The 140550-nt window shown below is 33.8% G+C and overlaps 5 protein-coding genes across 6 annotated transcripts; 1 reads left to right on the forward strand and 4 right to left on the reverse strand.

The window, feature by feature from the left end:
- Positions 1 to 7931: 7931 nt before the first annotated feature.
- LOC133204321 ((E3-independent) E2 ubiquitin-conjugating enzyme-like) lies at positions 7932 to 32334 on the reverse strand. Its single transcript, XM_061340050.1, has 20 exons — positions 32095 to 32334; positions 26554 to 26748; positions 26164 to 26319; positions 23258 to 23422; positions 21565 to 21680; positions 20826 to 21333; positions 20471 to 20573; positions 18199 to 18307; positions 17692 to 17800; positions 17391 to 17516; positions 15283 to 15401; positions 14085 to 15103; positions 13267 to 13401; positions 12770 to 12870; positions 12604 to 12666; positions 12256 to 12459; positions 11784 to 11841; positions 11264 to 11385; positions 11026 to 11105; positions 7932 to 10875 (listed from the first exon to the last, which is right to left on the reverse strand). The coding sequence occupies exons 1-20, from the start codon at positions 32299 to 32301 to the stop codon at positions 10554 to 10556; spliced, it is 4017 nt and encodes a 1338-aa protein (XP_061196034.1). The 5' UTR covers positions 32302 to 32334; the 3' UTR covers positions 7932 to 10553.
- A 7019-nt stretch (positions 32335 to 39353) lies between these two features.
- Positions 39354 to 88141, reverse strand: LOC133204478 (uncharacterized). The gene is made up of 24 exons (XM_061340222.1): positions 88065 to 88141; positions 85787 to 85922; positions 85151 to 85265; positions 84675 to 84935; positions 83524 to 83644; positions 83186 to 83310; positions 81668 to 81769; positions 81457 to 81580; positions 75159 to 75328; positions 74544 to 74701; positions 67307 to 67503; positions 66567 to 66805; positions 60077 to 60151; positions 59781 to 59942; positions 58888 to 59205; positions 56616 to 56685; positions 53675 to 53725; positions 53509 to 53572; positions 52815 to 52943; positions 51187 to 51318; positions 47407 to 47480; positions 45996 to 46179; positions 41333 to 41439; positions 39354 to 39706 (listed from the first exon to the last, which is right to left on the reverse strand). Exons 2-24 carry the CDS (start codon positions 85902 to 85904, stop codon positions 39527 to 39529), a joined length of 3276 nt encoding a protein of 1091 aa, XP_061196206.1. The 5' UTR covers positions 85905 to 85922; positions 88065 to 88141; the 3' UTR covers positions 39354 to 39526.
- On the reverse strand, positions 69964 to 73066 carry LOC133204470 (uncharacterized). The gene is made up of 2 exons (XM_061340211.1): positions 73014 to 73066; positions 69964 to 70712 (listed from the first exon to the last, which is right to left on the reverse strand). Exon 2 carries the CDS (start codon positions 70656 to 70658, stop codon positions 70089 to 70091), a length of 570 nt encoding a protein of 189 aa, XP_061196195.1. The 5' UTR covers positions 70659 to 70712; positions 73014 to 73066; the 3' UTR covers positions 69964 to 70088.
- Positions 70741 to 74078, forward strand: LOC133204461 (uncharacterized). Its single transcript, XM_061340202.1, has 2 exons — positions 70741 to 70793; positions 73095 to 74078. The coding sequence occupies exon 2, from the start codon at positions 73149 to 73151 to the stop codon at positions 73716 to 73718; it is 570 nt and encodes a 189-aa protein (XP_061196186.1). The 5' UTR covers positions 70741 to 70793; positions 73095 to 73148; the 3' UTR covers positions 73719 to 74078.
- An 818-nt stretch (positions 88142 to 88959) lies between the features above and the next one.
- Positions 88960 to 118376, reverse strand: LOC133204489 (Golgi-specific brefeldin A-resistance guanine nucleotide exchange factor 1-like). 2 transcript variants are annotated; one of them, XM_061340232.1, is made up of 37 exons: positions 118275 to 118376; positions 117283 to 117349; positions 116972 to 117103; positions 115960 to 116078; positions 115082 to 115190; positions 114820 to 114929; positions 112820 to 113113; positions 112209 to 112409; positions 107492 to 107660; positions 106706 to 106926; positions 106408 to 106506; positions 105502 to 105696; positions 104979 to 105108; positions 104249 to 104374; positions 103756 to 103886; positions 103208 to 103410; positions 102850 to 102973; positions 102363 to 102488; positions 101827 to 101909; positions 101547 to 101610; positions 100969 to 101141; positions 100774 to 100873; positions 100475 to 100651; positions 100047 to 100114; positions 99691 to 99880; positions 98202 to 98314; positions 97640 to 98031; positions 96477 to 96643; positions 96047 to 96290; positions 95205 to 95543; positions 94865 to 94995; positions 94647 to 94748; positions 94354 to 94467; positions 93397 to 93565; positions 92878 to 93036; positions 92475 to 92689; positions 88960 to 91354 (listed from the first exon to the last, which is right to left on the reverse strand). In XM_061340232.1, exons 1-37 carry the CDS (start codon positions 118374 to 118376, stop codon positions 91304 to 91306), a joined length of 5709 nt encoding a protein of 1902 aa, XP_061196216.1. In that variant the 3' UTR covers positions 88960 to 91303. The 2 variants fall into 2 exon arrangements, with proteins under 2 accessions (XP_061196216.1, XP_061196225.1); XM_061340241.1 differs by lacking the exon at positions 92475 to 92689.
- Between the last annotated feature and the right edge of the window lie 22174 nt (positions 118377 to 140550).

The raw sequence follows: 140550 nt of genomic DNA on the forward strand, positions 1-140550 counted from the left end.
TGAAGAATTATGAACAGCAAAAGCTTACTTGGGTCTTTGGCTTGGGAGATGAGATACTTATTAAAAATTGAAATTATTTTGTCATTTTTTCTTTTTACAATCGACGGGCCTGCATTTCAAAGAGAGAGAGAGAGAGAGAGAATTTCTAGCTAGGTCTTTGAATAACAGTGAGATCGCTTCAGAAAACCAGGTCCCTAAGAATGTACATGTATATAAAATAGGCAGTGCCTTTCTCTCGGAATTCATCACCTGCTTCTATAAAGCTCCATCCTCACTTGTACTGACATGTACCTGGTAAAACCAGTAAGAACCACTTTATTTTAAAAAACAAATAATCGTCCTATTATTGGCGCCCATGATATATAAGACTAGGTGTTTAAATAAAACATAATTCAGATATCGACATCCAAGAGAACAACACATTCTTTTTCAGTGGCGGAAACAGGAATCTTGAAAAGGGGGCCCGACCAGTTTTGTGTCGGGGTAGGGGCCCAAAGCCACATTATAAATTGATTTATTAAATCTTGTGTATATTTTGGATACAAAAGGGGGCCATGGGCGGATAAAGGATTTGTGAGGGGGGGGGGGGGGGGGCGTGGATAACTTCGTTCAGGCATGGGGTCTGGGGGCCGCCTTAAGGCCCCCAGTGGGTCCAGGGCGAAGCCCTGGTGGTGGCCTAGGGCGCGAAGCCCCCGGAAGCTCCTGGGTTTTCGTGAATTTTAAGAGTCAGTAAAACCAGACACAAAAATAGTTGTATTGATTACTTCCTTTACACAAAAGCCTATAAGATATGAATTAAGTTTGTAACTTACAATACTCTAAAGTCTTTGTAGGAATTTCACGTCTGCTTAAGAATAATGTACAAATTTATTAATCATTTGATAATTTTTATTTCAAATTTACTCTTGAGAAGGCAGAAACTTTGTGTATCTCCGAACTTCGTGAATCTCCGAACTTCATGTATGTCAGAAGTCGTTCTGAATCATTATTATTTCAGCAAGGATGCTAGTCAACCTGATATTTGTATGTAACTCTAATGTTATTCCAAAAAGTGTTGTTGTTTTTTTTTAAAATTCCATTCACTGACCTACACATGTATCTCCACCGCAGCCAACGAAACAATATAAACAAACACGCTGTAACGTGCAGTTCCCTTTATAGTAGTATGAAATAAACGAAGCACAATGATACACAAAGAATATCTGAATATTGAAAAATTAAATATTGCAACGTTTGTTTTTATAAGTATTATACATATATGACAGATACACTGTAGGGTAGGGTGGTGTAATTCCGTCCGATTATTTTTTTATATTTAGATTTGTTCAAGTATGTCACTGCCTATTACATGTATTATGTTCAACATTTATGGATTATTTTTCCTTCGGAATACCTTTTATTGTTCAGATTACATTGTGTTATATTTATTATTCGTCATGATATAAAATAAATGTGTTCGATTTACAAGATATGTGTGTTGGGTAACTTCAACTGCACACGGGGTATTTTCGATCGATGTGCAAATATAAATGAAATTATTCGCGTCATCTCTAATTAAAAAAAATACATATATATTAATCTAAATTATTCTGTTGTAAAATATAAAAGATTGTGAAAAAATGCTGACAAAAAGAAAAAAAAGCAAATTCAAAATGTACCTAATTTGAAGACATTAAGTGCACCAGGTGCCTAGAGACTATATATAATTTACCGATTTGTCAAGGCATGCTACAAATATATATATGCGCAGGCATCTAAACCGCATGTAAACAAAACATGATTTTTTCCACGGTTATAGAACTAGTTTCTACGGAGTATTCTTGTACATAATACTTATCCTAATACTTTTTTTATACGGATGGTAGTCATGATTTTTTTCTGGTAACAAATAGCATTGCGTCATTTTCATTGGTCGAACTGAGTTACCTGCTGACGCCGTATTCATGCAAAGGGTAACTTCGGCCGATTTCTGTTCAGCTGATTTGCATTTTATTTGTAAAAACTAAATACTATAAATTTAAAAGGTATGAATTTAAGTTGCAAATTTAAACATAGTTGATAAATTTCACGCCAGGAATATCCACTGTGTCTTTCTGTATATACAAGATATTTTTAGAGGTGATAAACTGATAATTTTAAGGTATTTATGAACAGTCGAAATTAACCAGGTGGTCGAAGTTACACTCGTCTGTGACCATCCTAACCTATATCCTGACATTAAAAAAAAGTCTTGTATCTATGTAAGTAAATTACTGCATAGTTACACCATTTGATAAATAAATACATCAATCAGTGGATAGGTTTGTAACGTAGACCTTCTGATTTTAAATTCATTTATTTACCTCACTCGGCACACCTCGGCCGATTCGTACCTCATCTGGATGAAGGTGACGGAATCAGCCGAGGTTTGCCGAATGTTATTTACCTTCGACCAGCCTTTAAATATTGCAGTATTTTTCTTTGCATCATCATAGGAAATTGACAAGTGCTGTCTACCCTTCAAACGAAATCGGGAGACGTTTTCCGCTTTGAATAATTATGAGATAATATTCATAGCCTAGGGAATGCAAGGTTTTCAGACTTGATTTTTAAGAAAACCGATACTTGATCATAAAATAAAATTACCATTTTTTAATTGACCATTAATTATAAAACCAAAGTATGGCATTATTTATATTAGTCATGTCATATTTTGAAAATTTTAGGGGGGGGGGGGCGTGCGCCTCCAAGCCCCACTTAAATTCGCCAGTGTGGACAGACACCCTGAAACACCTCTAAATCTGTCAGTGTTTTCTTTCATTATACGGACTTGCAGAATAAGCGAAATACTCCAGACATTTAATAAAAATCTCAAACCCGATCTAAAACTCGTTGACAAAGTCAAACCAGACGGTTTTAGTTTTTACGGCATTTTTACAGTGATGTGAGAAAAGTCGGATAATTGCTGTTAATTTTAAGAAATAAAGTTCGGCATTTTTCAACCTCGTTCGGTATAATATAATTTACTGATAATTTTTTCCGTTAAGGAGGAACACATGGACGAAGGATAAAAAAAGAGGTATTCTGCATGTACATGTACACATCATTGCTATAAATGTGTACTCGGGATTAAACCCAAAATCCTTCGTTACATTGTATTTGGGTATGATTTTCACATGTTCTCAGGCGGATAATCATTTATTTTTATCTGTCTAAAGACAATAATTTCAGTTAATAGAGAAATGTTTTTATTTCGTCGTTTTTTTCCCATCCTTTTGGTTTACACGTTTGCTTTGTACACAAAAGCGCGTGTTCATATACCGCTGTTTCTACACGCTATCGATGTGATCAGGGAGAACATGATATCCTCCAGCAATTTACTTCTTATGAAAACACTCAATGAAAACATATTAGGTGAAAATATATACACCCATTAGTATCTTAGTACCTTAGTATCGACCTGTTTAATTGCAATGTCACCAACCGTAACGATCGCTGGCCAGGACTTGAATATAATTTATTACCGTTATTAAAACAACTCGTCAGCTGAGTGGACCTATGATTTAAACAGTAAAATAGGGAAATTCCAGAGTTTGAAGTGTATTTATTTTGGGCGCTCTTCCGCATAAACAAATTAAATCGCATTTACGCGTACTTACATGCATGTACCAATAATTTGTGTCATGGGTAAATTCAATTTATTAGATGAAATAAAAGAAATGCATAAGATTAATCTTCGTAAACAACACGTTTTTAAAACAATCTATCTGATATAACTGACGGTATAAAATAACAAAGAAAATAAAGGGTTTGTGTTTGTATTTAATTTGGAATGAGAACAAATCTTAACCTGTCAAATCACTTATAAAACATACTTCGTTTTCCAGACACTAATTGCCATGCGTAATCTTCACATGCACTGACCAAGAGGTCACAAGTTTGAAATGTATGGCTTCTCATTGCGTGAGTTTTGTCAACACATGTCGGAGTAGACTATCTAAGCCAATTGATTCCCAAAGAAAACTGCATAGGAAGGGGTTTTTTTTTTGGTACACTTTTTAACGGGTAAAATTCATTCGACGCTCGATAGAATTTTCAAATACAAGTGAAATATTGAGGCGGTTAAGTTACATGCGTCCGACCTAGTATTTTGTATGCAATAATATTGTAAGTTAGGAAGAAAATAATACAAACTCAAAAGTACTTAATTTTACTTTCGATTTTCCTGACAATTAAAAATGTGACCTCTACATACAATTATCGTTTTTAATTACATACATCCTGTTTAATGTTCATGAAAGAAATAGCAACTCGTTAAATAATAACATAAGAGAGATAAATAAACTGTTTCTGATCTTTTCGGCATTCAAAATGCATTGAATTTGAAGTGAATAAGTGAAAGGCAGTTAAGACTAGCTGATTAAAACGAGCGAGTGATAATTAAACAGTAAGACGGAATCATATGAAAGATTCGAAATGATTTTAAAGTAATTTTCCACAAAGCGCAATTATCTCAACAATGCAATGTTTATAAGACTAAATATGCAACTTTCTTGTAATTGAGCGAATAAAATATAAATCGAAATGTATTTGCGACTTAATCAAAGATATGAAATAATCTGAAAGATTCAACATATTTATCCACTCATCACTTAGTTAAAATGTATTTGGAATGGCCATTCTATTTGTTTTGTGTATGACCTTAGGTCGCTGGTTCACACGCCGATTGATCCTCGGTGACCTCCTTTGCCACGCGCTATCGAGGGAGGGGTTACATAATTGTAAACACACGAGGTGAATGTAAAAGGCGTGTACTTAATGGCTGTGAATAGTCTATGTTTAAAGTTTTGTTTTATTTTCTAACTTTATTGTTTGTTTTTATATGAAAAGAAGAAAAGGTTATCTTTTTTTCCCTGTTTAGTAGACTGGTTTATCCAAATTTGAAAACAAACGAAATAAAAGGGAAAGTTGTCAGTAAATAATTTGGAAATAAAGCACAAAATACTTCAAAAACCTGATTCTAAAGAATATTAGCATCTAATATAGCAAGGTTTATTATTTATAGTAAGTTTATTTTAATTACACGCATGAAGGGCTCTTGTTTACTTGCTGAATGAAAACACTTACCTGTATATGTGTTATGCTTCTAGCTCATTTAGAACACAAGACTCAAACAAAATAACATTTTCTTGAGATCAATAAGATGTTAAATAACAACTTTAATTACGGCAGCTATTTCGAAATATTTACCGTTTTTGAGTTATAAAGCAAAAACTTTAAAGGGCCCCAGATCCCTAATTTTAGGGGCCAGACCCTTTTTAGTGGTCTCAAATGAAAGGCCTTAAAATTGTGCACAACTTTTATTCTACATGTTTTATCAAAATATTTTTAGTTTAGAAGATAAAAAGGAAAATATGTGTAAATTTTCGCTCTTTTTGGCGTTCTAATTTTTGACCCCTCTCTAGCGCCATTTTGAATACAGAAATTGACAAACAAAAACCGATGTGCACAACTTCAGTGCTTCTATTATTTAAATTCGGTAGAATTTCTACTCCAGCTTCAGTAGTCTCTGAGCCTTTGTCTGGAAATGAAGCCACCTAAATTTTCATGTAAAGGGAGATAACCCAAAAGCGGAAGTGGGTTTTTGAAATGTTTGACAGCATTCTGATAGAATTTTGTAACGTCTTTAAACCCTGCAAATTTGAGCAAAATCCGTTGAGAAATGAGCAAGATATGAGGTCTCAAAGTTGGCGTCTAGGAAAAAAAAAAAAAGAATAATAAGAATAATCTTAACCATCAGAATCAGTAGAAGGTCTTCCGCCTGGAGCGGAAGACCTTAATAATCTTAACCATCAGAATCAGTAGAAGGTCTTCCGCCTGGAGCGGAAGACCTTAATAACTTGGAAATAAAGCACAAAACACTTCAAGAACCTTATTCTAAAGAATATTAGCATCTAATGTAGCCAGGTTTATTATTTAAAGTAAGTTTATTTTAGCTACACGCATGAAGAGCTCTCGTTTACTTGCTGAATGAAAACAGTTACCTGTATATGGGTCAAGCTTCTGGCGCATTTAAAACACAAGACTCGAACAAAATAACATTTTCATGAAATCAATAAGATGTTAAAGAACAACTTTTTTAACGACAGCCATTTCGAAATATTTACCGTTTTTGAGTTATAAAGCAAAAACTTTAAAGGGCTCCAGATCCCTAATTTGAGGGGCCAGCCCCTTTTTAGTGGTGTCAAATGAAAGGCCTTGAAATTGTGCACAACTTTTATTCTACATGTCTTATCAAAATATTTTTAGTTTTAAAGATACAAAGGAAAATATGTCTAAATTTTCGCTCTTTTAGGCGTTCTAAATTTTGACCCCTAATTAGCGCCATTTTGAATACAGAAATCGAAAAACAAAAACCGATGTGCACAACTTTAATCCTTCTATTATCTAAATTCGGTAGAATTTCTGCTCCAGCTTTTGTAGTCTCGGAGCCTTTGTCTGGAAATGAAGCATAATACATTTTCATTTAAAGGGCAATAACTCAAAAGCGAAAGTGACTTTTTGAACTGTTTGACAGCATTCTGATAGAGTTTTGTAACGTCTATAAACTCTGCAAATTTGAGCAAAATCCGTTGAGAAATGAGCGAGATATGAGGTCTCAAAGTTGGCGTCTAGAAAGGAGAAGAAAAAAAAAAAGAATAATAATCTTAACCATCAGAATCAGTAGAAGGTCTTCCGTTGGAAACGGAAGACCTTAATAATTGTGCTTCATGCATGGAAAATTTTTCTGGAATAGACCTTTAGAAATAACAAAGGCAGCTAAGTTTGAGGATCCCCCAGAAAAAAATTAAAATTGCTCCACATCCATGAAATACATGTACATGAATTGTACATTTTTTGAAATTAGAAAGTGGAAGGACGAGATGTCATCCTTTTCAATCAAGTTTCTTTGTCTCTACGTTGTCCTCCACTTTTGTAAGATGCTGCATTTCATATCCTGAATTTTGTATTGCATTTCCGACAATTTTTATTTTCATTTCCAACATCTTTTATTTTCATTTCTGACATCTATTTTTTAACATTTCTGGAATTTTTAGAGGTACCTTTCCGGCAATTTAATGTTAAGCAAGTAGGTGGGAATAAAATTATAACAAGATATAAATATTACATTTATTTCAAACCACATTTTTCAAATAAAAATATTACAATGTACTGTATATACATGCAGCACAAAGTCGAATTCAAAGTTTTGTATAAGTTAAATGAGCATGCAATTTTTCTTCACTAAATTTAATAATGTCCACTGAATTATAGGTCAGTGACTGTGCCAAATTTATGTTGGATATCAATGATTTATTCTTGATTTATTCTTTAAAATAAAGTCTACAATTCTGTTTTCTTTGCCAGGAAAGTACTTTATGATAAATGTCTGAGATGAAACTGTAAAATTTCAGAAATGAAAACTATAAAATATGTCTGGAATGAAAAGTTCAATATTTAAAAAAAAACAACTCCGGAAATGAAATGCAGCCTTGCAAAAGTGCGGGGACATTAAATCTCATTTGTCTGTTACAAAAACTTTAACTTTGGTCCTAACTTTTGAACAAGAGAAGGTGAGGCTTTCATATTTCACAAGACCTTTCAGAATGTACTATGGCTTTGACCTCTTGACCTTGACTTTCCAAGTTCTTTTTTTCAAAAATCTGAACTTTGGATCCTTGGTATTATCTCATCACATCAGACAGATATTAATACAATACTGATTCTCTCTATTGCAGTACTCTTTCAGAATCAAAAGCTCATGGAGGATATACATGTATTTCCTGGGCCTATTGTCTTCCACATTGATTCAATTACTTGATAATTAAAAAAAAAAGAGAGGCTTTTTAAGGATGTCCACAATCTTGTTCCTGAATAAAACTATGCTCAAATTAAATACATGAACATTGAAATTTATTCATTTCAAATATTTATTATCAGAGTGCAATAATCAAAATTTTACCTAATAACAATCCACAGATCAACAGAGTACTAAATGATCCATAAAAGAAATTGGTACACATTTAAACAAAAAGCACAAGGCGACTTTCACCAAAAGTTTGCTAAAGAAGACACTTGCACTTGTATACTCTTACTCATCATTACACTATTATAATTTAATAATATCTGTTATTGAAATTAGTTTCTGCATATTCTACATGTACATTTAATGCATCGTGCTTTCATTCCCAGAAAAGTTTAAAGTAATATCAAACTGAACTCTAAAATTCAAGACATCACCATCTAAACTGTTCTTCAAACACATTATAATTATTAACTAGAACATGTTCATGTAATTCTATTGGTATCTATTGTTTACTTACACATTTTCCACTTTCTTATCTTGGTACCAAAACTTGAACTAAAACTTTTAATGGCTGATTTGTTTCCAGCTAGTGGCTAGTTCACTTGTCTATTCTGGAAAGGTACATGTAGATATTGAGCACACAGAAGAATAGATTCTACAATCTTGAATGCAGTTCGGATCTTGGACAAGCAAAGTTAAAATACTATTGACACCAATTCATGATTACACTACATAAAATGTCATGTGTACATTTGTTCTAAATTTTAAATATGTTGCAACAAAGCTCACTGAAGCTTGAAGATTGCAAGTTTGTGTCATACGGAGTGACATCATGATTGTTTTAAATTTGCTTCTTTTTGAAAGAATACGCTTTGCCCACCAGTCACACAAAAAAGACATGATCTAACGAAGAGCCAATTAAATAGTCTTTTTTTTAAAAGATATGTATTGCAATCTGTTGACTATGACAATCCCTGCTATAAAATTACCAGCATTATGCAAGTTCATATATCCAACACATTAATATAATGTAATAATACAGTGAAACTTGTCTAATCTGGATGTTGTGTATTCCGAAATCTTGCCTAATATGGTGTTGACTTTAAGTCTCTTTCAGTAAATTCAATTGTAAAAAATGTTGTCTAATCCGGAATGTTGTCTAATCCGGCCAATTTCTATGGAACCAGTGGTGTACAGATTAGACAAGCTTTACTGTAATAACTTGCAAAAATTCAAGTCACCAACTAAACTTCAATGATTGATAATTTTAGATCAACAGAATGATGTAATGTTCTAAAATCACAGGCCTATAGAGATTAGGGACCTTTTCTTGATTGTCAAGGAATTTTTGTTCAGTTTCTCCCACACCCCCTCAATGAAATTGCTTTCTTTGGGCCTGTATTGTTCCGGTGACAAATATCAGGAGCATGGAAAAATCAAACTTTCAAAATACTGAGAGAGTGAAGATTGAATTTTATTTTAGATGTAAAAATAAAGAAGTTGGAGCAGAGAGTTAAGATTGAATTTTATTTTAGAATGTTAAAATAAAGAAGTTGGAGCTCTGTGAATCTAGCAATTGGAAATACATGTATACGTCACTCTGTTGATGCCACCAACTGCTTGATTGCAGGGCAGAGCTTTAGCTTTTAGAATCAGAAACAATTATGTCACTTAGTATTACACAAACTAGCTTCAAAATGCTTCATTGTAAAACAGAACACATTTAATATCTACTGTATCCATATATGACGAGATGGGAAGGGATATATCCTTACCAAGATATATATCCAATGAAATACACATGTATAACACAGGATGTAAGAGATTGAGAATTACATGTAGTTATACTTCAGAGGTAGAAATAATCAGAGTGACTAATTTATATCTGTGTTTTTTTATTAAATTAATGACAATTTAATTGCCTTGAGTACTTACATCAAATCATTTTTTAACATTGTAGCATGTAAATGAAAGACTCATGTGAAAAAAACAAATACTTTATGTAATTCATGGATAGTAATAAATGGAATTTTTTTGGTAAGGACTAATTAATACAGTATGTATACAAATTTCTTACTTTAATTTACAGGCCTTCAGATATTTGCACTACTAAACAAATATCAAATTACAACTATTTAGCGAGAAAGGTTATCTCATGAGTACTGAATAAACAACTGAAAATATCGGGGGGTTTTGGAACACGAGCAATATACAGTTTAAACCGCTCAGCAGGTACTCCTTAACAGACAGTAGTAACCAGACAGCATCTAGATTGATGACAATCTTATCACATAACAAAAATTTGGCACCATAAAAAAAATATAATACAATAGTTTAGATAAATTGTTATGTTGAATTACTGAAAACATTCTCACACAAGGTTCTAGCTTGTCAAGAATGTAGAAAGAATTGCAAATAATACAGCAAACTGTATACAAGGACGAAAGAACTGTAGCAGCACTGGCATACTATCATGTAGCAAATTAGCACGGGGGTTTTAATGGAACAAATCTCTGCCTCAATTGCCTAGGGACCATGATATAATTAGAATGGGATATTGCAAATATCATCACTTCATAGCTGCTAATCAAAATTCAAAGGAAAAAAAAACATAAAATGCTACCACCTCAGATGTATACATGAACCTGCTCAGCACAATACAATATGTCAGAAAATAAAATAATAAAGTAATGTGAAACTTGGACTAGAGAATGTTTTGTCTGTGAGATTAAACTGTTGAATCAGCATTGTGAGATAAAATGTTCTTTTTTACTGTCTGCTTGAAAGTTTCCAAGTATTTTTTCATGGGTATACAGAAACCCTTGGAGGGAGGAAATAGAGAAAATTCTGGCGGCCTGAAGAGGTCCTCATCTAAATTCCTTTTGGGCAGCTGAGGGTGTGTTGAAGAAGGCGAAGTGTCCATTACTTGGTTTGTGCACTGATCATCAGTGGACTGGTCAGCTGTTGTGTCACAGTTCACATGTACTCCATTGTCCTGACCTTTGTTTACATTGGTTGGCTCCATCCAAGACTCGTATCGACTGATCATTCTATAACATATCAATTATCACATCATTTATAAGTATACCTAACTTAAACATGTAGATGGAACTATAGATATCTGACCATGAAGATATAACAGGATAAACATCAAATTACTGTGTATTTGTACAGTATATGTTTTAGTGTATGTGACTTACCTTTGGGCATTTTGTTTGAGATGTGAAATCATCTCCTCCTTAAAACTGTGTGGAGGATTCTCTATCATTCTTGTCAAACTCTGAAATATTTACAAACAGTGCCAAACTCTAGAATGTACAATTAATCCCTGGAATAGCTTTTTTTTATCCAAATATAAAAAAAACCATGATCATTTATAAACATGCTTCAGTTGTCAACCTAATCCTTTACACAACAAATTACAGCACCAAGACTCACTTGCACTAGTTTAATGATGGCCATTTCATTGTACATCTTGCTGTTTTCGTCACCAATCACAGATCCTCGCTGTTTTTCAAACCCAGCCTCATTATAATAAGGTTCTGCTACCAAAATCAACCCTATGGTATAAACATTATACAGTTAAACATCGATATCTTGAATACCATGGATATCTTGAAGTTAGCTGGGAGTCCCAACTTCATTTTCTTTAAAGTAGTTTAAGTAGTTTAACCGCGGTGTCACGAATACTCTGATATCTCAGAAGTTTTTCTTGGTCCCATTAAATTTCAGATAACAAGGTTTTACTGTACATATTAAAATATTTTCAATATATTTAAAAGTTCAATAGTTTATCAAAGTGTGCTAATGGCAAGTTAACTAGTATGCATTATGACCAAAGATAAGGATGAAAATCATTAATCCCTTGATAAGCAAACCTTTCATGTTGAGTTTCATTCACTTAATTAATCTACAAACCTCAGATTACTCATATTTAAATTATTTAAGATATCAGTACCTTGTACTGACACAAGAACTTGCAGCATATTGGATTTTGCTGTCCACATTTCACTTCCCTACAACACAAACATATTTTTGTTCATTTACTTTATCATACTACAAATTTCACTGAAACAGGGGAAGATGTATACGTTACGAATTCCATGTGAAGTAAATTGTATTCATAATGCATCTTTGTTCTTCATAATAAAAGTGCCCTAATAATGGAGTTGAATTACTAGTACTCAAGTAAAATTAGAATGTTCAATGTACAACTTGTTAATGGCCACAAGTAAGTATTGAGCCCCAGTTATCACCACTATAATCCAGACTCTTAACCTTTTGGACAAAATTTGAGGGCAACATAATTTATAATTACATCTACCAATTAATAAATACATTTCAGTAATCCAATGTGCTTCATTAATCTGTCAATTTGCTTTGGAACACAAGTGTCCCTGTTAATAAGGCTCGACTGAAGACGGCTGTACCTTTCCGTCCCAGGTACCCAGCAGACTGACACAGACTTTTCCGTCCTCATACAGATTGGGGTTCAGCCTGTCTGTACAGTATGATATGTAGTGGAACACAGGGGGTGATGTGGGATAGTCAGCCGGGAGGAAGACATCAAAAAAGAACAGACCATCTTCATAAGGGGTACCTTGTGGCCCAATAATCATCACAGAAAACAAATCCTACAGAAAAATAGTCACCTGACAGTGAAATGTATCTCTATCTGTGATCAATGGAATTTCTTTCAACTTCTCCATTTTTTTTAAAATTATTATTTACTTAATTTTTAGCAGTAATTGAACTTGAATACATTTGTAACAACATACCATTCTGTCTTCAAATCCTTTCACAATAATTCCATTCGGTAGGTTACTTTGGAGCAGCTGGTACTAAAATTGGAACATAATGATTATTCATATTCAGACCATAAATACTGAGCTCAAATCCAGTTTATCACCTTCTTAACTTTATCATAAAAGTCCTTCACTTTACCTCCTTTCTGACCGCTCTTAGGAAAGACTTGGGATCCTGTGGGGAATACACTTTACTTGCAAAATTATGTGTAGATGGCGCCATCTCACACATCTGAAAGCCTGCAAAATATAATGGTCAGTGGACACATTTCTCTCATTTGCAATGTGCACTTCAACTTTTCAAAACCCGTAATTCACAGAAATAAATGGTTCTGAGAACAGATACAAAGTGTGTGTTGTTGTTTGTGTGTTGTATGAACTTACCCTGTGTAACAGAAGTGACCTGTTTGTAAGCTTTCACCACCTCTTTCAGACGTGGTGTTGTTTGTGTGTGTGTTGTATGAATTTACTTTGTGTAAAAGAAGTGACCTGTTTATAGGCCTCCACCTCCTCTCTAAGGTATGTTGTTGTTTGTGTGTGTGTTGTATGAATTTACCCTGTGTAACAGAAGTAACCTGTTTATAGGCCTCCTCCTCCTCTTTCAGGCGTGTTGTTGTTTGTGTTGTATGAACTTACCCTGTGAAATAGAAGTCCCCTGTTTATAGGCCTCCACCTCCTCTCTGAGGTCTGATATGTCTGTCGTCTCCTCCTGAGTCTCCACTTGATCACACTCCACACAGTTTGATTCTGGGTTTAATGCCATATCAAACTCTGAAACATAAATATTCCATGCCTGTTTTAATCTGTGTTGCATTTTTTGCATCACAATTATTCATTTCAATTGTGATCTTTGACCTTGACCTTTGATCAAATGATTTTAATGAGCAAGTGTCTTTTCCAAAGCATCATAAGTAACAAAATTTCCCAGGTATTGCATCACAAAGGTCATAGCAATAATCTCAACATTGACCTTGATCAAGTTATCAATAAAAAATTGTGTCTTTCTTTCATATGTATTAAGTACGGTACATATATATACATGTATGTAGGATAAAACAATATACAAGTTATTATATCACATAATTGTATAATGATGATGGAATGTTTGACTATTGACCTTGGTTTGATCTTTGACCAAGTGTCTCCAAAAGTTAAAGATATTTTTCTCCAAGCATCTACCTATGTAGAGAGCATGAAGTCTGCAGGCAGTTAATAAATCTTGATATGGGGCCCTACTAATACGAGTTTATATTTTTAGAATGGAATAATTTATTCAATCCATAAGGTTTGAAAGTACTCAAGTTAAAAAAACCTTGATGTGGGGCCCAACTAATAAGAGTTGAAATTTAGAACTCTTGATTCAATCTATGCTGTAGATGTGATTTATCCTGATAAATAAATTTAAATTAATCTACTTTAGGGATCACTGAAATATTTTTTCTTTGAGCTTTTACCTTCTACCAGTCTGGCTCCTAGAGATTCCTCTTTCTCTGTTTTTTCTGTCTGTCTGTTCTGTTCACATTTATCACATTCCCCGCCCATCCACTGCTTTGTTTTTTCCCATCTTTCCCCAATCTCACCTCGTATCTTCACCATCTGGACAAGCATCAGTTGACAAAACCTCTTACATACTTCCTCTTTCTTCTTCTGTTTTGACACCCAATTATCCCTATCTAAGGAAGCCCCACTCCCCTTAGACTCTCCAAGACCGGAATCACAGTCACTGACTTCTAGTCCTGACTCTTGACTCACATTTAACTCTTTTGTTTCATTTGATACATTCAAGCATGCCTGGGGCACCTGCCAATTATCTGGTTCACCATTAGATGTTGTCGATGAAGCTGTTCCCTCACTAGTGTTAACCGTTTTAGGTGTATAATCTGCTGAAGTTGCACCAAGACTAGAATTGTCTATATCTCCATTTGGTAAATTTGCATTTTCTTCCACATTAGATTCTTGGTTTTGCACTTGTGAGGCTGTGAAAGTTTTCATCACTGACTGAACTATAGCATTAGCAAGCTGTGTCAGCTCTGTATCAGGACTACTGGGTTTACTGGTCTCTAGGAACACTTGAGATGGGGTATCTTCTAGAGTTTGTGAAACAGGAGATGAATCATCCTTACTTGGTGATTCTATGCTTCCTCCACCTTTTCGTTTTTCGTAAATTTTCAACAACCGGTCATTCAGTTCATTTCTCTTCTCATCATACATCAGTGATCGAATTTCCTCCAGCAAATTTGTGAGCTCCACATCCTCAAAGAAGTGAGATTTGAGGATTTTTTCCAGATCCTGGCAGCGTTTATAAACAGCAATTATATCCCTAAGATATCTATAAGTAATGGTTATCTTTCCAGTGTATGTAAAAAATATTTTCTGTAAGTTCTCCAGGGCTGACTGTGCTCGGGACATTAGTGCATCCAGCTCCTCTTTCTTTTCCTTTGTTATAAACATCAAAGAAATGCCTCCATCAGCACTAAAAATAAGGAAATCTTGTGGGTCATAAAAATTACTTATCATTATATTAACAAAATGAGAAAATGTGTGCTTTAAGAATTTGAGTAACAAAGCTCATTAAATACTGTTAATATAAATTGATACTATTAAATAGCACAGTCAAGTAGTCTCCAAGACCCAATTCAAACAATATCTTACATTTCATCTGAGCTTACAGCTTCCTCATCCTCAGTTTCCCAGCTCATGTTGGAGTTATCATCCTCCTCTGTCTCCTCCTCCTCCTCTGTGGACCAGCTCGAGCTATCAAACTCACTCATCTAAAAAACAACTCAAAGTGTCAAACTCGCTCATTTACAAAACAAGGCAAGATGTCAGTCTCATTCATTTACAAAACAACCCCAGCTGTCAAGTTCACTCATCTATAAATCAACTTTATGTGTCAATCTTACTCAAACAACTCAAGGTGTCAATCTTACTCATCTATAAAAAAAAAAAATTGAGTTGTAAAACTCCCTCATCTACAAAACAACTCGAAGCTCAAAATTTTTTGTTAAGCACACTCATCTACAAAACAACTGGAGCTGTCAGCTCTCTCATTTCATCTACAAAACAACTAAAATTGTTTTACTGGCTCATCTACAAATTAACCCAAACCCCCAATCTCACTTGTGGAACTCCCTCATCTACAAAACAACTCAAGCTGTCAAACTCACACACCTACAAAACAATTCATATCGTAAACCTTGCTATTTCATAAAACAATCTGAGCTGTATAACTCATTCATCAATAAAGTAACACAAGCTTTCAAACTCACTTATCTACAAACAACTCAAACTGTCAAACTAACTGATCTTCCAAACATAATGTATATGTACAGTGCTCCCCAGTTATAATTCCCCCTGTTATAATGCGACCCCCGCTTACCGCCAAAAAAATTCAAAGTTCCAATTTTCTTGCTATATAATACCCCATTTTAATGCTATTCCCCCGCCTACCACCATCCGTATTTCGAGTACAAATCTGTCTGTTACCATTATTGTCACCCCTGTTATTACCGCCAATTAGAATACTTTTTTCAAAAATCAGATCGGTAGGTCCGCGTCAAAAGATAAAGTTAAATGAGAAACATATATTTACACCCCTCTAAAAAATTATTCAGCATGTTCAAATTATATATTTCTCGGTAAATGATCATAATTTATATCGTTAAGTTATATTTTTTATCTGTCTCTACAACCGGTTAAGTCTGCAGTAATCAAATATGTAGAAAAATAAAACATGTTTGTAAGAATAATGGACGCATAAATAATCAGTCAAATTACGTTTTATGTACATGTATTAAATTAATGAGAAGCAAATTACACAATGAAGTATCAATTTCACAGGTGACATGTGCAATGGAGTGTATCTAATCCCTGTCGGTTCCATAGTTAGCTGAAAATTCACAAGATAACCAAGCCATGTTGTGTTTACAAGCTGTAATTGAGGTTTCAATGTTTCCTAGGTGTAAAAAAGAATACTACGAGTACATAGCTATATTTTGTTCCATTTTAACAAGTGTTGAATAAGGAGGTGTGTTATATTACGACGCCCGACATGGAGCTGAAGTTGGGTTTAAAATTGTGAATTGATTGTGAATGTGATGCGCTATTTGGAATCTAAGGACTTTGCATCAGAAAATAACACAGACGTTTTATTATTAAACAATAAAATAACATTAAAAAAATCAATAATAGATAAATGTTTTAAAAATTAAAGACACCAACATTATAATAAAGATTTAGTAGCAATAAGTGCCAATTTCTTCAGTTTTCAAGTGCCTAATTACATTCCCCCTGTTTCAATGCCACCCCCGTTATAACGCCAAATCTGCCAAGGAACAAATGTTGGCAGTAAAATGGGGTAGCACTGTATATGGTTTGATCTATGATTTGTAAAGCTTTACTGATTCAAATTTATGTAAAGATTACTCATGTTGTCTAATCCTGCCAATTTCTCTGGAACCGTGGTAACCAGATTAAACAAGTTTTACTGTATTACATTCTGTTAAAACTGATTTTTTTTTAAATTTTTCAATTTATTTCTCAAAGTTTTTATTACTGAGAGATCAAGTAAATTCACTGTAATGTTATGTTTGTGCTTTATAAGGAAAAGTAAATGTAAGGTAAATGTTATTTTTTTATATTAGTGCAATAAATGTATGTGCGACATTCTTGGCATGACTGATGCAGTGTTGTAACCTGTAAAGTACATGTATATCTAATTCAGTCAAACAATGGCCAGTCATTAGTAAATCTTGCCTTACCTCATCCCCAACAATATAAAGTTCCTGGGGGTAACATCGTGTGATCTCTCCTGAGGGCCAACGAACATAAATAGCCCCCTGAGGGTCCAAACTGTGGATCTGCCCCACTGCTTCTTTGCCTTCCTTCTGATCAATTAAAGAAATACATGTATATAATGTAGTTAGTCAAAGTATCAATAAATATTACTTTTGAGAAGGTAATTCAAAATGTAGACAATGGGTCAAAACATTGAACATTAACTTAAGTATCTACAATTCAAAACACTGATTATACATGTATGTGTAAAATACAGCACCCTACCTGTATATCTATAACTCTGATCACTGTTTGGGCTGGTCTGAATTTGAAGTCTGGGTGATCCTTGAGGTCATATGCACTAACCTCAACTGGCTCAACATTTTCCTCTGGTCTAAAGTTATCAACACAAACATGTATAAGCAATAAAATTTTCAAGAGAATAAACACTTTACACATATACTGCACATGCCTTACAAACACAAAATTGAACCTTGCAATACAAACCCTTTTACCTCAAGTTGACAAATGAGGAGAATTTATTTAATGTTGATGATAGAAAAATCTTTGTAAAAGGATTTGGTCTTCAATAAATATAAATATACAATTTTGTAACTGACTTTCTGAATACAAATATACAATTAATCTCTGGTAACAGTAACAAAACCATCTAATAAAACACTATTTTGTACTTAGTGCATAACTTCTCACGAAAGTGATGACATGTACATTTACTTGTGATGTAGCTATAAATGACTTTCTATTGACCTGTATTGATATGCTGATATTCACCTTTCTCCTTTGTATATATCTACTGTCTTTATCCATTTGACAAAACATGTTCTCTCTTTGTGGTTACAGCTCACAACTACACCATAGTCACAGTTCTTTAAGGCAACTTCTGAAAAAAAGACAGGCACATCTTTGAGGTTTGAGCCATTTCAGTAAGAATTATCTATGGAAAGAGGAGGGCACTTGTGTATTAAACAGTTGATACAATTACTCATATACATCATTAATGGTTAACTTTTTCAGCTGATTCAACTTACATAGCTAAGTTTTAAAAAATAAAAAAAATAAAAAAAATTATGAATTTAAAATTATAAATATGCAAATATCTTTTACATGTATAAGTCAGTCAAAAATGTAAATACAGTCAAACCTCGTTATCTTGAACTCGATGGGACCGAGTAAAAACTTCAAGATATCCGAGGATTCGAGATATCAGGGGTAAAATACTTTAAGAATAAGTTGCTGGGACTTCAAAATCATTTCGACATACCCATGGTATTCAAGATATCAGTGTTCAAGATATCGAAGTAATAAGGTATCATTTTGAAACATCTATGATATAGATAGGGGTTGGTACAAGATCAAATCTACCATAAAGCCCTCAGGGCATGTTATTCAAAATAACACAACATATGTACATCTACTGTCCATACTAAGAAGCAATAAAAGAATTGAAAGTTAAGCAACTGAGAAAATATGATTCTATTTTTAAATTGATGAATTAATACACTAGTGTGTTCCAAGGAATGCATGTGTCGCCTGCACTGTAGCTTCATTAAAGATGTAAATAAAATTATGAATGGCCAGCTATTTATTTACTACTAACATTATAGCTCATGCATTTGCCTGCAAAGAAAAAAAAAATCCACGGATAGCATTAGACTGCGATAGAATCTGACAATCAAAGAAAATATGGTCCCCCAACCTTCAAATGAATAATTAAATTGAAATTATCAAAAATAATTATTTATCATTTTATGAATATGTCTGTCCAATAATCCCCCAAAAGAGATTTCAGTCTGTATTTACTGCAATTGTCAGTCTACATGATCCATTGTGGAATACCGCTCCCGATGTATTTTCATAGCATTTAAATATAAGTTTGTGTGGTAGCTTAATATCATAAAGTTTCAATTAAAGTACAGTATGAGCTCATAAACATGTATAAATGCTAATTATGTAAACTCTGCCTATCAAAAGTCTTAAGTTAAATTAAACTGTCAGGGGTATTTTTTGTAAAGTAGGTCATAGGCTAACCTCTTTAATGTCAAATTTCATATGCTGTTTATCGGCGCTATAAAATATTTTGAAAAGTAGGTCAAGGGTCACGAGGTCAGTAACAATGGTTATTTACAAAAGACATAGTGCCAAGCAATATACATATATAATTTTTCTGGGACGCATCAAATTTAGCTGGGACGCAACCTTCTCAGAAATCTTGAGTCCTGGGACTCAAGTTAGCAAAATCCTAGTGAGAACCCTGTGTATGTGCAAAATATCAAATCCATACCTCTTACAGTTCTCGAGATAAAAGGTGTGACAGATGGACAGACAGACAGACACCGGGTAAAGTGATCCTTAAGTGTCACTTTGCTCTGCAGGCGACACAAAAATATGTGCACATCTCCAATGTGTGTACAGTTAAAAGTATCACTAATTTGGAATTAAATCTGTGGGAGAAACCATTACATGAAAAAGGTACCCCTGTTTACATAATGAGTTGATAGTCTGGCAGGGTAGAGCAGTTACTGGACTTGTGGTCATCCTTGGCAACAACAAGGGGAAAAAAAAATACCACTTGTTTAAAAAAGTAGCAGTGGAAAAAAAACAATCTACATGTAACTGCCTGAATTGCAGGGTTTGATTAAATTGTATCTTTTTTTCAATAATTTTGTGACTATGTTATTCTGTAGCTCAAAACCTGAAGACACCCCCTTCTCCAAGAGCAATGATTAAATCACTTACCTCTACACTCAAGATTTTAACAACCACTTCCAATAAGCAAGAGGCTCAAGGGCCAAAATGTACACCACACTCACCTTCCCCTCCCCCAGTTTTTCAGCAGATTTTTTAAAAGTTTTAACAGATTTTTCTCCCCTCTTGGCCAATTGGTTCTGGAGAAGAAGTTTAAGAAATGAAAAGTATACAGGCAAAATGACAGAGAGATTGATACAGCAAGATGAATGCCAGACATTAATTGATCAGAACCCTAAATACACATGTACCTTTGACTTTGGACATTAAATCAAATTTTTATCAACTGTCAACTTACCCTTGGCATCTACAACATAATCTCCAGGGAAGAATTCCAGCTCATCAAGGTAGTGTATTGGGAAAAGAACTGGGGAGGGAATGTCCGATTCCACAGAGCCATCCTGTAATAGAGTACATATAATGCTTGATCCTAGCAACATTTCAAAATAATCTTGAAATATTTTTGCACTCTTGCAACTAAGCCAGTCGTTTCAGACAAAATAAAATTTTGTTGCAATATTGAAGAGATTATTAAATCAACAATGTATCCTTAATTTTTAAGCAAATAATGCAAGTACTATACCACTGAATTTAGCAAAAGTTAAAAAATTCATGCAGGCAGCATCTTTACGATATTGACTAACAAATTGTACCTGCCACATGACAGTTGCCATGGAGAAGGTATAACACACGCCTACAGCCACCTTCTCCCCAGGTAAACACTTAGGGATTTCTGGTTCAAACTTCACAGTCTGCTTTGTTCTTTTGGCTCCTTTCTTCCCTCCAGATTTACGCCCCTTTTTTCCTTTATGCCTATTGCGAGCTGACGAGTGCTTTTTCTGAATTTGTTCTTCCTCGGTTTCAGACTCTGTTGTGTCAATATCTTCATATTCATCATCCTCTGCTTCTTCTGCTTCGTTAGCAATGACTCCATTGACCAGAGCTGCAGCCTCAGTCCTTTTATCCGGAGTGTTATCTTCAGTTTCATGTACCTCACTTTCTGTCAATTCATTTTGAGCTACTGGATTGTCTAATAGAATATCTGGTATAAAGCTTAGTTTGGGTGGAATGTCAGAGAATTCATCACTAGGTTTAATGACATACTGAGCAAAGTCACCAATTTGCAGACTGCAGTGTGAAAACCAATCTAAAATCTGTAACCTACAAAGTCAAAAAAAAAAATGTTTATTTGTAATTTTAAAGACTTTTTGGTCTCATTAGATTTTAAAGAGGATAGAAAACCCTTTGTCAGCTGCTATGACAACATATTGACAATAGGCTCAATGACAACAATGCTCAAACAAGTCACATTCCTCTTCCTGCAGAATGAATTATATACAAGTAGATCTGTTTGAAGACAATTTTGATATATAACTCTGCGTCTATGAATACCTTTGGAGATCTGGCTCCTTAACTAGGGAGGGAGGAGGTGTCATTCTTAAGAGAGGGTTATCTGACTTGGTAAATCCTCTACACATCCAGTAGACCTCCACAGACTTCAGCCTGGTCTAAAATTAACAGTAAAAAAATCAATTAATAACTGGCTCATGTTGCATTATAAATAGCAAGTACAGTTGGATCTCATTATTACGGTGACATTTTTATAAGATAGAACGCTTTTTATGTTGTTAATTCAAAGCACAAAACCATATCTTAAATCTATACAAAATAGGACCATTTATTACGATGTCCAAAAATGCTGGAACTCGGCATTACAATGTAAAGATTTTTACCAAATAAAATTTTCCATCCATGTTTATTCAATATTGATCGATAATTGACACTTAAGGAGATGCTAAATAAACATTGGAACACCTGTTGTCTGACAGGGTGCCCATGTGTACACTTCCAGACCTGTTAGGTGATTAGTGACGCTCGACTGATCACTCTTTGACAAGTCAGGAGGGGTTCGTAGAAGTGAAGCCATTGTGTCCAAGCCATTGATAAATTATGAAAGTGTGCATATCTATAGCTTCCAGTTTATTTATTTCCGTAAATTTACTTTATTTTTCCATAAGTTGGTTACCAAATTAATAAAACTAATTTATTAAATAAAACATTGCATTTAATTGTGTTGATGCATGTTAAACCCACTGTGTAATTACATTTGCCGTCACATCTGTGTTAATGGACAGCTTGGGTATAAAACATTATTCTGAAAAAAAATTAACCTCAGTGAAGTTTTAACTGCTTGGATAATGCCTTGGATTAATGTACAAGTGTTAACAGGAACAAGGAATGATAATTATCAATTGAACTACGACTTATACCTTGTGTGCAATCAAATCTTGTGAAACTCTCGTTTTCAGGGAATTGAAGTTAGCTTTTTTTATTTAAAATAAATATAAATTTAAAAAAATAAATAAAAATGATGTTTTTGGTTGTCTATTAAGTAATGAACGTATGTTGAATATGAAACCGTTTTCCAGTGAAGTTTTTCGAACGCATTATCTAAGTACACATTACAGTGAAAGTAAAAGAAAATGTCAGGAATGAATGCACAAAGCCAATGTTTTACTACAAAATATGATTGCTGCATTAGAAAATACAGCAAAAAGAGTTCAACAGCATGAAGAAATAAGCATTTACAAGATAAGTTGTCAATAAATTAAAGTGTTTAAACAGTGTTTAAACTGAGATATTTAAGGTAGAATGGAAGAAGAATACAGAATGGAAAAAATACACCTCCATACACGGAAAACATAAGCTTTCAAAACAATGTTTTAATGGATTTTACTGGGACTTCTATTATGTTACCTCAGTATTATGATATTTTACCATGACAAAATGAACATCGTAATAACAAGACCCCAATGTATTAAAACTAATATAGAACATATTTTCACCTACAGGTTTTACAAGTGCTGTCAAAAGGCCAATTAAAAGAAGTAAAAGTCATTCCAGTGGTAGATTTATTCCTATCTTTTTTATCATTATGTCAAATAGAGAGGAAACGAAATTTCGCTTTGTATCTAAAATATGCTGTACTCCAGATACATTTTTTAAAATTTTTGATCTTTAAATATGACCTTAACTTTGACCTGATTTGTAGCATTAAATATTTTTAAGGTTAGAAGTTACTTACCTCTTCAATGCGGACAGTGACAGTGTGATTTGGTGACTTTTTGATAGCTTTTGGTCCATGTTTATGAGTGGTAGATAACCAGACAACATCATTCAGATCCCCTATACATCCCTTCATAACCAGCCCTTTGTAAAGGAATGTGTCACTGCTACATAGGGACTTGAACTGCAAAATATACCAATATCAAAGATTACAAAGCTCATCTCACTGATACAGTGTTATCTATAAGTAAGTTAAAGTCTGACACCAAATTAAGTTCAGTAAGATTCATGAATTCCATGAAGTTCATCATTATATGCCATTCATTAAACACCTCAAGACACATATCATTTGAAAAATCTTAAGCAATTAAATAATCTTCATATATATGTATATCAGTTGCATCAAGATTAAATAACTTTCTTTCTGGTTTCAGGTTCATCCTGGGTTGAGAAATTTGAATCATGAACATGCCGTATCGGGGGGAGGGGGGGGGGGTCGAGACCCCCCCTTGGAATTTGCAGAGTTACAAAAAGTATATATTGAAGCAAATAAATCAAAAGCCTGAAAGGCTTCAATGGCATTGAAGAAGAAAAACAATTTCAAAACATTTTCTGTAATTTAAAGATAGCAGTAGGTCAAATAACTGACTAATAAACATAGGTAATCAAAGATTACGAAGCTCACCTCGACGAATGTTATCTACATGTAAGGCAAATTTCACATCATATTTTTTTTCTAGTTAGGGTACATCCCAAGATCAATATCCATGCAAGTTTGATTTAATTATAGACCTGCTCAAAAAACTTTTGACCTGTTTAGTAATCAAAAAAATTTTGGTCAGTTCCAACATCCAAAGCAAGTCTGGAAGTTTTCATCCTTAGATGCACCATCTATGCAAGTTTAATCATAACAGGCCATAATATTATATAGCTACTCCAAAAAAATTACCCTGGTCACTCATCTGGAAAATGTACGTCAGATTCAGAATCCAAGGCAAGTCTGGAAGTGTCCATCCCTAGATACATCATCCATGCTAATTTGGTTAAAATATGGCTAAAATTCACTCATATGGAAAATCTAGGTCAGATCCAGCATTCGAAGCAGGTTGGTTAGTGTACATCCCTAGATGCATCATCCATGAAACTTTGGTCCAGATAGGGCTTATAGTTACTTGGGAACGAGACTAATCCTAAATCTAAACCTGGTCTCACACGTGGAAAATCTAGGTCAGATCCAGCATCCGAAGCAAGTGTGGTAGTGTCCATCCCTAGATGCATCATCCATGCAAGTTTGATCCAGGTAGGGCTTATAGTTACTTGGGAATGGACCTGCTCCTAAAACTTTAACCTGGTCACTCATCCGGAAAATCTAGGTCAGATCCAGCATCCGAAGCAAGTGTGGTAGTGTCCATCCCTAGATGCATCATCCATGCAAGTTTGATCCAGGTAGGGCTTATAGTTACTTAGGAATGGACCTGCTCCTAAAACTTTAACCTGGTCACTCATGTGGAAAATCTAGGTCAGATCCAGCATCCGAAGCAAGTGTGGTAGTGTCCATCCCTAGCTGCATCATCCATGCAAGTTTGGTCCAGGTAGGGCTTATAGTTACTTGGGAATGGGACTTGCTCCTAAAACTTTAACCTGGGACGCCGACGCCGGGGGTATAGCATAAGCTCATCTCGACTTCGTCGAGGTGAGCTAAAAATGTTAAGTTTTAAACAAAATGTCAAATTTAAAGTCTGGGGCATTATGCCATGGTCCGAATAGAGCAGGGTTCGAATTGACTAGACACCAAAGAACATGTTCATGCTGAATATCAAACTCATCTTTTTTCAGTCAATTAAATAAACATCAAGGATTTAATGAATTTATATGAATATTATTTTAATTTTCAATGTCTAAGCATTGTTTTAGTGCATCTAAACAACAACCGTAACTCGCTCTGTTGCGACTACGATCGAGATATGATCGGGCATGGTAGGCCTATACGGTAAAATGCAATATGGAAGAAATGGTGAAATACAGTAAAAACTTCAGTTTTTTTATGATAAAATTGGCTATAAGATTGTAAAAGTAAGGTTTACATTTGGAAATTCAATCCTTTTAGTCTTCTAGCATTCATGGTAATTTAATATTGTGGTTATTTTACCGCCTATTAATATAAGTTATAAGTTGTTTATGTTTACATGGTTCTCCTTCGTAAATGTTATTCATGTCATTCAACACAGCCTTTCTTTACAAATTCATCCGCAAGAACTGTCACGTTTTCTTGTGTGAAAATAAAAATTAAAACAGGGTATCTTTGTTATGTGACAAATTAGGCTATTTGTAGATATAATTGATGCAATTTTATTTTCAAGCTATTATTCACTGTGAATATTTTCAAAGAAATCGATGCATTGTTATTGCTATTTTCTTTTGCGGATGCATGGACTGACACATTCGGTCACGTAAAGTTTGGTCGCCCACTAAATGGCATTCGACCTCAAGAGCTCGATGCCATAAAAATGACTTTGGACCCTCCCCCCTTAGAAAACGTGAACTCCACCATGAAATAGGTGTTTTTCACGTTTGGAAAATGGAATTTTTTTTTTTTTTTTTTTTTTTTGGCTTGCCAAGAAATTTTCTTGGTTTATTATGTTTGGGATGGGAATTTATTTTTATTTTTTTTTTTTTTTACATGTCAAGAAATTTTGGGGTTAGAATTTTTTTTTGACTGGGATGGAACCCCCCCCCCCCCCCCCCCCCCGGAAAAAATTCCTGGATCCGTATAAGGAGATAACCAACATAATTTTTTTCAGCAGTCTAGAAAATGATGAAAAAATAAATGATAATAAATTATAGATATAAATAAGCAATTTCAGCAGTTTCCAGTAATTTACTATAACCATGTTTTACTCTAAATTAAAGGATTGTTAAACTCACATGGTCTTTGACAGGCTCAAAATCATCCAGCTGATCTGTGTCTAGTACTTTACACATAGCTCCATCTGAAAACTTGAGTACCAGCTCTTCATTTACTCTCTCCACTTTTCCAACCCATGAGTCCATCACCACGTCACAGAATGAGTTGCTAAGGGGCTACAATAAATTATCGGACAGAATTACATTTCTATTCAAATACAAAGTGTATAATGTAAATATACCTTTGGAAAATTCTTGCCCTCTTTTCAGTCTGCATGATATAACTTTCTAAGTTTGTTGAAATCAATTTCAAAATAAAAAGGCACAAATTGTCAGTAACATTTTTTTTTTATTTTTAATACCACAGCTTCAGTAAAATTTTAATTTAATTTTGAGATTTAACAAAGTTACCCTTTTTGCAATTTCTTCAACATTCATGCTGCATAATTCTTTGCTGTTGACATTATACAAGAATTTGTTGGTGCCCCTTATGTGGATGTGACATTTCCCAATCAGGTCCTGGACAAAGCCTCTTTGACTATTGGCACCCTCCTCAAACCTTCTGATGACATCCCCTGGCATTAATGAACGGTCAGTCAGTATCAACTGGAATAAAGCATACAGAAATATTGATCATCGTAAGCAGGGAAGTTACTCTAATGATTATACAAATAACAATTAACTCAAATGTCATGACTGTATTTATCATAGGATTCATTGTAGCACTTAAGCAATATTATGTATCCAAAAATATAAAACAATATACTGTATTTATCACAGATTCATTCTTGCACTAAAGCAATATCATGTATCAGTAAAAAAAAAAAAACACAAGTCTCTGATGAGACTGTAGCTCTAATGGTTTGTACTTATGACAAAGGAAGGGAAAAGTAGCACTCGGACTTGAAACTTTACAATAGCAGTCTATGCGAAAGTCTAAAATCTTTAAAGAACATAAGGTCTGATAAAGATATATATATTTTACCAGACCAAGCATTTACTTACCAGACAAACCTTTTTTCTTTAAATTCGTTTATCATTATGATACAGAGATTCACTGTTAAATTGAACCTTAAGGTAGTATGGGATACCTCCACGTTATGACATATTTCCGTTTGAAATTTTGTTTTGATTTGCATGAGTGCTTATTATCGGGTCAAAATTTGTAGATATTTGTAGATATTTGTGGTGTATCTTTTTATTTCTAATATGAATTTGTTTTATATTTTGTTTTGTTTTATTTTCCTGTTCTGTGATTGTCCATATGCATGCTAGTCATATGTATAATTACTATCTATGTTGCTTTCCTTGTGTTTTCAGTTTTCTCTTCTATCGGTGCTAGTAAATGTGCTATGTGATTGTACTTACTTGTGATAGTCATATATGTCAATGTTATTTGTGCTCCTTTGCTTATTTTAGTTTTTATTCTTTCCATTAGCATGATCAGTGATAGTAAATGTGTGTTTTGTATTGTGCTTTGTCAGATTCTTTCTTACTTGTGATAGTTATACATTACAATTTCTGCTGTTATTGCTAGACTAGTATATGTGCTTATTTCCTATGGTTTATTTACATTATGTTTTTTTACTAACTATGTATACTTTTACTAACTTTTATCTATGTAAATTTGTTAAAGTCGGTTAAAGAGCTATCATAGCTCATGTTATTATGTTACACTGTATATATATGCCGACTATAAATAAAATTTACTTGACTTGACCGTTTAAAAGAACACTCTGAAGCTATTTCAATTTTAGCTCTCACAAGTAAGCATTTTAAGTAAAAATAGACAAAAAAATTGCATAAATTAAATAAATATAAATTTATATTACTTATATTTGTACTATGGACATTTAAAAAGCAAACCCCTGTAAAAGGTAGTTTCAACATTGCTGCTTTTGAACACAATTAAGCAAAAGCTGTATTTCAATTGTCTGAGTAACTGTACAGCACCTAGTGTGCGGTGAGGCATGGAGAAGTGCGATTACTTCACACTGTGCTGAATTATGACCAATCAATTATCACGTTAACCAGAGCTGGTCTTCTTTGTTATTTATTTCAAGAAGTAACTGTTTGGTCATATACATCAGCTAGCTGTGGTATACAGTCCCAAAACGTTTAGATGAATGCAATTGCTCTGAACGAGACACGTCTTGCAAAGCGATTGTCCATGTATTGTTTTCAAAACAGTTCAAAGTTGAAAACTACCACTGCAACGAAGTGCAATTTTTTTTAAGTTTGGGAAGAAATGCTCATCATTTCTGAAATAGCATCCAGGTTTTTTCAACCCCGAAAAATAAAGAAGGAAAACTCTTCCGTTCGGATCTTTTAATTAAAAAAAATTTAATGTGTCTTATAATTCCATTTATATATATTTTTTCAATTTGTTCATTTCACTTTGTTAACATATTAAAGATACATTCTAATTGTAGATTTTCATGAAATATTATCCGTCTATTTTCAAGAAATGAAACTTTCCCAGGTTTTTACGCTTATTTTTTGTTGAAAATTAAAAAAAAATACCAATACATATTTCTTGTCATTTTTGTTTTTATATACATTTTATATTAGTAAACTCCTGCCTATAATATTAAGCTTTTGAAAAAAGAATTATATAAGAAAAAATCATTTTCTGTATTTCTCATTTAAATAATTTAACAAATATTAAAATTACAATTTAACATACTGAAAGGCGGGGGTATTTCAAATCCTCCTAATTTGGGTAAATAAATATGTAGGAGAAGTTTCGTTTGGTATCCCATACCACCTTAAATAGATCCAGAGTTGAAATTATAAAAAAAAAAAAATGATTTTATTGAAATGAACAAGCTTACAATTAATAATTTCCCTTTTTAAAAGGTAGTATACAACTGCATAATTTTTTTTCTGGTTATTTGACACATACAAACAAAATACACAGTGTCAAAGATTTTTTTTATAAACTTAAAATGCACTTAAAATATATATATTTCTTTCCTGAAGTAACTCAAAATGGTTATTCTTGTTTTTAATTATGAAAATAATTTCCCCCAACCAAATCTACATATGAGCTATTTTTATATCTATATTCCACAACAGAGGAAATTCAAATCAGAAATAAAAGATCATGACAGGCTTGATATAGATTAAAATTAATCATGCATTACTGTTAAATGGATCAAATAAAGAATATATGCAGAAATTAAGACCATATGTACACATAAATTCAGATTTTAGGCCATGTACATGTAAATTCAGATTTTTACGCCTTATTTTTTCATCGGACAATCAGTCCTGAATCCTGAATTTTTTTTACCGACCCAAACCAAATTTTACCAGTAAAAACCGACAGTCTAGTAGCTTTTGCATAGACTGCAACAGCAATAAATAGAATCATGATTCTGCTTTGGTCTCTTTTTTGTGGCAAGATTGCAATCAGACTTAAACTGTAGACATGGTAGAGAAGTAGCCTTTTGAAAGAATTTTACAGAATTTTCTAATTTTAGTAACCATGGCAACACAGTTCATGGAAATCAAAAAAATGATAAACAGAATTATGTATCATAATGTAGTCTATTTGTTTGCCAAGTTATATTGAAATCAGACCAAAATTGTAGGAGGATGAGTATTTCGAAAGAATTTCACAGAAATTTCTAGTTCTAGTAACAATGGCAACACAGTTCATGAAATTAAAAAACAGATAAATAGAATTATGCATCTTAGTGTAGTCTACTTGTGTACCAAGTAATATTGAAATCAGACCAAAACTGTACGATGAATGGCATTTTAAAAATTTATTTACAGACAAACAGATGGACCAATGACAGATACCTTACAATCGCATAAGCTCTTCTAGTCTCTGACCAGTAGAGCTAAATACTACAACCTGTTGTCAATTTTTATCGGAAGTTCAAAATCAACATAATCAAAAGCATGCAGTATGTAAATTAACTTCTCAAGTGAGATCAAAATTACTATGGAGGGAGAACCCCCAGTACTTTTGATAGGGATCTAATGAAATTTGTGTTTTCAGTATCATGTGTAAGAAAGCTGTATCAAAAGAAGACGAGGGTGATACAAAAGATTTGAAAAAAGATGGCTTGTATATTGACATAACAGCAAATTCAATGTCCAAGGGGATTTAACATTAAGAAAATAGTAGTCACTTTGGAAAGGGGTTTATCATTATTCGTAACTTTCCTTTGCTTGTCGTCAATAATGCAATGATATAGAATACGTTTGGAATCAAATATATGTCACACTCTATCTCTGGAAATAGTTAAAACTTCCTTGCATACAAATACAATGGTAAAAATTTCTGTATAGGCCTACTGTAAAACATCATTTAAGTGTTTGTTTCAAGTTTAGTATCCAATCTGGCCAAAACTGGTTTGGAAGTCAGGGAATTTTACTGGCTATATTTTCTTTAAATACAGTTCAAAATTTGCTATCATTTAAAATGTGGTGGAAGCACTCATCATGGAAAGAATATAATGGAAGATTTGCTTATATATAGTATATCTCTGGAAAATACCCCTTAAACAGGTTGGGCACACCCCACCAAATGGTCATTTATCCCCCGTTTGGTGGACAATCTCCCATATCGGAGATGACTTTTACTGACCAAATGGTGGACTTTTTTATTCTATTCCAAATTTTATTTAAATGAAGTAAAAGCGCATTTGCATAGGCATAGGGGAATTTTAGTGAACATATTCCTTGCACAATTAAAATAGTTCGGTCGATTTTCCATGTGCAATTTCTCCATAACTTCGTAAAAATGATACCCATAGTTGTCCATAACAGCTGAAATTCTTGATCAATCGATCAAAAAAAAAAAGTTGATTGTGTCTAGTAGGATAAAAATTCTATTTTATCCAGTGGTTTAACTTTTGATTAGTTAACTTTCAATCGCTCTTTGGATCTTTGTCAATATTTATCTCTAAAAAATCCCGTTAAACACGAGCTCCTCATTACCTAACTGGTATGGTGGGCACTTATTGCTATAAAGTCAAAAGTTTTTTGAAATGAACGTAATATCTTTTGTTATTTTCTTTTAGGATGAAGTTCCACATTCCATGTGACCTTTTGTGGTTTAATATGTATATTACTGATGAATTTTAATATATTTGATAAATAATTTTTTAATAAAAGTTTTACAAAGTGACTTTTACAATTATTCTTGTTTTTGTTCCAAGTACATCGTTTTAAAACAATAATTATATCATAATCCAACTTCATTTACTATTTCTATAAATAACAAAGCCATCACGTACAAAATAAAACGAAATAAAGGTGAAAACTTATTTTTCTTTTGATTTTCTAATTGAAAATTAACACAAATGTGCCTCCTTACTTAAATCCGACTTTTGACCAGGTTAAAAAAAGATCATTGTTTTTATTGGTTTGCATTTTTGATTGGTTGCCCGGATAATCGAAATAGAAAGTTACGAACATGATTGACAGGTGCAGTATCATTGGATGAGGGAATTTTCTTTTTAAGTAAAAATTGAGAAATGTTGCACTTGTTTACGTACGTGACGTTTTTTTGTCAAATTTTTGAACGACTCTGCGCAAAAAATTACACATTGAATTTCCAATTTTTTCACTCAGAACACCGATAAATATCTAAATTTTATTCCACATGGTTTAAAGTTATGCGCCATTCCACGCCATTCTAAAGAATTGAATACAACCATTTTTCTGTCCCAAATGGTCAGTAAAATTCGTCTCTGATATGGGAGATTGTCCACCAAACGGGGGATAAATGACCATTTGGTGGGGTGTGCCCAACCTGTTAAACATTTATCAAATTGAGAGGCATTTCGGAATATTTACAGTGCATTCCGGTGTTTTCAAAAGGCATTTCGGTGAATCAGGATATTTCAGTGATTTATGCACCGATATAAGTTTGGCCCATTATCCCCATATAAAGTAACCATTGGCATTCATTGATTCAATGGATATTCAGACCTCGCTCTCCGAGACGACAGTTTCTTTGCCAGACGGATGCCATGATACACGGACTTTCCCCTTCTCTAAGCGATCCTCATCATCCTCTTCTTCATCACTGCTCATATAAAGCGAATTCTTAGTTACAATGCCATACACAAACGAGTCATCTGACGTTTTTCTACACACTTCATCTTCTTCGAAGAGGCTCCAGCTCCCATCAGCCATTTTTAGTGACTAAACCTTGAAACCGGAAACGGAAAGAGCACCTGCTTCTTTCGTACTTTCCGAAATAATCGATAAAGTTGCGTGTCACAGTACAGTGAAATAAAATAAACCTCCCGAGTCCGTGAGGTAGAGGAAACAATACTCTCTTTAGAGAAATGGACAGGCATTCACCTGCATCTAGATGTGGGTGTAGGCGAATGCCTGTCCAATATTCTGTACAGAGAATAGAGAAGGAGGGACTGGGAATTGCATGATTTCAATAAATCATTCAAAATATACTGCTAACAAATTCTAGAGTAACATCTCTAAAACAACCAAAATCAACCATGTATTTTACACGAATGGTCTCTCAAGTTTCATCCATTCAGACAACTTTCATAGAACAGTTATAGGCATTTATGCCTGCTGTTCGATCCATTTCATTTATAATGAAAAAAATATATTTAAAACTAAAACTTTCATCAATGTTTGAAATACCTGTAATCTAAAAGACTCCTTCAGTTAATATATAAAAGTAATTGTTAACATTGTACTCTTTGTTTTTGGTTTTTTTTTCTCCAATAATGTAACATTAAAAGTTTAAATCTAAAGATTAGAAATGAGATAGTTTTAGATAAGTTTAAACTTTAGATTTAAACTTTTAATGTAACAATAATCTCACATCAAGATTTAACCATGGGACAGTAACTTTTTTATAAGTCTAAAGGCATGGGACAAATATTTTTTTTTTTTCAATACGAAAGCCATGGGACATGTAATTTTTTTTAATGAGAATTTTTTTTTTATACCGGTCCCATCATGGTGATAAATTTTGCCTAGTCCCTAACGCGAAAATATTTTTTTAACCTACGAAAATGAGCTCAATGGGCTTTCGCACAATAGGCTTTCGTAGATACTAAATTTACAGTAAAAGATTATCTTTTTGGCAAAAAGTACCCCACCCCCCGATTTTTTTTTCTTTTTGACAAAACTTGCATTGGGGTCAGTGCTAAATTGATTGGAAAGTTGCATCGAAATAGACATTTCAGTGAAAACATTTGTGTCGGATTTCATTTCTTTATAGTCCCAAAATCAATTTTCCTTCATAGCGGATAATTTTTCTCACTTACGTCGATCAGGCCCGTAGATCTAAAACAGATGTAGAACGCTGGGGGGGGGGGGGGGGTTGGCACTTTTTTCTGGGTGTTTAGTATTTTGCTATGGTAATTTTTTATTTAGATGCCCCCCCCCCCCCATACACTTTTTGTTCCTGTGAGGCAAATTCTAGGATTTGGACAATTTAGTTTTCTTTTTAATGTCGGATTACTTTGCTGGGAAGTTGACCCCCCCCCCCCCCAACACACACACACACTTTTGAAACTTTTGCTACGGGCCTGTTGACTGATCAAACTTTACCAGAGAAATTACTGATAAAATATATTATTTGATAATTATTTTCTTCTTAAGACTAATAATAATCTAAAAACGTATATAAATTTTAAAAAAGAAGAAGATAATTTTAGAGAACAATTTTAATATAAAATGATATATATAAAAGTTAATTAGACTTCGTAGCTACTGTAGTCTGTATTATACTACTCAAAACGATTACTTAGGCTAACGCCACTTATTTATATTGTAGTAAAAATAAAATACTACCCACAATTAAAAATTATTTACTCCAGTAAAACTATTTACATCAATAACAGGGACATAGCATCGTTTTTCAATGGTGGATGACTGAGGTATCAAGAACTGAAGAACGGGGAGCCGGAGGGGCACAATTATTTATTTTTCCATTTCTCTCTCTAAGCAAAACAAAATTATTTCACAGATTTTTTTTGATTTCTGAAATATTACATTGTTAATTATATAGCCTTACACTGTGCAGTTACAAAGCACCGTGATGATAAATTTAATATTACTCGTCTTGAACTTTAAACAGAAGTAACCCGGGTTCTGTTGAAAGCATTTCGCAATGCGGAAATTCTGCAATGGTTTCGACTTCTACTTTTCTGCTTGAACAAACATGGCGACCCGACTGGTTGGAGTACTGTCAACACGCCTTAAACCACTAAGTTTTTCCCAAAATAATTCTGCACGTTTGTTGAATCTTATACAGAAACGAACAATGGTGTGTAAGGAAACGGGGGCACTTTTACCTAAACCTGAGAAGACCTCGTTTGGTCTTACAAAGGTGGGCATTGTGGTGGCTCCATTTCTGACTCTAGGAACAATCATGGGCAGAGAAGGCGCTTCATTTCTGGAGGAGAGTGAAATATTTGTTCCTGATGATGATGACGATTAATTACCACTTTATATAGAATTTAATGTTTCTGTAAGTATTAAAGTAATAGTCGCTTGAATGAGGTTGGGATCATCTGCCCGAATGGGATATAAAATAGGTTGGGACTGATCGCGAAATGGAATATAATAGCCCGTTTGGGATATAATATCCCAAATAGGTTATAAATTAACAGGGCAAAAATGACAATTTTTATTTTGGCTATAAATATCAAAAATCCGCATGAAGATACTTATAAAGGAATAACTTTTGGTGGAACGACTTTACCGGTTCCCAGAAAAACACGCTAAAATATAGTGTCGCCGTAGGTGACTTCAGTATATATGAGATTGCGTGAGCGATGGAAAAAATTAAAATATGAGGTTTTAAGCCTTTTTGACCCCAAAATCGAATTCTACGGTTAAAAGTTTAGTTTAAAACTTAGTCTTTAAACGAAGTTTTTAACCTTGTCTCTGAAAAAAAGTAATAACTCTTGTTTATTCAGTGAAAAGGACACAAGATAATTGTGAACGGAGCGCGTGCGGTGCATGCTTAGTACCATTTCTTTTGTACTTAGCCATTTTTTTCTTGTAAACAAACCAACGAGATGTCGTTGAAGCTGAATTAAGGTCTGCAAAAAATACAGATGCAACTGAATTTCTTAATTAATCTAAAAGAACAAGACACTAATCCTAATCTCTCTGATTGGTATGCGAGGACTATAACCCAAATCTCCCAACCCGTGTGCGAGGACTAACCCTAATCTCTCGGATGGATGCAAGACTAACCCTAATCAGTTGAAAACTTATGGAAGGACTAACCCTAATCTTTCAGGTGGGTGCAAGACTAACCCTAACCAGTCGAAAAATGTGCAAAACCAACCCTAATCAGTTGAGTGACGTAAGTCTTACATCATAGTGCAATGAGCCCGCGGCTCTTGCGGATTTGGGGACCGGTAAAGTAAAGTCTACCCCTTTTGGTTAACAAGTTTTTCTGTATGCCCACTGTGTAGGAGATTGATCCTTCGGAAGTTCCTAAACTTCTTGGGGATCAATCTAACTGTAGGGTTGCAGATAAACTTGCTCGCCAAAAGTTATCCCTTTTTAAGTATTTTGATGCAGATTTATGATATTTATGCTCAAAATAAACATTTTCATTTTTGCACTGTAAATTTATATGCCATTTGGGATATTATATCCCAGATGGATTATTATATCTCATTTGGGCACAGCTCACCAAATGATGGTTTAACCCCTGTTTGGTGGTCAATTACCCATACTGGAGTCCGTATTTACTGACCATTTGGGAGAGAAAAATTGTTTTGTTCAATTCCATGAAGTAGCGTGGGATGGCACACAATTTTAACTTGTGTGGTATAAAATATAGACATTTATTGATGATTATCTATGAAAGAAAAAATTAGAAATTCTACATGGAATTATTTGCGCAGTGTCCTTCAAATATTTGACAAAATTGTCACCTCACGTAAACAAGTGCAACAGTTCTATGCTTAAATGTTCCCTTCTTCCCAAACATTGTTGCAACTGTCAATCATGTTTTTTACTTTATATTTAAATTTGATCATCCAGGCAACCAATTAAATAAAAATGATCTATAGATCTCAAACCAATCAAAAGGCTGATATAACTACAAGGCATATTGATGCTAATTTTCAATTAGGAAATGAAAGATAAAATTTTTGCTTTCTATTATTTTTTACCCCATGCTTTATGGAATAGGATACACAGTGAGATCAGGAATAGTTGTTGTTTTAAAACAGAATGTTCTTGGATTAAAAACAAGAATAATTGCAACCGTCACTAAATCTTTTATCAAAAATCATTGATCAAACATATTAGATTCATCATATTAAATATGCATACTGAAACACAGGCACATGGAATTTGCAACTTCATCCTAAAACAAATTAATAATAAATATTACATTCAAAATCTAAAAATTAAAATGAAATATTGTTGCAATAAGTGCTCACCATATCAATAAGGAATGAAGAGCTTGTGTTTAGTGGGATTTTATAGAGATAAAAAGACAGTATTGATGAAGACCAAAATTGTGATTGAAAGTTATTTTTTCAAAAGTTATACCACTGGAAAAACTAGAATTTTTATCCAACTTGACACAGAGAATATTTTTTTTGATTGCTTTAGCAAGAAGTTTGGTCATTACGTACATGTATAGGTATCGTTTTTATGAAGTTCCACAGAAATTACAAATGGAAAATTGACCAAACTTTATTGTGTGAGGAATATTAAAAATTCCTCGATGCCTATGAGTTTATGCACTTTTTCAATTATATCCAAAGAAATGAAAAAGGTGTAGATAACGAACAGTGATTGATCTCTAAAAATCTTCAAACAATACAATTTTGTGAAGAGGCATAAAATACGAACCCCTGTAAATTCCAGAGGTGGGATCAGGTGTCTAGGAGGAGTAAGCATCCCCTGTTGACCAGTCACACCTGCCGTGAGCCCTATGTTTTGATCAGGTAGACAGAACATTACATAGTCAAATTCAGTAAAAGAACAAAGGCCTAACAAAGGGTAAATTTTACAGCCATAACATAATTTATAAAATATTGAGCATAGGTCTGCTCAGACTTTATCTTTTGATATAATGTGTAGAACAGTAATATCATGACAAAATGATCAGTGAATTATGTGAAAATGTTCCTGAGCAAGTTTGTACTACATTTATATAAAAACTTAAGTCAAAATTAAACAAAATTCCTGCATTTTTTCTCTGTTTTAAAAAATAAAAGGAAATCTCAATAGTTTGTGACATCACAGAGACAAAAATGCCAATATTTTTTCTCCATTCAATAGTCCGTACATTATGTTCATTCAAACTCATTTTATACAAATATATACAATTGTCCACATTTCAAGAGATTTTCAAAATTTGACTTTTATGGGGACAAGGATATGCCTTTACTGTGTATACATGTAGTTCTTTGAATCCCCTTTACCCAAGAATACTTTATGGCAAGTTTGATTGAAATTGCTCCAGTGGTTCTTGAGAAGTTGAAAATGTTAAAAGTTCACTCATGATGGCATATTTTATGCACATAGACATGCCAACACAATGAAGAACTAGAACAGATAGCATTAGGTCACCTGAGTGGCTCAAGTGACCTAAAAATCTTTAAACATCTTCTCAAAAACAGCAAGACTATGATAACTCATATTTATATTGAAGCATCCTCAGGTAGTGCAGATTCAAGTTTGTTCAAATGATGACCCACTGGGTAATCATTAATCAATGTTTTACATAAGAAGGTATAGTTCTTTCAAGGAAATTGCTTTTGACTTTAATAATTTAGATTTACAATGTACACGATATTAATTTTTTTTTTTAAACACTTTTCAGGTATTTCATCTAGGAGTAATGGTGATCAGAGAAATCTCATATTGGCTTTTTAACCAAAGTAGATGTTTCGCCTTTCGGATCTACCTGTATTTTTTGTTCCCTGGATTCTTCACGACTTATTTATCATACTATATTGAATAGAGTTGTTCAAAGTCTTTTGAATGTCCATCTTTGAAAATGTATGTATCAATAAAACTTTGTTATAATATTTATTTATATTAAAGGTATGTTTCAAATTAATTGTTTAAGATTTATCTCTTCACCATTATGTTGCGAGTGCACTGTGTTTAAGAGCTACAATTTTAGGTCACCTGAAACTTCAGTTTCTTCTTTCTATTTGTTCCTGTTTGTCTTCAAGTACATCAGTTTTCAGCACAAAGCACTTCTTCGTGAACAGAAATTTATGAATGTTATAGTCCCTTCCCATTTAGGGTGGGCCTAACACCTCAAAAATAATCATTACATGTACTACTGTCTAAGTAGTACATAAATTGTTCGAATATGAAAGGCAAGTCCTCTGCTGAGATTCTACAATTTGTTTTCCCTAAGAGGGTTCATACTTCAGAACAGGATTAAGGTATCCATAGGTGTGAATTAGATAATAATTTCTGGTTTTTTCGCATTTTTAGGTTAAAATTGTTTTGTTGCATGGAAAAAATTACAGTAAATTTGCATTTATTTTGAGGGTACCAGTATTTTATTTTTTTCTCTGTTTAAGCATTGAATTTCGGCAACGATATAAAAGAATAGATTTTGGGAGGGAAATTTCATAATAAATACGTTTATTAATAATTAAGGAGGTTGGATCCTATATGGAAGCATCTTCAGGTAGTGAAGATTCAAGTTTGTTCAAAATCATGACCCCCTCCCGTCCCTCCCAGGAAGGGACTTGCACATTTTTAATTCTGTGTGATATTTTAGTTTTAATCACCTGATTTTAAGCTGCAATTCATATTTTTCTACAGATGTACAAAGGGGGGGGGGGCACTTTTATAATTAAACTTTAATACTGAACCGATACCTGCTTTTCTCTAGCTGAAGTGGTCAGTGAGCAATGTGGCCTATGAGCCTCTTGTTTTATTGTGTATGATGCTTAGGATTTTAATTTCTCTGACAAGGATGCATTAACAGAGAATAACGTGTTACCCACAGTCCGATAAATGGTTTTGGTCCTTTCTTAAAGAAGGATATTAAATCTACACATTTTACCTAGGATTCCACTTACACATGTACCTAAATTAAAAGTATTTAAAAAGAGTCCATTTTGCTGTGGCTGTATGTATTTATTTGTAACAATATAACAACAAAGTAACAAGATTGATCATGAGATTGAAAAATGAAGAACAAGTGTAATGTACATAAAACATTTAAATACACAACATCACAGATTCTTTGATGAGACTTAACAAATATCAAATAACATCTGATTAAGCTTGTTCATGTATAAATTACTGTTAGAAAAAAAACTCCATCAAATTATTTCATTTTAATCAACTGCAGTAGAGACAAAAATATTTTTACCATATGCCATACAATAATATATCCAGAATAGTAATGGCTGCTTGCATGATTTGATTATTGAGCATAGTGTGTTGTTACAACTTTTGAAGCTTGTAGTGTTTTCCCATACAGAGTACTTGTGGTTCCATCGACAAGATCTGTGAGTGTATGTGTCACTACATGTGAATCTGGATCTCTGGAACTGCTCTGTATCATTACTGTGCTCTGGAAAGCCCCTCTTTTCTCACAATCATTCTGAAAAAAAAAAAAACAGAAACGGAAAACATCAACTGAATTGACAATGAACTATACATAGATGAGATAACACTATCTCAAAGGGACCCATTAACAAAAGACATAAAGATGAAAGACTCATTATCCAAGGGCACTCTTTAAGTGAAGTTTGAGCCAGATGGCCAAGAGAATAAAAAAAAATGATCAAGAAAAAAATTACAGAAATTTGCTATAACCTTGACCACTAACCTAGAAACTTTGCTCAATGACAATGCACACCCTCTACCAAATGGCACACTATAGGTAAAGTTTAAGCTTGAAAGGGCCAAGAGGAGAGAAAATATGCTCTGCAAAAGGATTTTATGCAAAGGAGTTTTCTGAACTTGACCTTTCATTTAGAAAATTGGTTTAAGGTCATTGCACACCCTCTACCCACTGTGTGTGAAGTTTTAGCCAGGTAGGGGCTAGGGGAGAGAAAATATGCTCTGGACAAGGATTTTATAAAGATAGGTTTTCTGACCTTGATCTTTCATCTAAGAAATTGACTCAAGGTCACAGCACATCCTCTACCAAAAGGCACTCTAAGGGTAAAGTTTGAACCCCACTGGGCCAAAGGGAGAGAAAAAATGCCCAGGACAAGGATTTTACATTAAGAAATTTATTCAAGGTCACTGACCTGACTGGGTCAAGTTGAGAGAAAATATGCTTTTACAAAGAGAGGTTTTCTGACCTCAACCTTTCATTTATAAAATTGGTTCAAGGTCACTGAACACCCTCTACCCCATGGGCACTCTATAGCTGAAGTTTGAGTCCAACTGGGCCAAGTGTAGAGAAAATATGCTCTGAAAAAAGATTTTACATACAGCAGTTTTCTGACCTTGACCTTTCATTTATAAAATTGGTTCAGGGTCACTGCTCACTTTCTACCCATGGGCACCCCATGTGTGAAGCTTGAGCCCAACTTGGCCAAAGCGAGAAAATATGCTTCAGAAAAGGATTTTACACAGAGGTTTTTCAACACTGACATTTGGTCTAGAAAATTGGTTCAAGGTCACTGCACACCCTTTGCCCAAGGTCACTCTATGGGTGAAGTTTGAGCATGAATGGACCAAGGGGAGAGAAATACGCTCCAGACAAATGGATGGATAGACAGACTGGTTACTAAAGGGGACACAAAGAGAGGGGTCCTAATAAATCAAGATACTGTAAAGTCATTTTTTATAGGGTGTCAAATTTTTGTTGTTTTTGTAATATGAAGAGGTTCATGAATTCATGCCCTCAATAACACGTTAAAATTTTAATTTATAGTATCATGTTTTTTCTGCAACTTTAAAATCAAATTCCCTCAAAGTAATATTTTTCTTCAAACCATGAAAATTTGACCCCATGAAAAAAAGTGATTTTGCAGTAATTTTTTTCCAATCTATTATTCATTCTACAGTGTATGTCCATGTAAATATCCTATAAAAAGAAAGGATATTAATGAAATATTTATGGTGTTAGTGACAGAATATCTCAAATTGTAACTCCACTAACTGATATGTAATGCATGAACATATGCTTTAAATTCACAAATTATGCTTTTAATATCAGGTAAGTTGGCATGTTTGTGCTTGAATTGATCAAACCTGGAGCTGATTCATTCACCTTGATCTTCTCATACTGTAACACTGATGTAGCTGGTACATATCTAGGACACGGTCCAGGTGAAGAACCAGGGAGCTCCATCTTTCTGTTGTTCCTCTCTATAGGATCTGTTGTGATACATGGAAAATATTTTAAAAACAGAAAAGAAAAAGAATAAAATCTTACTAAATCTTCTTAAACCATAAATGTATAAAGAACTAGGTTCACTTTATGCATAAAATGGTCCTGTCCTTATATCAATTAATTGACTATCACCCTCTGTCCCATTTCATATATCAAAATAAAGTAGAGACTTAGTGATTTCATTTCCTATAACAAAATTTCTTTTTGAGAATCCAGGTATTGGAAAACAAGCTTTGAGAAAATGTAATGCTCTTGAATTTTGCAGAAAACATGCGTATTTGACTACCTTCAGCAAAAAATTAAACTATGAGCACAGCCCACGATCCAAAAATTAAAACATGTTTTGTGATCTTCAGAAACCGATCTTTCATTATGTAATTGCATATTTTGGATCAGAGGTTGTGCTCTATATGAAATACTGAAAAAATACCTCAACTTTTGGCCATTTTTAAGGAATTTTACAGGATATGGGAAAAATGATGCATTTTATGACGTCATAATGCACTGACTAGAGAGAAAATTACGTCATGTTCAATAGATACACGGTCACCAAGTGTTCAAGTTATAAATACTGCATTCTCAACCAAAACTGAGCAGTTTCGATTTTTCAGAAATTCTCAGGGCCAAAAAAGGCCCTAAGTGGCTCTTGCTGTTTGTTAGTACTAGTATGTGGTAAAGTTCTACCAAGAATGGATTGATCTATTGATTGTCATCACCTGGGCACACAGTTATAGTTCGATCAACATACATAATTGAACATGAAAGATACTATGAACAAAATTCAGAGGGTTTGACATACCGGTCCACACAACTCAAACTACATTCTCCAATCCAAGACACCAAATGCAATCCAAGATACCAAATGCAATAGAAGATAAAATTTTTATGACTGGACCTGAAATTGAACCTAGGATCCCTACATTACTACTCTGGTGCCTTAACCACTAAGCTATCTAGGCCGATGTTCATGGTCCATATAGCCCAAACCATTGTCATCAGACAATTCTGGTAAAAAGATCATTACAAGAAACCCATGGGCCACAATGCCCATCTGAGTCACTATATATTCCTATGTAAAAATTTTAACCACATATTGTGGCCCCACCCTATCCCAAGGGATCATAATTTAAACTTGGACTGTCCAAAATGGACAAAGTACCCCCTGCAGAATTTTCAGAGAAGGTGCCAAGTCACTAATACTAGTATTTGATGGATCTAAGAGGTGTTCACAACTTGTTTAAACATTTAGAGTGAAAATTTACCTGTAATTGCTCATTATACTTTTTAATGAATGTAACTAAGGTGCAGCCTAATAAAACATCAATACTTAAAATAACAATTTTTTAATTATATTGAAAAAATAAATAACAATTTTTCAAGTATTCCTCTACTGGAAAGTATGGATGCATTATTTATCCATTTTTTCTACAGTGACTATAGGTCAAGATCATGAGTATTCATGACACACCCTCAGGTCATAAGCAATCTTTGTGTGAAGTGGAAAACTCCCAACATCCCAACATTATTCTCCATTAGAAAGATACAGCTGGACATGTATTATGAACTTTTTCTGTCAGTGACCTTGAACTTGCACAAATGACATTGGGTCAAGGTCATGACACACCCTCAGGTCATAGCAATCTTTGTGTAAAATGGAAACTCACCAAGTTTATCCATAAGAAAGATATGGACCGGACACAAATTATGAACTTTTTCATTCAGTGACCTTGAACTTGCCCAAATGACTTTGGGTCAAGGTCTTGACACACCCTCAGATCATGAACAATCTTTGTGTATAGTAGTAGATTCTAATGTGCCTCTGTAAGAAAGATATGGACCGGACACGATTGCACAGACAGACAGCTAGACAGACCCACGGACTGACAGATGGACAAGGTGATTCCTATATACCCCCCAAACTTCGTTTGCGGGGGGTATAACAAACTTGAATCCACACAACCTAAGGATGCTTCAGTATAAATATGACAAATAATGGCTTTGATGTTCTTGAGATCTTTCCTAAATGTTATTACGTATAAGTTTTATCTCCTATTGTGGTCCCACCCTACTACCAGGGGTCGTGATTTAATAAACTTGAATCTACACTACTTGAGGATGCTTCCATATAGATATCATATGACTAATAATGCTTTCTTTTTTCTTGAGAAGAAGAATAATGCTTTCTTTTTTCTTGAGAAGCAGACTTTTTAAAAATTCTTCCTGTATATGTATTTCTATGTTTAATGTTGATTATCCATTGTGGCCAAACCCTACCCAAGGTTCATGATTTGAACAAACTTGAATCCACACTTTTGAGGATGCTTCAAAATTAATATGACTAATCATGGCTTTGCTGTTCTTGAGAAGAATTTTAAAGGTTCTTCCTGTGATTTCCTATGTAAAACTTCGCCCATTGTGGCCCACCCTAACTAAACCTACCTAAGGATGCATCCACATGTTAATTCTTTACAAGATTTTTTCTATCTCTTACTATGTAAAACTTTGATTGCTAATTGTGGCCCCACCTTACCCAAGGGGTACAAACTTGAATCTACACTACCTGAGGATGATTCCATATTCTTATGACCAATCATGGCTTTGCTGTTCTTGAGCAAAAGATTTTTTTAAGTTTATTTTCTTATATATTCCTATGTATAAGATAAACCTCCTATTGTGACCCTCTCCTACCCCTGAGGGTCAGGATTTAAATAAACTTGAATCTACATTACCTGAGGATCACTGCATTGCTGTTCTTGAGAAAAAATATTTTTAAAGACGTTTCCTATATACTACTTTGTAAGACTGAGTGGCTCCGCCCTACCCCTGGGGGTCATGATTTTAACAAAATTGAAACTACACTACCTGAGAAGGTTCCATATCATTATGACTATAATCATGGTTTTCCTGTTCTTCAGGAGAAATTTTTTTTCAAGATTCTGTCCTTTTCCTTCCTAGTATATTGTAAGTTTGATCTCCTATTGTGCCCCCTACCTACCCCCATGGGTCATGATCTGAACAAATTTGAATCTACATTATCTGAGGATACTTCCATATAAATATGACTAATCATGGGCTTTGCTGTTTTTGAGGAGATTTTTAAAGGTTTTTTTTCTGATATATATTTTGGGGTTGAGGAGACTCTTGGAGTAAGAAAAAATACTCGTGTATATACAGGGACATTTTTGCCCCCATTTTAATTCTGTCCCTTTAGACCCCCTCCTTGCAAGAGGACACATTAAAACCATGCAAATTCAAAAAAGACACCCTCATCTCTTAAACACAACTTTGTCTAAGAAATTAGTCTGGGCAAAATTGTTTTCAGGTTTGAAATGGTGAAAATAACATGGGGTGAAAGTAACACTGTATACAGTAGATCTGATTATATATGCCCAATTTTAAAAAGAGCTCGATTTTAAATGAATGAATCGTAATTAAAACTAAGTTTTTAACAATTCATATCTTAATTTCTATATTCCTTTGAAATATCTTAGTTGTTATGTCAGATTGGATGAGGGGCTTACTAAGGCCCTTACAAACCTTGTCCATTTTGCCTCTTTTCCCAAAGAGATGTTTTATTTTGTACATATTTAATTTTACTGCAATAAAAACAACCAGCTGCTACACCATCCTCAATGATAACATATTACGACATTGTTTAGCTTGCTCAGGTTACCAAAATAAAGTAACAGTTCTCATGGCTAAGCTATAGACTATGCACAGAAAACTAAGGTACAAAATCAATGAATTCTTTGAATTAACCTAATCCCATACTCAGGTAGTTTAACTTAGGGTTAATATTCTACATCTCTAAAGGTCCTGTGAAATGATCCAATCCCAACTGGAAATTGCCAATTTTTTTCTTAAATTGAAGATTATACTTTCCAACCTAAATGTATATTGTTCCATATTATTATACTTTCCTACCTAAACGTATTGTTCCATAAAATATGGAAATGCAGTGATTAATTGGGAAGGGCTTGCACCGTGCACCACTATAAGTCACATTGAAGTAAAAATTAGACCATTAATCAATCATTAACAGTGCCAAGGTGCGCATTCAATTTTTCGTGATTTTTGCTGCAATACTGGAAATATTTTGTGTATACAACTCTCTTACTTGTTTTACTTTCGTTTTAAATACAGTCATTTTAATACATGATCTCATTGGTTAAAACCAATCAAAAACTGCTTCCTGTTATATGAAACACTCAATAGGACAATGAAAGTACCGATACATTACCTCACTCATTTACAATGCTCAATCCAAATTTTGACATTATTGATCCAAAAATACAGATTAATAATCATGCATGTATGTGCTGCACTGTCTACATAAAAAAATTAGATTCAGTTATTAAAAAGCATTTTGACATTTGTGCCACAGTCTCATTTACCTTCATGGCCTTCCCAATCACTCATGGAAATGTGCTAAAATCTAGTAAATTTTGCATCCCAATTTCATACAATTTTACATTTTAATTCTCATATGAAAAGAAACACAACCCTGTCCTAAAAGACTTATCAAAAGCCTGCAACTCACCTGGCTCATTAAGATTGGAGGGAATGTCATGAAAAGAACTTCTTATATTATTGTCATACTGCTTTAGTTTGCCAGGTAAGAATGGTTTCTGCAATCTCATGTGACTTTCCTCTTGAATATTTTTGTTCCTCAGATCATCATCAAAGTAGAACTCTTCAATATCACACCTCTCATTTTTCTTATTCTTTAAAAAAAGAAAAATCCAGTTTCAACTCCTTGACAACTATTGTATTGTACGTATTTTTGTATATGTACTTATTTTAGTGGTAATAACATTTTAGTGCTTTTCACGCTGTTTCTTGTCGCTAATTTATGCATACACTAATATCATTAAAACTTAAACTTCATAGTTAAAAGTCAAGTGCACTGTTTTACGATTGCACTTATCAATTGTAAAAATGATAGTGCTAAATTTTAAGTGTGCTATTTTATGTATGTTTACATTATGTGATAAACAAAGGTGATCAAAGACTGCATGCATAATCTTTGCTCACCTATGAGTTTGCTGAGTATTTTACTCAGCAAATACTTTCTATAAGCCAGACAAAGACACAGCATCAGAAGCAAAACTTCTCACTTTTTATTTGCAAGAACTTTATTTTCGCATAATTATGCAAGACCATATGCTCAGGAAAATTTTATTCTAGCACATGATACTATAGCTGAAGATTATACAGGGCAAAATATCCAAAATTCAAGGAAATTTTGTTTTGCTTGTAAATACCAAAGAACAATATATCATGAAAATAAGGTGTTGCAAAAATTGATTGATCTACAGTATGCTGACTCAATTGCAATTTTGGTTAAAGTAAGGCTTAATGTTACTTTAGAATGAGCCTGCTCTTAACACATTAACTTGGCCATTGACTTATTTGAAAAGTTCACATGCAGCACTGAAGAATGAAGATAAGAAGTTATACCTAAATGCAGAGTCTCACTGATCTGGAAAAATAGTTTAAATGTTTCTTCTGAAGCATGAAAGTATTAAGCATTCCTATATGCCTTATCCCTGCAAGATGGCTTACAATTTCTTGAAAACTTTTGCAGAAACTTTACAACAGTCACATCAGATCCAGCATCTGAATTATGAATGATAGTATGCATAATCAATACAAGTTTGGTCTAGTCTAGGCAGGGAAAATAGTTTCTTAAGAATATGGCACTGCAACAAAACTTTTTACCTACAAGTTCATCCAAAACAAAAATAAATCAAGCGCAGCATTCAAAGCATGGCTAGTTTAAAGCATTCCTGCATTATTCCTGCAAGTCTAGTCCAGGTAGGGACAGGTAACAGTTTCATTAAAATATAAATTGGGTCATGGACTTCCAAGGCATGGGGTATACAAAAAAAAAAATCATCTCAACTTTGTTGAGGTGAATTAAAAATGAGGCTTTATAATATCTTACTCACTTTTTTTGCAGACTTATTTTTCTTTTTCTTGTGATGCTTTTTAGTTTTTCCAGACTCTTCCTTCAATTCATCTTCTGTAACAATAATGGCTGCACTAAGACTTTAAAGCCAAAATGCCATTATTTTTTAAGCTAATCATGTTATCTTTTGCTCACCTACACAATAATTCTAAAATTACAACCCCGGTTATTTGCTCCCCCCCCCCCCCCCCCCCAATTTCCTTTACAAATCTCTTTTACACTAAAGGAAGGGCTTTGAAATTATATTTGGCATTTTTCATCACAGGCACTTCACATTTATTTATATATTTTTCTGATCATAAAAATTATCTAGAAGACATTCAATGTTTTGTAGTAGGATATGAAATTTATTTCATGATTGGGACAGGAATTTTTTTTAATTTTCACAAGACCAAAGCACATGGGAAAGTTTGCATATAAATTTATGACTTAATATTCTCTGTTCCTCAATTTTTTAAAATTTACTATATCTTCCCATAGTTACTGACAGCATGACCAAGATGAATTAGGTACACTTCACTGCACAAAGTGTGACCATTACCTGTGCTTGGATTAAGTGTCAGTGTTATTTTCAGGTCTGTTATATAAAGAAAATCATCGGACAGGTTTCAAAGTAGCCTTTGAGACATGAGACCTCTAAAAGCAGGTGGCCTTTAAAGCAGATTAGACTTTATAACTTTGGTTGCCTATTGTGGCCCAACCCTACCCAAAGTGGTCATCATTAAACAACTACAAGAGGCCCATGGGCTAATGCTCACCTTACCCTTATAAATCCCCCCTCTTTATAAAAAAAATTAGCTAATTCCCCGAATTTGTGCCCCCTCCCACCCCCACCATCCCACTTATGGAAAAAAAAGAAGAGAGTGGAAGAACTGGAAAAATATGCAGATGGAGAAAGGAAAGAAGAACAACCTTGACTTTTCAACTTTTGGCCTGAAAGGCAATAAGGGTCTCTTTTTTAAGTTAAAGAAATTCGTGACCTTAAGTTTCATTGCAAAAGCTTACAGAGAACTTAGGTTATCACCTGAAAACTATGTATGCAATATATAAATACTGACCCTAGTCTTTCACTTTTTTTAAAGGTATAAAATTTCATTGCAAAATGTGATAGAGAATAGAGTTATCACCAGGAAACCATTTTATGCAATATATGAATTTCTGACCTTGACCTTTTGATCTCAAAAATCAAGTTGCTGGGAGTTATAATATACAGTTTCCTTTAAAAAGGTCAAAGAGAACTAAAGTAATCAACTGGAAACCAATTTTTGCAATATATGAATTTGTAATCTTGACATTTTGACCTGAAATCATAAGGAATCTTCTTTAGGCCATGAAGAGTCATGATTTTTTAGGCCATAGAAAATTGTGATATAAAGTTCAAGGGCTTTTAGAGATATTGGAAATGAAACTGTTATACACAGACAAAATGTATTTATTTTTGACCTTTTGGCCTCAAAATCAGTTTTCTTTAGGCCATAGAAAATTGTGATATAAAATTTCATTGCAAAAGCTTGAAGGCTTTTTGAGGTATCATCCAGAATCGAAAGTGTTTCACACAGACAGAATAACAGACAGATAGATGGATGAAATGATGGACAGACCCAAATGAATGCAAACCTCGTTATCTCAAACTCAATGGGACCAAAAAAAACAAGAGGCCCATAGGCCACAACCCTCAGCCTGAGTCACCTGCTGTTCTGCATCATATTTTCCCCTAATATACATGTATTCCTATGTCAAATTTTGATCACCTTTTTGACACCACTCTATATGCAGGGGCTGTGGTTTGAACAAAAATGATTCTGCATACCAGAGGAGGCTTCCACCATTGATATGATTCATTATGGCTTTGCTTTTTTTGACAAGAGGAGTTTTAAAGATTTTCCCCTATATAATCCCTACTGTAGCCCCATCTACCCATAGGGACCATGATCTGAACAATTTACTATCTAAGCTATCTCAGTAAACCTTCACCTAAGTTTCATCTTCTCTGGTCTAGTGGTTCTTAAGAAGAAGATTTTTTGAAGATTTTTCCTAAATATATATTTCAATGTAAAACTTTGATTCCCTATTGTGGCCCCATCCTACCCCCAAGGGCCATGATCTGAATAATTTAGAATCTACACTACTTTAGAAAGTTTCCACATAAGTTTCAGCTTTTTTGGCCCAATGGTTTTTGAGAAGAAAATTTTTCAATAACCCTTCCCCAATTTTGTTTTTTCTTGATTATCTCCCCTCAGGAGGGGCCATGGCCCTTTATTGAGACAATTTAAAATCCCCTTTAACCATGGATGCTTTGTACCAACTTTGGTTGATTTTGCCCAGTGGTTCTTGTGAAGAAGTTAAAAATGTGAAAATTTAAGTTTACAGACGGACAGACAGTTTACGGATGGACAGACAGACAGCTAGATGGACGCTGTACAATGGGTGATCAGAAAAGCTCACTTGAGCTTTCAGCTCAGGTGAGCTAAAAACTTGGAGATATCCGAGGATTCAAGACATCAAAGATAAAATACTAAAGAATAAGCCATTGGGACTTCTTAATCACTTTGACATATCCATGATATTTGAGATATCAGTGTTCAAGATACCAAAGTTCAACTGTATCTCCCATTTTCAGTGAAAGCAGAGGACAAAAAGTTTACAGACAACACATCACAGACAGACAGCTCGAATGTCTGACACTCTTAGATCAGAAACTTGAGACTTTGATTCTGATTAGCTAAGAAAAAACTTGTCCAGTAAGAAATTATTCTGCAAGTTTGAATTATTTTCTTAATACTTACAAACCATACACATATATACATGAATATTTTTATTTCATTATTACTTAATTTGTAGCTTTAGTTTGTTTGTATCATTTCACTATACTAGTCACTCAGATTTTTTTGAGGTTTGACTGTGGACAGGTCATAATTAGATTTGGAGGAGAAAGTTTGCCGAGCATAACAGGAAGTCTGTGAGCGAATGCTCACTAGTAATACCCCCGCTCTGATGTGAATATACACTCTCATGTTGACATCAAATTCATACAAAAATGAATCCCACCATATGGCATGCCTAAACAAAGATTGTGCTAAATTTTCAAGCATCTGTGATGATTAGTTGCTGAGAAAACTGCGACAAAAATTTGTTACGGACACAAAGAAACACACACAAGGGTAAAAGAGTATACCCCCTCTCCTTCGGACCGGGGGTATAATGAATAAGTGGAGGAGATGATAGTGATTAATTATGTCTAGACTGTAGCTAAGTAGAAGAGGAGGTAAGGGGAATGGGTCAATTGATTATATAAACAGGCTATAAATTTAATAATTAGTGAGATTTGTTTAGAAATTTTGATAGAGATAAATAAATTGAAGATTTGGTTCTTATAATTTGGATATTTTACTACTTGTGATTAGAATTTTTAGTGCCTTTCATTCATTTATATTTTGGATTTACTTTGTTTTAATTGCTATGGATTATATTTTATTTTACTTTGGATATAATAAACATTTGTAACCTTTTTTATTGTGTCTTATTACAAAAAGGAGGAACTTGTGGAATGATTAATATACCAGAATTACTATAGAGACTATTTCAGTGACAATTTTATACAAAAGGAATTGAATTAGACAACTTGAAAATGCTACAATTACATGGTATAAAGAAATATGGTTCTCACAAGAACAGTTTTATCAGGCAGAGGAGGTTTGCTTAGGTTTCACTGTTCAAAGAATTTAAATGGGTTATTTTTAAAAAGGATTCATAACAGTACCTGCTTTATTGGCCAGTTCATTGAAGATTTCATCTGTAAGCGAGTTCTGACATTTCTGTAAACTCCGTGACACCCATCTGTCCAATAAAGCAGACTCCAAACTACTACTTTCCTTCACATTATTTTCCTGACCTGTAACCAATTAATTGAAGTCAATTCACCAAGTACATGCATGGACGGACTTGTAAGCAGCTAGACAGACCTTGATCAGAATAGCTACCAAGTAACATCATTTATATGTATGTATACAACAAACTGCTAAGGACCATATATGATTAGAGTCAATTTTGGCCCCCAAAAATCAACATTCAAATGTGTATTTTTATTTTGTAGAAGAGATTATATTAGAGATTTTTCCAATACATTTTTCATATTTAAATGCACTTACAGGCTGTAAATGACATCAGAAATGAAGCTATTTTTGCAATCCAATCAAAATAAGACAAGAATGTGTCTTTTTCTTGACATTTTTCTTATGGGAAACATAGAGCGCAGCTAAAAACATGCAAAAATTTTCTGTCAATAATTAGTCTTGGAAAGATGCATCTTTGGTAAAAATATAAAGTTTGTTCAAGTCTGCACTCAATATTTTCTGGAAGAAAAACTGCTTGAAAATGAGCAGTTTCATACAAATTATGCTAAAATGGCAGAAAAGGTGAACTTTATGATGTCATACTTCTAAATTAATGGCACTTTGATCAAATTAAAAATTAAAATTACAAATAAAGGTCACATGTACAACAGTGCAAAGTGAAGCTATATATTAAATTAAGATAATTTTTTCCTATGTTTTCCTATGTAAAACTTTGATAACCCATTGTGGCCCCACCATACCCCTGGGGGTCATGATTTGTACAAACATGAATTAACACTATTTGAGGATGCTTCCACATCAATATCACTAATCATGCCTTTGCTGTTCTTGAGAAGAAGATTTTAAAGATTATTTCCAATATATTCCTATGTAAAACTTTGATCACCCACTGTGGCCCCACCCTACTTCCATGGGGTCATGATTTGAAGAAACTTAATTATAAACTACCTGAGGATGCTTCCATATTAATATGACTAATCATGCCTTTGCAGGCCGATTGGTTTTTGAGAAAAAAACTTTTAAGACTTTTTATTATACATTCTAAGGTATAAGGTAAAACTTTGATTGCCCATTGTGGCCCCATCCTACCCCAAGGGGTCATGATATGAACAAACTTACATCTACACTATGTAATGAAGCTTTCACATAAGTTTTACCTTTTCTGGCCCTATGGTTCTTGAGAAGAAGATTTTTGAAAGATGCCATTTTATTTTCAATAATTCTTAATCATCTTTCCTTGAAAGAGGACCTGGCCTTCATTTGAACTAACTTGAATCTCCTTCACCCAAGCATGCTTTGAGGAAAGTTTGGCTGAAATTGGCCAGACGGTTCTGGAATGTGAAAAGTTCACAATGTCAACGATGCCAGTGACAGACATCAGACAAATTTCAAGCAGAAATCTCACTTTAGCCTTTAGCTCAAAGGAGCTAAAGATGTTTCAAAGTTTAAGCCAGACAGATGATGAACAATGTACAACAGACAGCAATAGATCATGACTCAGGTGACCTAAAATTCTTATCTATCTAGAGCTTACTCCCTGAAGAAGATACTGTTGTTAAGCTACTGCAAGCTGTCACAGTGTCTTCAATATTGGGGTATAAGGGTGGAGCTGATGGAATACTGCCAGCTTTCTTGGATGGACTTGGTGATTTTGTATTCTTCTCTTCAAAAACAAAAGAAAAATATCTTCAATTATTTTGTGTAAATCAAAATAAATTTAAGCATTACAGAGTTTAATTGAATTCTCTATATGTTAAATGTGCCTGTGAAATTTCGAAGTCTTTCAACACATTAGAGATATACCTATACACTATACATGTATAAGGCTCTTTATCAAGATGCTAAAATTATTGATATAAAAAATTTTCAGTTTTTATTTATATTGTTCATCCACCAAACATTCAACAAACAAGAGGTCCATGGGCCACAATGCTCACCACAGTTACTAATGGCAGTTACTATGGAAGATCTTTTGAAAGATGGCATTAAATTTTCACCAATTCTTTATTTTTATCCCTTGAAATAGGGCATGACATTCATTAACCCACTTACCCAGGGATGCTTTGTGGCAATTTTGGTTGGAATTGAGAAGATGATATTGTAAAAAGTTTTTGAAGACAGAAAATGGACAAATTTTGATTAGAAAAGGTCTCTTGACCTTCACCTGGTGAGCTGAAAGCAGAAAAAAATTCCCTTAATACCAAGCACCTAAACTATTGATGAAATACCTTTTTCTTCGGCATTATAAAAATCAATCTTTCTAGGATGTACTGGTGACTTCAGCTGAGAAGACTACAAAAATATGAACAAGAATGCTGGATTTTTTTTTTTCAAATCAGAATGTAAAAAAACTGCCTTTACTAAAGAAATCAGTAGCAAGAAAACCACCAGTACCTCTTTGAACTCTTTGGCACGTCCACACAGAACTGCTTGCTGGAAGCTGTGCTGATTTATGGAAAAAAAATGTACAGGTATATCATTTGACATTCACATGTTGTACAGACATAGCAGACCCTTTTCATTGAAACAGACACTTAAATGTAGGCAACAAATTTCTGATCAAACTAGTCTTGAAGCAATATAAGCTTGGCAGTTAATTTATCGCTGCTGATACTTACACCTTTGACAAATCCCTAGCTGAATGATACTTTTATTGTTGAATATGGCTTATATATACATAAATCTCAATGTTGAAGGTCAATTTTGTTTTCAGTATATAGTGATATCCTCAACATAAAGATTTTTCCTATTTATGTCCCCTTACACATATCGTATCGCCATGTATGTATCGTGATACAGTACAAGTTTATTTTTCATAGCCTTTTTTGAGAGATCTACATACAACTTAACAAATTTTAATGTTCCAAAATGCTGAAAACAAGGTAACAAAGAAATAATACAATGCTAAGACTGTAAGTCTACCTATAATTAACTTTGGTAAGGGGTATTAAGATATTCCTTTTACATTTTCTTTAGCTGTGGAGGTAAGCAAACAAGAATATGTAAAGATATCAGTTAATTCAATTGCTGACAGCTGTATCATGATACATGTTGTATTGCATTACCGTATTACAATATGTATCGTATCGCTAGGTAGCTTGCGATACTCAGGCCTATTGCAAATTTCAAAAACTACATCACAGTGATCTATTTTTTTCATTAATATGTTCCAAGGCCCCAAGATGCATCAACTGAAGAGGTTTGATGATTCTAAACCTTTCAGTATCCCAAATAATGAATTAAAATGTTTTGAAAATGATTAGCCATAAAATTCATGGTGACCTACTTTTTAGTTGACACACTTCACAGCCCCATGATGCATCAACTGAAAAGTTTTGATGATCCTAAACTTTATTGTGTCCAAGATATGAATCAAAATCAATTTGAAAATGAATAGCTGTAAAATTCAACAAGAGGCCCAGGGGCCACATCGCTCACCTGAGTACTGTGGCTAAGAAAAAAGCAAAAATCAATTTAGTATTGCAATGCTTAAATGCATAAGTGGTCCCGACCTACCCCTAAAAGGGAGGGGGGTAGGATTTGAACAACATTGAATCTACACTAACTAAGGATGCTTACATATTTTTTTTGATTAACTGTGACTTTTTTCTTAAAAGTTTAAACTTTCATTGTGGCCACTACCTACCCCTGAAGGGTCATGATTTCATCAAACTTGAATCTACACTATCTGAAGATGCTTCCATATAAATATGACCAATCATGGCTTTGCTGTTCTTTAGAATATTTTTTAAGATTTCTCCTATATATTCCTATGTAAAACTTTGATTTTCCATTGTGGCCCCATCCTACCCCAGGGTCATGATTTGATCAAATTTTAATCTACACCACCTGAGGATGCTTCCATATAAATCATAGCTTTGTTGTTCTTGAGAAGATTTTTTTGAAATTTTTCTTATGTACTCCTATGTAAAACTTTAATTGTTCATTGTGGTCCTACCCCACCCCAGGGGTCATGGTATGAACAAATTTGAATCTACACCACCTGAGAATTCTTCCATATAAATATGATCAATCATAGCTCTGCTGTTTTTGAGAAGATTTCTGAATATTTTCCCTATATATTCCTATGTAAAACTTTGTTTGCCCACTGTGACCCCACCCTTCCACCAGGGGTCGATTTGAACAAACTTGAATCTTCACTACCTGAGGATGCTTCCATCTAAATATGACCAATCATGGCTTTGTTGTTCTTGAGAAGGTTTTTAAAGATTTTCCCTATGTATTCCTATGTAAAACTTTGATCGCCCACTGTGGCCCAACCCTACCCCGGGGTCATGATTTGAATAAACTTGAATCAACACTACCTGAGGATGCTTCCATATAAATATGACCAATCAAGACTTTGCTGTTCTTGAGAAGAAGATTTTTAAAGATTTTCCCTATGTATTCCTATGTAAAACTTTGATCACCCACTGTGGCCCAACCCAACCCATGGGGGTCATTATTTGAACAAACTTATATCTTAACTACCGAGGATGCTTCCATATAAATATGACCACTCAAGGCTTTGCTGTTCTTGAGAAGAAGATTTTTAAAGATTTTCCCTATGTATTCCTATGTAAAACTTTGATCACCCACTGTGACCCAACCTTACCCTTGGGGGTCATTATTTGAACAAACTTTAATCCCTTTCACCCCAAGGATACTCTGTGCCAAGTTTGGTTGAAATTGGCCCAGTAGTTCTGGTCAGGAGGAGAAGATGAAAATGAGAAAAGTTTACGACAACAACAACGACGCCAATGACAGACAACGGACAAATTTTGATCAGAACAGCTCACTTGATCCTTTGGCTCAGGTGAGCTAAAATGTAGTCACCATGACCAACTTTTAGGTAAACCTTATCGATGCATCAACTGACAAGATTTGATAATCCTAGTCCTCAAGGTGGGAAAAATATTAAAAAAAATTAACAAAATATCATTTTAGGTCAACTCTGATGTGACCTTGAGACCACGTCCTTTGCCCCAAGGTGATGCCTTGAAGAATTTTTTTTTCTACAACATATCCTCATCATTATATATAAATTTCCTGATCATCTGCCCAGTGGTTCTTGTGGTGGTGATTTTTTAGCAACCACTTTTGTTTTTATTTTCCCAATTATCTCCCCTTGCTTACAGATCACATCCCTATTTTTAATATAAATGAAAGCCCTTGGGCCAAGGATACTCTGTGACAAATTTGACAAAACTTGAGGAGTCCTTCAGATTTGGCCCACATTCCAAAATTATGACGCAACCCACACACTGCTAGATTCTACTCAGAAGAGTTAAAAATTACTTTCCTATAATGCATGCAATTATCTTTTTCAACTTACTTCATTCTGTTGTGTTTGAAATAGTTCCACTAAATTTCTCACACTCCCTCTTCCTGGACAATATTCCTCTCTTAAGGGAAAAAAAATTAAAATTTATTCATAAGATGCAAATGAGCATTAGACAATACAATGAATACATTTATGAGACAAAAATCATAAACACTTAACTTTTTTCAAACAAGAGGCCCAAGGGTCTTAACGGTCACCTGAGTATAATACAAAGCTGTAAAGGATCCATAGAATTGCATATTATTTACATCCACTGAAAACAATCTCCTTTATTTCTTATAAAAACCACAATTGCTTATTAAAACTGAATACTTTAACACCACTAAGCCACTCTGTATCATACATACCAACCTTCCCGATTTAGGCAGAATCCTCTTGATTTACCCTTTGATCCCACTTTCCCGATTGGGTAGCAATATTGCCTTAAAATCACGATTTGAAAAATTTCACTCAAAAATTTCTCATTTTCAGAGTTTACCAAACCCCCATATTACGTCAACTGGGATAAGAATATCAGATTTGTTTTATGTTCAATGCACACAGATTAGTCTCCTTGTTTATCTAATCCATGCAGATGTGTTAACTGGGCCCAGGGAATCACTTCTTGCTTGAATATAGCTCTCATAGAATTAGGGGTTAATTAAATATCCCTACATTGAAAACAAAAATTTAATACAATATGATAAAATCAGAATCCATATAGATCATTTTTTAAAACCGAAAGTAGAAAACTACACAGCTTATAGCTGCTGATTTTATCTGCTTATATCAAAATATTGTAAAGTTAAAAAATGATGAAAATAATTAAGATGAAACAACAGTATCCTGTCATGTAGACCTACACTAAATTTCTTCTCCCTTCCCTCTCCAAAAGGTAATGTTGTGCATGTATTTCTTTGTTGTGACAAGGGGATACCAACAGGGCACTGCCAAGATTGCAAAAGTTCATACCGACTATAAGAATTTTAATTTTTGTTTGGGTTAAGGGGTATCCTTGTGTTCTATAATTAATGACCTTCAAAGTAAATTTATCTTCAAATTGTTTTGTGTGTGTGTGTGAGGGAGGGTGTGTGTGTGTGTAATATTAAATTAATCATGTTTACTTATTAATAGGGAATAAAACACTCTTTATATTAAAGCTGTATAAATGAGGATATTAATATTATGAATTATAAAAAAAAAAAAAAAATGGGATAACATTTATTTTCACGACATGAAATGTAGCAAATTTAAAGCTTTGAAAATTGCCATTACTCCCAAAATCCTCCATGGGAATTTTCAAAAGTTGGCATGTATGCTGTATAGATTTGAGCAGTGGCTCCATCAATGAAACATACAATGACTTATATACCGATAACACAATATTTAACATACTTAATCCTACTTGATATGATTTGAATAATGGACATAAATAAATATGTCTTCTAAATGTCTCGATCTTCATTAGAATGGGGATTAAAGTTGCAGCTATTGCATAAACAAGCAACAGTTGCTGCATAAAAAAGTAAAAGCTGCCTTATTAATTCCCATACTAACAACCAAAGAAAGCATTTTATTGTTTAAACAAAAGAAAATTAATTGATAGATGAAGATATATTGCTCAGTAACAAAAGAAATAGGATGATAAGGGATCAACAGAATAGTTAGTCTGGTAATCAGCAACAACTCAGAAAACAGATCTACATTATGTTCCAGCTAGTGCTCCTACATTCTCTAAATTTGAAACATAATAAAGCCATTACAATCCCTAAATCACTGGCATCTTTTGGTCTTTAAATAACACTTCATGTACAAATATAAAATATTTCCGACTCATATTTATTTATCTATTAGTTGCAAGACTACCTGACTTTTAAAAAATACTAAAAAATTATACATGTACATTAAAAATTCTTGAATGATATTTTTTTTTTATTCATTTAATTGACCTATCAGTTAAAATTTTTTAGAGTCAATTAATTCTCAGAGAAGAATAATAAAAATGAGGAATAACTTCTCTCAAAGTAGAGTACAAATCTTTCCTACATATTCACTGCCCAAGACCAGAACCCTTGATCAAGTGGTCAAGTATTTCACATATCTGGTAAAACACCCATTACAACTTTGTACTTTATTTCTCTTCTAGATGCACAGAAGAATTAATGCTTTAAAAGTAATAATATTGGTTGACCCATTTACAGAGACTGTTCCAAATTTTACAAACAACATGCAACTGTTAAGAAAGTATAGCAAAAGGTATCTTGAGTGAGCCAAAAATTTGAACCTTGGTCTCATGTCAGGCGTAGCCCCCATTCTTTTCCTTTTCCTTGGCATTGTTGAGTATGGGTTTCTTCTGTTGTCATCTATGTTGATTGCTTTTGGACTCTTATATTCTTCCTCCCCATAGTGAGAGTTGTAGAGTGCATAGATACTGCCTGCAGTAGTCAGCTGTTTTTCTATGGGTTTATCAATATTCCCAGCAGTACAGTGGCTAGCAGGTTTAACCATACACTGTCCCTTAGGGGGGCTGCACTTTTCCTGAGCCTTAAGATAACTGTACTTCCTAGCCAATGACTGCACTTCATGTTGCTCCACATCTTGCCTGCAAATATAATTATTTATATTTCATATCATGTTTAAGGTGTTCTTTTTATGAAATTTTACACAACCAATACCATATAGTAAAAATAAAGTGTAGATGCTGGAGTATACTGACATAACCAACCTTAAAACAGCAAAATTTTTATACCTGTGTCATATCACCACCTTTTCACAATATGAATTGTTACTGAATACTAACTAGAGGTATTGTGAGTGAGCTCACAAATTTATACCCCTAGCTGCTACAATTTTTTCAAGAGTGCCCATATACATGCAGTCAAGGTCATAACACACCCTCAGGTCATAAACAATCTTTGTTCCAAGTATGAGCTTCCAATGATTCTCCATTAAAGTTTTGGTTCTGAAATAATTTCACACACAGAGGCAGACAAGATGATGGCTGGGCGAGGGGGGGGGGGGAGGGGGAGGGATAAAATTAGAATTATGGTACTATATTTCGAAAGCCATTGTGACTGGTGTAAAATTTTACTGTGCATAAATAGAAAAAAAAATTTTTCCAACACCAGGCTATAGTTTTTTGAAATAAAAAATTCACCTCTTGGTATATATACTGACTTTAATTGACTGTCACTTTGAAGTTCACTTTCACTATCTGAGATCTGCTTTCGATAATCTTTGAGAGATGTTTGAGGACTTCTGGGTGGTGGAGAACCTTTGACTCCTACAGTGTAGTAATACTTATCTCCCTCTTGCTCCTCCTGCAGTTTCCAACTCACACTGTACAAAGCAATTCATAGAATGTAATAAATTTTTGTCACTGAAGCAAAAGAATTTTTTATACTTGTTAAAAATCTAAACAAAAAGGTCAGAGCTTAAATCTAACTGAAAAGATAAATATACTCTATACATACTTTTTATGAGTAAAGTTCATTTCATCAACAAATCTCATGTTATGGTCATATCCATGCTTGTACCCATTCTGGTTGCTATGAATTAATTTACATATATAATGTCATTAAACAAAATATTGTCTGCAAATTATGTCTAATTCTACATATGTCATTGAAATAAACCAAAACTTCTTAAAATCTTATATAAATGCCATAGTATTACAAAGTAAATGGCTTTAGTGTGAGGATCTCGAGACATGCATGCTGTATGTATGAAAAAATAAAGATGGACAGACATAGTCTCCAAGGTCTGGAAACTTTATTAAATGAAAACTACAACTGTCCAAAACGGACAAATACCCCCCGCTGGGTTTTTCAGAAAAGGTACCAAGTACTAAAAGTATTTTATGGATCTAAGAGGTGTTCACAATTTTGTTTGAACATTTAATCGCTCATTATATTTTTTCATGAATGATGAACTAAGGTGCAGCCCAATAAAACATCAATACTGATAATTAGGGATGTCAACGAATATTCGAGTACTCCACTATGTTTGATCATACCAACTATCGACTAATTTTTTTTTACTTGGTTATTCAAAATTTGCTACTTAATACTATTCTTAAATTCAAGGTAATGAAACTGTTGCTATCACAATTGTCTACCTCTTAGTGTTGTAAATAGAGAGGGCTTTCAAGAACTATTTGATTTGCTAGCTCAAAATTATGAAGTTTCAACCTGCAATACCATAAGATCAGGCCTAATGCAACTAATAATTAATTAAACAGCTGTTACATATTTGTACATACATGTAAACTGGGGAAAATTTATGAGCGTTATGGTCTTTCTGATGTTAAAGGACTTATCGCATGATCTTTCAAAAATCGTAATTTTATGAAAAATATTATCTATAACCTTATTTATTAAAATACTGAATACAATAAACGTTGTTGAAAGCATATTTTAAGGTAGGTCGCGCGTTTACTGCTTAAAAATTCTTAACGAGAAAACATATCCTGAAAATTTGATATAATGTTCCTTAGAATTTATAGCATTTTATCTGTAATTTTTATCAAATTTGTCTACGTAGTTTTTATGCTGTATTACTGTAACGCGGTATAGTTTTTCGTACTATTTTTACGCTTTACAATTGAAATATATAGAAAAATGACGTTTTTAAGCCAATTTTGCGGAAAGAGTTTCTTTAAAAAAGGTTGGATAACTTTTTAAAGACGTAGACGAATTAATCAGGAATTTCAAAATATCCAGATGAGGTAAAATTAAAACTCTTGAGATAAAAAAATCAATATGTCTTCTCGCTAGTTTTTTTGCTATATAATTTCAAAGTTTGTTTTATATTGCCAAAATGTTGCATTTATGGCGTTATTTATGACTACAATGTCATGTGTTGAACGTAATCACGTTTACATACGAGTATAAATATCTTTACATTTGGAATATGCAAGATCTAAAAGGTGACATAGTTGCAAAATGTCATTTTATTCATCTTTTCACTTATTGCGGAAACATTTATGATGACCAGCAACTTATTTCACTAGTATTGTGAAATTCATATTCTGCCCACAAAGTCAGAATGAACGGTATATTAAACATTTCTCGTGTATTAGAATTAACATGCAGCGATAGAACGGCGAGTGATAAAATATTAATTCATGTATTTTTAGGATGTTCATGTTCAGTAAGATTTCAGGCATACCACATGAATTTGATCACTTCATTCGAAAACGGTGAAGAAAAAACATCCCAATACTGAGAAAAATGGGGGGGGGGTGTTACCGGCAATGTTCTTTCTATATTAGTCGCAAGCTGGTATATAGCCCTAACTCTCAAACATTTCTTCATTTCGAATTCTCTCAATCAAATTTCCGTACTCAAAATGTAGAACACTTGCATTTAGCTTATACACAGAGAGCTTTTCTTATATAGAAAAAAAATATACTTGACACTTGTAAATTGTTTACAGTGTCATATAGGTCTGATAGTCCGGGTGTTTGTTTAAATTTATTTTTTAAATGCATTTCACAGTTTGTTAGCCTGCATATACATAGCGACTACACGAGATTCAAATACAAAATAAACAAATAATAATTATGATGATTGAAATAATAATAACAAATAAAAGGAAAATACAGGTACTGTGATTAAATTTCATCCGTTTTTTGGTGTTGAGGATTTATTCCAACCTGAAAAAGTTTCGCCCCGGCAAACATGGTGTAATATTATACGCACTTCCCTTTGAGGTGCAAATTACGTGCGCACATACATGTTCAACCCTTCAGGTTTTTGGCTGAGAAATTTCTTTTTGCATACCATAACTTTTAAGCTGACTCATTTTGATCGACTTTTAGCAGTTTAGTAACACTTACAATATAAACTATTCCTTTCATTTGGTATCGTATTTAGTTTGTTCTAAGACATTACACATAATCACATCAGAATTCAGACTGTCATTTAATAATACCCGATCTTGGTTCATACATGTACGAGGTTTACGTACCATAGCATGCACTTTGAATTAATCTACTTGATTTGTACCTATAGACTATTTATGAAATTATTTTCAGAGAATTATACGGGAAACAACGCAACGTCGCCTTTATGACGTAATTGACGTCATAATCAAATGTGCACAAAACAACCGCTCAAATCGTCGAAATTGTGTACCAAAATTGATGACAAAAGCAAACCCGCGACCTACCTTAAGAGATATTGAGAGTTGAAATTCAAATACGGCAATATGCATATTTCAGTCGGATTTCGGCTAAATACTGCTCTGACGTCATAGGCGACAATTCGGTGATAGAGAGATGAGAATATGCACACTACTGATTAACGGAGTTATCAATGACAAATGCAACTAAATTACAAAAAATGCTGAAAAAATAATTCCTTATATGATTCTCAATTACTATAGAAACATTTATTAGTTCCAAAGTACAAGGCTTTTAAGATATTTCCGTTTTTTATTTAAAACATTTAGAACCTGTAGCTCTAATTACGGCAATGTTTCATGATCGGGAAATTATTTTTCAAGATCGCCATCTTTTAAAAACAAATGAAGACTTGCATAAATTAATATTATATATAAAACGAAGAATAACAAAGTTATATAATGTTTAATTTGTGAATCAAATAAGTTAATACTGTTACATGTGATAAGAAGACAAATCAAACTGCATTGTTATGGCGAGTTTCTTCGTCTTCGCTATCTTCCCTCGCTATCGTCGCTGCTATTTTACAATGTTAACAGATTTTTCAGATTTTTTCTTGCTGACAATTCTAACATATAAGGTTGAATATTCAAATAAGTGATTTGGTCGTCCACAACGCAGAAAATTCAGGTTGTATCGCGTATATTTTAGTAAGATTAATGAAGAGATGATCAGCCATTGTCGCCTTTGACGTCACAGGGTCACGTGATCGCTATCTAATTAACGTAGATTTTTAATTCAAGGGTTTAATTTGAGTCAATAATTGGTTAATTACCGCGATTTATCCACAGTAAAAACACAGAATTTATAAATTGTGGACATAAGGACTTAATACGCTTTTAATTTCAAATAATTTAGAAACATGCGATAAGTCCTTTAATATCAGTCATTTCAAGATTGCATAGATTGTTTGCATAAAGCCTCATAATTAAAATTTATCGCATGCTCTCTATGTTGTTATAAGAGGTACACTTTAATTGTTTAACAGTCAAAGGTCATTGATTTAGCTGGGACTATAGACACATTCAAATGGCCTCAAGTGATAGATCAATCACAGGTATATGTACTAGCATCATGAAAAGAAAGGACAAATGCGAGTGCTTGATGTCCTGTATTTAGACAAGAGGCCCAAGGGCCTTAACGGTCACCTGAGTATAAAACAACAATCCATAGAGGATCCATAGAGTATAAAATAAACTGATAGAAGCATATTTGTTGCCAAAAAAGCAAGAGAAATAGGATGATCAGGATCATCAAAATAATTAGTCTAGTATTCAGTAACAAATAACAAGTCTAGTATTCAGTAACAACTCATAAATTAAGTTCTAATCTGTCCCCCATTTAGATTTTTTCCTATAAGTTTTATTTTCTATTATGGCCCCACCCTACCCCCCGGAGTGATGTTTTGAACAATCTTGAATCTACACTACTGTAAACCACTTTTTATTCGCAAGAACTTTTTTCGCGTAATTACGCGAGACGGCGTGCTCATGAAAATTTCATTCTCACGTATATTAGTATTCCTAAAGATTATATAGAACAATAACCACAATTCGTGAATATTCCATCTCGCTAATAAAGAGTCAATGTCTACCTCGCAAAAAATAAGGTGTCACGAAAATTTAGTGATCTACAGTTCCTGAAGATGCTTCTGTATTAAAATGACTAATCATGGCTTTGTTGTTCTTGAGAAGAAGATTTTTAAATATTTTTTCCTATATATTCCGAACTAAAACTTTGATCACCTGTTGAGTCCCCTTCCTACCCCAGGGGTTCATGATTTGAACAAATGGAATAACATTACCCAAGGATGCTTCCATATAAATAAGAAAATTTTTAAAGATTTTTCTTATGTATTCATATGTAAATCTTTGATCATCCATTGTGGCCCCATCCTATTCCCCGAGTCATGATTTGAACAAACTTGAATCTATACTACCTGAGGATGCTTCAATGTATATATATCCAATCATTGTTTTGCTGTTCTTGAGAAAAGAATTTTTCAAGATTTTTCCTACGTATTCCAATGTAAAACTTTCATTGTCCATTGTGGCCCCATCCTACCCCCAGGGATCATGATTTTGAAAAATTTGAATGAATCTACATTACCAGAATGAGTTTCATCTTTCTTGGCCCTATGGTTCTGGAGAAGAAGATTTTTAAAGATTTTTCCTATGTATTCCTATGTTAAACTTTGATCATCCATTGTGGCCCCACCCTACCCCTGGGGGTTATGATTTTAACAAACTTGAGTCTACACTACCTGAGGATGTTTCCATATAAGTTTCATTTTACCTGGTCCAGTGGTTCTTGAGATTTTTAAAAGATGCCATTAATTTTTCACTAATTCTTAATTATCTCCCCTTGGAAGAAGATGTGGCCCTTCATTTGAACAAACTTGAATCACCTTTAACCAAGGATACTTTATGACCAGTTTGGTTGAAATTGGCCCAATGGTTCTTGAGAAGAAGTCGAAAATGTGAAAAGTTTAAGTTGAGTGACTCAGGTGACCTAATAAAATGTGTAGTAAATATTATATTTGAAATCAAATACATTAGATGCATACATTTATTACTACATAAATGTTTACAATTCAGAAACATGTTGTATAATGGTGACAGCACAGGTTAAATGTTATACAAGCAGTCTGTAAAAGGCAAAGAGTAAAAATGACGTAAAAATTAAATTTCAACGAGTACTTGACTATCGTTTGACTAAAGCCTCCGACTATTTCACTAAGCTGTCCGAGTAAAATTGACATCAATACTAATAATTATTTTGTTTTTTATTAGCTTGAAAACTGCAACTACCTATCTTCTTTGTGAGACATGACACTCTGCAATTTGTTGAAAAAAAATAAAAATATCAGATTATACAATATCTAATTAATCTTGATAACTTTATACCAAATTCATTTTAAAAATAAAAGGCTGTTGATCCAGTAATCATGTATTTTAATTTGCCAGACTATAAATTGCAATTAAGAGATTTAGAGATCCTTAATTCTTTTGCCCAATTCCCAGGAGATAAAGATAACACCAGCTAGATCAGAGATGCTCTAAGAGCTTCCCACATTGAACTCATTACCGGGGTAGTTAATCTTTCACTGGATGCATGTCCACTCATTACTCCCAAGGTACTAATGGATTTACACTATCTGCTGTGTAATGCACTGTGAGTCTGTGGTACAATAGAAAATGCATAATTATGCCATTCTTGTAAAAGCAAAGATTTTTTTCTTAAATTTTTATAAAGCTTTATATAATGAGAAAAAAGAACTGTGTAGTCTTGATGCAACATTTTTTAATAAGGTTACTGCTTGACTCTTAAATTTATAGGGACTATCCACCTAAAAACTTTTTTTAATGCTTGGTGATTTTTGAGTTTAAATGAGTGGTTTTAAGCTGTAATTCACATTTTTGTACAGATGTACCAATGCAGTTCTAGATTCTATGTCTCAAACCTACACAAATCCAGAATGACTAAGTCAACAAAAATTTAAAAAAAAAACACCTGTAAAATGCAGAAAAATTATCCAATCATAATGAAAATATCAGATGCACACCTTCATATGGTGAATAATGATTGTACATATTTTCAGACAAATCCATGCAATAATCTCTGAGAACAGGTCCAGACAAAATTATGTCTACAACAGATAGACATGCTGAATCCAATATACCCCCTCCCCCACCAAAAAAACTTTGTTTGCTGGGGGTATAATTAGCCATACATGACAGATTCTAAATATTCCTTGATACATTTCACTTTGGAATTACCAGTTATCTTGCATTCCATTGGCTGCTTTAGACCACTTTGCTTTTCTTTTCCCTTTAGATTTATTGTTAAACTCATCATACTGTGCCATCTCCTTGCGTAATACTGTTTCATTGACTGAATCTGATGAAGCTGTTTCCTGGGGATGTCTCACTTGTTTATGCCTTTTTCTATTTGATTTTTTCTGGATTTCGTTTACCTTTTCTTTTTGATAAACCATCTTCAAATATTTTTCTATTTCCTAAAAATGCAATTACACATCAATAATATTTTCAAATCTTGCTTTGGCAAAAACATGAAGTCTGAGTAATGTGAGGTAAAATGTGCTCAAGCAGAAAGCCTCTTAATTAAGAGACATACAGTTTTCGTCTTAAAATTTTTTGAGGTACATATATGAAGAGACCAATGAATTATTGTCCCCAAGGAGAGGTAAAATTCAAATGAATAATAAGACAAATTGCATTGAGAAAGACAATATGTTGACGGTGCGACCGTTAGGGCTAGCTCAGATACCTATTCAGTTTTAATTTACATCCGTCTCTTCAAATCACATGTGACATTTGGTACGTCGATCTAGACTCTGACATCACACGACGTCGTAAGTTGCATTACTAAATCGAAGCCTGAACATTGCTAATTTTAATAATTTGTCATCAACAGTAAATAATCCAAATTGATAACTGAATCAGGATTTTGGTTATGTGAAAATATGTTGCATTTTGATTGCACAAATAAAGTATACCTGATCAGACATCTGAAGGATCTGTTGCACATTACAAAAGTCCAGCACTCTGTGCATGGGATCTCTTTGCAGGCCATGGTGCAATATACCATGGTACTTCTCTGGAATACGGCTCATGTCTACTGGTAAGGATTCTTCTTCACGTAAAACTTTTTTTCTGATTTTTTCAGCACTACATTTCTGCCATGGAATTTCACCTGCATTATTTTGATTAGGAAAACCTAACTTTTCTTTAATAAAACATTCAAACAACAAATTCAAATATAACCTTCACCAAATTTCATAACCTAAAAATTTATATGGTGCTGCTACTATAAATATGTGTTCCAGAAAATGAAAATAATCACTTACAATGACAAGAAATACTTGATGTATTGGAATAAAAACTTATGATCAAGAATAAAGATTTATATTCAAAACCACTCTGGTGACCAAATGAGTTCAGAGGCCACTTTTACTAAGTAGTCGCTTTGAATCCCTCATGTCAATTTTGCACTTTAACTCATTTCAGTTGCCCCCAGTTCGACGTCCATCAACCAATCTTTTTATTATACCCACCTTCAGCAGTCATTTTACACTACTATCAAAATTATTTGAAGCTCACTCCACTTTATTTTTCCTGAAAATTCCACAATTTTCTAATTTCTGTATTGTTTATGTATCAGCCTATATGTTTATGTTCAAAATAATACATATATATTGCATTTTCAGAAAGGTACATAATTTTCTGAAGTAAGATTTTAGAGATTTCCTAATGCCTTTATTGTTGACATGTTGATCTGCATTTGACATGTTTGACAAGAATATAAATTTTGCAGCGACTGATGCCATTGATAAAAGCTTTATTTTTCTATATATTTCTATATCAAAAAATGCAAAACTATTTGAAACAAACAAAATCTGAATTATTTAATAGTAATTATTAGAGATTTCTGAATTTGGAAACAATCAACACCATGCATATTTCATAATCCATAAAAACAAAACATCAATTAGAGAAAAATTCCAATCTCTTTACCACGAACTGAACTTTGTGAATACAATAAGTTATTGAAAAGAAAGTTAACTGATAGTTAAAAGCAACAAAGTAAAATTTTTAAGAGAGAGAAAGAGAGGCCGGCCCATGGGCCACAAAGCTCACCTGAGTGACTTTTGACTTTGATGTTCTCTATAGATTTTTTCCCCAGCTATTCCTATGTAAAATTTGATCTTTTGATCTATCGTGGCTTCCCCCCCCCCCCCCCCCCCCCCCAGGTGGTCATGATTTTAACAAAATTAAATCTACACTGACCAAGGATTCTTCTATATTAATATGACTAATCTTGACTCTGCTGTTCTTGAGAAGAAGATTTTAAAAGACTTTTTCCTGTATATCCCTATGTAAAACTTTGATCTACTGTGGCCCAACCCTACTGTGGGGGTAATGATTTGAACAAACTTTTATCTACATTTCCTGAGGATGGTTCCATATTAATATGACTAATTATGGTTTCCCTATTCTTGAGAAAAATAAATGAAATACTTTCATGTTTCTATGTAAAACTTTGATCTCCTATTGTGGCCCCACCCAACCCCTAGGGTCATGATTTGAACAAACTTGAATCTACACTACCTGAAGATATTTCCATATGAATATGTCTAATCATGGCTTTGCTGTTCTTGAAAAGATTTTAAAAGATTTTTCATATTTATTCACATGTAAAACTTTGATCTATTGTGGCCTCATCCTACTCCAGTAGGCCATGATTTGAACAAACTTGAATCTACACTTGGTCAGGAAGCTCTCACTTAAGTTTCATTGCTGGCCAAGTGGTTCTTGAGAAGATTTTTTGAAGACACCCACCCTATATTTTTGCTTTTCTTGATTACTGTATAGGGGGAAAATAACTCGTAGTGTTAATATTTGCTATATTCACTGTGTTAATAAATCCGCAAATTCAAGAAACAGTGAATAAGTTTTCAATAACCTTCATTTTTTTATTTGGAAATTTGCGAATAGACTACGATAGGCAGATGTACGTGCAGTACATGGTCATCTCAGTAATTACGAGTAGTTTTTGTCATTCATTTATTTTAGTTATCACACTTTACTTTAATTCAAATCAGCAGACAATAACCTGCATTTGTTAAAAAGCTGTTTTAATAGCCAACGCTACATGTTCCATCAATCAAAACACATGGGTCATGGGTTTTGATTACCGGTGCATAACTAATGTTACTACATGTATTTGTTACCTGCATTATCATTTTTATTGACAGTTTGGCTTTAAAAAGTCTTTCAAATAGCTATTGAACTTGCTGAAGATATGGAAAGATATTATTTCATCGACCTAAATTAACACATTTATTACCGTCCAGTGGTTTTTCGCCATGATGTATTATCCCTTCGAAAAGATCTTGGGGTGTACATGCACTCATCGTAATAGCATAAAGGATGGTCATTCAACGTTTATAGTCAAGGACTTTTAATAACTGCACTTGTTTATATTATTCGTCAATTAATTATTAACTAAACGATATAAAAAAGATCACCAACACTTCGTGAGAATGCAGCAGTAAATTTATTTGGTTGACCGGTTTCGACCAGAGACAGTCGTCATCAGAACAAATATACATGAAATGATTATACATGAAGTAAAAATTGCGGACTACATTACTCTGTAAATAAAAAATGCAGACGTCATAACAACTTGCGGACTAGAATCTTTACATTAATAATTTAACAACCATAATTGTGTGAAATTGTCACAAAACTTTACATTACATTATTTATGCTTAATGATTAATTAAACAGTCCATAAATTCCGTGGATGGTTATTGTTCTATTTTTTAAGGACTCCGGTAATTCATCTTGGCAGACAGTTTTTGTAGATTCATTGGATGCGGACTTTACAGGTAAGGACTCCGGTAATTCATCTTGGCAGACAGTTTTTGTAGATTCATTGGATGCGGACTTTAATAGTGAACTTGCTTGATATTTGTTTGCTGGTTTAATTCTGAAGATAGGGGTCTTAGTTGATTTTGGGCGGCTCTCGAATGGCGGAACATATTTCTTCGGTTTCTCTGCTGTTTCACGTGGATTTGAACATGTAAATATTAAAGAATCACTGTATTCCGTTTGTGGATCCTTTATAATATGTCTCCTTACAACATCTTTACGGCAGTACGATTTTTTACATATCTCACAGTAATATCTTGTGATCGTTGGATTGTGGGTGAGATTGAAGTGTCTCTTTAAATTGCTTAAATCCTTGAATTTCCGTTCACATCTGTTGCAGGTGATGTTGGCTTTTGGTTGCGGATTATTTGGGTCATCTGGGTTTTTCCTCTTGGTGTATTTAACTTTAGCCATATTTCTGGTTAAGTCCTAGTGGATGTAAAGTTTTAAAGATGTGGATAAAGACCTCTTCTGTTCTTAAGCGTTGATTAATGTTGTTATTGATTTTTAATAGCGGCGTTATGGAAACATCCTGTATGCTATGTCATTGTGACGTATCTGATTGTGACGTTGTGGATTGTGCCGTGAAATGGCGGGACACGGGTTTGTGTTGATTTGCATTTTTGATGTCAGCGAAGTGTCCATACATGCGTTCTCTAAGGGAATTGCTCGTTTGTCCGATGTATTGGATAGAACATTTTTTACATGTGATTACGTAAATGACTGATGTGCTATTGCAGTTAAGGTTCTGTTTGATGGAATAAGTTTTTCCAGTTGAAGTAATACGGATACTGTTGGTTTTCCTGACAAATGGGCAGATTTTACAGTTCTCATAACACGGACTGCTTCCTTTACCTTCTGGAGTGGGGTTAAGGTTAGAATGGACTAAAATGCTTCTTAGGTTTGGGGGTCTTTTGTATGCTATTATAATTCTGTCCTTCAGATCACATGTGTCAGGTGATTGTTCTAGTATGGTTTTGTATTTGTTTATTATAGATCGAAAATCTGGATTCAAGTTATTAAAAGTTGTTACTAAAGGAATGACACGTTTGCTTGTAGATTTTTGGTTTCCAATGAATAAGTTATTTCGGTTATGTTTCCTGGCCTTCTCTATTGCGTGGTCTAGTATAGATGGTGGATAATTCCTTGCTAAAAACTGTTCTTTTAATTTTATTGTGTGTGCTTCGAAGTCTGTATCAGATGAGCATATGCGTCTAATTCTCAATGCTTGGCTAAATGGGATGCTTTTCAACATGTGCTTCGGGTGGTTAGAATTGAAGTGTAGATATAAGTGGGCATCCGTGGGTTTGGTATATAGCGTGGTTGATAATTCTCCAAGCTGGTTTATTCGCACTGTGGTATCAAGGAAATGGATCGCTTCTGTAGACTGTTCATAGATGAATTTGATAGTTTGATGGAAATCGTTTAGACGGCACATGAAGGTGTGTAGATCCTCGCTACTGTGTGTCCAAATAAAGAATATATCATCTATATATCTCCACCATATTAGTGGTTTCTGAACTGACTCTTGGAGGAATTTATTTTCTAATTGGTCCATGAATATAATTGCATAGTTAGGTGCACATTTTTTACCCATACTCGTTCCTTGAGTTTGTAAATAGTAATTGCCATTAAATTCGAAGCATGTTTTGGTTAAGATAAGATGTAGAAAACGGAGTATAATCCATGTTGGTACAGTAGGATTTTCTCTAGTATCGAGTGCTTGTTTGCTAGCTAGTATGCCATCTCGGTGTGGGATTGATGTGTAGAGAGAAGAGACATCTGCTGTGACCAGGATGCTATTCGCCGGAACTGTTCCCAACTTATTGATTTTTACTAGGAAATCATTTGTGTCCTTTATATATGATTTAATATTCTGTGCAAGAGGTTTGAGAAAATAATCAACTGTGGCTGATAGTTTTTCAGTGGGACCGCTCACTGCAGATACTATGGGGCGGCCAGGATTGCCTTGTTTGTGTATTTTCGGTAGCATATAGAAGACTGGGGTGCGTATTTGATTACTCTGCAGTTTATTAAATTTCAGTATCTCAGGTGGTATCAAGTGTTTGGTTTTTTGTAAAAATTCATTGATAGTTTTGATTATTTTTGGTATAATGTCCGTTTCTAATTGGGCGTAATTTTCTTGGTTGTAGAGTTGTCTGTGGGCTTCTGTTATGTAATCTTCTCGGTTCATAATGACTATAGCCCCACCTTTATCGGCAGGTTTAATAATAATATCGGAATTGTTTTTTAAAGTTGATATTGCGGAAAATTCTTCTCTTGAGAGGTTGCGATGCGGAGCTCTTTTTTCATTCGTTTGATTACACTGGTGGGTTATTATATTGATGAATGAGTCTAGGAACTGGTTTTTTCCACTGGGGGGTGTCCATCCTGATGAAATGTGGAATGGGTTAGGGTTATCATTTTCTATTTGGTCTTTGAAGTGTAAATTTAATCCAGAAGGTAAAGGAAGCAGTCCGTGTTATGAGAACTGTAAAATCTGCCCATTTGTCAGGAAAACCAACAGTATCCGTATTACTTCAACTGGAAAAACTTATTCCATCAAACAGAACCTTAACTGCAATAGCACATCAGTCATTTACGTAATCACATGTAAAAAATGTTCTATCCAATACATCGGACAAACGAGCAATTCCCTTAGAGAACGCATGTATGGACACTTCGCTGACATCAAAAATGCAAATCAACACAAACCCGTGTCCCGCCATTTCACGGCACAATCCACAACGTCACAATCAGATACGTCACAATGACATAGCATACAGGATGTTTCCATAACGCCGCTATTAAAAATCAATAACAACATTAATCAACGCTTAAGAACAGAAGAGGTCTTTATCCACATCTTTAAAACTTTACATCCACTAGGACTTAACCAGAAATATGGCTAAAGTTAAATACACCAAGAGGAAAAACCCAGATGACCCAAATAATCCGCAACCAAAAGCCAACATCACCTGCAACAGATGTGAACGGAAATTCAAGGATTTAAGCAATTTAAAGAGACACTTCAATCTCACCCACAATCCAACGATCACAAGATATTACTGTGAGATATGTAAAAAATCGTACTGCCGTAAAGATGTTGTAAGGAGACATATTATAAAGGATCCACAAACGGAATACAGTGATTCTTTAATATTTACATGTTCAAATCCACGTGAAACAGCAGAGAAACCGAAGAAATATGTTCCGCCATTCGAGAGCCGCCCAAAATCAACTAAGACCCCTATCTTCAGAATTAAACCAGCAAACAAATATCAAGCAAGTTCACTATTAAAGTCCGCATCCAATGAATCTACAAAAACTGTCTGCCAAGATGAATTACCGGAGTCCTTACCTGTAAAGTCCGCATCCAATGAATCTACAAAAACTGTCTGCCAAGATGAATTACCGGAGTCCTTAAAAAATAGAACAATAACCATCCACGGAATTTATGGACTGTTTAATTAATCATTAAGCATAAATAATGTAATGTAAAGTTTTGTGACAATTTCACACAATTATGGTTGTTAAATTATTAATGTAAAGATTCTAGTCCGCAAGTTGTTATGACGTCCGCATTTTTTATTTACAGAGTAACGTAGTCCGCAATTTTTACTTCATGTATAATCATTTCATGTATATTTGTTCTGATGACGACCGTCTCTGGTCGAAACCGGTCAACCAAATAAATTTACTGCTGCATTCTTACGAAGTGTTGGTGATCTGTTTCATATCGTTTAGTTTATAACTTTAGGTACAGACCCTATTGAATACCTTTTGGTATCCACACTTGAGAATCTTCCGCAATTTGAACCTCAGGGTGTTGGTCTCCAGTTTTTATTGTTTTGTAATTAATTATTAAATCTAACTATTTTATATAAACCTACCCTGTTGTTTGTGAAGTGAATACATAATGCTGATTAATGTCATTCTAGCTATGCTATGGATTAAATGGATATAGACAAGGGAGGTAACCTTTATTATATACCAATTCCAAAAATTCAACGAACCGTGATCATGTCAGAGGAGAGAAAAATGTGAAAATTACAACCGTGAAATTAATCCCCTATACAGTATCTCCCCTTTAAAGAGGACATGGCCCTTTCTTTAAACAAACTTGAATCCCCTTGACCCAAGAATGCTTCAAGGTAAGTTTGTTTGAATTTAGTTCTGGAGAAGTCGAAAATGTGAAACGTTAACAGACGGACAGATGATGGATGACAGGTTATCAGAAAAGTTCATTTGAACCTTCGGTTCAGGTGAGCTAAAAACAAAATGTGTAAAATGACTTGCACTTGATCATTTCCCAGAGTACACAGCAGTAGCTGTACATGTCAGATGCAAAACTTGGTGAACTTTCATTTATTATTTCTGGTGCCATCCAGTTGTATGCCACATCATCAGAATGATTAGATGAAACCGCACTTGTTTTTCCCATTTCACAACGATCACTTAAAAAATTTGTAAATGATGGATTATGTGTCATAATTCTTGTAATAGTAGTATAGTGGAGCCTCAATAATTTGGATGCCAACAATCCAGATGCTTCACCTTCCAGGAAGATTTTTTGGAACAAAATTTACTTTTTTATCTATCAATCACAAAGGGTCTGTTTCAGTAATAGGGACATTTCAATAATCTGTATAATATGCTTGGGAACACAAACATCTGGATTAGTGAGGCTTGAATGTATATTTGTGATTATCTTAGTGAAATAATGATTACATATACTAACAAAAACCCATTTTATGTTTCAGGTGTTAAATACATGCATGTACATATAAATGACTAACACTTCAGAGGTTTAACAAACAAACATTCTATTTACTATAAAATTTGAAACATTAAGTATACTTTATGCTAAAATTTGTATAATATTAATTTTAGTATTTGACAATAAATACATACCGTTCCATCATGTATTCAAAGTTGCCAAGCTTAGCTTGGTGTGGATTTATGATATTGATGGCATGTGATGTAACAAAACAGTGGATCAAGTTTTGTTCATGTAAAAACAACAAAGCATTGCAAATCTGTCTACACACATCAAGTATCTGGTTAGAGTGCATTTTTTCTACCTAGGAAAAAGAGAATTTTAAAAAAAATTGAGTATAGCTTATTTCAACAATAAAAAAAATATTACCACAAGGATACAATATAGGAGCATCCTTCAATGTTCAATGAGGTCTTACTTAAAAGAGTATGAAGAGCATAAAGATGTTAACCAAAGCCCTTACTGACAAGAAAATACAGAACTTCATGACAAACCGTTCAAGTATAACTAAGCCCCACTACTGGTGTAGAGCATGTGTTCAAGTGTATACAGTGGCCTTCAAGCAAGAATCGAACAGGTAAGTGAATATGGAAAACAAATTGTGTTTTTCAAACACTAATGCCCCCATTTGGCAACTCATGGCCAAAGTTAGTTTTTCAAAAGTAGGTCAAACTCCAAGGTCAAGGACATGACATCAAAAATGTTGGTACCCAAAGAAAGACGGTGTCACAAGAAATACACAGTCAAGTGAAATATGAAAACCATCAAAATGTTATGGCCAAGCTTAAAGCTAGGTTAAAGTTTTACAAAAGTAGGTGAAACTCCAAGGTCATGATGTCAAAAGAAAGGTCTCATCTCATCACAAAGAAAAGAAAATTGAAATAAGACAGCCTTTGCACCAACCATTCAAAAGTTATGGCCAAGAATACAGTTTGAGCGGACAAACAGACCTAAAACAATATGACCCCAAATGGAGGCACTGAAAAAGACATTTATGTAAACAATTTAAACATACTTATTTATTTATAATAACCAGCAAACATTGCCTATATAGGTAAACTTAGTTATCTCAAACACAGATATGTTGAATACCCCAGATATGTCGAAGTTGTTTGCCAGCTAGGTGCATGGCCATCCTTAAAAGCACAGTCAGTTGAATTTCACACCTTTCTAAACCAGATAACCCTTCATCGATTGAAAATTTGAGGTCCATAAAACAACCAGTTTATTTATCAAATTTATTTTTTCAGATGACCCAATTAAGCCATTTCACTAATAAATTAATGACACAAAAATTGATCGACAGCTTTGTATATATAATCTTAAATCGGTGTCTGTTGATCTTTTATAAACAAAATCACAGTCCTTTCATCCTAACTGCATTTAACAATACATGTTTGGAACTTTATTAAATATTTCTAGAAAATGAAAACACCAAAGTTTAAAGGCATCTGATTGAATAAAATTCATTTTTATCATCGAATCACACCATATCACAAGACAACGCACTGTGATTAGCAATCTGTTGAAGGACCTTGTTTAAATCCCAGGGGATAGTTTGATCATCTGGTTGTTGTAAAACAAGAGGCCCAAGGGCCTTGAATTGCTCTTCTGATAAACTGTACAACCTATCACTTCTATTTGAAGCCTATAAGTATTCTGTATACATGTATTTAGATAAAGCCTTGAAATTCCAAAGGTAGGTGATCATGACCTACATTTTAGATAAAACACTCTGAGAACCCAAGATGATTCTAAGCCAATTATTACCTGAGAGTAGGTCATAGTGACCTACTTATCACTTCTCCGAGGACCCAAGATGCATCAAGTAAGTTTGATGATTCTAAGCCAATTAATACCTAAAATATTTTAAAAATTATAACCATAAAATTTCAAAAGTAGGTCAAGGTGACCTACTTTTCAGATGACATACTTTGAGGACCCAAGATGCATCAACTGACAAAGTTTGTTGATTCTAAGCCAATAAGTACCTGATATATTTAAAAAAAGCTGAAAAAAATTCAAAAGTAGGTCACAGTGACCTACATTTCAGTCAACTTACTCCGAGGACTCAAGATGCATCAACTGACAAAGTTTGATGATTCTAAGCTAATTAGTACCCGAAATATTTCATTATAGCCATATAAATTGAAAAAGTAGGTCACGGTGACCTACTTTTCAGTAGACGTACTCCGAGGACCCAAAAGCTTCAACTGACAAAGTCTGATGATTCTAAGTCAAATAGTACCCAAAAAAAATATTAAATACAGCCATAAAATTTCAAAAGTAGGTCACAATGACCTACTTTCCAGTTGTAATACTCTGAGGACCTAAAATGCATCAACTGATGAAGTTTGATGATTCTAAGCCAATTTGTACCTGAAATATTTAATTAAAGCCATAAATTTTCAAAAAGTAGGTCATGGTGACCTAATTTTCAGTAGACGTACTCCGAAGACCCAAGATGCATCAACTGAAAAAGATTGATGATTCTTAGCCAATTAGTACCCAAAATATTTAATTATAGTCATATAAATTGAAAAGTAGGTCACGGTGACCTACTTTTCAGTCGACCTACTCTGAGGACCCAAGATACATCAACTGACAAATTTTGATGATTCTAAGCAAAATATTACCTGATAAAATATTAAATACAGCCATAAATTTCAAAAGTAGGTCAAGGTGACCTACTTTTCAGTTGTCATACTCCAAGGACCCAAGATGCATCAACTGACAAAGTTTGATGATTCTAAGCCAATTAGTATCTGAAATATTTAATGAAAGCCATAAATTTTCAAAAGTAGGTCACGGTGTCCTACTTTTTAGTCGACTTACTCCGAAGACCCAAGATGCATCAACTGACAAAGTTTGATGATTCTAAGCCAATTAGTACCCGAAATATTTAATTATAGTCATATAAATTAAAAAGTAGGTCACGGTGACCTACTCTGAGGACCTAAGATACATCAACTGACAAATTTTGATGATTCTAAGCCAAATAGTATCCTAAAAATTTCAATATAGCCATAAAATTTCAAAAGTAGGACACAGTGACCTACTTTTCAGTTGACATTTTTTGAGGACCCAAAATGCATCAACTTACAAAGTTTTATGATCATAGGTCTTAAAATGTCCAAATTATGCCTCTAAAATGCTATGAAATCGAATGCCTGCAAAGTAAAAGTAGGTCACTGTGACCTACTTTTAAATAAATGTTTTATGGCCTCAAGATGCATCATCTTACAAGATTTAATGATTCTAAACCTCTCAGTATTCAAATTAATGACCTTAGTTGTTTTGAAAAAGATTAGCCATAAAATTCAAATAGTAGGTCAAGGTGACCTACTTTTAGTTGACCTACTCCGAGGAACCAAGATGCATCAACTGACAAAGTTTGATGATCATCGGCCTTAAAATGTTCACAATATGCCTCTAAATCATTTTGAAAAAGATTGGCTGCAAAATTTAAAAAGTAGGTTACAGTGACCTACTTTTGAGTCAACATGATATGAGGTCCTTTAAATGCATCAACTGACAAGATTTAATGATCCTAGTCCTTGTAGTAAGCAAAATATCAACATTTTAATAAAATGTAATTTTTGGTCAACTTTGAAGTGACCTGAGACCATGCCCTTTGCCCCAGGGTGATGCCTTGAACAATTTTTAATCTACAACATATCCTCATCCTTTTGTGTAAGTTTGGTGATAATCTGCCCAATGGTTCTTGAGAAGAAGACTTTTTAACAATCAGTACTTTTGTTTCTATTTTCCTAATTATCTCCCCTTGTTTAAGGGTCACAACCCTAGTTTTAGTATAAATGGGAGCCCTTGTGCCAAGGATACCCTGTGACAAATTTGACAATAATTGGCCAAGGGGTTCTTGAGCTATGGCCCATATTCTAAAAAGTTTATGCACACTGCACAAATGGCCATAGCATTAGCTCTTTGAGCCTCTGGCTCAGAAGAGCTAACAAGAGGCCCAGGGGCCACATCGCTCACCTGAGCACTGTGGCTAGGAAAAAAGAAAAAAATCAGTTTAGTTTTGAAAAGCTTAAATGCATAACTGGTCCCAACCTACCCCAAAAAGGGAGTGGGGGGTATGATTTGAACAAAATTAAATCTACACTTACTAATGATGCTTACGTAATTCTTTGACTAACTGTGGCATTTTTCTCTACAAGTTTGAACTTTCATTGTGGCCCAACCCTACCCCTGGAGGTCATGATTTGAACAAACTTGAATCTACACTATCTGAGGATGCTTCCATATAAATATGACAAACAGTGGCTTTGCTGTTCTTGAGAATATTTTTAGAAGATTTTTCCTATATATTCCTATGTAAAACTTTGATCGTTCATTATGGCCCCACCCTAGCCCCGGGGGTCATGATTTGAACAAACTTTAATCTACACCGCCTGAAGATGCTTCCACATAAATATAACCAATCATAGCTTTGCTGTTCTTGAGAAGATTTTTGAAGATTTTTCCTATATACACCTATGTTAAACTTTGATCGTCCATTGTGGCCCCACCCTATCCCTGGGGGTCATGATTTAAACAAGCTTGAATCTACACCACCTGAGGATGCTTCCACATAAATATAACCAATCATAGCTTTGCTGTTCTTGAGAAGTATTTTGAAGATTTTTCCTATATACACCTATGTTGAACTTTGATCGTCCATTGGGCCCCACCCTACCCCTGGGGGTCATGATTTAAACAAGCTTGAATCTACACCACCTGAGGATGCTTCCACATAAATATGACCAATCATAGCTTTGCTGTTCTTGAGAAGAAGATTTTTGAAGATTTTTTTCTATATATTCCTACGTAAAACTTTGATCGTCCATTGTGGCCCCACCCTAGCCCCGGGGTCATGATTTGAACAAACTTGAACCCACTCCACCTGAGGATGCTTCCACATAAATATTACCAATCATTGCTTTGCTGTTCTTGAGAAGAAGATTTTTGAAGATTTTTCCTATATATTCCTATGTAAAACTTTGATCCCCCATTGTGGCCCCACCCTACCCCCGGGGGTCATGATTTGAACAAACTTGAATCTACACTACCTGACAATAATTCACATGAGTTTCATCTTTCCTAGCCCATTGGTTCTTGAGGAGAAGATTTTTCAATAATGCAATTAATTTTTTGCTATTTAGTAATTATCTCCCTTTGGAGGAGGGCGTGGCCCTTCATTTGAACAAACTTGAATCCCCTTCACCCAAGGATACTTTGTGCCAAGTTTGGTTGAAATTGGCCCAGTAGTTCTGGAGAAGAAGATGAAAATGTGAAAAGTTTACGACAACAACGCCAACGACAACACCAACGACGACGACAGACAACGGACAAATTACGATCAGAAAAGCTCACTTGAGCCTTCGGCTCAGGTGAGTTAAAAAGTAAATGAACAGTTCACATTAATGAAACAAAGTATCATGTATCAGGGGTAAAAAGAATATCCTGACTTAAGCCACCATTCCCAAAAATTACAAATTTCTGTCAATACATCAACATGATTAAAAAATCTCTATGTTTATTTTATTTCTCATGTTTGTGTATAAAAATATTAATGCTTTACAATGTTAGGTTTAAATATTCATTTCTTGATTAAATAATGTGCAACAGATTTTTTTTTAAATTTGATCCAGCATTTAACCATCTATAATGAAGGTTATCGTATCTGGTTTTCAGTTTATATTAAGCGCCGTATGCAACATCCTACGCTGGCTGTATTGCAATCTCAAGACCCAATACATGCATGTTAACTTCACTGCTTTACTTTTGTTTTACTTTGGTAGCCATTGTTGAAACCACTGGGTCAAAAAATCTTAGGGTTTTTTGGGTTTTTTTAGATACATGTATTGCGTGATTTGAACTGGGAGCATTCAAATGCTTTTTTTGGGTACTAATATTAACAAAGCACATTGTTGACATTGGTTATGATAAATCACGTTCTTGACATTGGTTATTATAAATTTCGTTGACATCCCTGCTAAGAAAAAGGGAGATAGTATTCTAGAATCTGGATGAAAACTATTGACATCTTTCATAAAAGTAAAAAAAAGGGGAACCAGCATTCATTTAATTCTTTTTTTGCATCTGAACTTTAATTACTTTTGGTCATCTTGAGTGATCTATTTTTATTTAATGAAATACAAACAAGTTTTAAATCTGAGCTGGTTAATGTCATTATTTGTTCCCCTATTTAGTGACTAAATGAACACTGACAATCCAGCTTCCAGGCTGTATCAACAAAAAATCACTCCTGTTAAGGATAAAGCAGCCACTCAAAGCTAGAGCGATGAGTACAATGATCATAATTTTTAAGCAATTAAGCTGGATAATGGTTGAACCTTATAAAACCTCAAACCAATATGACATTCACAATTAATAAAATGCACATTTCCAGCATTTAATGATGCATACCTTTTGGTGTAAGTGGTAATACAGGGAACCATAAGCTACACTTTCAAACACCAAAACAATACCATCCAGGTTGTTGGTCTGACAGATACCCATCAACAGCAGCAGATTGGGATGTCTTAATTTTCTGCAACACAATTTTTTAATGAATAATGTGCCTTAAAATTTACAATATACTTGGATATGTGTGTAAATTTAAATGCACTGGGTTTACCCCATATAGTCAGCTTCTTTGATCAACAAGTCAACCTCTGTTCCAGCTTCCACATCTCTATGTAATCTCTTTGCAGTAACTTTTGTGTGTTTCCAAAGCATGCTAAAAAAGGGCCACATTCTTTTGTTATTTACAGTAGTACATTTATTTATCCTTCAGAAAATTAGACATTAAACTAGCTGACTTACATGTAGCTAGGTAGGATACAAATTCTATTGATTAGGCCTAAAAAAAAAAATTGTGTGTTTCGGGTAACCCGACCTAACCTATAAAAATGTGCCGATCCTAACATTTTTTTCGATGTCCGTATTTATCCGATTAAAATTCCTATTATTTCTATGTAAAATCCGTTTTTATCAGAATATTTTTTTCTCGTTCCTAAGAAACCTCTTTAAAACGCTTAGGCTTTCAGTGAACATTATCGATATTTAAATCAACATGCAAGCATTTTATGACGGGTCCGAGAGCATGGAATGGGAAATCTTTTCGATAATTTTACACTGATATTTCTATAATTTAAAAGTTTTGTGACATAGCTGAAATGGTATTGGCTTGTTACGTTCCGACTATGTGTTCGACCCGCGTGATTTCGTACCTGAGTTGCGTATGTATAAGCCAACGTGTGTGTATACAAGCACACAGGTGAACGTATGAACCAACGTACACTTGTGTGTACAAACACACAGGTGTGTAGGAAACATACTGGTGTATGGTAGCTGTCAGTAGAGAGTAAATGGCTTAATAGATGTACGTGTCAATTAGATTGATTCTGTCATACAAACAGCACGAATAATGAATAAGTGCTTAAAATATTTTCTATCTAAGTATCTTTCAAAAAGATTTTTCTTAAAATCATAGATTTTGATGAATTTGTGTTAGAATAATTAAGATGGGTTTTTTTTTCATAAAACAAAGCCTGTTTGAATGTTTTGGAAAGAAGTAAACAATATTACTAGATAATTAACATTAACACAATTATAGCCTTCTTTGAATATCGAAAACCTAGGTTCACTGGTAAAAAAATATTATTGCTTCAAAATTACAATAATGAATTGTATAAATAAAGATGATATTGTTCAGAATTCAAACTGCATACGAAATGCAAATACATGTATAATATTTTTGACCAAGTTTCAGACTATTGTTACAAATCTTGCGTACCCACAACTTGACAATTAAGGGTCGAACTCATATTTGGAACTTAACCACTCGCATTTACTGAAATGAAGAGAAAATGGAAAAAAAATAAAATGATATGAAACTCTGTAAAATTTAGTTGTCTGATGTTTTTCAAACATGTTGGAGTTAAATACAATATAAAATTATATTCTCATTATTTTCTATTAACATTTCAGTGGTCATAAATAAAAAAAAAATTCAAAAAAAAAAAAATTCCCTACCTACCTACCCCAATTTTTTCATCAGTGTTACCCGAAACACACAATTTTTTTTTTAGGCCTTATGTAAACTTCCAAACCATCTTTCAAATGCGTTTTTATAACATTATCTTGAAGTAACCTCTGCATCACTATATTTGGTCCATTGTCATAGGTTGTTCCATCTGCATCATGTATCAACACATTGTCACTTACTAGAGGAATGGTACTCACGAAACCACCACAAGTATCATGATCAAGGTAAACCTTGAAAATAGAGATAAACTGTTGTCAAAATATCAGTTTCTTACTCATCTTTTGAAATAATTGACATTAGCTACTAAATATTTCCTTTCCTTTATTTTGTCTTCAGTTATGTTCTAAATTCTCAGTGTCATTCAGATCAAGCTTGTAAAAAATCATTCACAAATGTCTACTTATATAATTTAAAACAAGCCTTCTTCAATATTTTTAAAGTACCTTTCCATATCCGAGACTAGCAGAACTTTTCAGATCATCAAGATTCACACTAGACTGGCCTCTGATTCTTTCATTAAACATTCTTACCACTGGGTTATTTCTAATGCGGGCAATGACTCTGCTTGAACAACAAATTTAAGAAGAGCTAGAAAAGAATACCCTATAGTCTTCTAAACATGTCTCCTTGAAAACATACACATTCTAAATAGATAATTTTGAGAGTGCTGTGCACTGTACAGGATCAGGTCTTTTAATTATTTAAATTAGGCTTTAAATTATTATTGCAGCCATTGTCAATAACCAGAAATGAGACCTACAATGCAATTGAACAACACTAACCATAGCTGTCTTGCTCTAATGTAGAAATTTAATACTCAATATATAAAATCAATAAATTTCAATTCTCTCATTGTACATAATGAAATAATACATAATTAGGAATCTGGACCAAATAGAATCCATGCAGCTGTTTTGAAAACTAGCATTTTGATCTAATTGGAGACTTTTTCTTACAAATAAGTTTTGGTTGTTTTTTTTCATCAACATGCTATCTAGTTTTCACAGAAACAGCAAATAATTGGAATTTTTCTAAGTCCAAGGGGCATAACTCTGTCAAAAATTGCTCGATTGTACCCAAAACAGAACCTGACCTAGATATTCTTATGATGAATCTGTATACCAAATTTCATTTCAGTATGTGCAACCTCTGTGAAGAAAATGAACAGAAACTGCAAATAATTGGAGTTTTTCTAAGTCCAAGGGGCATAACTCTGTCAAAAATCGTTCGATCATACCCAAAACAAAACTTGAAGTAGATATTCTTATGATAAATCTGTATACCAAATTTCATTTCAGTATATGCAACCGCTGTGAAGAAAATGAACGGAAACTGTTGGTGGACCGACCGACAGACATCAACAAAGCAATAATTGCCCTCCCTTCTTCGAAGGGGGGCATAAAAATACTTAACAAGATCTAGAAGAAAATAAGAATCAACTGATATCTCTCAGAATTTTCTCAACTTCCTCAATTTCAATGTAATTAAGTTTTACTGTACTTGTAACGAACTAAAATTAATTTACTAGAATAGTTGTAATTTACAAGAGCATCTAAGTCCAAAACAGAAACAATTGACATCACTCTTGATATACCTATTTCCATGTTCGTTGTGTGTTGTATCCCGAAAATCATGGCCAGATTTTGTCAATGCAAACAACCTTGTTTTTTCTAAAAACTCAATCATTCTCAGTCTCTTTTTGTGGTTAGGCTGCATTAATGCCCAGTCTTTTGTTGTGCGACCATCTTTATCATGTAGTCGGAGATCTCCATTATGAGACAGTAGTTTTGAGAGGATTTCCAAATTTCCACAAAGAGCTGCGACATGCACAGGGGTTGCCCCACTATTACTTTTCCTAAAATAAGGAGGGAAAACTTTTAAAATCTAAGCTCAAATAATTTCACTTTACTTCTTGTGTCAAGTATATGTCATTACATACAAGTGAGATACAGTCATCTACACAAATTAAATCAAGAACTTATACATGAAAGGAAAATAAAACTCTACTTCCTACACTTTTATTTATTTTCTTTAACTCTCCAAAATTGTTATAAAATAAAAAAAAATTACTCATTTGGATTTGCTCCATTGCTAAGCAAGACATCAACTGTTCCTTCCTGATTTTCATAGCAAGCACAAAAGAGGGCTGTTTGTCCAAGACTGTTTGGATAATCAACTGAAATGCCTAACAGAATAAACGTGCTATTACACATCTGAATTAAGTTTTGCATCCTGATATATCTATATACACTGGATGCTAATTCTTCTATAGCTATGAAGACTGCTAGGCAGTGATGCTTATCCTTGTATAACTCCTCATTGTCTTGCAAAGTAAGCTGTATCTATTAAGATACTGGTGTGAAACAATGAAGACATTAAAATACATGTGCATACACAGATCTAATTAGATCTGTTTATTCTAGTAAAACTCAAGTGCCAAATCAGGTCAGCATTCACTCAATGCTTCCTCTCATAGTGAAGCTAAATAATTCAGTGAGGCAAAGGGACATGACTTTTGCTGTGAACTTGTCTAACCCTCAAAATCATAGAAGACCATGTCAAAAGTAAGTAAAAAACATTATTGTATACATGTACTAGCTTATTTTTTTTTTTAATTTTTATTACATTCATTCATCCAATGAAAATTTTGTGTGCAGAATCTAAGGACTCAATGTTATATTCATGAACATGCACTAGTTCCTATACCTGTGGCTAAAATTTTCTTCAATCTCTTTCTATTGCCATGTTTTGCAGCTGTGTGCAAATCATTGCCGAGTTTGTCGTTGGGATCCATTCTTCCAATCTGAACTGCATCTGTTGCCATTTTATTTTTGTATAATTTCTTTAAAAAAAGAAAAGAATTTTATCTATTAATTCATCTCACCAATTTGTATCAGCATTATGTGTTTAGATAAAATTATCTTGAATAGTTTCTTTGAAACTGAGCTAAACAAAAACTAAAGAAAAGTGAGGTCAAGGTAAAAGGAAAAGTCAAGGTAAAAAATGTTGATGCAGTCGAACAACTCTCATCAATATGTATCAGCATATGAAGCTTGATAAAAATATCTTGGATAGTTTCTTGGAAACTGAGCTATACACAAATTTAAGAAAAGTGAAGTCAGGGTCAAAGGAAAAGTCAAGGTCCAAAAATGTTGATGGAGTTGAATAGCTCTCATCAATATGTATCAGTATATGAAGTTTGATAAAAATAATTATCTTGAAAGTTTTTTTTTTTTTTTTTTTTTTTTTGCAAACTGACTCGCTAAAGCGCAAAGCATGATGAATGGACAAATGGAAGAACAGAAAGACAGACATGACAAACACTATATGCCCCAGCCATATTCATGGCAGCTAGGGTATAATAAAACAATAACATTAGATAAATTTTTTTGCAAATCATTATGAAGGTTTCGTACAACACAATTTGATCCTTGGGCCTGGTCCCTCCAGATTAGGAAAAGTTATGAATATTTATCAACTATTGACAAATTAGACCTCTAGTATAAACATTTATACTAAACGTAATTCCTTCAGGACCTCCTGGAAGTCCATATATGTACTTTATATAGGTCGAAAACAGTTACAAGATCTGAAGATGCTTTTAAATTTTTTCAAAGAAAACTGCACCCTCCTAATGTGACGGCTATGGCATGCCAATTTCACAAAAATTAGCGAAACTTAGTTTCACAGTTGATAAACTAGGTTTATCGACTGTAAACTATAGTTTACAAACCGTGAACTATAGTTAACGATTCGTTAACTATAGTTTACGAATACTAATCTAAGTTTATCTTTCTGTAATTTAACGTTAACAATAAATTTTGTTGATAAACATAGATTCACATCTGTAAACTACAATTTACAATCGTGAACTATAGTTAAGAGTTGTTAATCATAGTTTCACAAATCGTGAAACTATATTTATTAGATAAACTATGTTTTACATTTGTTAATTATAGTTTTCGGTTGTAAACTATAGTTTAGAGTTGTGAAATATAGTTTCACAGAAAATTATGCATCTCCGATACAAAATCCGAGATTCTGTTTGTAAACTGTGTTTCTCAAATGTAAAACTATATTTATCACAATTTTGTGAATTCGGCACCTTAAATATCCGTTAACTATAGTTTACAATCGTAAACTATAATTAACATTCGTTAACTATAGTTAAGAGTTGTAAACCATAGTTTACAAATTGTGAAACCGAATTTATTAGATAAAGTATGTTTTGCAATTGCTAATGATTGTTTTCGGTGCTAATTATAGTTTATGCTTCTGAAACATAGATTATCGTGTTAACTATGGTTTGCAGATGTGAAATATAGATCAACGTCGTTAACTATAGTTTACAATCCGTAAACTATAGTTTACAGTCGATAAACCTAGTTTATCGACTGTGAAACTAGGTTTAGCTCATTTTTGTGAATTTGGCGTGCCATAGACGGCATATATGATATAAATGAAGTGAACATAAATAACCTAGATTATATATTATTTTATTAGCTGACACATATTTAATCTTTTTGAGCTCTGATTTTTAATATTTTTATATATAATATACAAGTTTGCAATAAATCAACGTAATAATCTTTCTTTCTTTTTAGGAAATGTATTCTAATAATAATTTGAGCAAATGAAGCAAATCTCTCATCGTGGAATCTTCTCAAGAAAAATCCTTAACATGACATGTTAAGGATTTTTCTTGAGAAGATTCCAACTTCTTCGGGTTCTTATTATTTTCGGGATACAAAGTCGCTGGATTGGTAGCCCTCAATTCTGACGTATTTCAGGTTTTATTCACGAATTAGACATTTGACTTGCCTTTCAACGTTTCAGGTCAAATATCCAAATCTGGAATAAGGCACGGAAAATGTTAGATATCTATAGGCCTATATGACATGGCAAACTTCAGCTGTTCAGTCAATCAGTGGTCCATAAATATTTAACTTCGAAACATTGACAGAGGAATGTCAGAATAACTTACCTAGCAAGCTCCAATATAACCCATGTTAAGCATCGCTAAAGAGTCAAATCCTCAAAAGCTGGAATCGTAAATCATTTTTCAAACAATTTCACCTTATTTACAAGTTTACAGACGACAGTCTTATTTCCATGCATTTTCGCGCGAAATGTCATTCGGAACTCCTTGAGACTCATAGTTACTGTAAAGCTTTACCTGCTTGATGACGTTTTTTTTATCACTTTACATCTTTTTTTTATAATTAATTGATTTAGAGATAGGTGTAATTGAACTGAACCTATCTTTAATTATAAAGATACTGACAATAATAACTTCTCCCCATAAAAATGCACTGTGCAGTTCCCTCCATGTTCAAGTCGCTGTTAAAGGGAGCTTTCATATTTTCAATAACGAATTGAACCTAGGTATAATTGAATTGTACCTATCTTCAAATCGTTTGTGGATATGTTCTAATTGTACCTATCTTCAAATCAATTGTACCTATCTTCAAATCAATTGTACCTATCTTTAAATCAATTATACCTATCTTCATATGAATTAGAGATAGGTATAATTCCATTAAAGATAGGTATAATTTATTTGTACCTAGGTATAATTATTTAGAGATAGGTATAATTATTTACACCTATCTTCAATTAAATTGTACATTTGAAAATAGGTACAATTATTTGAAGATAGGTACAATTATTTGAAGATAGGTACAAATATTTGAATATATGTTAATTTGGCATTCCATAAAAATAGGCGAAAAATGAACTTTCACATTCACATGTACAGTATCATGCCAAATAAGAATTACTTTCTTTAACAGCACACAAGTGATATATAAATAAGAATTATATAGCATGCACAAGTACATGGTCATTTTTAATCTGTTAGAATGTTTTTATTCACCATATTTTAAATTTAGTCATCTCATTTTATTACAATAAATACTTCTACAATGAAATCTTTAACAAAAATTAAACATTTCATATAGATCACATTAAACATGACTTTTGACATAGGCTATTATTTTTTTACAGCTATTACCATTTCACTTGCTCATGAAACCCTGAAAAATAAAATCTAGGCCTGTCCAAAACAATATGAACTGGTATTCAATACAAAAAGTTGTAATGTTTTCATTTGCATGCCAGATAGCTCAAAGCTCATGATCTAATGTATGTATCTTATGTATCTAGCAAGCAACTTAAACATGTCCAACATTTTGTGCACATAAACAAATCATTTTTATATAAATGGCCTAGATACAATGTTTCTCTTAGTCATATATGGCATTTTTTTTATAAGTTCATACTAACTAAAATTAAAAAGATCTTTCCATTTGTTTTATTACTTTATATAAAGATAGGACTTTTCTGTAAATTACACAATTTAAATCATTCGCGTTTCATAGATATTAGAAATTTAAAACAATAACCTATTTATTTACTGACTCCGCATTTAAATATCAGACACAGTTTAAAGTCAATTTAACCATAGAAACTTGGGGTTATTCAAGTTCAGAATTGGTGAAAATTTTAATTTGATCGTAAATAACAAATATCATGTTCATCTGCATTCAATCTCATATTTTTATTTTCTAAATCAGATACACCATATATAGCTTTAAATGTCAAAAACATTTTATCTGCAAGTATAATAAAAACAAAATCTGATTTTTATGGGCCTCTACTGTAGTCAACATCTTAAGTTTGTTATATTATTGTATTAAGAAAACAACATGCAGAACAGTTTATATATACATTTATATTGTAAAAGAAAAACACAATCGTATAATTGTAAAAGCTGGAATAGAATAACAATTACATAAAATATGAATTTTGTACACACACATAATACATTCATGTATATAATACTATGTACACTTTCTCTTCACAAAATAAGCACATCTTTTATCATAACACATGTAATCACATGTAGATAAATAAGTAATTGTGTAAAATCACAAAAAAATAATTAACAACTCTGTATTAATGAACAAAGTTGGTATATTTTTAACAAACACAAAACCATCTCTGCAATCTAGAAGAAAGTAATTAATATATACAATTTAGTAACAGGTAAATCTTTATATTTCTATTTTTTTGAAAACAAATTCCTGTCAACTCTGTGACATGGAAAGAATGTTGGAAACTAAGACATTCCTGCTAAAATAAATAGACTTACAATGCTGTATCTGACAACTTTCTACATGAAGAATACTTCTACAAATATCATTTGAATCAGGCTTCCATGGATGAAGTTTTCTGGAGGGTTTTTGAGAATCACACAGGTCTACCATAAAATGTAAAGAGCTAGGTTCACTTTATGCATAAAATGGCCCTGTAGATATACCAATTTATTGACTAACACTTAATGTTCCATTTTAAACATCAAGATAAAGTAGAGACTTAGTGCTTTCATTTCCTATTAAAAAAATTCTCCTTAAAGCCAAGGTCTTGGAATACAGGCTCCATGGAATTGCAATGTTCTTGAATTTTAAGGAAAACAAGTATATTTGAGTACTTTCACAGAAGAGAAATAATATGAGCACACCCTCTGATCTAAAAAATAAAACATGTTTTGTAATCCTCAGAAATTTTTCTATCCTTTAATAGTTGCATATTTTAGATCAGAGGTTGCGCTCTATATTAAATATTGAAAAATAGCTTTAAAAATTGGCTGTTTTTGTAGAATTTTTCAGGATATGAGGAAAATGACGTCATTTTTGATAGACTCGCAGTCATCAAAGGTCTAAATGATATTTAATGCATTTTCAACTTAAACCAAGCAATTTTAGTTTTTCTGAAATTCACAGGGCCAAAAAAGGCCCTAAGTGAACCTTGTTCTTTATATATATAACCTACATGTATTTAATATCTAAAACTATCAGCCCAGAGCTGCATTCCAGATAGTGGCAGCTAGCCTAGGTGCCAAGTTAGATATCTAGGTCATATTGTGTGAATTAATGCTTGTTTGGCTAGGCTAGCATACCAAAATCATGGAGGCTATGTAGAGCCACTAAGATCTTGAATACAGCTCGGTTGTTTTGTTATGATGTCATGTAAGCATAATACATGTATCAACTATCAAACAACACTGTGAATGTTAATAATCACGATAACAACACAATTTATTCCATTTAGTCTTCATCTGATAACAAAGTGTACAATACATATATGATATTGCTTGAAATGAGGCAGCCCCAGTCTATATGGTATGTACAGGATGCTGAACTGATGAAGCTGGTGGAAGAATTATGGGTTTTCTATCACTGGGGGCCTGCTCTGCACTGTCTCGTGGCTTTCCTATAAGAAAAATAACTTATCCTATAGCAATAACAATCACTTCAAAGGCATGTACAATTCAGTTTTTGAGATTTTTTTTTCATATTGAATTTAGAAGAAAAAAATAATAAAAACATACAACCAAGAAAGAAAAATAAGCAAGAATGTTGGGAATTAAATTCTGTATTGATCATACTTCTACTTTCCTAAATTCTGGATTTAGACATCATAGAATGCAATAATAGCCATATTATAATACTATTCTAGATGTCTTTAGGTCGAGCACACATGCACATTCTCAAACCATGCTTCATTTTTCTCTTAGTTAAAATTAACCATTAAAAATAGTGAATCTAAACAATAAATCAAATGTTTTTGTCCATAGGAATTTTCTGATAATTTTCTATTTATAAACACAAGTGTATTAATTTCCATCAGAGATCTTCAAGTTCTATTACATGTATTGTTATTGCATACTAGTTTACATATATATGTCAACTTGTTACAATATACTATGTGCAAAACAAATTTATGCATTTACACAAGTAACTAGTAACTATGTAGAAGTTGTTTTCAAATAGAACATTATTTCTATAAATTAAAATCAAGTTGTTATCATTTTACAACTGCAAATAAATCTACTAGTACATTTGTTGTAACCATGTTTTCCTACATATAAACAACCATTTATAATTATTATTACAAAACATCGCTGAATGGTCTTTGGCATTTCAAAGTGCTTTAAATTATTATTTACTGTTGAACATACATAACCTTTTCTTTTATAAAAAAAAAAAAAAAAGGTCACAGCAAGCGAGCAAAATAGAAAAATAATTTTCCAATGAAAGGCTGTCAAGTATGAATCAAGAAATTAAATTAGCATTATGTGGGAAGGTCTGGTAAATATCATAAAGTGCAGAGGTTAGAGGGATAACAAGCTGTAAGATCACCATACTTATAAGAAATCTACTTTAAAATGACCAATGATAAAGTTTGGGGGATTCATCATTCCTATTGAGGTCCATACGTGAAAGCTGGAAAATTGGATTCAAGCTGACTATACAATCCTGTAACATTCTGATTAAATAAAAGTCCCAAGTTCCAAACCAATCCCATTCCCAGGTCATGCAGATTTACTTACTTGTGATGTAACAAACTGAATGGGTGCAGAGGGCATTATATCTGGGTGCAACAAAAGTGGAACAGGGGGGTCATGATTAATGTGGCTTTTATGCACGGAGACATGTGGATGGTGCCCCACTGAGGAGCAGTAGGGCTGACTAAGATAGTGTGACAGGGCCATATGAGGCTGTGGGGACGGGGAATCACCCTCTTCAGATGACCCACGGTAGTAGTCTGAAATACGACCAGTTAATACTCTCGTTATTGCCTGATATTTACATGCTGCTGTGGAATCTGTGAGATTACATATTATTTTCAATTCTGAATCAATAAAAACAGCAGAAAGCATATATTTAAATTATGTAGATTAGTATTCAAAAGAAAGTCTCAAAATTAGTTTATATTTTTATAACTTTTATTACCATGACTGTGTTCCTTAACAACAGTGATGCCCTCTAGTGGAACCTCAGGTGGGATTTGAGAGGGAGGTGACTCCGCTGTAGACTGCTGCTCATGTAGTGTCTGAGCTACTGGTGCAGTTGTACTAGGAACAGGTTGAGAGCTGATCACTGGTGTCTCCTCTAGAATAAAAATCAAGAACATGATACAGTCAATTACTTGTAGAATCCATCCTCATATACTTTTCAGTATCAAACAAAATACATATGATTAATATTTACAACTAGATTTTTGAATAATTGTGTTACAAAATGTACACATGTTTAAATAATCTCTAGGTGCTATATGTACAGAAATCACAATCAAAGGAGAAAGAGACAATAGTAAAGGAACAAGCATTTCTAGTAAGAAACTTTTGAAAACCATTAGATATACATGTAGATCTACATACAAACATAATTCTTTGCCCCCTTTTTGAATTATGTGGAATTTCATTACTAAACAGATTATAAAATATTGACATGTATATATATGATATGAACCTGAATTTTTGGGTTTAAAGAGCTCTTTTTGCAAATGAGGTAAGAAAGTATCTATTCTGTCCCATGTAAGTTTCCAGAGTTGTGACTCGCCACCATCTGATGTGTGGAATATATTGGCAGTGTCCATCACCAACAGCATGTTCTTCAAGGACTCTGGTATAGCCTCAGACTGTCAAATAAATATCCACCAATACTTCAGTTATAAATAACTCTAACTTAACCAAACATTTTCAATACCTGCCATTGAGAAATTTTTTTTTTTAAACTTCTCATTGGTATTAATTTTTTTTACTTGCACAACACATAAATAAATAGAGGATATTCAATATTTTGTACTTGGATATGGAATTTATTTCACAAGTGGGGCAGGATTTTTTATATATATTTAATATATATATTATTTATTTTCACAAGTACAAAGCATGAGTGTAAATATAGAAGAAATCCTGTCTCACAAGTGAAATAATTTTCACATCCAAGTTCAAAAACAAAAAAAATTCTGTTTATTACGTTTTCTTTGGTTTTCCCTTTGCCTGTTTTTTCATAAAACTGTGTGGCTTACATTATATTTGAGCATTTATGAGATATCATATATGTATCTCAATATGCTAGTAAATTGTAAGAATAAAATTTTAAACATGGATTTTAACAACAATTTGGAGAAATTTTGTCAATTTTAGCCTATGTCAGGATGGTTACATTCACTATACATGTACTCTCACTAACTTATAACAGGGAGCATTTTTTAATGACACTTTGGTGAAGGGAAGGAACATCTTGATTTTGCAGCATTTTTGATATTTTTTCACAGGAAAAAATATCACTTTGATATTTTTTCACTGTGAAATATCACTTTCATTAGATAGATCAATTACAGTATTTCACTTTTGAACATGTAATAAACACTTCTCCACTCTGATTATAATGAAGGAGTGTGAAGACTACATGCTGACTTACCAGTAGGTCACTGTTGTCAGTATGCATGTATTTGTCCATAAAATCTAGAATTGTCAGCCACAAAGCAGTGAAGGTGCTTAGTGACAATAGGGGGCTCAAGTGCTGGAGGAATACCTGAAACAAATCAATCACTTGTATTGATGGATGATATTGATATACTGAGAGCATTCCCATCTTACCAGTCAGCTGCTTAATTAGTTGGATTTTTACATGGCATCTATTTATTTCAGTCAGCATAGGTATGCTGTATCATCGCTTAAAGACTGATTAGATCTTGTGATTAATTTTTTTACCTTGCAGAGTAATGTGGAGGCTCTCATTCTGGTCTCTTCCATGCCAGAGGGGTCCTGAACATTGATGTTCTCCAACAGCTTTGTCAGGAGGGGGAATAATACCTAGTGCAACAAGAGGGAAGTGTAATCATTAGCTTGCTACATATATTTTCTATTACATAATCTTTTTCTGATACTATAAACTAAATGTGCACAATTCCAGAGTCAGGTAATCCAACCTTGTTAAAACAAGCCTCCCATTCAGCTGCTGACAGAGTTTGAAGGTCGTGAACTAACAGTGCCCTCTGTAGATATGTTAATGCCTGACTCCTGACCTGTCTCCTAGTATCACAGCATAACCTGGCTATTCCTAGAAAGGCATTGCATATATATTTTAAACATTTTTTGGTTGATGTTTTACAAAAATCTAAGTATTCACTTGATACAAGTTTTGGATGTAGTAAAAAAAAAAGGTACTTTAATACTGACTGGTTTTCCAAAACCATGATTGACAAGCATATAAGACTAATATGCAATATAGTTGTATTTTCTATGTTTGGGGAAGAAAACAGGGCTCACCTTGCAACAAAGGACACCAGCACTTTACCCATAATGCACTATGACAAGCATCAATTGCTTCCCTCTCTTCATTATTCTCCTCCTCTGCCCACGATGTAAATATAGTGGCAGCACGTGTATGGAGTGTGTGCATTAGATCCAACAGCTGAATTGATAATGAGGCTAAACTTCCCCCTGTTCCTTCCTCCTCCCCCTCATCATCTGAGGGGAAAATACTCTGGATATGACTTGGTGAGGAAGAAGACTTCTTCATTTTCCCTGTATCTTTCTTTGATTTTTTATGTACATGTTTGCTTTGTGGTTTTTGTTGTCTTGGAAAAGCAGGCATCCTTCTTCTACCTGGAATACCAAAATGAAAATTTTAGTCATGGCAGAGCTAATATTATATTCAACAAAGTTTAAATCACAAAAATAAAAAATAGATAATATGAATGAATGGATTTTAGTTGCCAGCAAATTATTTGCGAGTAACTCCAAAGACTTGATGTAATCCTAGTTAATCTCATGCTAGTGAGATTTTTCAGACCCAGTCTGTTACAAGTTACAATCTATCTTAATCCTTAATGCACAGGACATGTATATGCAGCTATCATAAACATGTACGTGTTTATAGGGTTATGCAAGTATTGAACTTAGTAACTTGATCATATTATGTGAGAGCCAAAATTTGAATAAGACTTTAAATTTCCCTCTGCCTTATCTCTTTGTGTAGATTTAATTTGCAAACCTAAAATTTAAATAAATCAAACCTGTAAAACTTTACTACTTTATGTGTTCATTTAAATGCACTTTCAAAGGAAATGCTACCGGTACTTCTCAGTGATATCATGTATACCACATACCTCCATTAACACTGGCCTCAACAAAAGCTCGGATAGAATGTACACAACTCTCAAAGTTGAGGGGCGTGACATGGGCGGCATCTCGGACTAGGAAAGCCAGGGTCTCCGAGGACTTCAGCAAGGCCTTACTGTCACAGTAATGTAAATCCTCATTCAACTCAATACTATATTGATTAGGAATCACTTTAGGAATGGTCACTGATGTATGATCCTCTCCAATTGGCTGGTGGGAATCCTTGTTTACCTTTTATAGATGATTTAAATTTCATTTGACACAAACATATCAAAGAGTTCTGAACTAACTTTCAATTTCTTGATAAGTGACACAGAAACAAAGAATTTGATACCTGCAATCTTAAATGATGATTTTGATTCAAACAATTAGTGGCAATATGAAAATTCTTGAATTATTTGTGTAACAGAATAATACCAGGAGCCAGCTTCCATTGTCAGGTATGGGTCTGATCTCCAGAGGGGAGGGGCTTCTGTTGACAGCTGCCTGTCTGACATAGCTGATCTCACTGTCTGATGTGTAGCCCCGGTCACTCAAATTGTCATTTACAGAAGTACTGGGTAACTCACTATCACTCTGGGCTCCTACAGAACAGGTTACATTCAAAATTCATCATGTAGAAAACTATTCAAATGTATGTTTAGCACTGTGTTGTTATTTTCTGGTAAAAAACTAAAGCTAACAAACCCTCGCTATTAACCAAAATGCAAGAACAACTGACACACATAATTTGGTATTAAGAAAGGTTGGTTGACAATAAGAAGTTGTTTAGATTTGAGGTACCGTACATTGTCCTGTTTTTGCTTTATTGCTAAAGCTTTTCCATAAGAAATTTAATTTATAAATATTTACATTCACTGATTGTCCCACTTTTAGTTATCTATTATTTACAAGTTTACCTGACCATTAAAAACTATGAAACTACTTTTTGTATTGAATTTAAATATTATAAAAGTCTTGTTAAATTCTGTTATTCAATTGGCTTTTCAGTTACAATATTCATAGTAATAGAAAAGGGGAAGAACTTCTTTTAGAAAACAAATTAATAAATTGACCAAGTGGTGCAGAATTTCAAAAATCTGGTAAAAATACCCTTGCTTATTACAACTTATAAATATTTACATTCACTGAATACCGGTACATGTATTGTCTCCTTTATTTCTTGTGAAAAACCACTTCCCTTAATTAATCCATCAACACTAAACTAGTTAGATGTTGACAAAATTTATCGTAACCAATGTGATAACAGAGATATACATGTATGTGCCTGTCATTGTCAAACACGTTTGTAAACATCAATGTGAAAAAAGCATTTGTATTCTCCTAGTTCAAATCACATGATATCTTAAAAGCCAACAAGACCTTATGACCTAGTGGTTTCAAAAATGGCTACCCAAGCAAACCAAAAATGGATTTTGTAGAAAAGCGGTTATTAATAAAAGCAGTATTCGGGATATGGAGTGAAAAAGTGGTAGACTTCTCATAGAGCAGTAGAGTTAACATGTATGCTTCAACCTTCTTTATAGGATTATTGATAGACATCAGAGGGTCAGAAAACCTTAAGATATACTTATATGTACCTGCATCAATGATGGCCTCAGACATTTCAATACCTGGGCAGACCTGTAAAAGAGGGGGAGGGTTAGCCCCTGCCCCCACAACCTCTAGCAGGGTAAACAGAGTGAACCAGTCCTGGCTTGTGTGGATGTTTGCTGCATTTGTCCTCAGTAGTTCATGCAGGGCATAGGATATCTGTCTAGTACAGGAATGGATCACTGTGGGTTTCATCATTAACAGAATACGGAGCGATGTAAGGACTTGTGGTGCCACCTCTTCTCTACGTAATAATCTGATAGCGAGACGTAACAAGCCTACTACTGCTCTCTCCACTAGGAATGTGCACTCATTAGAATTTACTATCAGACTGTATAAGTGGTCTCTTACATTCTGCCATATAGGAACAACTCTATCTCTGAAATAAATAAAAACCAGGAGCTAGACTTGCTCAAAGGCAAACTTTAATGTGAAGACGAATTAAACTAGTTCTATGCATATTGTTAATTAAAATATACCGGTATATACATTGTATCTTTAAAATACACAAAATGAAGAGAATTTACATGTTGCAGATCTGTGCCTTACCTATTTTGAAGAATAACTTTGATTAAAAGTTCTAGGAAAAATACGGCTGCATCTTCGTCAAATTGCAATTCTGAATTATGAACCTCGGGACCCTGGGAGGCAAATATCTGGGCCTGAAAATTAATCATTAAAATGCATTGATTTTGTAGCATCTAAATTTCAATATAGGAATCTTTAAAAAAAAAATAATCAAAAGCCTGAAAGGCTTCAATGACGTCGAACAAGAAAAACAATTTCAAAAGATAATTTTGAATTTGAAGATAGCGATAAGTCAAGTGAGTGACTCAGGAGACATAATAAAAAAATAGTTTTAAACAAAATATCACAATTACAGTCTGTGGCCTTATGTCATGGTCCGAATGGAGCAAGGTTCGAATTGACCAGACACCGTCGAACATGTTCATGCCAAATATTCTTTTCAGTCAATTATGAACTATGAAGGATTTCATGAATTTATGTATTTTTTCTAATTGCCAATGTCAAAGCGTTGTATTAGTGATTGCATCTAAACTACAACCAAGACTCTGTTCTGTTACAATTACGATCGAGTTACGATCGGGCGTGGTATACCGTATACTGGGAAATGGAGGAAATGGAGAAATACAGTAATACTGGTCAATATCATCGGTTTTTAGGATAGAGTTAGTTAGAAGATTGTATAAGTAAAGCTAAGATTTAGAAATTCAATCTTTTTAGTCTTGTAGAATTCGTGTTTATGTAATTTTGTAATTATTTTACCTCCTGTTGTGTTGTTTATGTTACACGGTTATCGTTCCGAGATGTTATTCATGTCATTCAACGCACCCTTTCTGTAGAAATTCATCCGCAACAACCATCACGTTTTTCTTATGTGAGAATAAAACATAATATTGTTGTTTTGCAATAGAATTAATTGCAGACATAATTGATGCAATTTTATTTTCAAGGTATTATTCATTTTGAGCGTTTTCAAAGAAATTGGTTTATAGCTATTGTTATTTTCTATTGCGGATGCATCGACTGACACATTCGGTCGCGTACATATCCGGTCGCGATTTCAACTGGGCGCTTGCTAGATGACGTTCGAGCTCCAAGAGCTCGACGTCATAAAAAGGCAACACTGGGACATGTAGATGTATTTATACTGTATACAAGGAAAATTTCGCCCTGTTTTATTTTCGCTCCTTTTGCCCTATTCACAGGTGGACGAATTTAAAACAGGACGAATTCAAAGAACACAGTATAATTTCTTAAACAGAAGCATGACTGGGCGAATTTAAAACAGGGTAAAATTGTTTGCAAATGTGAAAGAGCAAAAATAACACGGGGCGAAAATAACCCTGTATACAGTATATACAGGAATATTATTTGGGCTCACACTCACAGACACTACAGAACTATCATACAGCAGTAATATAACCTTTTTCAATTATTTAGAATTTCCTGCTTGACACACATTGTAAAATCTATTAAATAATAATAAAATAAATGCAGTCAACAGTTGACCTACTTTGATAAGTTCCTGTAATGAGTCCTCCCTAAGGAATTTACTGTCCAGAATCAGCTGTTCTAGATGGCAGTCCCTGATACAGCTCTGAGCCTGTTTGGAGGCTTCCTGCTCCTCCGGGGTGGGGCCTTTGTTCGTGGTTGGCTCAGAACTGGTGAAGTATGAGTAGAAACTGCTCAGAACTCCCTCAGACCTGGAATTAGCCAAGAAATAGTCAAACACAAAATAAACCTTACCTGCACAATGTCACCAAGAAAACATCTATGATTCAATGTTAATTACAATGGTAAGTAAGTAACTATGCCATCTAAAATATCCTAGGTATAAGCTACGGTAAAAAATGAAAATTCAATTTCTACCTCTGGGCAGCTGTGGTCTCTTCTCTCACTATACAAATTTTTCCTGAAGTATCTATGAAATCCTCTACCTGCAGAGAACAAAAAATACAATAATATTGTACTTTGGTATCTTGAACAATATCTCAAATACCATGGATATGTTGAAATACATGTATTGTGGAAGTTTCGACCACTTATTATTTAGGTATTTTACCCTCAATATCTCAAATCCTCAGATATCATGAAGTTTTTTTTTCTCGGTCCCATCAAGTTTGAGATAACAAGGTTTCACTGTATATGTAATTATGTATTTTAAAAAATCCTAAAATTTTTCCATTTTAAACTTACAGTGCAAAAGCCATTCTGTAACATCACTTTGTTCAAATAGAATATTCCATCATATACAGGCATAGAAGCAGAACTTTGATGGGATTTTCCAATTTGCTTACCTCAGTCAACCCCTTTGGTAATAATTTGGCACGATAAAGTTGTAGCATACAGTCCAATATATTCTTCCACCCTTCTCTTAAAATATCACCATGGCGATGAGCTAACCCAAACACAGTGCGAGCAGCTAACTGAGCTTTGGAGTTGCTCCCAAACATCACAGGTATATGTTCTGGACTCTGTGTATGTACACAATAAAGATGTCAAATACAAGTATAGGCTATGATAGAAAGATGTCACAGTTAAATCTTTATGTTCTCAGATCCACAGATTATAAACCTTCTTATTTCCTGATACATACCTCTACAGAACTCAGTAGGGTGGTGAATTTACAAAGTGATATGACTAGATTATCAAAAACATCACTCATTCCATAGTGAGCTGATATCATAGCACATTTCCTACAAATGAAGCAGATTTTTAAATGAGAAAAAATGTACAAGATTGCTCATAAAACTTAAATTTAAACAATCTGACTGACAAGTCAAGAACTAACCTAAATCCTGCTATTGCCTTCTGGATTATAGAATCATCGGAGCTTTTGTCAAACACAAATGACAGAGCTGCAACTGTTGGGCCCCATATAAGGGTGAACAAGTCATGATCAAATGACCCAGAAGGAACATGTAGGAAAAGGCCATCCTTTGTGGTGCCTCTTCTCAACAGAACCTACCAAAAAAATATAATTACTAAAGAATCAAATTAATTTCCTTGAATCTACAACACTGTAAAATTTTAAGTATTGGCTGATAAGATGTTGCATCATCCAGACTTCTAATTCACTATAACACTGTAAAATCTTAAGTATTGGCTGATAAGTTGTTGCATCATCTGAACTTCTAATTCAATATAACACTGTAAATCTTAACTATTGGCTGATAAGATGTTGCATCATCAGGACTTCTAATTCACTATAACACTGTAAATCTTAACTATTGGCTGATAAGATGTTGCGTCATCTGGACTTCTAATTCACTATAACACTGTAAATCTTAACTATTGGCTGATAAGATGTTGCATCATCCAGACTTCTAATTCACTATAACACTGTCTCTTGATCTCCAGCAAACTTACCTTCCAAAGATAGTTTTCTTTGACTAAACCTGTGTGTTCTGCTGGCATCACAATCTCCTCATTCCTACAACAGCAAAAACATTCAATAAAAAGGTTACCTTTACTGTGATCATAATTCTAACAAAAATGACAAATTCAAAGATGCTTTTTCAAACAAATTTATACTCTATTTATAATTTAACAGCATTAATAGAACATTCTACAACAAACACTACTTTACCAAGACAGTAATTTTACTTTTTGTTTATTTCATCACAATTTGTAGTATTTAGTTGTTTACTTTATTGCAACATAAATCTCCTCCAACATGTCCTGGTCAAAGTCTGCTCCTCCATTACATTTCTTTAAATTCTTTTTGAATTCCTGTAGATAAATAGCATACAATGTTTTTATGATTATCACTTAAAACCTCAAATGACTATGTGACACCTAAGTATGAAAAGGTAAAGGCTGCTTAGGGACCACACTATGCATTGTGTTGCTTGACACTTGTTTGAAATTCTACTGAAGATCAAATCTATTTCTGTAACAGGTGTTTTACCCATCTAAACCTATTGATTTGATTCTAAATAAACATAAAGTTTGTATTATCAATACATTTACATGTATTATTGAACTGCTTTTCAATTACATGTAACTTTTATTTCACTAAGTGGTTAAAATCATTTGTGTAGAAAATATTTCTCCCAATCAATTATAAAACTGTTATTGACCATATCATTTCATAATATGGCATAAATGCAAAACCAGTATTTCTCAAAAAAAAAAAAAAATCATCTAGTTGAGTTCTTTCACAAATACAGATTAAGGACTCACAGCTCCCGTCATGGGGATGTTCTGTTTCTTTGCATTGTGGTTGTGTTGATCTACATTGAGCATAATGATGGCATACGTCAAAGTAAATGCTGCATCAGCATTGGCAAATGGCTCACCATTACTCTTCTGCAGGAAACAAACATTAACCAACAATCAGACTCTATCCTGATGAAAAAGTCACCAAGTACATGTACAGGGTATCAAATCATTTACACAACACACTTCATACATATTGTGTCTCATATGTACAAAATCAGCAAGTACATGTACAGGGTATCAAACCATTTACACAACACACTTCACACATATTGTGTCTCAAATGTACAAAATTTGTTTGAAAAACATCTAGTGAGCATTTATGAACAAGATCAATATACTGCAAGTACCTACATGTACTTGTAATTAAAAAGGCCATGCAATGGAGTACTGACATATAATTCACAGATAAATTAAATTTAAGAATTGATAATGAAATCTCCTTCCTTACGTGCCAGTGGTCAGAGAAGTGCTCTATCAAGTAAGATATAACAGGGGCCTCTCCAGGTAGACGGAAGGCCTCAAGATACTGCCTCAGGGCCTCATCAACTCGAAGGTCCTCAAAGTTAAAAGATCTGTGAAGATACACTTTATTTAATAAGAATGCCTTAAAGCATATATTTTGTTACTTCTTAAAAAAAGGCAGAGGATTCTTCTAAACTGAACTGGATTCTTCTAAACTGAACTGCTATTCCCTATATGTAAGACAAGCAATGCATTATTACGAGCTTAAAACTTCACTGCGAGCATTTTTTATAAGAAATGTTACTATTATCTAAGGCAATAATACAGTTGACAGATACACCTACTTCACAAATGCCTCTAGGACTTTGCTGTTGGTTTTCTTGGCCACATACTCTCCTATCATGGCTTTGTCCAGTCTGGGGTTCTCCTTCAGAAAAGTGACCACTTCCCCCGGGTCCAGGGGATCTGACAAGAGGCCCTGTTCCTGGAGGTAAGTTATTCCCTTGGAGGGTTTTGTGTTAAACTGCTCTGTGCCAGTATAGTATAGCTGTGGTGGAAAAGATAGGAATTTATTCATTCTCAGTTACAGAAAAACTTCTGATATTGAGCTTTATACTATGAATAAAGATACAGTTTATATATCTGCTTCTAACAAAACAAATTAAGAGAAGTCTAGTTATGACATCACTTGAACATTATCTTACTCCCTTTATAATTACATGTATTTTATTTACAGTGTTTCATAGTTTTTGTATGACAACAATTTGCCCCTTAAAAATTGTTGTACATTTATGGATGTATCAATCACTTTCTGCTTGAGTTTTTCTTAATGACTCTAACACATATTTGTGTTTCAGTACAGTATTGATTGGAGTACACCCAGGAAACAGACCTTTTTCTTGTGTTTGATGGTGGCAATGTCCTCAGCTGTGGGAATTGTGGACGACACTTTCATTCTGTTTTGTCTAAAAGATGGAGACCTCTTGGCTGTGTCTTTCTGTTTTGGCTCTTCTTTAGAACTTTCTGTAAAAATGATGGGAAATTCTATTTAGATATTACATGTACCACTATATTAAGATGAACAAATACATATACATGTAGTACAATCCCTTCACAGTACATACTGAACTTTGGACTTCTGTAAAACATCTCTGTTCATGTATGCTGTACAAATTATTAAAATTAATGCATTGTAACAGAATCAAAACTGTGTATTTTTCAGTGATGTAAGATGTGAATTACCCTGAGTTTGTTCTTTATTGAGGAGTTTCTGCACCATTAAGAAACCATTAATATGAGAGTTTTGTGAATTACCTGAGTTTGTGCTTTACTGAGGAGTTTCTGGGCCATTAAGAAACCATTGATACGAGAGATTTGTGAATTACCCTGAGTTTGTTCTTTATTGAGGAGTTTCTGAGCCATTACGTAACCAGTGGTGGGGGGACTTGGTACTGAAGACTCCAATACTCCATTCTCAGTCACTGTCTGCGATGATTGGACAGTCTGCCTTCCTAAAACAAAATAAGAAAACATCTACATCACATCCATGTGTCACAACCTAACAGCAATTCAAGGATAATCTGTTTAACTTAAAGTACACAGGACCCTTTAAACAAGATGCCCATGAACCACAACACTCACATGAGTTAGCATTTTCTTCCCGAAAAGTGACTTTGTTCATGTAAATAAACCAAATCTTTTATTGTTGTCTAAAAGTTATAGTTCATAATTTCAACAATTTTACAGTATATTGAAGATTGATCATCAACTTAACAAAATGTAGCCTCTTTATTCTGTAAATGTCTATATTTCTGCTTCAAATTTTTCCTCCTAGTATGCCCCAACTTTGTCCCTGCAGCCATGCTCTGAACAGACTTGAATCCACATTAAATGGGGATGGTTTCATAGTAATATGATTAATTGAGACCCTGCTCTCTTGAGAAAAGGATAAAAGAATTTCCCTATAATTCCTAGGTAAAACTTCGATCCCTTAAATTTGCTCCACCCTTAACTGAGGGACAATGATTTGAATAAATCTGTATCTAAACCTTGCATTTCCCCATAAAATACACTTATTAGACAATACTGCTGTGAACTGCATCAACAAAGTCTTACCCTCAGCTCCCTGTTTGTTGATGCTGAGTATTCGACTGTGACAGTGCTGTTCAATGCTGTCAACTACTGTCAACAGAGCATCAAGTGACAAAAGGTGTGTGGAAAACAGGCCCTGAACTGGAAAGGCATTCTGAAACAAAAAAGTATTTTGTAACACAAAACAAATAAAAATACCATATATGACAAAAACAATAGGGGTCATTGGTATATAACAGCAAATCTGTGCTAAAAGTTTCTTTTAAGTTTAATGTTAAGCAACCAATTGATCTCAAGATACTGGTTGGAAACCATTTGAAGACTGATGGACTATATAAATCCAAGTGATTAACAGGTTCAAAGCAATTCTTCCAAACAGAGTTTACTGTACAAGTATCTACTGTTGGTTCATGTATACAATGTACTTTTAATAGATTACTGATTGCTAAACATTTTAAAAGACAATATTTTACTCAACAGAAACAGAATATGATTTACTTCTCAGAGCACACTTAAAAATTGTTTTCTATACACACACATTTATTACCTTTGATAAAAGTTTGGTAAGATCTTCAAACAAGTTGGAGCAGTATAGATCACAGTCATAGTTAAGGTAAAGTTCTGTAACAAGACCAGGAATTCTCCACAGCTGAACGATAGACTCAAGAGCTATCTCACGAATCTCGTATGAGATCCTGGGAGACTCAGATACTATGATATCTGTCAGTTTGGTCAAATAAAACTGAAATAAGAGTCATTTTGTTAATCACACATACACTGTAATGTAGATTAACACTGATACAGTAAAATATTGCAAGAATATTTGGTGTATAATATATACAAGTGCTCTTGGCACAGTCATATCTGTATTCTGAATAATATAGCATTCTAAATTATATTAAAATTAGTTATTTTTCTGAACCTAGATCATATACCCATTACATGTACATCAATTATTCATCAAGAACATGTATGCATTTCAATAATTAATTAAGGAATGAAGCTTATTTCAACCTATGTTATACAATATAACATAACTTGGGGCACTTTACGCTTTATAAACCGCGAAGCGGTTTATAAAAAAGTGTAAACTGCCCCAAGTTATGTTATATCGTATACATAGGTTAAAATAATTAAGCTTCATTCCTTATAATTTAATTTCAGTGTAGACAATAAGATAATTTTTCCTTCAAAAATGGCTTCAAATTGAGCATATTTTAAAAGTAACGTCAAGAGGAGTAATACATTTTTGACGTAACTCATTGTGACGTAGGCAACTTATGTTATACGATATAAACAAAATCTTTTATCCAATCAAATGACATGTTACAACTAAAATTAAATTATTGAGGAATATCAACTAAAATAGGCAAGACCTATATTTATTGTTAACAGTATTCAACTTTGCATAAGTGCTTGGTGTATTTATCAAAACTACATGTATATCAAGTACCTCTAGTTGTAGCTTTAGGTGACTTCTGATGGACTCAAACAACAGAAAACAAACTCGGAGAGAAGCTGAGAACAAAGAAAGTCTCTCGGACTGCAGCAACTGTAAAAATGTAAAACTACTCTCAACAAAACATGATTGTATAAATACAGTAGCAAGAACAAATTAGCTACTAGCTAAGAAATGAGCATTTACTGCAAAAAACAAATTTAGTCAGATTCTTAACTCCGAAACTAGCAAGCATGTATTATACTTTATTCATTGTCAAGAACAACCTATGGCCCCTTGTGACTTTACATACCAGGAAGAGGTGCCGACACATTTCATCTTTGACCAGGTACAGGAGAGAATTGTAATGGCCGATATGATCTGCCCCTGACTCCAGAGCTACGGACAGGAGACTGAGTCCCATGTGTATCATCACGTCTGTGTTGTGACGGTCCAGGGGATTGGTTAACGAGATCAGGAAGCGAAACAATTCACGCACACATGGTAAGCCATAGGGTAAAAGAGGACCAGAACCTGAAAATAAACATGAGCAATCAAACACCACAATTACATCTGGGATATCTATATATTAATGAGGATTTTCTTAAGAAAATTATCAATTTTTTTAAACATACATAAAGCACATTTTCAATTTTAATCAGAGTATCACAAAAATTCTTTTCAAATAGAAAAGATTTTATGTCAACAGGTCAAAACTTAATCTTTTACACAAGGCACAATATCTGCTTCAAACTTTACTAGTATTTGTATAGATTAGTTGAAATGTTAAATAAATGTTAGAGTTTTTAGATTAAAGGCTTTGCTAAAAACTGAATTGTTAATTGAGTGTACTCAAACAATCAGTTTTCCCCAAAAAGAACAGACTTCTGAAATTTAAAAAATCCCTGCTTTCCAGTGAATGAGCTTTAATAGGAAGTTTGCAGGTGAATAAAACATGAATTCTCTGCTTTATACCAAAAACTGAAATTGGATAAATGTTGATATCTGATAAAAGTATATTGACAGGTCTGTATTTGAATCTACTTGTATTTCTTTCACAACCTCAATATCTGCCTTACAAATAGCTAGTAAGAGTTACCTTCCTTGTGGTGGTGATGAGGGGTGAACCTGACTCCCTGAGGGTTGACAATCTCATCCACCACCATTGGTTCTGAATTCTCTGCAGTACTGTGTACAGACTCTGTGTCTTCTGAGTGTAAACTGACCCTGTCCATATCTCCACAGGTACCCAGCATGTCAGGGCCCTTCTGTCATAGAAAATACTCATAATTATTACCAAACTTTGTAAACTGACCCTAGTGTTGTTCTGATAATCAGAAAACATCGATTGTCGATGAAAAAATGATACCGATTCCGATGATCCATTATAATTTTTCAAAATCGATCATCGGAAACATACATTTAATACAATACACTCCGGAATTATCCATTTCTGGTTTAAAATTTATTTCTTCCCAATGAAAGAAAATGGCGTCTGCATCTGATACTAGCCACCTAGCATGAAGGAAAGGTGATTAAGAACTGAAAGGTGCATATATAGAGAGTGTAAAAGAAGCAAAACAACAAAGAAAATAATATATTATATATTTTATATATTCCTGTTAAAGAAATAATATGAAATAATTGTAATTGTCTGCTATTTATATACAAAACTATGACATCCGGTTATAATCAGTAAAATCGCATCGGAAGCAGTAACTGATTCCAACCGATGATCGATTATGAAAATTAACCGATGTCCCATCACTAACTGACCCTGTCCATATCTCCACAGGTACCCAGCATGTCAGGGCCCTTCTGTCATAGAAAATACTCATAATTATTACCAAACTTTGTAAACTGACCCTGTCCATATCTCCACAGGTACCTAGCATGTCAGGGCCCTTCTGTCACAGAAAATACTCATAATTATCAACAAACTGTATTAACTGACCCTGTCCATATCTCCACAGGTACCCAGCACGTCAGGGCCCTTCTGTCATAGAAAATACTTAAAATTATCAACAAACTACTGTAAACTGACCCTGTCCATATCTCCACAGGTATCCAGCACGTCAGGGACCTTCTGTCATAGAAAATACTTAAAATTATCAACAAACTACTGTAAACTGACCCTGTCCATATCTCCACAGGTATCCAGCACGTCAGGGCCCTTCTGTCATAGAAAATACTTAAAATTGTCAACAAACTATATAAACTGACCCTGTCTGTATCTCCACAGGTACCCGGCATTTCAGGGCCCTTCTGTCACAGAAAATACTTAAAATTGTCAACAAACTATATAAAATGACCCTGTCCGTATCTCCACAGGTACCCAGCATGTCAGGGCCCTTCTGTCATAGAAAATACTTAAAATTATTAACAAACTACTGCAAACTGACCCTGTCCATATCTCCACAGATACCCAGCACATCAGGGCCCTTCTGTCATAGAAAATACTTAAAATTATCAACAAACTACTGTAAACTGACCCTGTCCGTACCTCCACAGGTACCCAGCACGTCAGGGCCCTTCTGTCATAGAAAATACTCATAATTATCAACAAACTATATAAACTGACCCTGTCCATATCTCCACAGGTACCCAGCACGTCAGGGCCCTTCTGTCATAGAAAATACTTAAAATTATCAACAAACTATATAAACTGACCCTGTCCATATCTCCACAGGTACCCAGCACGTCAGGGCCCTTCTGTCATAGAAAATACTTAAAATTGTCAACAAACTATATAAACTGACCCTGTCCGTATCTCCACAGGTACCCAGCATGTCAGGGCCCTTCTGTCACAGAAAATACTTAAAATTATCAACAAACTATATAAACTGACCCTGTCCATATCTCCACAGGTACCCAGCACGTCAGGGACCTTCTGTCACAGAAAATACTTAAAATTATCAACAAACTATATAAACTGACCCTGTCCATATCTCCACAGGTACCCAGCACGTCAGGGCCCTTCTGTCATAGAAAATACTTAAAATTATCAACAAACTATATAAACTGACCCTGTCCATATCTCCACAGGTACCCAGCATGTCAGGGCCCTTCTGTCATAGAAAATACTTAAAATTATTAACAAACTACTGTAAACTGACCCTGTCCATATCTCCACAGGTACCTAGCATGTCAGGGTCCTTCTGTCATAGAAAATACTCATAATTATCAACAAACTATATAAACTGACCCTGTCCATATCTCCACAGGTACCCAGCACGTCAGGGCCCTTCTGTCATAGAAAATACTTAAAATTATCAACAAACTATATAAACTGACCCTGTCCTTACCTCCACAGGTACCCAGCATGTCAGGGCCCTTCTGTCATAGAAAATACTTAAAATTATCAACAAACTATATAAACTGACCCTGTCCATATCTCCACAGGTACCCAGCACGTCAGGGCCCTTCTGTCATAGAAAATACTCATAATTATCAACAAACTATATAAACTGACCCTGTCCATATCTCCACAGGTACCCAGCACGTCAGGGCTCTTCTGTCATAGAAAATACTTAAAATTATCAACAAACTATATAAACTGACCCTGTCCATATCTCCACAGGTACCCAGCACGTCAGGGCCCTTCTGTCATAGAAAATACTTAAAATTATCAACAAACTACTGTAAACTGACCCTGTCCATATCTCCACAGATACCCAGCACGTCAGGGCCCTTCTGTTATAGAAAATACTTAAAATTATCAACAAACTACTGTAAACTGACCCTGTCCATATCTCCACAGGTACCCAGCACGTCAGGGCCCTTCTGTCATAGAAAATACTCATAAATATCATTAAACTACTCTTCACATGATACATTTGGCTTTGTATTCTATTAGCACCTTTCACAGAAAGCAACTTCCGCTAAATCATACATCGTTAAATGTCTTGTGTATATCATATTCATATAAAGCACCTTAAGAGAGAGCTAAATCAAATTTAGGCTAACTTGTCAAAAAATCAATTTTTGCCCATTATCATACACACTAAATAAAATACATTTACAGTATATGCGAAGCTATTGACCTAATGAAAATCTTGATAATTGATTATTTTAAGGTACTTGCACTCAGGAAAATCTGATTTTGGCAACACTACCAAATTTGGTAAAAAGGTACAAATCTACAGATCTAACATTATTAAATGTATTAATCTTAATTGATACTGGTATGTCAATGGATAAATTTTAAAATTGGATATTTTTTCCACATCTAAATTGAAAGCTGTGTTAAAATGAGAAATTTGAGTTATCTAATTTTTAACATAATGCTGATATTTGCCATGAAATACTTCAAGATAAATATTATTAAGTTACTAAATTTGCCAAGGCAACTGCATCTTCGCTAGCCAAGGGTTTCTGATACGCTACTCTCCTCATAAGCCCTTGGCATACGGTGTTAAAAAAAGTTGGGATTTTTTTCTCAAGTTGTGATTGGAGTTGATCGACATCATTCGACCAATCAGCAATTTTTTTTTGTAAATGTCGATATTTGCGTTCGGGATATATCTTGACTTTTTAATATCGGGAATGAAAAACGCAAGTAAACAACGATCCGTAAGATAACATGCCATTCTATGAATAGCTAAATGGTGTCATCCTTTATCTAAGCAACGTGCAAAATATGTGATTAAGAATCTGTACTGAAGATGTAGATTTGCATTTTAACATGTTTAAATAACAAATTAACATAACTCAATACCTTCTTGTTAATTATTCTTTAAAAACATTATTTTTTTAAATACGCTTTCTATTTCTGTCAATGACGCAATCTGTGAGTACCTGGTAAGAATCGTGATCACGTGACGAAAACAATCCCGTCTTTTGTCAGCACCGTATGCCAAGGGTTTATGAGGAGAGTAGCGTATCAGAAACTCTTGGCTAGCGAAGATGAGGCAACTGTGAAAATCAGAAATGTTGCTTAATGCAAAGACTGTAGATTCCCAAATATAACTGAGGAATTAATTATCGCGTAATTTAGTGAGAAGCATCACTCGCAAAATAAAATTACTTGCTTTTATTTATATGGTGGTCAAATGCATGTAAAATCTCTAGATCAAACGTATGTCTACTAACGAATTATTGTTCTCGTGATTTGACGTCTAAGGGCCATTTCAGGATATAAAGTACAGAACTCACATAAAATAAGGAATCTACAGTACGTAAATTTAATTCAGTGATGATATTTACTAGAACTGAACTTAAATTTCATTTAATGACAGGTTTTTCTTTAAATCACATTTTCACACCAATTCAGATTCCTCACTTTCAAAAATTGCACTGTGCAGTAGTGGTGTTCCAATCATCGATTATAATCAAAAATCAGTCGATTGCTGGCATAATCCAAGCGCTCGATTGCAAAATTTTTATTCCGATTAATTGGGTTATTTTTTTTTACAAGCGTAATAGTTTTTAAGCCCAATATTCCAGCCAAGACTTATCTATTAACTTATTTGTGTATTGTAATGGCGCAGACGAACGGACAATTGTTTTCATACCCGGTAACAACGCTCAATCCCGGGTATGGACGTACTTCGGATTCTGCAAAATGAACGAAAAACCAGCTGGACCACCACAGAAAGTAGCTATTCACCCATTCTTACCATTTAATAAACTAAATTGACAGACTTTGTAAATGTCCGATTATAATTGATAATTAGTTAGTTACAGTAGCCCAATCATCAATTATGAAATTCTTACCGATTCCCATCACTACTGTGCAGCAAAGAATTTTTCTGAGAAATGATAAAAATGCCCTTATATAGTAAATACTGTCACATGCATGAAATAATAAAACTTACTTGTGATGTGTCTTCTCTCTGAGGAACTGAAAGCACAACTTGGGAGGTGGATCCAGAATTTTCCATATTTAAGCTTATGTTGGATGATTCTGATTGTAAACTAAAACAGTCTTTGTCTATTTCAGTGGAACTATCATCTATCTGTAGTTCTGAAATCTCTTCTGAAATCTGTGCAGCTTGTTTTTCTTTGTCCGTTGCCTCCTTGTAATAGGAAAAATCACACTCAATTCTAATTAAAACATTAATCACGGATAATTTAAATTAAAAATCACCATTATCTTAAGATCGACAAAATATTAATACTTAAATAAAAAGAAAAAAAAACATCAGCAGCAGCAGTACTGATATAGAATTCCATGCTTTTAATCTGACTGGAACCAACGTAAATATTTTTTCCCATTTTTTTCTATTAGCTTTAGGGCAGGGTTTGATTGAAATATTTTCATTTCTGGACATTTTATGGTGACAGAGCTATATGCAAGTTCAGCAATTAATAGACAAAGAAAGTTAATTAATTGCAAGAAGTCACTTCATTGGCAAAGAATGTGCACTTAAATTGCAGCTAAATGCTATCATATTCCTTATTCATAAGTTCATTTACCAGTCCTTACCTGAAAGCGTTGACTGATGTCAATCACTCCATCTTCCCCCGGGGTAGCAGGGGTGGTGGCTAGCCTCTCCTTGGAAGCCTGAACATACTCTATCCCCTCAGACACTATGCTGTCTTGGGGAGGATCCTGACCCCCAGAAACATCCTCCCTGGAGCTGGACACATTCTCACACTCCTGTATGGTGCCTGCAGTGTTGTCCTGCTGTTTGGACTTTGGACGTTTTGGTCGTGGTTTAGGTGACCGTTTCTTCCTCCCCATACGAGATGGATCCACTCCTCCTGTTCTCATCTTCAGCTGTCATTGTATTAGGACATTTTAAAATGTAATTTATAATCGGATTGTTATCCGTTTGTTTCAATAGAAATAAGTTAAAATTGTACAAATTTTTACATGGCTTAAAAATCTCTAAATGAATATGAATATCACTCCAGTGATGCTGTAAAATCACATATTTTTGTGGGGTCAAATTTTTCGTGTTTTGAGGTTAAACTATGGGCTCATGGGGATTTGATTCCATGGATAAAGAATTGTTGAGTAGTTATGTATATGACATTTTACACTTCGTGGTGGACATGAATTTGTGGGTCTCTTCATACCACAAAGCAATGGAAATTTAACCCCCATGAAAATAAGTGATTTTACAGAACTTGACTTATAAAATTTGACAGATGGTCAATAAATCATTTCATTATAAATTACCACTGAAGTCTAATGCTAACGAATGTCTCTACATTTTTATTTATTGTAATGTCCAAACTAACTGCATTTTCTTCATCAGTAAACCAATTTATTTCAGAATTCAGAAACAAATATGATCATTTGTTAATGTAGACTGACATCTTCGCCTTTTCTTAGTTTTTTTTTCTGTATCCTTGATTACTGTCCTAAGTTTGCCCTGAGAGGTTTGTTTGTTCTTATGTACAATCTACTCAGAGTATCTCAAAAGTCAATAAAACCCACTCTTTTCCCAATATACTGTCTGATAATTGTGTATATCAAGTTTCAATTCAAGTGTAATTAGTACCTACTTGTACTATTCATCTTCAATATAGAAAGCATATCACATGTAAAATAACATTGTGATGAAGTCTTTGTCTGGTCAAGTCTGGGGTTAAAAAAATAGATACCCTTTATACTATATTATTTATCTGCTTATATACTCCTAAAATACAATAGCATAGTACATAAAGTCAGCCCCATCAAATGTAATAAATTACAGATCTGGATTTTTACATCACAGTACAATGGACTTCAAAAATGTTAATGTCAATTAAAAGTATGACTGCACTGTAGTTGACTGATAGTGTCAATTAAAAGTATGATTGCACTGTAGTTGACTTATAGTGTCAATTAAAAGTATGACTGCACTGTAGTTGACTTATTAATTTTGATATCTCACATTTATATGTATTGTATTGAAAGTGATTCAGATTTTTACACAGTGAAAGATATGAACTAAATCTGAGAATGCATAGCTATAAAATTCCAAAATAAGGCAATAATAGCCACCTTTTCAATCTTGACACACCATCAACCCACTGTCCATCAAATGACACAATTTGATCATTCTTGGTCTCACACTGTGCAAAATATGATCCAGATATTTGTCTATGCAAATTCCAAATTAGGTCACTGCAACCTATTTTTGGGTCATGAAACTCCTCCCCAGAATGATGCATCAACTTTTAAAGTTTGATGGTCATAGGCTTAACAGTGTGAAATGAAGTAAAAAAAACAGACAGACAGACAGATGAACAGACTGGAAGCTCATACATAGTATGGTCCATCAAAGACAGGCATAAAAAACATGATCATATCTAAAACAGAAGTAAGATTTTATCATACATCTACTCTTGTTTTCTAATAGAAACCAACCAAGCAAAACAGGACAATATGATTGATATGACAACTAATAAAATTTTCCAGGAAGAAAGTATTTTTGGTTAATTTAATAATGTTGAACACCTAAGGTGACCTAAAATCTATAAATAACAAGTTACCTTTTTCATGTTGGCTACCCATTTAGGATCTTCCTTGAACTGTGGCAGTCGTGAGAATAACAATTGAACCATGTCCATCAGTGTGTGTTCCGCTGACTTCCTCAGTAGTTCTACAGCATAAAATACCAACAAAACATCATAAATCGGTAATCTTATTTATAAGTGCTTTTCAGGTTCTAAAATTTAATTTGAAAAATTGTGAAATTCCCAGAAAACCTCTGTTTAAGAAACACTTTGCTTATTAAATTCCCAATCTACTCACCACTAAGTCTCATTTCGAAACAAATTCGGAAACATGACTGCATAATTTCACAGACTGACTCATTGGTAAGAAGAACTCCAGCGGGGGCTAACAACAGAGTCCGCAAAACCTGACAAATAAGAGTGCTGAATTATTAGAAAGGCTACACACAGACTGGTTGAAAGTTTGAGGATTTATATATTTGGCATATTTAAGGAATTTGGCATGTAGAAACTTAATGATCTATTAGTATTTATAATAATAAATATTATTATCTTAATCAGTGATGACAAATTTGGTATGTGGAAATATAGACAATCATAAGTCATTAATCAATTTCTTCTCTGTTTTTAACCTGTTATATTTCTACCTTTACAGTTATTAAAACTATAGACCCCAGGCCAATAAAACTTAAACAAGCTCACTTTTGATATCAGTCTCACTTTTAACTATAAATTCCTTTGGTAAAAGAGAGACTGAAATCAAAAGTGAGCTTGTCTAAGTTTCAAGGCCCCGGAGTCAGCAGGTATTTTTTTCAGCAGCACTATTTATGACAGTACAGTAAAACACAGTTAAAGTGAGCATGCTTAAATTAAATTTGTGCCTACAGTGAAGTGATTTTCCTGGAGTTTTAAAACATATTATAAACTTCAGGGCTATAACAAATTACCTTTATAATGAATCAAAATTGCTCGTCCCTGGCATTATGCTATAAGTGTGTTTTACTGTACTTGTTTGAACCACATGACTGAATGCTATTAATAATTCAAATCTACATTAATATTTTCCAAAACAATTTGACAATTTTAAATTACTTTTCTCTGTGCATAGAGTATATGTTTATGTAAATTGCAACATGAAATACGGTCTAAACAATAAATATAAGTACACTGTCTTACGTGCAAAATTTTCATCAGGACCACCTCATCAGATCCTGGATCCGTGCCTACAAATCTGGCATGAGTGACAGCATCTGCTATGTTCTCTATGGCAGCAGGAGCTGTCTCACAAGCTGAATCTGAAAAAAAAACAGATGACAAAAAATAAATTTATTTTCTTTTAAATAAATAATGCACTAGGAGAGGTATAGCCATCAATATTAAATGGGCTTAGGGAGAAACCCAGCTCATTGCTAAGAGCAGTCTGAAATACAAATATGTAACACTTAGTAAATGACAGATATTTTCAGATGAACATGCTTTCCTGCACCAGTCTTATTTTCTAGTTTTTGATTTTAAGTACTATCTCTTGTTTCACAGACTTGATTTTTTACCCTTTACATGCAACAGCATTCCAAATTTTGATGCAATATCTAACTTTTCAAGCAACCTTAAACCATTTTATATTTTCCTGATAAGCAGTTTTCATCCATTATTTCAGAGTACCTGATCTTGATAAAAAAGGGAAAGATTTTTTTCATATAAATTGATCTGCAACTCTGCTATACAAAACAGTGTATCATTCTCAATCCATTATCTTATCTTGATCCAAACAACTTTAGTAAAGTGAATTTTACAAAGTTTTATTTAAAGATAGTAATTCTCAAAACTATACCCTAATTTTTATTTTTGCAGTGCAAAGGAAATCTTGATCCAACACAAAGAATAATAAAACTAAAAAATAAATTACTAATTTAAAAGACCAATGGAAAACAAAGTGACAGACAGAAAAAAAACAAACAAACAAACCAAGAATTGACAATATCAAACATTAAGTTCTGACAATGTGGGACTAAAGACATCACATTGAAAAATGTATAAAACCATTTATCAATAATGGATTTCAATGGATTAGAACATATTCTTAACATCTTTCATACATGAACACTACAAGTAATTTATTTACATGTAATCCTTAAACAAACACACTGCACAGAATTTTTTCTATGGATAGAGATAGACAGACATTTACCCACTAAACCATAGGATAAAAATTTGTTCACTGAAGTCAGAGCTAGGCCTGTAATTGGTCCAGTTGTATCCTCCGACCTGATCACTTCCAGGAATGGGCCCAAAAATGCATTAGGTTCAATCTCATCCAAATCTATAGGAATAATATGTAAAACACTTACACAAAGGCAAAAAGTGTACCAAATTTAAAATTTGTTAATTTTGTTTCATTTCAAAAATTTGACCTCAAAAGTAAATGCCAGATTTCCTCAGATTCACTAAAAAAAATACAAATAATGCATTCAAAAGTGTATGTTAACAAAGAATACATACCTGATATGTTATTCAAAATGTCTTTCAGTTGAGAAAAACTGCTAAGAAGAGGGTCACTTTCTTCATCCTAAAATAGAAAACTGATGTAAAGATTATCAGATAAAATCTAATTACTGGATAAAAAAGGCTGCTATTTTCAGCTGCAAAGAAAGTTTAAAAATAAAGTATAATAAAGGAATGTTTTCAGTTGTGTGTGAATTATTGGTGTGTAAATCACACAGACTTGTCACATAGGCACATTTCATGAAGCGTGCTAGCACTTCATGCAAAATATGCCTGCGTGCAAGTCTGTGTGATTTACACACCAATAATTCACACACAACTGAAAAACATTCCTTATATTTACATCTTACGTGTTTAAAGGCAGCAAAAATACCCTCAATGTTTGAATTCTTTGCTGTCCTATATTGTTATATTTTTATCGATGACTCTGTAGCCTCATTGTGAAGTCACTTAAGCACAAGTTTCTCTGTGTATATTCCTACATGCGAGTAACCATATACACAAAATTGACATTCAAATCAATTTCTTAGGTAGTATAGTAGAAAAACACAACAAATGTAAATATAAAAATGAAGCATTTCAAGAGTGGATTTCTCATATGAGAAAGTGTTTATGTGTTAAGGGAGAGTGGTTTGAAGGAATGAAATAAGTAAATGAAAATGATTCCATGCCTTATTTTGTTCATTGCACCAAGGACAAAACTTTTTGAATAGCCCTCATATTTAGGCACAGTACATGTAAAACACAACACTACTATATGATTAGAAGATCTGTATTGATCCTAAACATTTTTAACTCTTTATCTACCATGGCAATACTGTTCATTGAAATCAAAACTGGATACCAGAACTGTGTAGCCTGTGTAGTCTACTTGTGTACCTAGTTTTGTTAACATATAACTAAAACTATAGGAAGAGTATCATTTGAAAATGGTTTACAGACAGACGGGCAATGACATAAGCTCTCCGGTCAATGAGGAAGTAACAGACCTGTTGTGTGTGGTTTACCCAACGAGAACTTCTTTTCATTGCAGTGACAACCAAACTGATCTCTCCCTGGATGATGTAGATTCCATTTTGTGGCCTACCCATCCTGAAAAAACAGAATTACATCATCTGAAAAAACAGAATTACATCTTTAGTGCTAGGATGCTGGTGAAATTTACTATGAATCTTGGTGGCACTGTTTACTAAAACCCACTTATTTTTTTTTTTTTTACCAGCAATAACTATGGCATGGATTATCTAGACTAAGTTATCACAGCAGTGAGAATCATTAAGAATAAATCAATTTATAACTAGGCAACTTTCCTGATTTAGGCAGTATTCTCTCAGTTTTAAACCCCATATTCTGCCATCTTGATTACTTATTAAAGCTAAATAAGCAGGTGTGACCAGTAGACATAGGATGCTTACTCCTTCTAAGCACCTGATCCCATCTCTGCACAGTCCAAGGTTTTACATTGGAATATATAGGAGTAATTGTTGAAAAATCAAACCGGACCAAACCGGGATTGGAACCCAGGCCCCCTGAATCTCCAGTCAGGTGCTCTACCAGCTGAGCTATCTGGCCACCAGCGATCAAATCCGTCTGACTGCCACTGAATCCCGGTCTGGTCCGCTGCATTTTTCTCCTCTCCCGTTACATTTGGTGCCGTGCCATGCCCTGGAAGTGACAGGTGAAAGACCTGCTAGGGAAGAGCCTGGGTTGGTGTCTTCGGGGGCCGAAGACCTTTAAGGAGGGAGGAATGTGGCGGTCAGATAGCTCAGTTGGTAGAGCACCTGACTGGAGATTCAGGGGGCCCGGGTTCGAATCCCGGTCTGGTCCGATGCATTTTTCTCCTCTCCCGTTACACCTGCATGGGGATACTTGCAAAGGAATATCACTAACCATGGATTTGTCAGTCTTGGGAAGATGATTTTCAAAGAAATTTCTTATATATTCCCTTGTAAACTTTGACTTTGATCCCCTGTTGTGGCCCCACCCTTTTCCCATGAGATCATGATTAGAACAAATTTAAATCTACACTACGTCAGGTTGCTTCTACATAAGTTTCATTGGGGGGGGGGGGGGGGCAGCAGTTCTTGAGAAGAGGATTTTCAATGACATCCACCCTTTTTTTTTTGGTTATCTCCTCTTTCAAGATTTCAAAAGGGTGTGTCTCTTTATTTGAATAAATTTCAATCCTCTTCACCCAAGTAAGAGGAAAAGAGGATTGACATCTTTAAGACCAAGTGCCTCAGAAGGATTCTCAAGGTCAGATGGCAGCAGCATATCCCAAACAAGACAGTTCTGGAGATGGCAGGAGCAGAAAACGTCAGTGGTGATGTGAGAAGGAGGAGATGGAATTGGATCGGCCATGTGTTGAGGAAGGACCCAACAGATGACTGTGTTGTGGCCCTCGGGTGGATCCCTCAGGGGAGAAGGAAGAGAGGCCACCCCAAGACAACATGGCGACGGATGGTGGAGGTGGAGCGAAATGATGCAGGCTGGAAGTCATGGAACACGGCATGTCCTGCAGCCTGGGACCGGCCCCAGTGGAAAAGGGGATGTTCAGGCCTTGTGTGCCTTCTGGCATGGAGAGAATTAAGGTTAAGGTAAGGTCACCCATGAAAACGCTGTACCAAGTTTGATTGAATTTGGTTCTCCAGAAGATGATGAAATTGTGAAAAGTTTACAATGACAACAAAAGACAACAGACAACATACAAATTTTGTTCAAATAGCTCACTTGAGTGTTCTGATCTGTTATTTTAAATGTTTATGTTTTACCCTGATTTTTACCGGTTCTTTTACCCGTGTTTTACCAGTTACTGGCACATCAAATATCAATATGATAATATGAAAAAAGCCTTATGGAAAATGTCAGATATTTCGGACTACTTGTGCCCTAGTATTTTACTCTAAACTGACATTTATGATAAGTTATAATGAGTAAGGGTTTGATAAAACGGGATAGTTTGTTATTGTGGTGTGTACTTCAACATTCCAACATAAAATGGCACTTTAAGCAGTTACATCACAATCATGTTAATCTGGGTGTGAATAACATATGTACTCGCATTAAAAAAGAACAACGAAACTACCAATGGTACATAGCCCTGTAAATATTCAAATTCTGATTATACGTCACTAAAATTGAAATACGACTTTAAGAAGAATTTGCCAACTACCGAAAGCTACCTTATTATTGTTTGGACTCCAAGACCGTGAAGACGTCGAGAGTACTGAGGGTTGTCACTAACCAAGCAAAAAATCAAATATTTTGTATAAATATCTTTATCCTTGCAATTTCATTTCTTCGTGGAAAATTTAAACCTACAATATATCTATACGTATGTGAGAAATTTTCATAATTACTGCAAATGTCAGTTTTGTTGAGGAGATCAAAATGACGTGTATGGGGTTGACATTCTTATCTCACAACAGAGGAGAGTTCGTAAAGGGGCATTACTTTTACTCAGCGTTTGAAAAGCAAACCTAACTTCCTACAAAATAAACTGATAAACATTAAATATTTTTGAACAACTGTCTGTACTGTATGTCATATCATTATTTCCCAGGAAGCACATTTTTCTGTCTCTTAATAATATTCTTTAAAGACATTTTTAAAACGTTTCCAAAAAGGTTATGTTTACATTGATTTTATTAAAAATAAATTGTTTTAAAAAGTTTTAAAATGGTACCAGAAATAAGTATAATCTGCAAACATTAAATATTTTCATTTACGTTTTGAAAATATTTTTTATTTTTTATTGATTTATTTATTTTGACAAAAACCACATGCGGCGCAAGTCATACATACAGGAAACAAATATAGTCACATCGATTTTCTTATATTACATGCATCACGTATATACTTTTTGTTGATTTAAAGCTATATATGGCGTATCTGAGCTAAAAATAAATAAATAATAAAAATACGAGATTGAGTGTAGATAAACAAGATATATGTTATTTACGTTCAAATTAAAATTTTCACCGATTTTGAACTTGAATAACCTCATGTTTCCATGATGTTTATTATTAATAATAAACCAAATACTGTACCTGTTATATGAAACACTTAATAGTTCTTCTTATATTATTGTCATACTGCATTAGTTTGCCAGGTAAGAATGGTTTCTGCAATCTCATGTGACTTTCCTCTTGAATATTTTAATTTGTTCCTCAGATCATCATCAAAGTAGAACTCTTCAATATCACACCTCTCATTTTTTTATTCTTTAAAAAAAGAAAAATTCAGTTTCAACTCCATGACAACTATAGTATATGTACGTATTTTTGTATATGTACTTACTTTAGTGGTAATAACATTTCAGCGCTTTTCACACTGTTTCTTGTCCTCTAATTTATGCATATAACGCTAATATCATTAAAACTTAAACATCACTGTGAAAAGTCTAGTGCACTGATTTATGATTGCACTTATCAGTTGTAAAGATGATAGTGCTAAATTTTAAGTGTGCTAATTTATGCACGTTTACATTATGTGATAAATATAGGTGATCAAAGACCGCATAGTCTTTGCTCACTTATGAGTTTGCTGAGTATTTTACTCAGCAAATACTATCTATAAGCAAGACGAAGCATCAGAAGCAAAACTTATCACTTTTTATTTGCGAGAACTTTATTTTCGCATAATTTCGCGAGACCACATGCTCGGGAAAATTTCATCCTAGCACATGATACTATAGTTGAAGATTATACAGAGCAAAATATTCAAAATTCGTGATAATTTTGTTTTGCTTGTAAATACCAATGAACAATCTCATGAAAATAAGGTGTCACAAAAATTGATTGATCTACAGTTTGCTGATTCATGCAATTTTGGTTAAAATAAGGCTTAATGTTACTTAAGAATGAACCTTCTAATACATTAACTTGGCCATTGACTTATTTAAATTTAATTTCTATAATCAATACACTTGGGTGAACTATCAACAATGCTTCTCCGTCTTAGAAGTGGATATTTCTATAGTGAACTTGATTAATTGATGGACAGAACAGGCAGACGGAAGGCCGTTTTGGCATTTACTCCCATTAAGTGATATCACCTATTCCAATAGGTGATATCATCTATTCAGTTGGTGATATCACGTATTCGAATTGATAAAATCGCCTTCAAACTATGTATGAAATAACAACTGCTCCCAAGATTATACGTGCAGTGCTTACATTTACTCTATACAGATAGTAAACATTTCACTCTCTTTATACTTAAATAATAATAATCAGAGAGAAAGTTTCAATAAATATAGCAAAACTGACTGTTAGTAAAATATACATATAACTTCACATTCACTTAAATTGTGCCAGACTATAACACAGGGGGAAAAGAGCAGCCCGAATTTCTTGAGGGTCAATCGAAATCTAGTTTTTCATATATAAATTGAATTGTTCTATGGACCTTTTTTGCGTACTCATAACTTACATACAGTACTCCCCTCCATTTACTCCCTTTGCGTCCCAAAATATTATCTTATTACTGAAATTTTTTAGTGAATTTGATTAATGCAATGTCGAAATAGCAGAGTATGTGGCTTAAATGAAATTCAAAAGTTCCAGAGAAACTTTTATAATCTTTATTAAAAGTTTGTTTAAGAGTAACAAAGTCAATATCATTAATTTTGAATCAAAGCTCAGGCAAAGAAAATAAAGTTGCTCTTTCAAAATTTCATACTATACTTTGCATCGAAGCTAGATTGTCTTGAGGAAGGGACCATTCATTATTTAATGTGGTATTCGATTCGGTGATATCGCCTACTCAATTTGAATGAGTGATATCACCTAACTAAAAAAAAAGTGTTATCACCTATTCGGATAGGTGATATCACTAAATGGCAATAAATACATAAACGGCGCCTCATAGCTCTAATGGTGACTAGAGTGGTAAATTATGTTCGTCTGCCAATGAAAAATAATGGTATAGGATGAAGGCATTTTTGTCCAAGCAGTCCCAATGACTTGCAAGTAATGTTCTCCGTTGAACTTGAAATTATTACACGAGGAGAATGGCGATCGAGGGACTCATATCATGCAGTAGAAAAAATTTGGATACATATACTCCAAACCTTAATTCCCTACTGGCATAAATACCGTCTTTGAATTGTTGTACACGTAGATGTAACAACCATTATCACAGGTTATAACGAGGAACCGTATACTGGATCATATTAGTTAACTGATGAAATTAACACAACCCAGTTCACCACATGCATTCATTTAATTTCAAAGAAAGAAAGAACAACATATATATATATATATATATATATATATATATATATATATATATATATATAGTATGAAATTCATGAATTTACTTTTCGGAACTTTTATCATAAAAAATTATTACCTGTATATGTTTATTAAAAGCATCAAAATATGTATGTTGTCCACAGCTCTGAATTATGGACATGGATATAATTACTGCCTGTATAGATAATCTTTGAACGTAAAAAAAAAACAACTAGGGAATAAATACTCTTGAACTGGTACTTGACAGTTCACCAAACTCGAGAGTTTGTTTTTCATTTTGTTATATGATAACTGTATGTGTTATTCTTATATTCACATCCTATATCTTTTTTCTCCTTACAAAATTATATCCAAAATCGTAATATTGACAGTCACAATAAATCCACTTCGCAGTGAGTAATGTCTATAATTACGTATTCGTATTACTATACAACCAGCAAAATTATCAGTTTGTAATTATAAGAATTACTGAGGTGAAGTGTCAGAGTACACGACTTAAGGACATACGCAACGTACCTTACATACTGATAATATTTCAAGATACTCTTAATTTAAGATTATGGTGTCATTAGATGTTCGTAGACAAAAAATCAGCATGCATTACCAGGGGTTTTGAAAAGATATCAATTGATGAAAATTCTTGTATAATTCAAAGAAAAATACACAAAAATTACTAAACATATATTCTAGATGTTTTGTTTATCCAAACTTGCAAACAGCACATGTAGACATTAAATGTAGCACACAGTTCCTTTAAGTATTGGAACACTTCAACTCTTGGGAAAAAGACAATAAAGTTCAAATTACGTTGCATATGTCCTTAAACAACAACGACAAATCTGATCAGATTTCTTCATTTTTGGCTCTACTGATCAAAAACCAGAAGAGCTTACGCGATAGTAAGGTGTCCGTCGTCCGTCCGTCTAGCTGTCTCTCTGTCCTTCTGTAAGCAATTTTTCTAAACGCTACTCCTCCTACAGTTTTGGTCTGATATCAATATAACTTGGCACATAAGTAGACTACATGTATACTAAGATACGTAATTCTGTGTATAGGATTTTGATTTTAATGAACGGTGTTGCCATGGTTAATAAAAATAGAGATTTCTGTGAAAAACTTTCAAAACGCTACTCCTCCGACAGTTGTAATCTGATTCCAATATAACTTGGCACACAAGTAGACTACAATAAAATACATAATTCTGTGTATCGGTTTTTGATTTCAATGAACGGTGTTGCCATGGTTACTAAAAATAGAAATTCTTTGAAATACTTTCAAAACGCTACTCCTCCAACAGTTTTGATCTGATTTCAATATAACTTGGCACACAAGTAGACTATAATAGGATACATAATTCTGTATATCGGTTTTTGATTTCAATGAACGGTGTTGCTATGGTTACTAAAAATAGAGATTTCTTGGAAATACATTCAAAATGCTACTCCTCCTACAGCTTTGGTCTGATTTCAGTATAACTTTACACACAAGTAGACTACACTTAGATACATAATTCTCTATACATGTACCAGTTTTTGGATTTCGATGAAGAGTGTTGCCATGGTTACTAACAATAGAAATTTCTGTGAAATACTTTCAAAACACTATTCCCCTACACTTTTTGTCTGATTTTAGTATAACTTGGCATAAAAGTAACTACACTGAGATACATAATTGTCGTTATTGTTTTTTGATTCTGTTGAACGATGTCGCCATGGTTACTTAAATCCAAATTTCTGTAAAATTGTTTTAAAAAGCTACTCCTCCTACAGTTTTAGTCTGATTGCAATAAATCTTGCCACAAAAAAAAGACTAAATCAAGGATCATTTTTCTATTTATTGTTGTTGAAAGTTTCAAGTACAGCATTTCCTCGATAACGATACTGAATACTGTACAAAAAATAGTGAAATCAAGTCTTTGATGTAGTATTTCCTCGACTGTATACTGCACAAAAGTAGTAAAGGAGACGGGCGAACACGGCATGCAAAAGTGCCTATAGCTTTAAATGTATAAAAGTTCAATTTATGAATAATTCTTATCATTGAAAGGTATGAAAATATCACATACAAAACTTTTCTACAGAATATTCTTTCCGCAAAAATCGTTCTATGATTTAAACAAAATGTGATATATTCTTGTCTTTAGACCCACTTGGTCAGTGAAAGATTCCATCTATAGTGAAAATTCAAACAGGGATATAGAGGTAAGGGTTGTCATTTATTGAATATGAATAGTATCTAAGAATAGAACTGCTCAAAAATGCAAAATCCAAATCATCCTCCCAAGATTGTGCAGTTTCAATGAAGAATATACGAGGGTCATTTAATATTTTTTGTTCATTAGCTCATATACAAGAAGTCAAAAATACATTGAAATTTCGAGATTTTCTTTTTATTTCGTTCCTTCAAAATAATCCCCCTTTACTTCAATGCACTCCTCAAGTCTCCCAATTCAATCATGAAGTTTCTGTCCGTATTCACTTTTCGGAATAGCCCTCCGACAGACACAGAAAAACGCGTAACCAAGTGCTGCACGAGGATCGAAACGTCTCCCAGACAGACTTTTTAATATAGGACACAAAAAGAAATCACGTGGGAAAAGGTCTGGTGAGTATGGAGGATGTGGCAACTCATCAACCCCTTGCTGCTGCAGATGTGCCTTTGTGATGTGATTTTTATAGGAGGGTGCATTATCATGCAAAAGAGAGATACCTCTAATTCCTGTTCTAGGACGCCGTTTTTCGTAATAGTTCCCTGAACTTGTGGAAGAATTTTCCTAGCGTATAATCTACTTGTAACCACTTCTACCCTTGGAATACTGCAATACTATGCCGTTTGCATTGAAAAATATGAATTAAAGAACCTTAATTTTTAGCTGTAAGTGTTTGCTTGGCAATCCATACTTGATTTTTAAGTCGTCTTTAAGGTTAAAAAAGTGACCCTATGACAAACTCCTGCCTGTCATAAAGTCAGCCAATTTTCTGCTATCTGGATTATCAACGCGTTTCAAAACTTGTTTGGCTTTTGCTAGATACTCTCTCTTTTGCGACGGTATTAAGAGGAGACGTGGGGGAATCTATCTGGCGCCGACCTTTTTGCACCTCAATTTCTGTTTTAAAATATCTTCTTTTTTTTTAAATATCTCGTATGAAAGATGCTGCCTGATGAGATTCCAATAGTTTTATCAAGATTTTTGTTTTTAATGGTGAGTCGCCCATCGTCTTTCAGAAGTTTTCTTATTTTAATTTGGAAATGTTTGGTTACAGTAGACACTGGTCTTCCAGTATGTCTGTTGCGAGAAAGTATCATGTTGTAAATTTTGAATTTACTAGGGGGAGGTAAATGCAAAATTTACAATTTTGCATTTACCTCCCCCTAGTAAATTCAAAATTTACAACATGATGGCAGTGTCTTAGTGTGCCTCTTCTTTTTGTTCGATACTGAATAAACTAATCAGTGTCCGTCCTTGACTCATGAAAACTAAATTAAATAGATGTTCATTCAACCCGCATAAATTACAAGAAGTTATTCAAGAAAGCGATTTGAGTTACGTAGGCTGACCAGGTACAAAAATTATTGAACGACCCTCGTTTAAAGACGTTTTGATGGTATAATTAATTGCAGCATCCGAAGCAATAATATCGTTCCTTTGTTGATGTCATCCATACAATGCTTGTAAATGTAGACTTTTATCCATTTGAAATTCACCTGGTGCGGTGTCAACCCTTCTGGGCGACAGAGCTAATACTCGCTGTTCGTGAGAGCTGTCTTGTGGTAATAATTAATTTCTCTGTTGACAACCACCAGATTAGGTTTGGCCCGAGGATCATGAAGCAATTCTAGACTTAAGCCAGGATTTGTATATTGTCTTAAAATTTTATGATAGAAAACTGCGAAAGCCCATTGAGCTAATTTTCGTAGGTTAATTTTTTTTTACCAACGAAAATAAGCTCAATAGGTTTTCGTAGAAAACAAATAAAATCAAATAAAATTTGAAATCATTTTAAAAAAATGTCACTTTTTGCTGTAGTTGATAGAAATTTTCATTACTTTCCTTCAGAATAATACAGTCAATCCGATTCATCTAGAGCATGTCACGTGAGGGAGACATCACGAATTGTAAAGCGCCCTAGGGTGATAACCCCACTCAGACCTGATAATTTTTATGTCTCCCTTCTAAACAGTCAATAATTGTATAATAAAGCAACATCTATCTCGTGTAAAGAAAATACAGTGTACATCTATATCTATGAAAAGAGCACAGGCACTTGTTTTGGGGGGAAAAAATTACCCATAGTATAATAATGTGTTATTATTATACTATGAGTTAAAAATTTCATTACCGAAACAAGTGCCTGCATGTAAATGTATAGGACGGTATATTATGCGAAAACTTTGCCATATAACAGGACTTTCCCATGGGGTAGATTTATAAATTTTTCACCCGTGTAATTACGCCAGATTCATAAACATATGTAATCAAAGATTACAGAACTCACCTAACAAATATCATTTTCCATATGGGATGAGATCAAAATATCAATGTCTGAGAAAAAAATCTAAATTGAAATGTTGGAAAGGGGGATATAAGTTTTTGCTGTCCGTCGCTCAACTAGATACGGTGGCTGCTATAGGACATTCATATTCTTGAGATTTAAAAAAAAATTGTTCCCACGAAATGAAGTCAAAATGAGATAATTGCCATGAACCAAGTATCAGCGATTTAAGGACATACGCAACGTAGTTCAAACTCTGTTGTCTTTTTCCCTGGAGTTGAAGAGTTCCAATACTAGAATGAAGTGTGTGCTACATTTTAATGTCTATCGGTATATATGGCGCTGTACACTTCTTCTAAAACAAGTTAGGATAAACAAAACATCTAGAATATTTAGTAATTTTTGTATATTTATCTTTGAATTATACAAGAATTTTCATCAATTGATATCTTTTCAAAACCCCTGGTAATGCATGTTGATTTTTTTTGTCTCAGACATCTGATGGCACTATAATCTTAAATTAAGAATATCTTGAAAAATTATCAGTAGGTAAGGTACATTGCGTATGTCCTTAAAAGGTTAAGGCATCGTTTCTGAAGGATTGTAAGGGGGGGAGGGGGGGGGGTAATTAACGGCTTATCTGAAAAATATTTGACAAGCAAAAAAAGGGGTAAAATTATCAAAACTCCAAAATCTTATTTTGGTGTTGGTGAGGATATGGGAGGATTTTACTATACTACAAAAGGGGGCGGCCTTTCAATGAATATTTTCATACCAAATCAACAGTAGAACATTATGTTTAGGAAAAAGTGGGAAAGGAGCTGCACCCCCAATACTTCGTGTCTGAGTTTCCTTAGAATAGACCTGCTTACTCATCCAAAAATGCAGTCCAACATCCGAAAATAAAGTTTGCAAAAGTGTGCTCATCTCGACGGATAGTAAATTTTTCATCATTTCATTGATTATTTTGTCAATACGTTTCCTTTAGCTTTCTTTTTGATTTCTTGGATTTTTGGCTGGCTTTTAATGGTACTTAAAGTCGTAAATTGGTGCTACTGGGTAGACCACGATTTAATCGAGTTAAATGTTTAGAATAGATATTTTAGACTGTATCGATATAAGCTTGTTAGGTTTCTCTTTCTTGATGAATACTTTTCAGTTCATAGTCGGTGCATATATACCACGATTTCTGTTAGCAACCGAAAAATATTTTAGATCTCTACATATCAATATAGACTGGCATTTTCACTCACCAACATAAACAAAATCTTATATGTAAAAACTAAAAAGAAAAAAAAAGTAGAATAAAAACATGGAGAACGAGACTTTTGACTCTGACTTCGATTTTTTTCTTAATGAAAATTTTTATAAAGTTGTTTTGCAAATTACAATTGGCATCATTCATAGAAATTTCCTCACTTGTTCTGTACACAGAGATTTTTCAGAAACTTATTCCATTTTGGGATTTGACAATTTTACAAAATGTTCCATTGTGTGAATTCAGCATGTTTATTTCAGCTAGTCCATGTGATTCCGACATATTTATTTCAGCCTGCATGCAGCAGTAGGATTTTCGAATAGAAACATCAAATGGGTTTTTCTCCTAAAGCAACCGTTATAGATACTACGCCGTGTACATTACGGAAATTCTGCTCTACAAAACTACGGTTAAAGCTATATATGGCGTATCTGAGCTAGAAATAAAAATACGAGATTGAGTGTAAATGAACAATGATATTAGTTATTTTCGTTTAAATTAAAAATTTCACCGATTTTGAACTTGAATAACCCCATGTTTCTATAGTTAAATTAACTTTAAACTGTGTCTGATATTTAAATGCAGAGTCGGTAAATAAATCAGTTATTGTTTTAAATTTCTAATATCTATGAAACGCGATTGATTTAAATTGTGTAATTTACAGGAAAGTCCTATCTTTATATAAAGTAATAAATCAAATAGAAAGATCCTTTTAATTTTAGTTAGTCTGAACTTAATTGAAAAATACGCCATTTATGACTTTTTCATGTACATGTAGATACGAGGGAGATATATCGATAGTCCATGTACCCTCGTCTCTGATCTAGTAACTTATCCAGAAAATGTAGGTCACTATAGCACCTTGACTAGCAATATCCAACATCTCTGTAATTCTGTCAATGATGGACTTACGTATTAGTTACATGAGGATGAACTTCCTATAAAAACTCGTCCAGAAAATATATGTCACATGCAGAATCTATATCACTGTATATAGTATGCATTCCTAATGTCATAGATCAAAGTAACCTTAACTAATTAATAAACCGTGCTAGAAGATTCCTGGTCACTACTGCCAAAGTCTTATTATAATACATGTATTTTGTCATGTATGCATTATTACAATAAATTAATACTGATTTTGCAATTTGTCTTTATTATATCAGTTTATGAGAATAAATAAATTCATAAGAAGCTTTGAAATGTTTAGCATCTCATGACGTACGAAAAGGTCCATGATGCAGTGTATGAATATTTGTAAAAGGCAGGTTGTTAAGCAACGAAACTTTGTTATCAGACAAAGTAGAATAATGACTTTATTAAATGATCATGCAAAAATTATCTCCTAAAAATGAAAGTAAGTCAGAATGCCAACGTCATAAATCAATACATGTAACTTTGAAATTTTTAAGAGCAAGATTATCTTTGCACTTTCCTGTAGTTTAAAAATGATACTCATAGATATATTGATTGATATTGTTTAACGCCGAGTCGGCAATATTTCAGGCATATTTCGGCGGTAAAAAGTTAGGTTCAGGTTTGAAAGTTTTTTGTTTTTTTTTGGGGGGGGGGGGGGTCTCTGGCGGTATCCAGTGAGCCCACGCTTTTTTGATACTCATAGAAATCCATGTAAAGTTAAGGTATCGTTTCCACAAGATTACCAATGGTGAACTTTCGTCCCTCCAGGACATACACCCCTCTTTTAACAAATGTTTTGAATCATATTACTGAAAGGAGAGAGAGGGAGGAGTGAAAAACAGCTTTTGTATCTTGGAAGATTTATTTTTTCATGAAAGCAGAATTAGAAATAATATTCTAATTCGATTGTGTGCACAATTTTATCTTGAAAAAAATCTTTTTATAATCTGTAAAATTCAGTCACGAAGCTTCCTGACCAATACACTAGCTTTCTATGCCTTAGTGTTATGTGTGTAATTGAACACTGTTCGTTATTTTCACCTCTTTCCCTAGATGTTTGTATCAATTGCATAAAATTAAAAATTGCACGCATAACGAAAACACGTGAAAATTATTCACTTTATCCCATCACAGGCACTTGGGGTAAAGACCCCCCCTTTTCCATTTTTTTTCTTTTTAAATCTGGGGTGGATGCACCTTTTTCCTATTTTTGTATTCTAATATGCACTATATGTTTTCAATAATGTAACCCTTTTGTCTCTATAAGCTGTTTTTGAATATCTCGTTTTCGACTGATACATAAAAAGAGAGTAGGCTTGCAACTCTTTTCTCGTCGTCTGCCTTCTCTCTTTTTATGTATATCAGTCGAAAACGAGATATTCAAAAACAGCTTATAGAGACAAAAGGGTTACATTATTGAAAACATATAGTGCATATTAGAATACAAAAATAGGAAAAAGGTGCATCCACCCCAGATTTAAAAAGAAAAAAAAATGGAAAAGGGGGGGGGGGGGTCCATACCCCAAGTATGTATATCAGTCGAAAACGAGATATTCAAAAACAGCTTATAGAGACAAAAGGGTTACATTATTGAAAACATATAGTGCATATTAGAATACAAAAATAGGAAAAAGGTGCATCCACCCCAGATTTAAAAAGAAAAAAAAATGGAAAAGGGGGGGGGGTCCATACCCCAAGTATGTATATCAGTCGAAAACGAGATATTCAAAAACAGCTTATAGAGACAAAAGGGTTACATTATTGAAAACATATAGTGCATATTAGAATACAAAAATAGGAAAAAGGTGCATCCACCCCAGATTTAAAAAGAAAAAAAAATGGAAAAGGGGGGGGGGTCCATACCCCAAGTATGTATATCAGTCGAAAACGAGATATTCAAAAACAGCTTATAGAGACAAAAGGGTTATATTATTGAAAACATATAGTGCATATTAGAATACAAAAATAGGAAAAAGGTGCATCCACCCCAGATTTAAAAAGAAAAAAATGGAAAAGGGGGGGGGGGGTCCATACCCCAAGTATGTATATCAGTCGAAAACGAGATATTCAAAAACAGCTTATAGAGACAAAAGGGTTACATTATTGAAAACATATAGTGCATATTAGAATACAAAAATAGGAAAAAGGTGCATCCACCCCAGATTTAAAAAAAAAAATGGAAAAGGGGGGGTCCATACCCCAAGTGCCTGTGTATCCCATTCCTATATTATTTAATCGCTTTTGACCAGGAAAAGCATATGATGAAGGAATATCTCACAGTGACCTGAATGCCATACATTGATACTTTTTATTGGCAACTAAACCAAATCTGTGCTCGTTTTAGAGATATAAAATTGTGATTCTTTACCCTATTCAGCGCTATTTCAAAGTTTGCCAAGATAGGCCAGTTCCTCCTTTAAAATCATTCTAATTCATCAGAACTGCTGAAGGAACATAACATCCAACTACCGAGTGTCATTTCCATTTACACTGTAGTTTAGAACATATAAAAACTAGAGCACCCGAATTACACTGTAACATATAAATATTGTGAAAATGGCGATAATGAATCTAAATTCTTTTAATGATAGTACGATCCCATTCAATCAAGAACTGTCTTTTGCCACCATCTTGTACGAATTCTACACCATCTTGCGCGCAGAGTGTCGCGAACACGCTTTCGTGTTTGTTTACCCACTGCTCGAGGATAATTGATGTCGGTGTGACCTTTTTGTCCATTCCGTCCGTAATGCTGTATTTCTGTTTTGTCTGTAACACTTTCGTTCCCGCGAGCTCGCGATTGAATAGGATCGTACTTTGTTATTTTACGTAACAACTCCCTAGTATGGCCAAAAGAAGAACCCTATTGATTTTGCGGTCATAAAGGTCAAAGGTCAAGGTCATAAATTCTTTCTGTTTTAACACTTTCGTTCCTGCGCGATATCTCGAGAAGCCTATGATATTTTGCAATGACATTTCTTATCACAACTCCCTATGGCCTAAGTAAGACCCCTATTGATTTTGAGGTCAAAAGGTCAAAGGTCAAGTAATAAATTCCAACATTATGTCTGTTTGTAACACTTTCTTTTCCAGGCAATATCTCTAGAAGCTTTTAAGCTTTTGCAATTAAATTTTATATCATAACTCCCTATGGCCCCGCCCGCCCCTCTCAAAGTGATCCTCCCCGTTTTTTGTTTTGTTTTGTTTTGTTTTTTTTATTTCTTTTGGTCATTGTGTGTGTGTGTGTGTGTGAGGGTGTGTGTGTGTGTGTGTGTGTGTGTGTGGAAATTTCTTGGCATCGGCCACGCTCAAAGTTTTAGAATTACTCCCCGTTTGTATTAAAAGTCGCGTGGCATTATTTTAGCACAGGAGCATGTGTGAACGGTGTTGCCATGGTTACTAAAAATAGAGATTTCTGGGAAATACTTTCAAAACGCTACTCCTCCTAAAGCTTTGGTCTGATATCAATATGACTTGGCACACAAGTAGACTATACTAAGATACATAATTCTGTGTATCGGATTTTGATTTTAATGAACGGTGTTGCCATGGTGACTAAAAATAGAGATTTCTGTGAAATACTTTCAAAACACTCCTCCTCCTACAGTTTTAACCTGATTTCAATATAACTTGGCACACAAGTAGACTACAATAAGATACATAATTCTGTGAATCGGTTTTTGATTTCAATGAACGGTGTTGCCATGGTTACTAAAAATAGAAATTTCTTTGAAATACTTTCAAAACGCTACTCCTCCAACAGTTTTGATCTGATTTCAATATAACTTTGCACACAAGTAGACAATAATAGGATACATAATTCTGTATATCGGTTTTTGATTTCAATTAACGGTGTTTCCATGGTTACTAAAAATAGAAATTTCTTGGAAATACATTCAAAATGCTACTCTTCCTACAACTTTGGTCTGATTTCAGTATAACTTGGCACACAAGTAGACTACGCTTAGATACATAATTCTCTATACGATGTACATGTACCAGTGTTTGGATTTCGATGAAGAGTGTTGCCATGGTTGCTAAAAATAGAAATTTCTATTAAATACTTAAACACTTTACATCTCTAAATTAAACACTATTCCTCCTACACTCTTTGTCTGATTTCACTATAACTTGGCATACAGGTAAGTACACTGAGATACATTATTGTCGTTATTTTTTATTTCTTTTTTTTCGATTTTGTTGAATGATGTCGCCATGGTTACTTAAATCCAAATTTCTGTAAAATTGTTTTAAAAAGCTACTCCTCCTACAGTTTTAGTCTGATTGCAATAAATCTTGCCACAAAAAAAGAATAAACCAAGGATCATTTTTCTATTTATTGTTGTTGCAAGTTTCAAGTACAAGTGCTACTTAATTACAACCGGTAGAGCTACAGTCTCGTCAGAGACCTCTGGTTCTTTCTTTCCCTTTTACCGCAAAATTCAAACGAAAATCTAGATTACAATCAAAAGTCTTGGTTTAAAAAAAAATTATTATAAGCATTTCCTCGATAACGATACTGAATACTGTACAAAAAATAGTGAAATCAAGTCTTTGATGTAGTATTTCCTCGATACTGTATACTGCACAAAAGTAGTAAAGGAGACGGGCGAACACGGCATGCAAAAGTGCCTATAGCTTTAAATGTATAAAAGTTCAATTTATGAATAATTCTTATCATTGAAAGGTATGGAAATATATCATACAAAACTTTTCTACAGAATATTCTTTCCGCAAAAATCATTCTATGACTTAAACAAAGTGTGATATATTCTTATCTTTAGACCCACTTGGTCAGTGAAAGATTCCATCTATAGTGAAAATTCAAACAGGGATATAGAGGTAAGGGTTGTCATTTATTGAATATGAATAGTATCTAAGAATAGAACTGCTCAAAAATGCAAAATCCAAATCATCCTCCCAAGATTGTGCAGTATCAATGAAGATATTTAATTTAATAATTTAATAATTTTTGTTTATTAGCTCATATACAAGAAGTCAAAAATACATTGAAATTTCGAGATTTTTTTTTATTTCGTTCCTTCAAAATAGTCCCCCTTTACTTCAATGCACTCCTCAAGTCTCCCAATTCAATCATGAAGTTTCTGTCCGTATTCACTTTTCGGAATAGCCCTCTGACAGACACAGAAAAACGTGCTGCACGAGGATCGAAACGTCTCCCAGACAGACTTTTTAATATAGAACAAAAAAAGAAATCACATGGGAAAAGGTCTGGTGAGTATGGAGGATGTGGTAACTAATCATCTCCTTGCTGCTGCAGATGTGCCTTTGTGATGTGACTTTTATAGGAGGGTGCATTATCATGCAAAAGAGAGATACATGTACCTCTAATTCCTGTTCTAGGACGCCATTTTTCGTAATAGTTCCCTGAACTTGTGGAAGAATTTTCTTAGCGTATAATCTACTTGTAACCACTTCTACCCCTGGAACAGCATACTGCAATACTATGCCGTTTGCATTGAAAAATATGAATTAAAGAACCTTAATTTTTAGCTGTAAGTGTTTGCTTGGCAATTGTTGGACGTTGATTTTTTTTCCAATCCATACTTGATTTTTAAGTCGTCTTTAAGGTTAAAAAAAAGTGACCCTATGACAGACTCCTGCCTGTCATAAAGTCAGCCAATCTTCTGCTATCTAGATTATTAACGCGTTTCAAAACTTGTTTGGGTTTTGCTAGATACTCTCTCTTTTGCGACGGTATTAAGAGGAGACGTGGGGGAATCTATCTGGCGCCGACCTTTTTGCACCTCAATTTCTGTTTTAAAATATCTTTTTTTTTTAATATCTCGTATGAAAGATGCTGCCTGATGAGATTCCAATAGTTTTATCAAGATTTTTGTTTTTAATGGTGAGTCGCCCATCGTCTTTCAGAAGTTTTCTTATTTTAATTTGGAAATGTTTGGTTACAGTAGACACTGGCTGTTGCGAGAAAGTATCATGTTGTAAATTTTGAATTTACTAGGGGGAGATAAATGCAAAATTTACAGTTTTGCATTTACCTCCCCCTAGTAAATTCAAAATTTACAACATGATAAAAGCATGGCAGTGTCTTAGTGTGCCTCTCGTTTTTGTTCGATACTGAATAAACTAATCAGTGTCCGTCCTTGACTCATGAAGACTAAATTAAATAGATGTTCATTCAACCCGCATAAATTACAAGAAGTTATTCAAGAAAGCGATTTGAGTTACGTAGGCTGACCAGGTACAAAAATTATTGACTCGTTTAAAGACTTTTTGATGGTATAATTGATTGCAGCATCCGAAGCAATAATATCGTTCCTTTGTTGATGTCATCCATACAATGCTTGTAAATGTAGACTTTTATCCATTTGGAATTCACCTGGTGCGGTGTCAACCCTTCTGGGCGACAGAGCTACTGTAATACTCGCTGTTTGTGAGAGCTGTCTTGTGGTAATAATTAATTTCTCTGCTGACAACCACCAGATTAGGTTTGGCCCGAGGATCATGAAGTAATTCTAGACTTAAGCCAGGATTTGTATATTGTCTTAAAATTTTATGATAGAAAACTGCAAAAGCCCATTGAGCTAATTTTCGTAGGTTAATTTTTTTTGTACCTACGAAAATGAGCTCAATAGGTTTTCGTAGAAAACAAATAAAATCAAATAAAATTTGAAATCATTTTAAAAAATGTCACTTTTTGCTGTAGTTGATAGAAATTTCCATTACTTTCCTTCAGAATAATACAGTCAATCCGATTCATCTAGAGCATGTCACGTGAGGGAGACATCACGAATTGTAAAGCGCCCTAGGGTGATAACCCCACTCAGACCTGATAATTTTTATGTCTCCCTTCTAAACAGTCAATAATTGTATAATAAAGCAACATCTATCTCGTGTAAAGAAAATACATCTATAACTATGAAAAGAGCACAGACACTTGTTTTGGGGGAAAAAAATTACCCATATATAGTATAATAATGTGTTATTATTATACTATGAGTTAAAAATTTCATTACCGAAACAAGTGCCTGCATGTAAATGTATAGGACGATATATTATGCGAAAACTTTGCCATATAACAGAACTTTCCCATGGGGTAGATTTATAAATTTTCCACCTGTGCAATTACGCCAGATTTATGAACATATGTAATCAAAGATTAGAGAACTCACCTCAACAAATATCATTTTCCATATGGGATGAGATCAAAATATCAATGTCTGAGAAAAAAAATCTAAATTGAAATGTTGGAAAGGGGGGATTTAAGTTTTTGCTGTCCGTCGCTCACCTCGATACGGTGGCTGCTGTAGGACATATTCTTGAGATTAAAAAAAAATTGTTCCCACGAAATGAAGTCAAAATGAGATAATTGCCATGAACCAAGTATCAGCGATTTAAGGACATACGCAACGTAGTTCAAACTCTGTTGTCTTTTTCCCTGGAGTTGAAGAGTTCCAATACTAGAATGAAGTGTGTGCTACATTTTAATGTCTATCGGTATATATGGCGCTGTACACTTCTTCTAAAACAAGTTAGGATAAACAAAACATCTAGAATATTTAGTAATTTTTGTATATTTTTCTTTGAATTATACAAGAATTTTCATCAATTGATATCTTTTCAAAACCCCTGGTAATGCATGTTGATTTTTTTGTCTACGAACATCTGATGGCACTATAATCTTAAATTAAGAATATCTTGAAAAATTATCAGTAGGTAAGGTACATTGCGTATGTCCTTAAAAGGTTAAGGCATCGTTTCTCAAGGATTGTAAGGGGGGGGGGGGGGGCTAATTAACGGCTTATCTGAAAAATATTTGACAAGCAAAAAAATTGGTAAAATTATCAAAACTCCAAAATCTTATTCGAGGGGGAGGGGGTTGGTGAGGATATGGGGGGATTTTACTATACTACAAAAGGGGGCGGCCTTTCAATGAATATTTTCATACCAAATCAACAGTAGAACATTATGTTTAGGAAAAAGTGGGAAAGGAGCTGCACCCCCAATACTTCGTGTCTGAGTTTCCTTAGAATAGACCTGCTTACTCATCCAAAAATGTAGTCCAGCATCCGAAAATAAAGTTTGCAAAAGTGTGCTCATCTCGACGGATAGTAAATTTTTCATCATTTCATTGATTATTTTGTCAATACGTTTCCTTTAGCTTTCTTTTTGATTTCTTGGATTTTGGCTGGCTTTTAATGGTACTTAAAGTCGTAAATTGGTGCTACTGGGTAGACCACGATTTAATCGAGTTAAATGTTTAGAATAGATATTTTAGACTGTATCGATATAAGCTTGTTAGGTTTCTCTTTCTTGATGAATACTTTTCAGTTCATAGTCGGTGCATATATACCACGATTTCTGTTAGCAACCGAAAAATATTTTAGATCTCTACATATCAATAAAGACTGGCATTTTCACTCACCAACATAAACAAAATCTTATATGTAAAAACTAAAAAGAAAAAAAAAGTAGAATAAAAACATGGAGAACGAGACTTTTGACTCTGACTTCGATTTTTTTCTTAATGAAAATTTTTATAAAGTTGTTTTGCAAATTACAATTGGCATCATTCATAGAAATTTCCTCACTTGTTCTGTACACAAAGATTTTTCAGAAACTTATTCCATTTTGGGATTTGACAATTTTACAAAATGTTCCATTGTGTGAATTCAGCATGTTTATTTCAGCTAGTCCATGTGATTCCGACATATTTATTTCAGCCTGCATGCAGCAGTAGGATTTTCGAATAGAAGCATCAAATGGGTTTTTCTCCTAAAGCAACCGTTATAGATACTACGCCGTGTACATTACGGAAATTCTGCTCTACAAAAGTACGGCTAAAGCTATATATTGCGTATCTGAGCTAAAAAATAAAAATACGAGATTTAGTGTAGATAAACAATGATATTAGTTATTTTCGTTTAAATTAAAAATTTCACCGATTTTGAACTTGAATAACCCCATGTTTCTATAGTTAAATTAACTTTAAACTGTGTCTGATATTTAAATGCAGAGTCGGTAAATAAATCGGTTATTGTTTTAAATTTCTAATATCTATGAAACGCGATTGATTTAAATTGTATAATTTACAGGAAAGTCCTATCTTTATATAAAGAAATAAATCAAATAGAAAGATCTATTTAATTTTAGTTAGCCTGAACTTATCAAAAATACGCCATTTATGACTTTAACATGTACACGTAGATACGAGGGAGATATATCAATAGTACATGTACCCTTGTCTCTCATCTATTAACTTATCCAGAAAATGTAGGTCACTATAGCACCTTTACACCTTGACTAGCAATATCCAACATCTCTGTAATTCTGTCAATGATGGACTTACGTATTAGTTACATGAGGATGAACTTCCTATAAAAACTCGTCCAGAAAATATATGTCACATGCAGAATCTATATCACTGTATATAGTATGCATTCCTAATGTCATAGATCAAAGTAACCTTAACTAATTAATAAACCGTGCTAGAAGATTCCTGGTCACTACTGCCAAAGTCTAATTATAATACATGTATTTTGTCATGTATGCATTATTATAATAAATTAATACTGATTTTGCAATTTGTCTTTATTATATCAGTTTATGAGAATAAATAAATTCATAAGAAGCTTTGAAATGTTTAGCATCTCATGACGTACGAAAAGGTCCATGATGCAGTGTATGAATATTTGTAAAAGGCAGGTTGTTAAGCAACGAAACCTTGTTATCAGACAAAGTAGAATAATGACTTTATTAAATGATCATGCAAAAATTATCTCCTAAAAATGAAAGTAAGTCAGAATGCCAACGTCATAAATCAATACATGTAACTTTGAAATTTTTAAGAGCAAGATTATCTTTGCACTTTGCTGTAGTATAAAAATGATAGTCATAGATATATTGATTGATATTGTTTAACGCCGAGTCGGCAATATTTCAGGCATATTTCGGCGGTAAAAAGTTAGGTTCAGGTTTGAAAGTTTTTTTTTTGGGGGGGGGGGGGGGTCTCTGGCGGTATCCAGTGAGCCCACGCTTTTTTGATACTCATAGAAATCCATGTAAAGTTAAGGTATCGTTTCCACAAGATTACCAAAGGTGAACTTTCGTCCCTCCAGGACATACATCCCTCTTATAACAAATGTTTTGAATCATATTACTGAAAGGATAATCTCGGTGGAGATTCGGCTAGGCTAGATATTTGGTCAGAGACCAAATATCGAGCCCAGCCGAACCTCCACCGAGGTTACTGAAAGGAGAGAGGGAGGGGTGAAAACAGCTTTTGTATCTTGGAAGATTTATTTTTTCATAAAAGCAGAATTAGAAATGATATTCTAATTTGATTGTGTGCACAATT

This window comes from Saccostrea echinata, unplaced genomic scaffold (assembly GCF_033153115.1).
Source record: "Saccostrea echinata isolate AGI-Se365-2 ecotype Australia unplaced genomic scaffold, CSIRO_AGI_Sech_v1 ptg000002l, whole genome shotgun sequence".
Lineage (NCBI taxonomy): Eukaryota > Metazoa > Mollusca > Bivalvia > Ostreida > Ostreidae > Saccostrea > Saccostrea echinata.

Coding starts and splice junctions, on each gene's coding strand:
- LOC133204321 (XM_061340050.1), bottom strand. CDS start 32,301: ATGGCTGATGGGAGCTGGAGCCTCTTCGAAGAAGATGAAGTGTGTAGA. Junction 26,320..26,553: donor TTGAAGAAATTGCAAAAAGG/GTAACTTTGTTA, acceptor AATTTATTGTAG/CCCCTTAGCAACTCATTCTG. Junction 12,667..12,769: donor TAAGAGCGGTCAGAAAGGAG/GTAAAGTGAAGG, acceptor TTCCAATTTTAG/TACCAGCTGCTCCAAAGTAA.
- LOC133204470 (XM_061340211.1), bottom strand. CDS start 70,658: ATGGCTAAAGTTAAATACACCAAGAGGAAAAACCCAGATGACCCAAAT.
- LOC133204461 (XM_061340202.1), top strand. CDS start 73,149: ATGGCTAAAGTTAAATACACCAAGAGGAAAAACCCAGATGACCCAAAT.
- LOC133204478 (XM_061340222.1), bottom strand. CDS start 85,904: ATGGCAACAGATGCAGTTCAGATTGGAAGAATGGATCCCAACGACAAA. Junction 84,936..85,150: donor AATGGAGCAAATCCAAATGA/GTAATTTTTTTT, acceptor TCCTTATTTTAG/GAAAAGTAATAGTGGGGCAA. Junction 81,770..83,185: donor CCAAATATAGTGATGCAGAG/GTTACTTCAAGA, acceptor GCCCTTTTTTAG/CATGCTTTGGAAACACACAA.
- LOC133204489 (XM_061340232.1), bottom strand. CDS start 118,376: ATGGGTAGGCCACAAAATGGAATCTACATCATCCAGGGAGAGATCAGT. Junction 105,697..106,407: donor ACCTAAAGCTACAACTAGAG/GTACTTGATATA, acceptor CTCTTATTTCAG/TTTTATTTGACCAAACTGAC. Junction 94,996..95,204: donor CTGGTGTCCTTTGTTGCAAG/GTGAGCCCTGTT, acceptor ATGCCTTTCTAG/GAATAGCCAGGTTATGCTGT.